A 144179-nucleotide genomic window follows, 5' to 3' on the forward strand; every position below is an offset into this window, starting at 1 on the left:
ATTAAAGGAACTTTCATGGAAATCAAGGCCCAAAATGAGTTGTTAAGAGTACAGCTGTATGATCAGTTCCTCAAGACAACACCATCCAAACAACAGAGATTAATGGCAGCTTATGACTTTAAGGAGGAGAAAATGATTTTAAGTCATTTCAAGCCTAAGATACCACAGCCACAGATAGCTGCAGATTACATAAAGACAAACCTATAGGTCCTCGCCAAGGACATACACTCGATGGACCAAATTGAGCTACACAAGCAGATAGGTGAAATGGTCTATGCTACTCTAGCAGACAAGGCAATGCTGGCCCATCAATTGAAGGAATCATTGAAAAATACAAACACTCAATTGGATTTGGAGAGAATGTCTTCCTTGGCTAAATATAATAGAATAAAGACATTGGAGGAAATCATTGTGGAACTAGGGCATGATCCTAAGAAGGATGCCAAAGGCATCCAGGCCCTCATAAAGAAAAAAGAAGAAGATATTGCTGCACTCAAAAAACAATTGAGGTTGCCTGCAACCATGCACCCTCAAACTACTGAACTTGTACAAGAAAAGGAAGGTGAAGATATGATGGATCTGCTAATGAAGATGAACCAAAGGATAATTCATATGGAACAAGAATTGGAAAAATCATTGCAAGGCAAGCAGGGAGAGTCAACCTCCCAACCACCTCAAACAGCTTCAACAGTTGCCACTGTTCCTCCCACACAAGCAGTAGCAATTCCTCTTGTCATTCCAGCATCCACAACAACTACATCGACCATAGATGCTTCAGCAGCAGCAACAACAACAACACCAGAATCTAGCATGAGTATGGAAGAAATGATGAAAGCAGTCAAAGAGCTAGAAGTTCAGGTGACAGAGGTGAAAGAGGCCAAAGAAAAGTTGGCCAAGCTGGAGGCAAGCTATGACAAGTCCAAGATGACAGTGGCTGAAAAAACAAGAGAAATAAAAGCCTTGGACAACAAAATAAAAGCCTTAGAGAAGGAGCTTACTCTAGATAAAACTCTAGCTGAAATCAAGAAAATTTTGTGGGCCAAAATTGGCCAGTCAATCACTGACCAATGGCAATCAATTCAGACCATACATGAACAAATAGAATTGATAGGCTTAGCTCAATTTGAGACTCAAAGGGCTAGAGCATCATTGGGAAATATGCCTGATCAGGCCAACAGAATGATTCAGTTCCTAAACACTCATACCAAAGAGCAGCTGGCAGCTCTGGATATCAATAGTAGAACAGATACTATTCTGACAGTGAAAAAGGTGCTGACCCTGAGAAATTTTGTACAGACTCTAGAGAGAAAGTGCCAAGAAATGCAAGTAGAAATAAATGACTTCAAACTAAAGGTTGCAACATTACAGAGTAGAGGGTTACCCAGCTTATTGACCAGTAGTGGGAGACTGCTAACCCGTGAACAGTATACTACCAGGATAAATAATTATGTTTCCAACCAAATTACAACATCTTCAAGCACCTCAGAAGAAACAGGGCCTCCCTCTGGACAGAGTCTTTATGACAAATTAGAAAATCTGTTTTATATTGAACATGAGATAAATCACCTGTTTGAGGTTCAGCCCAACTTTTACAGATATACTGAAGCTGATGAAACACTGATTAAAATACAAAGACATTAGCTGCCTACAGAGGATTGGTGGCAGGCAATGTTGGAAATTTTACCCAAGTGATTTGATTTCTGTTCCTTTTTGAGTCAGCTACAGGTCAGCAACTCCACATACACGGGCCACCTGTTAAAGCAAAAAAACAACCGAAAGAGGAAGTCATCTTGAAACTGCAACTCATTAAAATACAAGACAGCAAGACAGCAAGACAGCAAACACAGGAAACGCAGAATAAAGGCGCAACCATCAGCCGACTCACTTAGTCCAGAAAGTCAAATATCTCTGACAAATTGGATAGCTAGCAGATCAACATTTACTATGGAATTTATTTCTCTTATTTACTTCTTCTGAAGAGTTGGTGAGGGAAGTTATTGCATGAAGACTTATCTATAAGATATTTTGTATCTCATTTTTGTATAAAGACCTCCCCATAAGATGCATTTGGGGTTGGTGATTTTCTCTCTGGACTGCGCTGTAAATTTTGAGACTGTTTTAATACAAAAGCTATTGAAGTTCACTGTTGCTGACCGTCTGGATGTGGATTTGATGTTCTGGGACTTGCTACAGAATTCTTGTGTCATTCTATGGATCAATAAGTTATTCTAAACTGTGTTTTATGTTTTCTGTGTTTGCAAACTTCATATATGTTCCATAATCTTGGTAACAGAGAAGAAGAATAGCCCAGGATTTGTTTAAATGCACCCTGTGTTCAATCTTTGCTATTAATTATGTTTTCTTCAGAATTAGTCATAAATATGAATTCTTAGCTGCTCATGTTTGCTCTGATTCTTTCACTTTGAATATTACCTAGGAATTCTTGATTTCTCCTTGATAATATTCATGCACTTTCCCTCTGCTAGCATAATGAAAGATTCTTGATTGCCTTTCATTTCCTGACTTCATTCCCTCAATTTCCAAATTTTAAAATTGTTCCATAACTGCCTATCTAGCTCTGTAGCATTACCATTTACCCAAGAAGAACTTTCAGCAGTGCACCATCATTGACTCCATTGCCCAATAGTATAAACTATTTTGGACTTGCATCCCTGCTCTATTTGAGATCACCATCCAACAAACTAAAAACCAAACTCTGTGCATCATAACTAGCCTAAAATAATTCAAAACAAAGCTAAATTACAAAGAGAGAGCCCTCTTTGGTTGCATATTGGCTAGAATCTGTAGCTACACGTTTGGTTAGTGGTTACCTCGGCCGTATTCCCTTCAGGAGGCAGGGAACAACCTGAGTGATAACATCATTGGCGACTCCGCTGGGGACTCTGAATGACTATTTGTAACTGCTGTCTATTTTCTAAGGCTACAGATGGAGCCTGAAGTTAGCCAGGTAGCCTTTGAAACTGTCTTTGCTTTTCATTTACAGGAGTAAATAAAAGCTGCTTCAGTCAATCACTAGTATAGTTTTAGGATTTAAACAGCTGTTCCAAAGATTTGATCGATTTCCCTATTTTAACATATTTAAAGGAAAGCCAAAGGCCTCCTATATTTCAAAGAAACTCTTGTAGAATATTGTGAAAAAACTGTGATCTTAAAATATTCCCAGAAAATACCAAAAACAAATTTAGAAGCTGGCTCCAAAGAAGAAAACTCGTTACACCAGGTCAAACCCTGACCCAGATCCTCCAGCTATTTTTGAAAATCCCAATTTAATTTCTAAGACCCTTAGGAAACAAGAAAAACTAGGAAAATCGACTGATACAGACCTTGATATACTTCAGCAAAACCTTGCAAAATCTGAGCTTACACCTGGGAAAGCAACAATCATTTCAACAACCTCTCCTAGTTCCTCATCCACACCTCAAAGTATCCTCTCCACTGAATCCCCATCCATTGCACAAATTTCCATTGTTGTCCCTGCTGTTCCAGCTGTTTTATTTATTCCTATTGCCCCATTTATTCCTATAAATATGGCAAACCGTTATGCTCCTCTACAAATTCTTGGAAATCCGGGGGCTATGCCTCACGATTATCATAGCAAAATCACATATTTTGATGGTACTGGCTCCTATACAGCCTAGCAACACACTAAGAAAATGCAAGATTATTTTGAGAATTATGAAATAGATGATGATGATGTGAGAATGAAGATCTTTGTTCAAAGTCTAACTGGCGATGTAAGAATTTGGTTTAGAGCGCTTGCTACAAATTTTATAGCTGATTCAGAAGCTCTTTATCAATCCTTCTTAAACAGGTGGGAAAAGAAGAAAGACCCTTTACACATCTTAACAGAATATGATAATTTGAAAAGAGGCCCACAGGGAACCGTCCAAGACTATTGTGCTAGGTTCAACAATTTTTATAACGCTATTCCTCAAAACCTTAGACCTCCACCTGATTTAGCTCTGATCAAATTCCCTGATGGATTTGATTCTGACATGGCATACCAATTGAGGGAAAGAGCCCCTCCAAGCTTAGCAGACATGCAGAATATAGTTGTTAGTGTGGAGGCAAACCTGATTGCTAAACAAAATCGGGCAAGATCTAAAAGAAGAACAACTTTCAAAGAAGAGCCTTCAGCATTTGAACAAAAACTGGATGCAATCATTAAAGGTATGGACATACTTGGAGATAGGGTGGAAACTATTGAAAGGAAATCATCTTGGGAAGGTCAACCAAGTAACACTGCAAGAAACCCAAACTTTAGAAAAAATCAAAATCGAAATGTTGGGAGGGCTGGCCCTGACCAGAACATCAGACCTCCATTTCAAGAGAACTATGCCGAGGCTTCAACATCTAGTGAACCAACAGAGGACACTCAAATCAATTTAATGGGATTAAACAGTGAGCAACAAATCTTCCTAACCCAAGATGACCAAGAAGCTCATAATTTCAATCAATTTCAAACCAAATCTGGAGAGTCATTTGATTTCAGGGAAGGCTATGATGCAGCAGTCTATGAGGTCCATAAACAACAAAAATTAAGAAGTAGAACCATAGATGTTCCTGAACCTACCAAGTTGAAGGATACCAAGCAGCCAAAGAAAACAAAAGATAAAGCTGTCTTGATAGAACCCTCCACTAAAACAGACCCAGACCCAAAGGAAGTCACTATGGAAGACATATCAGACCTACAACCCTCAAAAAATCAGCTATACACATCCCATGCTTCAAAAGAAAATCTAAATTGTTCTCCTGAAAAAAATTTCAAATCAGATGTACCTCAAAACAACACTCCTGATGAAGAGAAAATCACTGAAAATTCAACAGAAAAGGAAAAGTTTGCTGTCCACAATACAAAAATTCAGATAGAGAAACCTTTCAACTTAGAAACATAAATAGGTAAGCTGAAAATAGCTATTCCTCTCTCTGAATTGGCTAAACATGAAGTTTATAGGGAGAAAATCAACAGGTCACTTCAAATACCAGAGAATAGGGATGCAGTCAATGTTTTAGATGACCAACCAGAACTGATTTTTGGTCCTGAAGTCAATGGTAAAACAATAGATGGAGGGGTTCCTCCATTCTATGTAAGCTTAAACATTCATGACAAGGTGATGCATAATGCTATGTTTGATTCGGGAGCTTCCCATAACCTAATGCCTAAATCTATGATGGAGAGATTAGACATAGATATTACAAGGCCATACAAAGACTTGTTCTCATTTGATTCTAGCCAGGTTAGGTGTCTGGGATTAATTAAAGACCTTTGTGTATCTTTGGTCCAATATCCAGCGAAACAATCTTGATGGATGTGGTGGTAGCTGATATTCCACCTAAGTATGGTATGCTTTTGTCCAGATCTTGGGGTGAAAAACTCCAAGGATCTTTGCAACTAGACATGTCCTATGCCACTATTTCAGTCTTTGGAAAACCAAAGAGATTATACCAGGAAACACTAATGAAATATGTGGTTAAGAAAAACCCCAAAACTTCCCCATTTATTCTATGCATTCTGATATGGATTCATTCATTTTATATAATGCTGGGATGTGTCCCAAAATTGATGTCAAACTCCTAGAAGCAGCACAAACACAAAGCATAGAGGAACAATCTAGTGCCCAAGATCAAAAAATCGTTGATGTGATTAATGCAATAAAGGAAAATGACATATCATATGAGTTACAAAAGCCAAATCTGCCCACTGAACAAGCTTCTAAAACTCCTAAGGCTGGTCATAACCAAGAAATCTTATGGTATTTAGAGTTTGATGGGTCAGTGAACAAATTAGGAGCAGGGGCAGGGGTTTGGATACACAACATACAAAATGACCAGGCTGAAGTTCATGCATATAGGTTAAATTTCAGATGTACAAACAATATGGCCGAGTATGAAGCCCTTTTGTTGGGTCTCAAGCTCATCAAGAGTCTAGGGGCAACTAAGGTTTCAATTTTAGGGGATTCAGATTTGATTATACAGCAAATGAAGGGAAAATTTGTTACAAATGATCTTAGGTTGAGGGCTTACAGAGGGGCAGCCATTGAAATACTTAATACCTTCTCAGAATCTCAACTCACCAAAATTCCTAGAAAGCACAATTTACATGCACATAGCTTGGCAATTTTTGCCAGCACTTGCAAGCTTCCATTTGAGCCCAACCACCACTTCATTACTGAAATCAAACACAGACCTGATGTCCCAGATAATGTCAAAAATTGGCAGGTATTTGAGAATGATACACAAATAAATAATTTCCTAACTTTGAAAGAGGAATTCTCTAGCATAAACATTGATACAAGCACCATGGATGAACCAAAACAAATAGACAAAATTGAGCAAAGTATATCAGCTGAAACATCAAATCTGATTTTGCACCCAACAAATTTTGATGACAAAAATTTACAAGAGCTGAAGCAAACAGGCCTTGATGAATTGGCTGAGGCAGAATCTGAAGTAATTGAACTAAAGGATAATTTTCTGCCTACGGGCTTAACTCCTTTGGAGGACATATTTGATTCCAATGACATTCCTAGAAAACCAAAAATGCAACCACTGAATGCAGAAATTGAGGACTGCAACATTGGAACCACAGAAAATCCCAAAATGGTAAAATTTTCCAAAAAATTGCCCCCTGATCAAAAGCTAAAATACATTGACTTGTTTAAGGAGTTCCAAGATGTCTTTTCCTGGAGTTATGAGGACCTCAAGTCCTATGATACTTCTATCATACAACACACTATACCTTTGAAAGAGAATCAAAAACCTTTTAAACAAAAGCTTAGAAGGGTAAATCCGGTCCTCCTTCCCTTGATTGAAAAGGAAGTTAAATGAATGTATGAAGCTGGAATCATTGCACCTATCAGGTTCTTAGAATGGATTTCAAATCTAGTGCCTACTAGGAAGAAAACGGGAGAGATAAGACTGTGTGTTGACTTGAGAAATTTAAACAAAGTCTCTCTCAAAGACCACTACCCTTTACAAAAAATGGATCATATCCTACAAAGGGTAGTGGGAGCTTCTAGGATCTCATTATTAGATGGATTCTCAGGATTCAATCAGATTTTAGTCCACCCGGATGATCAGGATAAAACTGCCTTCACAACACCTTGGGGAACCTTCAAATATGTCAAAATGCCTTTTGGACTCAAAAATGCAGGGGCCACATTTCAGAGAGCAATGGACATAGCCTTTGCCAAAGAGATCCATGATTTCTTAGTAATATACCTTGATGATCTCACTACTTTTTCAAAATCAGACCAAGAACACTTAGAGAATTTAAGGAAAGTGTTCTTAATTTGCAGAAAATATGGCATATCATTGAACCCGAAGAAATCACTATTTGGCCTGGAAGAAGGCAAACTCCTAGGGCATATAATTTCAAGAGATGGCATTAGGATTGACCAGGACAGAATTCAAGCTATTCTCCAAGTGCCCCATCCAAGAAACATCAAATAACTGCAAGCTTTTTTAGGAAAGATTAATTTCCTAAGGAGGTTCATTCCCAATTTAGCCGAGCTGATAAGACTACTGAATAATATGCTGAAAAAAGATTCTAAAGTCAAATGGAAAATGGAAGCTAAACAAGCCTTTGAGGACATCAAAACAACCCTAACAAAAACACCAGTCCTCACCAGCCCCAAGTTTGATAGAGACTTCATGATTTTTCCTTTGCATCTGAGCATACTATTGCTACTGTCCTATTGCAGAAAAGATGACCAAGGATGTGAGAAGCCCATTGCTTTCTTCAGCAAAGAACTTAGATATGCTCCACTCAAATATCAAATCAAGGATTTTAGAGTTTATATCTTGTATTCTCATGTGATAGCCTATGTTCCAAATGTTGTGGTTAAGGATATTTTAACTCAAGAAGGAATTGAAGGTAAAAGGGGCAAATGGATAGCCAATATCTTAGAGTATGACATTGAAATCAAGCCTACAAAACTCATAAAGGACAAGGGTTGGCTAAATTAATGACTGAGACCAATTTCTAAGCCCTTGACATCAATGAACTGGATAACGAACAAGAGATGGCAACTCCACAGATCAATCAAGCCTTTTTACAATCACCTTGGTATGCTGACATATGTTTTGTATTGTTAAACTTGCAAGCTCCTCCAGGGTTATCCAGGACTAAAAAGAGATTCTTGAAAATGAAGGCATCAAAGTTCTGTATTATAGATAATGTGTTGTTTTGGAAAATCATGAAGGTATTTTGCTAACTTGCCTAATTCAGGATGAAACTGACAATTTACTCAAGGAATTTCATGCAGGTGACTATGAAGGACACTTGTATTGGAAGTCAACAGCTGATAAGATCCTAAGAGCTGGTCTTTATTGGCCTTCCCTGTTTGCTGATGTGAAAAATTTTGTAGTTTCATGCCATAAATGCCAGATCTTTGAAGGCAAGAGAAAGCTGTTGCCTTTACCCCTCAAACCTATTTCAACTGAAATACCATTTCAACAATGGGGATTAGAATTCATTGGTGAAATTCACCCTTCCTCTTATGGCCAACACAAGTGGATTTTGACTGCCACAGACTATTTTACCAAATGGATAGAAGCCATCCCTTGTAGGCAAGCCAATGACTCAATCATCATGCAATTCTTAGAAACCAACATCTTGTCTAGATTTGGCTGTCCGGAAAAGATTATTACAGACAATGCTGCTGCTTTCAAATCCAAAAGAATGATCAATTTCTGTCATAAGTACCACATTACCTTGGGCCACTCCACAACCTATTACCCTCAAGGTAATGGTTTGGCTGTCTTCCAACAAAAGCTTAATCAACATTATCAAAAAGGTCTTGGAGGAGAATAAAAAGAATTGGCATAAAAAGCTTGTAAATGCACTATGGGCAGACAGATTGACCACCAAAAGATCTATTGGTACCAACCCATATGAGTTGGTATATGGCCTGGAGGCTGTGTTCCCCTCCTCTTTAGGAATCCCTGTGATAAAATTACTGCAAGAAATACAAGCAGAACCTAATGATATTTAGAGAAGGATCAATCAAAATATTCACTTGCAGCAGACAAGAGAAGAAGTATATCAGAGAACCTAGGTTCTACAAGATAAACTCAAGAAGATCTTTGACAAAAGAACAAAAGCTGAAGATTTCTTCATAGGAAACAAAGTGCTGAGGTGGGACTCTAGGAGGGAAGATAAAGGGAAACATGGAAAATTTGATTTTCTTTGGAAAGGACCATTTGTTATTTAGGCTGTACAAGGTAACAACACCTATTTTTTGAAGAGTTTGGATGGCACAGATACTGAGGAGGGTCCAGTCAATGGACGAATGCTCAAGCATTATTTTGATTCCCTATGATCAACACAACACAACTGTATATTGTACATAAATAGTTGTATTTCCACCAGTTTTCATTTACAACAATTAGATAAGGAACAAGATGCGACAAATTTTGAGGAAAAAGTCAAGGAATTACACCACTTTTGGTGTATATTTTGAATTTACCACCAGAGATCAAGAAGAAGACTTGGGAACTATAAAGATGATGACAAGCACTCAGAAAAACCAGCAAAAGACAGAGCTGTAATTTTGCACAGATCAGCTCATGAGGAGTGCACACATGCTACAAAGGTTCAGATCATTGGTTTCCAGGAGAAGGAAGTTTCAGATTACAGCAGCCAACTGAGAATAAGGCCATCTGACCTACTGTTCTTGGCTTTTCACCAGGAAAAGCCATCCCCAAGTGGAGCCACTGTTAGGTTCCTATACCAATAGGTTTCATTTTTCATGATTGACTATGGAAGTGCCAAATATGATCATCCTTTCCAGGTTGCAAAGGTTCCATATTTTGTATACAGATAAAGAAAATTAAAAAATGTAAAGAGGGTATGCCCTAAAAGAAAAATCAAAGGGCAAGAAGAATGAATTGGTCAACAAAAAGAAAATAAAATGAACCCCAAAGAAAGACCAGCAAAGTGGCCAGTCAAAATGCCACTATTATCTTATTTGTGCAAAGCAAGTTCAAAAAGTGCAAACACTATTTCATCACACTTAATGGATGGCCCAACAGTTCAATCTGGACCACTCCATATTTAAATTTGATGTTGTAGAATAGAGAATAAAGATCTGTCCAAACAGTTCAAGCTTGGCAGATGAGTAGACAGGTAGAGAAACAAAGGAGCCCAACTGCTTAATCTGGGCTCTTGGAAGAAATAAGGGTAGACTTAGATAGGAGGGCAGTTAAAAGAAAAGAGGAAAATCAGGGTTTTCTAGTCCAAATGCACCCAATCTAAAGGAAGAAAAAATTCTAGGTGTATTAGGCTGGGTAAGCAGATTGAGGTTGCAGAAGCAAGGTTATGATCACTTTTTGTCTTGTCAAGAAAGACTCATCTCATCAGTGACACAAGTACCAAGGCAGTTGTTTGGTTACTGAACAATGGAAGCATGACTAACTCCCCCTCTTATTCCCTCAGGAATCATTTACTAACATCCCCTCAAGGACCTTGGGATTTTCCCAATAGTCCAACTTCACTTCATTTTATGAGAATGCTAAGTTAAACACTGAGTTTACTTAGTGAAAAGAAGCCACATTTCTTGTGTAAAAATCATCATTCCATACTTCTTTCATTTTCTTATGCCTAAGTTTTCACTTTATAAACTTAGCATTTCTTCATGCAGTTTCATTCCATAAATTCATATTAACATTTAACTTTATTATTTAGCTCCCTCATTCATTTTTCCCACCCCTATTTTTACAAAAACTATATAAAAACCCAAAAAATCTAAATATCCCTACCCATTGGCAATTATAGCCATACAATACAGTTTTCGGGGAATATTAAGTCCATTTGGGACCTTAGTATTAACCCTTCCGCGTATAAACCTTGGGGTGATCCAACTCCTGGTTAGATGAATAACCCTGCTAACCCACCCACCTAAAACCATGTAAATAACCCCGTGCGCATGTATATAATGGGATTAGTTTGACATATGGTTGAACTAATAACCATACCTGCCTTAGCAAAATGCATAAAACCCATATAACCCAAAGTTTTAAACCTTGGCGCATTATTAAAACATTTAAATATTGTGCGGGCCCCCCTCGTTTTCAAATCCCGCAGCTTTAAACACCTGACGATTGTCCGATCCCGTGCCGTAGATCTGATAGCTGGCGGCGATATCGGAGGCCCTTATCCGCCGAAGGTTAGCGTCCGGGGGATGGGCGGTATTGCTGCCGTACCCCGCCATGCGTCAATCTCCCAGCGTGATCGGAGCCCCCTCCTGCAAAACCACCCTGGGCCAAAGGCGGTGCGGGGAAAACCGCTTACCGCCTGCCACCTGCCCCCTGACGTCATGCCCATGTCACCATGACGTCGCGTCTATGTCGCCCCCCCATTCCTTTGCAGTACTGCCACATCAGTTCAAACATAACTATTCTGTATTTATCCTAATTAATCACATATTGGATTGGATCAAATCTCTTGAGGTGCAAACCTATTTTAGAGTGAAAACAAATTTGATCCCTCTTAGGGCTTGGTAGATCTAGAGTTTCGATGGATCTAGGCTCATAATTATAATAAATCGTCCAAGCTATCTAAGGAAATTTACACCCATATTTAATGTTGTTTATCATACTAAATTAACTACCACTATATACCACTAAATATGCATAATAATTTTGGGATTCACTATAGCCCTACATGACCCTTAAAATTTATGATAGATAAAAGTTCGTTAAGCTTTTGAGCGTGAAAATGCATTATGCTCCATTGCTATACTACAAATTACTCAAAAAAATTTGTTGATCCATTGCTTTACTAAAGATTACTCAATAATATTTGTTTGAACATATTTAATGGTCTCAAATTGATTTCACAAGTAGCTTACACACTCCCTGCATAATAGTACCATTCATTAATAAAAAGAGAAGTATACACTTATCTAGTTCACAATAGCCTCATGGAAATTGAATAAGAGATAGCCACTCTTCACCCAACCATAGGAGCATCTACACAACAATATTTCTTGTAGCTAGCCACCCCTAATCCAGATCCGATGCATTAAGAGGAAGCTTCACTCATGGTTCAACATAATTTCAAAATCAGGATAGAGAACATGAAGCCTACTCTCCTTCATACATAGAGATTTAGTATGCTACCTTTAGCCACCAAGCTAGGGCCTATTATATTCATCATGTGACCACTATGGGCCTACATAGCACAAAGTGAACCCTTCAGTAAGCCTGTAGTCCCTCAATACTTCCATTTCTTAGTGCTCATTTTCCATAAATTCAAGAAGCTTTCTTAGCATTTTCATCTGGCCCTTTAGTTTAGGTTGATGGCTTCAACACTAGATGTCCTCACCAATTAGGTAGACCATAATTACACATGGATATTTTATTACTTATATGTTCTTGGTCACTCTGATTCAAGATCACAATTTCAACCTCAAGTGTGGTTTATTTTTTTCTCACAAGTTCCACTAGTTCACTTGCAATCGTTTTCCTATTACTTGAACACATTCCCATTCCACTATTTTTTTCTCTATGTTTCACCACCCCCACATATTCTCCCAACATGATAATTTATTTGGCTCCCTCCTTGCAATATGTAGTTAATCAAGAGTCTTGAAAATGGGTAGGTATCACATACCCCTTGGGAATTAAATATTGGGGTGTTACAATAGGTCATGCATGACCATGCACTTTTTCTTAATTGACATATATGCTTATTTTTGGGATTGTTGAGGTAACCTATAAATATAGCATGCTTTCAGCTGGAGATGTGATGCAATAGAACAACCAAATTGTATGCATTATGAGAGCAAAATATTGTCTATATGGCTTGAGGAGCCATGCCAAGATCATGTACAAGAAAAATTAGGGGAGTGATATATTATTTTGGAGAATTTAGCATCTATGGATAAATACTAATTCCCTAGATAAGTAGCTGTATCTAGAACAACAGTTTAAAGTGTTTTATACTTTTCCTATAAGCAATAGATAAGATGAGAAGATAGAAGGCCTACCTGTAGTTTTGCTTTCCTCTCCTCTCCCTTGTATCGATTCCATCGCTCCTTCCTGTACTTAATCCGCTTGAGAAATACCCTGTAAACACAATAGAAGACAAAAACCAATCAAATCATATGATCAATTGAATATAAGTGAAAGGAATCAGATACAATTCACACACATAAGCATTATGAAACAATACAAACATATGGGAAAAAGGTTCAAACACTTTATTAGATAGAAGAAGGAATTACAGCCATTGGTTTCTGATTCAAAGCCATTCGTCCAGCTTGGATCCCATCCACATCACATAAAAAGCATGACAAACTTGTAGCATCACAATACTTGCTTTAAAGGCAAATCTCATAGCAACATTATCTCCTTACAATTCAACATAATCTAGCCCCTGATCACTTAGATGAGTGGCCAATTTATAGGAAGATGAAGGAGGTTTTGTCATTAATGGTGGCATTGAATGGCATTCCATACTTAGAATTAGTTCCATGGAGGAAGGGATGAGAGGCTAGGATGCACCTTAACTCATTCCTCATCCATTTTTGAGCTCATAGGAGTTGATAAGTGAGGGAACCTTCTAGATGACTCCAAAAGATAAGAATATTCCCCAAAACCTATGTGAATTTCGCTCATTCTCGCCCAGCGCAGGTGAAAGGAAGCCTAAGTGCTCTGCAAAGCACCCTGGCAGTGGACTCAACTTCTCTACAGTGCACCTTCATAAGGGCTTACCTGCGCTGCTCCTTCTAGAGGCTATTTCTGGATGTCTTCAAGTCATGAAACTGTCTGGGAAGGAGGCATTCAAAGTGGTGACTTGTTTAGGGCATGGAGCAACTGAAATTAGGGTTTGATGAGCCCTAAAACACTGATCTAGATGTTGGGATTTGATGTGCCTAAATGGATCTGTAATAGTTGCCTCCTAAAGCATGAAGTCAGAAAAATGCCAATGTTGAATGAAATGCTTTACGATGTGATGAGGAGGTATCAAAGTGGAAGGTGACCTGCATCAATTACAATACATATATCATGATATTTTATTTTACATGAACTGCTGAAGGAAGGCATACACATGCTCAGCTTATAAACTTTCATTGCATGTACATAAATAGTCATCTACAGATATAGACCCATGATCGAAATGACCATCAATGTAAAGCCATTGTACATATGATTTAGTACTCCTAAAATCGCAGCCTGGATGGATGAAACTAGATCCGGGGTCTTCAATATCATTCAACCATTCGCTCAAGTACGAGTCTAACCATGTGAATATGTGATTTGAATTCGAACATGGGAAGACACCATATGATTAGCAACCAATGATGTAAGCTGTTAACATATGCGAGAGAAATAACCAATAATGCTAATGATCCTCAAGGTACTGCAATACATTTTGCATGGTGTGAATGGATGATTTGATGTTGAACACCATACAAAGCCTTTCAGTTGAAGGCCATTGATGTATGCCTATCACCGAAAGCGAGAAACCTGCCATTGATGTATGCAAGCCTCAAGGCACTGAATGAGTGTTTCTAAGTCAACTTCTTGGATAATGTGCTGATGTCGAAAAGAAGTGACTTGTCGCAGGAGGGCCTTGATGTATCCCACATCAATGATATGAAACGAGTGTAGTTATTTTAGAGATGGAATTTGACTGACGACACAAGGTTCAGGAATGGTGGTCATGAAAATGAAGGTTTATGGTATTGCAAAAGATGAATTTTGACTGAATGACTTCTCTTGAACATGTCGGCGACACTAAAGTGAATTGGTAGCATTGAACCAAAACAAGATGATGGATGGTATGATATACCAACAATATGATAACCATCAAGCTAATAACCCAACCCAAATAGTCACAGTGATGGAGTGAAAGTGTCATGTTCAAGAGCGACCTGCTACCATAAAGTGGTTTTCCCCTTTTCCCATTTTCCCCAGTCATTGCTGACCAGTACCTCTTTATTTTTATCAAGCTTGAGGAGGATAACATATGCTTGTTGTATAATTTCACCCTTCGGGCAAATCCATCGCTATTTGATGTTTTAACGAGTCTAGCGAAGGTGAAACTCGGTCTTGTCTAGATGGACAAGTTTGTCACTATTTGATGTTTTAACGAGTTTAACGACAAGGATAACTCAGTCCTTTTCATGTTTATAGAGTTTGAAAAGGGTCAAAAATAAAAATCCACAAGTTATTTTTCGTAAATTAATCTCTCAAGCCCGAAAAAGCATAAAATAATACAAGAGAGATATCATTTCCAATTCGTTAACGAGCTAGAAAGGACAAGTGCTCATCAATATTTTCATATTTAGAGAGTCTGAAAAGAGATTAAAGAGGACTCTAAGGGGGTTCCTTTTTCGTTTTTAACAGAGCTCGAAAAAGAGATAAAAGTGTACTTTGTGGTCAAAGGTACAACTTACAATCGAGCACGTTGAATTCTGTAAATCAGTTGCAAAACCTGCTCAAGACATCACCAAATGGATTAAAAATATCTATTTCATAGGAAAAAAATGGTAAGTACTAATGTTTACTCGATTAATGAACATGAAATAAACATAAAACAAGTTTTTACCCTGACATTTTTACCATTTTCAACTTACCATTCAGTTTTGTGCTATGATCTTAGTTTTTACCTCGATTTTCACCAGCTGATTGCGAGAGATTATGCAGACCATTTCTCGAGCCGTCTAGACCAGGTAGGAACTAAACCTCTCTACTTTCTTTTCAAGTCATTATTTTGTCATTTCATGCAAATTTTAGGGTTTTTGGGGCTCCCGGGGTTTCATTTTTTTCCCTAGGATCAGCGCAGGCTTTCACATCGAAAACTGCGTTGAAGAGCACCCAGATAGAAGACTAGATGCTCTGCAGTGCACTGTCTCTGTGCCTTGGCTGCGCTGGGCGAGTTTCCCAAGTTTGTTTTAGCTGTTTGCTCCAAAATTTGTCCTGTTTTTTGCATGGAAAGGATCCTAATTTAGGTTATGATTGTGTTTCAAGCTTTCATCGGATCAAAATGTTGATTACATGGTGAGAAAGAGAGCATGAAGAACAAGAAATGGTTTCCCTAAACAACCCAGGTACAGTTGAGGCCATCAGAAATTGCGGGTTACTCAAATACTTTAAGTTGTCCAGAATGAGGAAAAAAATAGAACTACTGTAGTTCCTTGTTCGTGCATGGGATCTGACAGATCAGACTTTTCACATTAGGGACAAGATGGTCCCTATTACCATTGAGGATATTTACTTTCTTACCAGACTGTCGAGGCGAGGTGCCCCCATCTCACTTTTTGGATTTGCTCGTGGAGGTGAACCGGTGAGAGATTATATCAGACAGTTTTGTCGGCCAAGTACATAACCTAGCAAGGATGGGAAAATAAATATTAGGGATGTAGGTGATTTTCCTTTAAGAAAAATCCTCTTCAAAATCGCAAAGTTGGCTGGAAGTGTGACACTACACCTAGCGAACATATCTTATATGCAGTATGCACTGGAGTGTCTAGAACCAAAAGTTTTCAACTGGTGTGAGGTTGTGCTTTCTTTGCTGAAAGAATAGACTAAGGTAAAAAGCGGTAAGACGAAGATTTTCTACTATGGTTCGATCTTAATTGCTTTTGCCTTAGAGAGAATCTGATTGATGCAACCACATCATGTATCATTGGGTGTGGCTGGTCCTAGAGATCCACGTATACAGAGGTGGGTTGAATTGATGGTTCGACATGCGAGTCAGTCAACAATCATTTTCTCCCCTACGTTTTTCAGCTGGATTGAACGACAACATGTTGTTATCAAGAAGCATCCATACTCAGGGATGGATTTCCATGGAGATCCGGATTTGATTCTATGAGTTGGAGCACAATGGGGTGCTATGGGTAAGTTGTTTGACCAAAGTGTTTTTTTATTTTTTCAAGTTTCTACATGTTTTTTGTGTTTTTCAATGTTTCCAAGACTAAACTAAAATTACTCTTATGCATACAGATGTGGGTACTATTCGACCTACAGGACACTAATAGGTTGTAGGTGGGTTAGTGCAAAGAAACATCGGGAGAGCAGTTCTCCAGGACTTGGATTTGGCTGAAACCTTGCAGAGTTGTAAGATCACATAGAGGGATTAACCCTTGGTATTCTAGATATCCGGATTGAGGAGTTACCTATGAGGCTGCAGCGCCACACTATTGGTGTTCCTAACCATTGGGCAAGGCTTTTACACATGATAGCATAGGCTGTGACCTATTACCATGAGCACCACTAGATCTACTTAGGGCATTTTGTATGCATTTTTGATTTTTTGGGTTAGATGACCAAATGTGTCTTGGGCACAAATTTTGTAAAAACTTTTAAAACACCTATCTATTTTACTTTCAAAGTTTTCTATGGTTATATGCGATCCTATTCAATTGATGATGTGAATTGAAAATACTACTTTTACATGTGTCGCAAATGCCTATTTAACACATAATTCGCTAGAGAATCAATTAATGTGTTAAGATTTTCGGAAATATGTTGATATTGAATGTGTTCAAAATGTCTTTCCAAAATACGAACTCTAAGGAACATACGAAAAATTGTTGGATTTCAGACAATAAAAATGTTTGTTAGTTGTAGTACAACAAGTTGCGAGTCCGGCCTAACGATGATTCGGCCAATGCCAAGTGAAATGGCATTAGAGAGTAGTTCAATCAATACGCTATACTCAGTGATATTGTTTGTCGATCGACCGATACAAATCCCTTGGAAACTCACTAACTCACCACTTGGAGCAAAAATAGCCCATGCTGCAAAAGGCAATTTCTGCGTACTATGACTAGCACCATCAGCGTAACCAACAAAAGGTTCCGAAGACTCTGACATCTGCAACAAATGCAAAGAGGATTACTAACCAGATAAAAATATTTAAAAGAAACACACACACACATACAATGAAAGCATATATATAGTGAGTTTTAATACACTTAATCAAGCATAGTAATGTTTGAGGTACATCCCGTTTCGGGGCTGCGACAATGGAATCCCATCATAATCTACTAACTCGTAGGCACCTTGTGCCAAAACACGCTTGACAACATAAGGACACATCCTCATTGGTTCGAATTTCCCTGCTCCAAGTTTATTAGCTTCTTGATTGTAAAGCAAGACTAGGTATCCTTCTGAGAAGATACGAGGCTTGGCATTTCTATCATATTGCGCCTTAATACATTTCTTATGTGCTTCATTAGCCAATGCGGCATCACGATGGGTTTCATCCAGATGGATTAATTCCAAGAAACATACTTCTTCTTCAGAAGTGTCGAGTAACAGGTCAATCGCGCGTTTGAGCGATGAAATTTCTCATTGTATTGGTAAGATTGCTTCCAAACCATACACCAACTGAAAGGGTATGAATCCAGTTGCATTTCTCACTGAGGTTCGATATACCCACAAGGCAGAATACATGATTAAGTGCCAGTTCTCTTATGAACCCCTATCATTCTTTGCAACATCCGCTTCAGGACTTTGTTGATGGCCTCAACTTGTCCATTTGCCTGCGGGTAATATGGGGTAGAACTATCATGTGACAGTCCTAACTTAGCAATCAATTCAGCCATCACGTGATTGCGAAAATGTGACCCATGATCTGTAACTATGGCTTGTGGTACACCAAACCGGACAACCACATGGTTAAAAAAGAAAAGAGAAGCAGTTTCACCACTGTTGTTCAATGTTGGCATTGCCTCGGCCCATTTGGTAAAATAGTCAACGATGACTATAATATACCCATGCCCCCCGGTCGAGGTGGGGATACATGTCATAAAGTTAATGCCCATTTGGCGAATGGGCCAATTACAACGATTGGATTCAATGGTGCAGGTGGTAATCTGGTTTTTTGGTCATATATCTGGCATGCATGACAACTTCTGAAAACTATAATACAATCTTTAAATATAGTTGGCTAGAAGTAACCAGCACGGAGAATTCTCTGTGCGGTTGCATATCCTTATAAGTGTCCACCACAGGCAACTAAATGGCAATCACCTAATGCTTTCTCAGCTTCCTCATGCGTGAGGCACCTCCGTAAAACCGCATTAATACCACGATGGTAAAGTGTGTTGCCAATGATCAGATAATCTTTGGCTTGGTAACGAATATGTCGTTGTTGCAAGCGAGAGGTATCTTGCTAGAAAGTTTGGGTCTTGAGATAGATCAGTATATATCCATATCATGCGTCAGATGACAAAATTAGAAATAGAGTCTCATCCAATATTGATGGTTCAGATGTTGAATCAATGGAGGTTGAGGGAAGGTCACATAGTAACTCAACGAAAACTAGAGATTTCTTTGATTTGGACTTGATGAATTCCAAATCAAACTCCTGTAAAATAACTATCCATTTTGAGTATTTTCCCCCCAGCAATTGACGTGACAAAATGTATGTCATAGGGTTGCAATCTGAAATGACAGTTGTTTTTCGTAACAGGATATAATGGTGAAATCTTTGAACAACTTGCAACTAGTGAGGAAAACATACATGCAACTTAGTACCTGAAAGAAAAACCCATTGTAGCTGCTAATCACGGTGTCCTCTTGTGCTTTCCTTCTCTTCCTTTGCCTTCTTGCTCCAAAAATCCAAGTATTCCACAATCTCCAAGAGTGCTCCAAGAAACTCTAAGTGTTCAAGAGTACGAGAGAGAGAAAGAATAGAGAGAGAGAGCTCCAAAATTGAATTGACCAAGCTTAACCACTGATCCTCAAAAGCCTTTTTATTAATGAGGCCTCTATTTTATTCATTTTCCATTATTTTCTTTCATTTTCCTTCTCATATGCAACTTGTGACCTTTCACCTCCATTTTCTCCTAATTTCCATTATTTTCATAAATAAAATGCCAATAAATGCCTCATGCCTTTCCAAAGCATTTTCCATTGCCTTTGCCAATTTCCTTAGCCATAATAAACCGAATGAACAACCACTAAGATGTCTTCCCCACCATTCAGCTTGGAATACGTGTCCCATCACCACATTCTTATATATATTTTTACATGGATTTTTAACCAGGGTTGTTACAGAACCCTCCACTTTGGGGGAACACTATCCTTGGTGTTCAATGACACCTATAACCACAAGATTTTTGAAAATAAAACATACTACCCATGGGACTTTATAACACAACTCGTTGCAGTATTTACAATGACCATTGCTAAAACATGACAAACAGATCGTTTACTGGAGCTTTATAACACAACTCATTACGATATTTACAATAATAACCACATATACACACATACACATTTGCTTCACCTAACAGATAATCATATTGTCTATAGATATTTATAAATCTAGCTCAATACAATATTTACAATAATATACACATACACACATTTGCTTAACCAACAAATAAAAAGGATATGATGCCTACATCCACAATAGGGAACCTAGAGGATCACACCTCCACCCTCAAAAGTAGTACCAGGATTCACCTCCTTCCCAGGAAGTCTAGAATCCACTGCCGAAGTCAAAGCTGCAACTAATGTCCAACGTTACAATCCTATGCTACTTATCCTCTCAGTTAACAGTTACCGACTCATTTTTCTAGGGCACACTCCCAATGTGCGTTTGGTTCCATCTAGCAATGCTAATTATCAAAACAAATATATCCTTGACCTTCCCTTCTCTACTACACAACCCCTCAGGCAATCCAGTCACCCCCTTCCGTGCAATCACACACCTTCCAAGTTCCACTGACACCCCCATCCCGGGTAATCCATCCCTTGGCAAGGCTTCCTCGCATCAAAATATACAAAAAATAAGGCATATCCCTACCTTAAACCATCATACCAGTCATAGCATGATCATGGAAATAAATGGCCATTATTGGGTACCAGTGTCCCACAATGGCCCTGCTCCTAAATGCTTTACTAGCATACAACTGCATGTTTCAATTCCTTTTGCCGTTGCAAATTCTTGTAGTCAATTTCAACCACCCAATTAGGCATTTCCATGCTTCTTGTACCAAGCACATAATTTCCATTATATTTAAAATAAATTGAAATAAATTTACATCATACCTCATTGATAGCTCGTCAATAAGGTACACCTACAATCCTGTTTACTTCCTGTCACAAAAAGTCAAACTATCTACTTGATAAAATCATCATGAATAAACATATCACATCTGGTTAGCTCAAAATCAACCATCATAAATTAAAATCATGAATCACAACAATCCTTGTCAACCATAATCATAACTCAAATGTAACAATCACATGATAGAATCATAGATCACATGTAATCATCATAGACCAGAATCATAAATCACATGCGTAATAAAACTGAAATAAAATACTAATACTTATCCTTTAATCAATCCTTAGCTTCTACCTTTTTCCTTATTCCGTACGCACATCGAATCCGTTTCCACACCAGAAAAACACTCAGTGCCTTATCCTCAACCATGTGCACATACACATAGTGTGCATCACACACATACAATCACACACCATACAACGCCATGCAATACATGAATCTACACCTACCACAAAACACATACACCTACACCCAATGTACAACACAACCCAATACATGTGCCTACACCCGGTGTACAACACCACACAATACATACACCTACACCTAGTGTACAACACAACACAATACATGCACCTACACTCGGTGTACACCACCACACAATAATATAAGTGCACAAAGTACAACATAATGAATACACATATCATGATACCATGACTACTCAATGCACATACATAGTACCGCATGCCGCCAACATAGCATGTACGACATGCACACAATATCACATGTACACCAGTACCATATGTACAACACGTACATAGTACCAACTGTACAAAGCACCAACTGCACAACGTGTGCACATCATCACATGTAAATGACATCACCTGCACAATGTGTATACAACACCACATATACATCATACCACTTGTACAACATGTACATAATGCTAGATGTACATAACACCACATGCACAACATGTACACGACACCACATGCATGACATGTACATGACACCACATGTACACAACACCATATGTACATAACACTGCATATACAACATGTACATAACACCCTATGTGCACAACACTGCATATCCAACATGCGCACAACACCATATACACACAACACCGCATATCCATCGTGCACACAATACAATATGTACACATCACCGCATATCCAACATGTACATAGAACCATCTATACCCAACAATGCATATGAAACATTCACACAACATTATCTGTACCACCCTGTACATAACATTACATAAACAACATGTACACACACTATATATGCACAACATCACATGCGCACAACATCACAGATGTAACATGTAACATGTAACATGTACCAAGCAACCTTTCTTCCAATGTCTTATCCATGCTTGTCCCAACATGCTGCAAATCATACTGCTTTCATTTCACTGATGTATCCCTCATTATATCCCATGCATAACATAGACATAATATAATCACATAATATCAACTCATAACCACATGATATTGACCTCATAGATTTTTCAGGGCTACTCTTCCCAATTTATTCCTCGTAAGACCGGGAACCTCTTCATGCCATTCACCTACATAAGCAATCATTCTTCCACAAGAATGATCCATGATGACCCCGTCGGACAATGACATAGATACATACATATATGTATACACATATAGACATAAAAATAATCATGGTCACAACATAATTACTAGATATCATAAGGTCAAGTTGAAGAGAACTCCCTTTATGTGTGTAACACATGCGCAACATCAAGAAAAATGATTTCCAACATAGCCAAGGCATATGATGCCTTAAATCCATTCACCTTACCTTTATTGATTACCTTTCCCATTACTATCCTATCATCATCTATTTACACCAATGAACCCAACTAGTCCAACTGGCTATCATAATATTGCCTTCAACTTCCTTTATACATGCATTGACTTCATCTGAGTCTTACATTGCCTACTAGATTTCATTCAACTCTCTCTGAGCTCCACTAACTTTCCTCTTTCCTAACCAATTCCCAAGGCTCAAAACTTAAAAGGACAACACAAGAAACAAATAAGAAGTGTTAACACTCAGGTTGTTCCCTTTGACTCCAAAGGGAATACGGCCGAGGTAACCACTAACCAATCTTTTAGTCATAGGTCCTAGCCTACCTGCAACCAGAGAGGGCTCTCTCTTTTTGATTTAGCTTTGTTTTAGTGTAATTTTAGGCTAGTTATGATGCATAGGATTTTGTTTTGAATTTGTTGGGATGATGATTTCAGTCAGAACTGGTACATTGTTTCAGAATAATCTAGGACATTGGGCATGGAGTCGATGATGGTGTATTGCTGGAAATGTTTCTTGAGAAAAAGGTTATGCTACAGAGCCAGACAGGCATCCATGGAACAATTCTTCAAATCTGTAATATGATGGCATGAAATCAGGGAATGAAAGGCAGCTAAGGATTTTTCACTATGCTAATAGAGGGAAAACGTGGGAACATTATCTAGGAGCATTTAAGAATTCCTGAATAACATTCATAATGAGAGAATGAATACAAACATGAGTAGTTAAGAATTCATGTTTATGATTAATTCTGAAGAAAACACAGTTAACAACAGAGATTGAGTAGAGGGTGCATTCAAACAAGTCCTTAGCTATTCTTTTTCTCTTTTGCTAAGTTAATGAAACATATATTTGAATTAAGCAAACACAGAAAGACAAAACATGGTTTAGAATAACTTATTGCTCCATCAAACAACACAGGAATTCTGTAGCAGAACGCAGATCATCACTTCGACATCAAACAGTGCAGAGATCATGAACTTTCCCAGCCATTTGTATTAGATAGTCTGAAAATTTACAAGGCAGTGTCTTAGAGAGAAAATCACCAACCCCAAATATGTTCTGTGGGGAGGTATATATACAAAAATAAGATACAAAATATCTAGCTGATGAGTTAATAGCTCATGACTTCTATGCCAACTCTTGAGGAATTATAGCTGAAAGAGTAAATGCTGCAGTAAATATTTAATGCATTAGCTGTCCATTCTATCAGAGAGTTTTGACTTTTGTGATCAAATGATTCGGCTGGGGCTACGCTGTCTAAAATCTGTATTTTTTCCTTTTTGGGCTTGCTGTCCCAGTATTTTGCTGAGTCACTTTTCTCACCCACTCTGTCTGTTGTCTCCATGCTGTGCCTGGTGCCTGCATATTCAATTCCATTGACCTGAGGTTGACCAAAAAGAGATAGGACCGAGATCATTTTGGCAAAATTTGAAGCATTGCTTGCCACCAATCTTCTTTAGGCAGTTGGTGTCTTCGTATTTTTATTAAAGTCTCATCTGCCTCTGTGTATCTGTAAAAATTGGGTGGGACCTCAAACAAGTGATTAATTTCATGTTCAATGTAAAATAAATTTTCCAGCTTATCATACAGGCTCTGTCCTGATGGAGGTCCTGTTTCTTCTGAGGTACTTGTGGATGTTGTGATCTGATTTGAAATGAAATTAGTCATCCTGGTGGCATACTGCTCACGGGTCAGCAGTCTTCCAGCGCCGGTCAATAGGCTGGGAAATCCTTTGCCTTGCAATGCTCCCATTCTTAGCTTGTAATCATCTACCTCTGCCTGCATTTCCTGACATTTTCTCTCCAAACTTTGCACAAAATTTCTAAGGGTCAACACCTTTTTTGCTATTAAAACAGTTTCTGTTCTGTTACTGATGTCTAAGGCTGCCAACTCCTCTTTAGTGTGAGTGTTCAGGAAGTGTATCATCTTGCTAGCCTGCTCAGGCATATTTCCTAGTGCTGCTCTATCTTTTCAACTTTCAATTTGGGCTTGGCCTATTAATTCAATCTGCTCATGCACAGTTCGGATTGATTTCCACTATCTAGTGATAGAGTGGTCAATCCTGGTCCACAAAATCTTATTTATTTCAGCCAGAGTCTTTTCAAAATTCAGCTCCTTCTCCAAGGCCTTTATTCTGTCCTTCAGGGCCTTAATTTCCCTTGTCTGTTTAGCCACTAAGACCTTGGATTTATCATATTTTCCTTCTAGCTATGCCAACTTTTCTTTGGCCTGTTTAATCTCTGTAGCTTGAAGTTCTAGCTCCTTGACAGCTTTTGTCAATTCATCCATGCATATGCCAGACTCAAGAGCTGTTGTTGTTGTCGTTGCAGCATCTGTAGTTGTTGCTGTAGTAATAGGAGGGGTCACTGCTGTTTGTGTAGCTGCAACAGTAGTTGGGGCAGTTTGAGGTGGCTGGGAGGTCAACTCTTCTTGCTTGTCTTGCAGTGCTCTCTCCAATTCTCCCTCCATTCGAACTATTCTCTGGTTCATTTGCATTAGCAAGTCCAATGGATCGTCAGCTTCTTTCTCTTTCACCAACTCTCCCGTTTGTGGGTGCATAGTCGAGGAGAGCCTCATTTTCTTTTTCAGAGCAGCAATATCATCCTCTTTTTTCTTCATCAGGGCCTTGATAGCTTTGGGATTCTTAGGATCATGCCCCAGGTCCACAATAATGTCCTCCAATGTTTTAATTCTGTTGTCTTTGGTTTTGGAGGACATTCTTTCTAAATCAAGCTGAGTATTTGTGTTCTTCAGTGATTCCTTTAACTCATGCGCCAGTTTGGCCTTGTCTACAAGTGTGGCATAGACCATTTCCCCTGTTTGCTTATGTAACTCTATTTGATCCATGGGGTGAATTTCCTTTGCCATAACCTCTAACTTTGTCCTGACATAGTCTGCAGCTAACTGAGGCTGCTGAACCTTGGGTTTAAAATGGCTGAGAATCATCTTTTCTTCTTTAATGTCATATGCTGCCATCAACCTTTCCTGCTTGGCAGGTGTTGCCTTGAGAAATTGGTCATACAACTGTACTCTTAACAGTTCATTTTAGGCCTTAATTTCTTTAAAGGTGGCCTTGATGCTAGCTGGCCTCTTGCTTTGCTGTGTGGAGGAAGACACCTCCATGCCATGCTATCTCTTGCTCTTGTTGGAAAGAGCTTATAGTTGTTTTTTGACTCTCTTCTCTATCTTTCCTTGGACTTCCAAGGATTTCTTCACTGACTTCCTCCTCAATTAGAGAATCAACCTTTCGCCTCTTGGCTTCGGGCTGCTGTGTAGACCCACTAGCAGGTGTGGAGTCTTCTCGGTATCGTTTTCTGCCTCTTTCCTCATGGGAAGGAGTCTGTAAGGCAGGCACTTGTGGTGCTTCTGTTTGGTGTAGAGGAGCCTGTACTTGAGGTTGCTCCATTGAAGTGGTAGGCTAATGTATAACCACTTCTTTCTCTACATCCATTATTTCTTTTCCTTTTGCTGTACCTGTTGCTGATGTAGATGGTCCCTGGGCGGCTTGTGTGGCTGCAGCAGCAGATGTGCCTTCTCCAATTTGATGTGGCAACTTGAATGTTACCTGCTGCAAAGAATCCGAGTCAAGAGCTTTTTCTAAATCCTTGACATTTTTCTCCATTATTTCCTCTTGAGTCAATTCCTCAACTAATGTGCCTTGCAGCCACTCATCTTGGTTGGCATATTGTTCAATTTGTGGATATTTACAATGGTCATAACCTAGCAGCCTGTATTTAACTCTTCTGGCACTGATAAAACCCTCCAAGTCATAAGGGACCCACCAGAAGCTCCTCCTCAACTTATATTTGTCCCTCAAAATTTGATCAGCATCTTGCCAACCTTCTTTCTTGTTCATAATGAAGGGGCCTAGATGGTCTTTGAATTTGAGGTGAGCTTTCTTTTTGGCACTATGAAAATGGGTAAGATCAGAACTAATGAGTTGCCTATAGTATTCCAAGGCAAACAGTCTCATTGGTACATACCTTGGAAGCCTGTAAGGGCAGAGCTCACAGCCATAGATTCTAATGACAGTGTGATTTTGATATAGGTACCAATCACCTATTTTGTAACTCTTGGACAGCTGCAAGGTCTTCTGTATGTCAAATGACAATCTAGGAGGAGGGGATCTCATTAGGAGACAAGAGACTGGGTATACAAATTGGTCAATGAACTCACAGTAGGAAAATGGAGAGTTTTGAACCTCATGGAAAACTGATGACCAAAAGATGACAGACCTCTTTTCACCCCTAGAATCCAATTTCTTGATGGGGCATTGGAAGCTTTCAGACTGGTAATACATGAACAAGTGGTAGATATATGATGAATATTTGAATACTCCCTCCCTATCCACTTTCAAAAGCTGATCATGTATTTTATTGGCTATGAACTTGGCATAGTTATACTTGTAAGCAGGGGGCTGTCCTGGACTATATGCAGCTAATAACACCAACACGGTTTCATCAATGTGCTCACTTGTTTTAAAACCCAGCACATAAGAGATCATATCAACTAGTAGTTTTCCCACCTCATTGAAATGGACATATAGGAAAGGAGGTGGTCCTGTAGGCTGGCGGTCTGCCCTCATGAATGTCTTGGTAATTTTTCAATTTCAGAACTGGAGAGTTTGGAGCTTAGCAAATAGTTCATGGAAAAGGGAAACAATAGCTGAGTCTGTTTGAAGTTGAGCATTTGGTTGATGGAGTCAGGAGTAATGTGAAAAAGTATGCTCCCAGATGGAGACTTAACAGCTCTCTGAGTTGGCTCATAGTTCTCGGCACATAAGCGGATGATCTCAGGAAAAATATTGACAGATGGAAGGAAGTAATAAGGCAAATTGGACTCCCATATACCATACATGTCACAGTTGTTTTGAAAGCTATTTCTCCATTGGCAGAAGGTCTGCAAGTGATTTCTGTCACCAACTAGATCTTGAATAAGGTAATCTCTATCAGCAAGAGGCATGGCTTCAAGCTCTTTGTTTGGTGGATTCATAGGAGTGACACTAAGAGCTGATGGAGTATCCATTATAAAACTTTTCTGATGTTACCTTTGGAGTGAAGTTTTTGAGTAGAAATAGATTGAGGATAACTACTTGTGAGGATTTGTAGAGGGGTGGCAGAATGAGTTCAGCTGAACTAAAAATCTTTAATATTTGTAGCTGTGGTGAAAAGGCAAACTTTGCAGAGTTTGGTTTATGCTTTGTTTTCTTTTTTAACAAGTTCTCTGAATTGAGAGACTGTGAGGGCCAAATGCAGAGGGGAAAGGGATTATCACAGCTCAATGTACTGAAGTTTTGTAGTGAAATGCGGCAAAAGGGAACAATGCCAAGCAGGTATGGAATTATATCGGGAACTCAAGCTCAAAAATGGATTTTGGCACGACGAAATCGTCAATGGACCGGGGTTTGCCAGGCTCCTCTTAAATAGGGGGTGTTAGGCTGAATTTGTGAGGGACAGAATCATTAACTTAGGAGATTGCATGTAATTGAGTGAACGAATTTGAGAAAACGGGAAGAATAGGGGCGAACAAATGGAATTCGGCAAATACCTGGTTTAACTAGCGCCGAGGGTGGTTGAGCTGGTTGAATGGCGAGTATTGACGTCGAATCTGCAGGTGGCGGCGTCCCAATTGTTTAAATTTGAAATCTGGAGGTAATATGGCATGAACAGCAAAACGGCGCTCTCCAAACTTTCCAATGAAAATGACCGAAAACGGTCACTTTGCGCGTTTTTTATAAAAAAATTGGTACATTGGCGCTTTTGGCGCTTTTCCGCGATGACGTCATCGGCGGGTCCCGGGTACGGCCGGGTGACGTGGACACTGACTCGGATGAAGACGTGGCGGGACACGGTGGCACAACGTGGACGCAGGCGGACAAAGTGGCAAGTGACGTGGGGCAGCGACGGAGACGCAGTGGTGACGTCATGGCTGACGTCAGGGAACGGAGGGTGGTATCCGGTTTCCCCGCACCACCTTTGAGCCCAAGCGGTATTGGGGGAGGGGCCTTCGAACACCTCGGGCGGTCGACACGTGGCGGGGGTACGACAGGGAAACCACCCATCCCCCGGACGTTAACCTCCAGCGTGTTGTGGGCTGAAAACACCCGCCCACCGTTGGATCTGGCGCGCTGGGGAACAGACGGCTGGCGGGGCAATTTTGGTAGCGTGCAGCTTTGGAGCGGGTCCCTCCCGTATTTAAAATAATATTGCCCTGTGGCGGGTCCAAACTTTGGTTTATGTGGGTTTTGCGGGTTGGGTTAGTGCGGGGTAATATAAATGTTTAATTTAAAACATTTAAGCATTAAACATTGGGAATTTGACTGCGGAGGCAGAATTGCAAGGTTTAGATGGGTGGGGGTTTAGGCATAGGTTATTAATCCTAACCAGAGGTTAGATTAATTCCGAGGTTAGGACGTGGAAGGGTTCATAATAGCCCCAAATGGACTAATATCTCCCATAATTATGTTACCTAGCTATAATGCTAGAGGGTGGGATAGTTAATATGATTTTTTGGAATTTTATATAGCTTTTTGTGGAAAATAGGGGTGGGGAAGTAGCTAGGGAGCTATATAATAGAGTTAGGAGTTAATATGGGTTTGTGAGGTGAAGTGTAAGGGAGAGGTTAAGCTTGTGAACTGAAAATTTAGATACAAGAAATGGATGGAATTTGAAATGAGGGTTTTACACAAGAAATGTGGCTTCTTTTTTATTGGAGAAGGTCAAAACTTGGCTTGATTTTCTCAAGGGGGAAGTGCAAGCAGGACTGGTTAGGCTGATCCTAAAGTCCTCAAGGGGATATTAGTAAGAAAATTTTTAAGGGGAGTGAAGGGAATTAGACATGCTTTGATAGTTCTGCCATTTAGACCATTGCTTTGACCCTTCTCTTGTTGATGAGATAAGATATGATTTTCAATACATCAGGTGATCAGACCTTGCTTCTGCAACCTCAAACTACCTACCCAGCCTAATACACCTAACATTTTTTCTTCTTTTTGAATGGGTGCACTTAGCCTTGCAAACCCTGATTATCCTCTTTTCTTTTGACTTCCCTCCTATCTAAATCTACCCTTATCTCTTCCAAGGGCCTAGATTAAGCAGTTGGGCTCCTTCATTTCTCTATCTAGCTACTCATCTGCCAAGCTTGAACTGTTTGGGAAGATATTCATTCTCTAGTCTAGAACAAGCAATTTAAAACATGGCATGGTCCAGTTTGAACTGTTGGGCCATCCAGCAAGCTAGCAGTGGCATTTTGGCTAGCCACTTTCCTGGTCTTTCTTTGGGGATCATTTCAATTATTTTTTCTGACCAATTCATTTTCTTGCCTTTTGATCATTATTTTAAGGCATACCCTCTTTACATTTTTTAACTCTCTTTTCTTTTCACAAAATATGGAACCTTTGTAGCATCAAAGATGAACATATTTGGCACTTCCACTGTTAATCATGAAAAATGAAACCTATTGGTATAGGAAACTAACAGTGGCTCCACTTGGGGATGGCTTTTCCAGATGAAAAGCCAAGAACAACAGGTCAGATCGCCTTATTTTTCCATTCTTGCTGCAGTCTGAATTTTCCTTCTGTTAGAGACCATTGATCTGAATCCTTGTAACTTGTATGAAGTACCCTTTGAGCTGATCTGCTGTGGAATTACAACTCTGTAGTTACTGGTTTCTTTGAGTATTCATCATCACCTTCATAGTTCCCAAGTGTTTTCTCTTGCTTTCCAATGATAGACTCAAAACATATATAAAAAATGGTGCAGTACCCTGATTTTCCTTAAAATTTGCTTCACTTGGTCCCTTATCTAACCGCTGTAAATGAAAATGCTGGAAATACAAATATTTATGTACAATATATAGCTGCGTTGTGTTTCATCAAAGGGGGTCAAAATAATGTTTGAGCATCCTCCCATTGACTGGGCCTTCCTCAATATTTGAGCCATCCAAACTCTTCAGAAAATAGGTGTTATTACCTTGTACAACATAAATGACATAAGGTCCCCTCCACAAGAAATCGAACTTGCCATGTTTTCCTTTGTCCTCTCTCCTAGAATCCCATCTCAGCACTTTGCTTCCTATGAAGAAGTCTTCAGCTTTGGTTCTTTTGTCAAACATTCTTTTGAGCTTCTCTTGCAGTACTTGGGTTCTATGATACACTTCCTCTCTTGTTTGTTGTAAGTGAATTGTCTGATTGATCCTTCTTTGAATATCATTAGGCTCAGCTTGTATTTCTTGCAGCAACTTGATTACAGGGATTCCTAAAGATGAAGGGAATCTTGCCTCCATTCCATAAACTAGTTCATATGGGCTTGTGCCAATGGATCTTTTGGTGGTCAATCTATCTGCCCATAGTGCATTTACCAACTTCTTATGCCAATTCTTTTTGTTCTCCTCCAAGACTTTTTTGATGATGTTGATAAGACTTTTGTTGGAAGACTCAGCTAGGCCATTGCCTTGAGGGTAATAGGCTGTGGAATGGCCCAAGGTCATATGGTATTTATGGAAAAAGTTGATCATTTTTTTGGATTTGAAAGCAGGAGCATTGTCTGTAATAATTTTATCTGGATAGCCAAACCTGGACAAGATGTTGGTTTCTAAAAATTGCATAATAATGGAGTCATTGGCTTGCCTACAAGGGATGGCTTCTATCCATTTGGTAAAGTAGTCTGTAGCAGTCAAAATCCACCTATGTTGGCCAGAGGATGAAGGGTGGATTTCACCAATGAAGTCTAAACCCCATTGCTGGAATGGTCTCTCAGTTGAAACAGGCTTGAGTGGTAAAGGTAACAGCTTTCTCTTGCCTTCGAAAATTTGGCATTTGTGACAAGACATTACAAAATTTTTCACATCAGTAAACAAGGAGGGCCAATAAAATCCGGCCCTTAGGATTTTATCAACTGTGGATTTCCAGTATAAGTGTCCTCCACAGTCACCTGCATGAAATTCCTTGAAGACATTGTAAATTTCATCCAATGTTAGGCAATTAAGTAAAATTCCTTCATGATTTCTCCAAAACAAAGCATTGTCTATAATACAAAATTTTGATGCTTTCATTTTCAAGAACCTTTTCTTAGTTCTGGACAACCCTGGAGGAGCTTGCAGGTTTAACAATACAAAACATATATTAGCATACTAGGGAGATTGCAAAAAGGCTTGATTGATCTGTGGAGTCGCCATCTCCTCTTCGTTGTCCAGTTCATTGATGTCAAGGGCTTGGAAATTGGTTTCAGTCATTAGTTTGGCTAGCCCTTGTCCTTTTATCAGTTTTGTAGGCTTGATTTCAATGTCATATTCCAAGATATTGGCAATCCATTTTCCCCTTTTGCCTTCAATTCCTTCTTGGGTTAAAATGTCCTTGACCACTGCATTTGGGACGTAGGCAATCACATGAGAGTATAAAATATAGATTCTGAAGTCTTTGATGGCCTTTACCAAGGCATAGGCTTGCTTTTCCATAATCTGATATTTTAAGGGAGCATCTCTAAGGGCTTTGCTAAAAAATGCAATGGGCTTTTCACACCCTTGGTCATCTTTTTGTAATAGGATAGCAACAATTGTATGCTCAGATGCGAAAGAAAAAAAGATGAAATCCCTATCAAACCTAGGACTTGTGAGGACTGGTGTGTTTGTCAAAGCTCTTTTGATATCCTCAAAGGATTGCTTAGCTTCCATGGTCCATTTGACCTTAGAATCCTTCTTCAACATATTGTTTAACAGTCTTATGAGCTCAGCCAAATTAGGAATGAATCCTCTCAAGAAGTTGATCTTTCCTAAGAAACCTTGTAGTTCTTTTATGTTTCTCAGATGAGGCACTTGAAGGATAGCTTGAATTCTGTCCGGGTCGATCCTAATGCCATCTTTTGAGATTATATGACCTAGGAGCTTGCCTTCCTCTAGGCCAAACAATGATTTCTTTGGATTCAAAGATATGCCATATTTTTTGCAAATTAAGAAAACCTGCCTCAAATGTTCCAAGTGTTCTTGATCTGATTTTGAAAAGGCAGTGAGATCATCAAGATAGACTACTAGGAAATCATGGATTTCTTTGGTAAAGGCTATGTCCATTGCTCTTTGGAAAGTGGCCCCTGCATTCTTAAGCCCAAAAGGCATTTTTACATATTTAAAAGTTCCCCAAGGTGTTGTAAAGGCAGTGTTGTCTTGATCATCCGGGTGTACTAAAATCTGATTGAATCTAGAGAATCCATCTAATAATGAGATCCTAGAGGCTCCCACTACCCTTTGTAGGATATGATCCATTTTTGGTAAGGGGTAATGGTCTTTGAGAGAGACTTTGTTCAAATTCCTTAAGTCAACACACAGTATAATCTCTCCCGTCTTCTTCCTAGTAGGCACTAGATTTGAAATCCACTCTGAGAACCTGATTGGAGCAATGATTCATGCTTCATACATACGTTTAACTTCTTTTTCAATGAGGGGAAGGAGGACAAGATTCACTCTCCTAAGCTTTTGTTTAAAAGGTTTTTGTTTCTCTTTCAAAGGTATAGTGTGTTGGATGACTGAGGTATCATAGGACTTGAGGTCCTCATAACTCCAGGCAAAGATATCTTGGAACTCTTTGAACAATTCAATGTATTTCAACTTCTGATCAGCTGGTAATGCTTTGGATAATTTTACCACTTTGGGATTTTCTGTGGTTCCAATGTTACAGTGTTCGATTTCAGCATTCAGTGGTTGCATTTTTGGTTTCCTTGAGATATCATTTGAATCAAACAAATCCTCCAAAGGGGTTAAACCTATGGGCAGAAAATTGTCTTTTAGATCAATTACTTCAGCTTCTGTCTCAGCTATTTCATCAAAATCTATTTGCTTCAGCTCCTGTACATTTTCGTCATTAAAGGTAGTAGGATGCAAAACTAGATTCGCTATTTCAGCTGATATATTCTGCTTAATTGTGTATGCCTGTTGTTGATCATCCATAGTGCTAGTATCAATGTTTATGCCGGAAAACTCTTCCTTTAAAGTCAGGAAGTTATTTATCTGTGTGTCACTTTCAAAGACTTGCCAATTTTTGATGTTATCTGGGACTGCAGGTCTATGTTTGATTTCAGCAGTGAAACTGTGGTTGGGTTCAAAAGGTAGCTTGCAAGTGCTGGCAAAGGTTGCCAGGCTATGAGCATGTAAATTGAGCTTTCTGGAAATTTTAGTTAACTGAGATTCTGAGAAGGTGTCAAGTATTTGAATAGCTGCCCCTTTATAAGCCCTTAACCTAAGATCATTTGTGATAAAGTTTCCCTTCATCTGCTATATGATCAAATCTGAATCCCCTAGAATTGAGACTTTGGTTGCACCTAGATTTTTGATGAGTTTGAGACTTAACAAAAGGGCTTCATACTCGGCCATATTGTTTGTGCATCGAAAGTTTAACCTATATGCATGGCCCTCAGCCTGGTCATTCTGCATGTTGTGAATCTAGACCCCTACCCCTGCTCCCAACTTGTTTACAGAGCCATCAAACTCTAAATACCATAAGGTTTTATAGTCAAGGTTTGCATTGAGATTTTTAGCAAGTTGGACCATGGGCAGATTGGTTTCTTGCAAGTCATTTGATGTGTCATTCTCCTTTGTTGTATCAATTATATCAAAAGTTTTTTGATCTTGAGAAGCAAATTGTTCATTCAAACCCTCTGTCTGTGTCGCTACTAGTAGTTTGGCATTAGCTTTGGTGCACATGTCAGCATTGTACAAAATGAATGAATCCATGTCGGAATGTATTGAATAGATGGGAAAGTTTTGGGGCTTTTCTTGACTACTCACCACATATTTCATTAATGTTTCACGGTATAACCTCTTTGGCTGTCCAAAGACTGAAATGGTGGCATAGGACATGTCTAGTTGCAAAGATCCTTGGAGTTTGGCCCCCCAAGATCTGGATAAAAGCATACCGTACTTGGGTGGAATGTCAGCTACCACCACATCCATCAAAATTGTTTTGGTTGGGTATTGGACCAGGGAAACACACAAATCTTTAATTAGGCCTAGACACCTGACTTGGCTTGAATCAAATGAGAACAGATCTTTATATGGTCTTGTGATATCTAGGTCTAGTTTTTCCATTACAGATTTGGGCATTAAGTTGTGTGAGGCCCCGGAATCAAACATTGCATTGTGTAACACCTTGTCATGAATGTTTAAACTGAAATAGATGGGTGGAACTCCTCCATTTGTTGTCTTTCCGTTAACCTCAGGACCAAATAATAATTCAGGTTGATCATCTAGAATATTCACAGCATCCCTATTGTCTGATATTTGGAGTGACCTATTAATTTGCTGTCTATACACTTCATGTTTGGCCAGTTCAGAAAGAGGAACAACTATCTTCAGCTTACTTATTTCTGTTTCCAAGTTGAAGGGTTTTTCCATCTGAGTCTTAGCATTATGGGCAGCAGATTTTTCCTTTTCAGCTGAATTTTCAGTAACCTTTTCTTCATGATTGGTATGATTTTGAATTGAATCAGTCTTAAATTTATTTTCAGGAACGCTGTTTGAACTTGCTTTTGAGGGGAGGGATGGGGATGGCTGGTTTCCAGAGGGCTGTACATCTGATATATCCTCCACAGTGACTTCTCTTGGATGTGGGTCTGTTTTATCAGAGGATTCTGGAAGAACAATTTTATCTTTTGTCTTTTTTGGCTGTTTATTATCCTTTGGTTTGATAGGTTCAGGCACATCTATGGTTCTACTCCTTAGTTTATACTATTTATGTACCTCATAAACTGCTGCATCATAGCCTTCCCTAAAGTCAAATGACTCTCCTGATTTGGTTTGAAATTGATTGCAATTATGGGCCTCTTGATCCTCTTGTGTTAGAAAGACCTGATGTTTGTTGTCAAAACCCATTAAGTTGATATGAGGGTCCTCGGTCGATTCACTAGATGTTGAGGCCTCAACATAATTTTCTTGAAAAGGAGGTCTAATGTTCTAGTCGGGACCAACCCTTCCAACATTTGGATTTTGATTCTTTCTAAAGTTTGGGTTTCTAGCAGTACTTGGTTGACCTTCCCATGATGATTTTCTCTCTATGGTTTCCACCCTGTCTCCAAGTCTGTCCATGCCTTTGATGATAGCATCTAACTTTTGTTCAAATGCTGAAGGTTCTTCCTTAAAAGTAGTTCTTCTCTCAACTCTTGCCCTATTTCTTTTAGCAATAAGGTTTGACTATACACTAATAGCTATGTTTTGCATGTCTGCTAAGGTTGGAGGGGCTCTTTCCCTCAGTTGATATGCCATGTTAGAATCAAATCCATCAGGGAATTTGATTAAGGCTAAATCAGGTGGAGGTCTAAGGTTTTGAGGGATGGCATTGTAAACATTGTTGAATCTTGCACAATAATCTAGGACAGTTTCTTGTGGGCCTCTTTTTATGCTGTCATACTTAGGTAAGATATGCAGTGGGTCTTTTTTCTTTTCCCATCTATTGAGGAAGGATTGGTAAAGAGCTTCCGGATTGGCTATGGAATTTGCAGCAAGTGCTCTGAACCAAGTTCTTACTTCACCTGTTAAACTTTGGACAAAAATTTTCATTCTCACATCACCATCGTCTATTTCATAATTTTCAAAGTAGTCTTGCATTTTCTTGGTATGCTGTAAGGCTGTATATGTGCCGGTACCATCAAAATAAGTAATCTTACTTTGGTAGTCCTGAGGCATAGCCCCAGGATTCCCAGGTAGCTGTAAAGGGGCATAACGATTTGCCATATTTACAGGGATAAATGGGACAACTGGAACAACAGGGACAACAACGGAAATTTGTGCAGTGGATGGAGGTGTGAAGAATGTGTTTTGAGAGGTGGATGAGGAAGAAGGAGAAGAAGGAGTTATGTGAGGACGAACTGATGGTTTAGTAGGGATTGGGATATAACTTTGCTGAACTGCTTCAGGGCTAGAATCAACAAGATCTTCTTGTTCCTCTTGCTTCCTAAGAATATTTGGGATTAAATTAGGATTGTCAAAAACAGCTGGAGGATCTGGGTCAGGATTTGACCTGGTATACCGAGTTTTCTTCTTAGGAGCCAGCTTTCGAATTTGTTTTTTGGTATTTTCTGTGAATGTTTTTAGAATTAACAAGGAACTGCTCAAATTTTGGAACAATTATCTAGAGTTTAAAACTAGCATGAAGTTTAACTGAAGCAGCTTTTATTTACTCCTGTAAATGCAAAGCAAGAACAGTTTCAAAGGCTTTCTAGCTGACATTCAGGCTTCATCTGTAGTTTTAAAGAATAGACAACAATTGAAAAATTCGTTCTTTCCCCAGTGGAGTCGCCAATTATGTTAACACTCAGGTTGTTCCCTTTGACTCCAAAGGGAATACAGCCGAGGTAACCACTAACCAATATTTTAGTCACAGGTCCTAGCTGACCTGCAACCAGAGAGGGCTCTCTCTTTTGGATTTAGCTTTGTTTTAGTGTAATTTTAGGCTAGTTATGATGCACAGGATTTTGTTTTGAATTTATTGGGATGATGATTTCAGTCAGAACTGGTACGTTGTTTCAGAATAATCTAGGACATTGGGCATGGAGTCGATGATGGTGTATTGCTGGAAATGTTTCTTGAGAAAAAGGTTATGCTACAGAGCCAGACAGGCATCCATGGAACAATTCTTCAAATCTGTAATATGATGGCATGAAATCAGGGAATGAAAGGCAGCTAAGGATTTTTCACTATGCTGATAGAGGGAAAAAGTGGGAACATTATCTAGGAGCATTTAAGAATTCCTAAATAACATTCATAATGAGAGAATGAATACAAACATGAGCAGTTAAGAATTCATGTTTATGATTAATTCTGAAGAAAACATAGTTAACAACAGAGATTGAGCAGAGGGTGCATTCAAACAAGTCCTCAGCTATTCTTTTTCTCTTTTGCTAAGTTAATGAAACATATATTTGAATTAAGCAAACATAGAAAGACAAAACATGGTTTAGAATAACTTATTGCTCCATCAAACAACACAGGAATTCTGTAGCAGAACGCAGATCATCACTTCGACATCAAACAGTGCAGAGATCATGAACTTTCCCAGCCATTTGTATTAGATAGTCTGAAAATTTACAAGGCAGTGTCTTAGAGAGAAAATCACCAACCCCAAATACGTTTTGTGGGGAGGTATATATACAAAAATAAGATACAAAATATCTAGCTGATGAGTTAATAGCTCATAACTTCTATGCCAACTCTTGAGGAATTATAGCTGAAAGAGTAAATGCTGCAGTAAATATTTAATGCATTAGCTGTCCATTCTGTCAGAGAGTTTTGACTTTTGTGACCAAATGAGTCGGCTGGGGCTACACTGTCTAAAATCTGCGTTTTTTCCTTTTTGGGCTTGCTGTCCCAGTATTTTGCTGAGTCACTTTTCTCACCCACTCTGCCTGTTGTCTCCATGCTGTGCCTGGTGCCTGCGTATTCAATTCCGTTGACCTGAGGTTGACCAAAAAGAGACAGGACCAAGATCATTTTGGAAAAATTTGAAGCATTGCTTGCCACCAATCTTCTTTAGGCAGTTGGTGTCTTCGTATTTTTATTAAAGTCTCATCTGCCTTTGTGTATCTATAAAAATTGGGTGGGACCTCAAACAAGTGATTAATTTCATGTTCAATGTAAAATAATTTTTCCAGCTTATCATACAGGTTCTGTCCTGATGGAGGTCCTATTTCTTCTGAGGTACTTGTGGATGCTGTGATCTGATTTGAAAAGAAATTAGTCATCCTGGTGGCATACTGCTCACGGGTCAGCAGTCTTCCAGCGCCGATCAATAGGCTGGGCAATCCTTTGCCTTGCAATGCTCCCATTCTCAGCTTGTAATCATCTACCTCTACCTGCATTTCCTGACATTTTCTCTCCAAACTTTGCACAAAATTTCTAAGGGTCAGCACCTTTTTTGCTGTTAAAACAATTTCTGTTCTGTTACTGATGTCTAAGGCTGCCAACTCCTCTTTAGTGTGAGTGTTCAGGAAGTGTATCATCTTGCTAGCATGCTTAGGCATATTTCCTAGTGCTACTCTAGCTTTTCGACTTTCAATTTGGGCTTGGCCTATTAATTCAATCTGCTCATGCATAGTTCGGATTGATTTCCATTGTCTAGTGATATAGTGGTCAATCCTGGTCCACAAAATCTTCTTTATTTCAGCCAGAGTCTTTTCTAAATTCAGCTCCTTCTCCAAGCCCTTTATTCTGTCCTTCAGGGCCTTAATTTCCCTTGTCTGTTCAGCCACTGAGACCTTGGATTTATCATATTTTCCTTCTAGCTATGCCAACTTTTCTTTGGCCTGTTTAATCTCTGTAGCTTGAAGTTCTAGCTCCTTGACAGCTTTTGTCAATTCATCCATGCATATGCCAGACTCAAGAGCTGTTGTTGTTGCCGTTGCAGCGTCTGTAGTTGTTGTAGTTGCTGTAGTAATAGGAGGGGTCACTGCTGCTTGTGTAGCTGCAGCAGTAGTTGGGGCAGTTTGAGGTGGCTGGGAGGTCAACTCTTCCTGCTTGTCTTGCAGTGCTCTCTCCAATTCTCCCTCCATTCGAACTATTCTCTGGTTCATTTGCATTAGCAAGTCCAATGGATCCTCAACTTCTTTCTCTTTCACCAGCTCTCCCGTTTGTGGGTGCATAGTCGAGGAGAGCCTCATTTTCTTTTTCAGAGCAGCAATATCATCCTCTTTTTTCTTCATCAGGGCCTTGATAGCTTTGGGATTCTTAGGATCATGCCCCAGGTCCACAATAATGTCCTCCAATGTTTTAATTCTGTTGTCTTTGGTTGTGGAGGACATTCTTTCTAAATCAAGCTGCGTATTTGTGTTCTTCAGTGATTCCTTTAACTCATGCGCCAGTGTGGCCTTGTCTACAAGTGTGGCATAGACCATTTCCCCTGTTTGCTTATGTAACTCTATTTGATCCATGGGGTGAATTTCCTTTGCCATAACCTCTAACTTTGTCCTGACATAGTCTGCAGCTGACTGAGGCTGCTGAACCTTGGGTTTAAAATGGCTGAGAATCATCTTTTCTTCTTTAATGTCATATGCTGCCATCAACCTTTCCTGCTTGGCAGGTGTTGCCTTGAGAAATTGGTCATACAACTGTACTCTTAACAGTTCATTTTAGGCCTTAATTTCTTTAAAGGTGGCCTTGATGCTAGCTGGCCTCTTGCTTTGCTGTGTGGAGGAAGACACCTCCATGCCATGCTATCTCTTGCTCTTGTTGGAAAGAGCTTATAGTTGTTTTTTGACTCTCTTCTCTATCTTTCCTTGGACATCCAAGGATTTCTTCACTGACTTCCTCCTCAATTGGAGAATCAACCTTTCGCCTCTTGGCTTCGGGCTGCTGTGTAGACCCACTAGCAGGTGTGGAGTCTTCTCGGTCTCATTTTCTGCCTCTTTCCTCATGGGCAGGAGTCTGTAAGGCAGGCACTTGTGGTGCTTCTGTTTGGTGTAGAGGAGCCTGTACTTGAGGTTGCTCCATTGAAGTGGCAGGTTGGCATATTGTTCAATTTGTGGATATTTACAATGGTCATAACCTAGCAGCCTGTATTTAACTCTTCTGGCACTGATAAAACCCTCCGGGTCATAAGGGACCCACCAGAAGCTCCTCCACAACTTATATTTGTCCCTCAGAATTTGATCAACATCTTGCCAACCTTCTTTCTTGTTCATAATGAAGGGGTCTAGATGGTCTTTGAATTTGAGGTGAGCTTTCTTTTTGGCACTATGAAAATGGGTAAGGTCAGAACTAATGAGTTGCCTATAGTATTCCAAGGCAAACAGTCTCATTGGTACATATCTTGGAAGTCTGTAAGGGTAGAGCTCACAGCCATAGATTCTAATGACAGTGTGATTTTGATATAGGTACCAATCACCTATTTTGTAACTCTTGGACAGCTGTAAGGTCTTCTGTATGTCAAATGACAATCTAGGAGGAGGGGATCTCATTAGGAGACAAGAGACTGGGTATACAAATTGGTCAATGAACTCACAGTAGGAAAATGGAGAGTTTTGAACCTCATGGAAAATTGATGACCAAAAGATGACAGACCTCTTTTCACCCCTAGAATCCAATTTCTTGATGGGGCATTGGAAGCTTTCAGACTGGTAATACATGAACAAGTGGTAGATATATGATGAATATTTGAATACTCCCTCCCTATCCACTTTCAATAGCTGATCATGTATTTTATTGGCTATGAACTTGGCATAGTTATACTTGTAAGCAGGGGGCTGTCCTGGACTATATGCAGCTAATAACACCAACACTGTTTCATCAATGTGCTCACTTGTTTTAAAACCCAGCACATAAGAGATCATATCAACTAGTAGTTTTCCCACCTCATTGAAATGGACATATAGGAAAGGAGGTGGCCCTGTAGGCTGGCGGTCTGCCCTCATGAATGTCTTGGTAATTTTTTCAATTTCAGAACTGGAGAGTTTGGAGCCTGCATCCAGCAAATAGTTCATGGAAAAGGGAAACAATAGCTGAGTCTGTTTGAAGTTGAGCATTTGGTTGATGGAGTCAGGAGTAATGTGAAAATTTATGCTCCGAGATGGAGACTTAATAGCCCTTCGAGTTGGCTCATAGTTCTCGGCACATAAGCGGATGATCTCAGGAAAAATATTGACAGATGGAAGGAAGTAATAAGGCAAATTGGACTCCCATATACCATACATGTCACAGTTGTTTTGAAAGTTGTTTCTCAACTGGCAGAAGGTCTGCAAGTGATTTCTGTCACCAACTAGATCTTGAATAAGGTAATCTCTATTAGCAAGAGGCATGGCTTCAAGCTCTTTGTTTGGTGGATTCATAGGAGTGACACTAAGAGCTGATGGAGTAGCCATTATAAAACGTTTCTAATGTTACCTTTGGAGTGAATTTTTTGAGTAGAAACAGACTGAGGATAACTGCTTGTGAGGATTTGTAGAGGGGTGACAGAATGAGTTCAGCTGAACCAAAAATCTTTAATATTTGTAGTTGTGGTGAAAAGGCAAACTTTGCAGAGTTTGGTTTATGCTTTGTTTTCTTTTTTAACAAGTTCTCTGAATTGAGAGATTGTGAGGGCCAATGAGAGCGGAAAGGGATTATCACAGCTCAATGTACTGAGGTTTTGTAGTGAAACGCGGCAAAAGGGAACAATGCCAAGCAGGTATGGAATTATATCGGGAACTCAAGCTCGAAAATGGATTTTGGCTCGGTGAAATCGTGAATGGACCGGGGTTTGTCGGGCTCCTCTTAAACAAGGGGTGTTAGGCTGAATTTGTGAGAGACAAAATCATTAACTTAGGAGATTACATGTAATTGAGAGAACGAATTCGAGAAAACGGGAAGAACAAGGGCGAACAAATGGAATTCGGCAAATACCTGGTTTAACTAGCGCTGAGGGTGGTTGAGCTGGTTGAATGGCAAGTATTGACGTCGAATTTGTAGGTGGCGGCATCCCAATTGTTTAAATTTGAAATCTGGAGGTAATATGGCATGAACAACAAAACGGCGCTCTCTAAACTTTCCAATGAAAATGACCGAAAACGGTCACTTTGCGCGTTTTTTATAAAAAATTTGGTACATTGGCGCTTTTCCGCGATGACGTCAGCATGATGTCATCGGCGGGTCCCGGGTACGGCCGGGTGACGTGGACACTGACTCGGATGAAGACGTGGCGGGACACGGTGGCACAACATGGATGTAGGTGGACAAAGTGGCAAGTGACGTGGGGCAACGACGGAGATGTGGTGGTGACATCATGGCTGACGTGATTGCTGACGTCAGGGAATGGAGGGTGGTATCCGGTTTCCCCGCACCACCTTTGAGCCCAAGCGGTATTGGGGGAGGGGCCTCCGAACACCCCGGGCGGTCGACACGTGGCGGGGGTACGGCAGGGAAACCGCCCATCCCCCGGACGTTAACCTCCGGCGTGTTGTGGGCTGAAAACACCCGCCCACCGTTGGATCTGGCGCGCTGGGGAACGGACGGCTGGTGGGGCGATTTGGGTAGCGTGCAGCTTTGGAGCGGGTCCCTCCCGTATTTAAAATAATATTGCCCTGTGGCGGGTCCAAACTTTGGTTTATGTGGGTTTTGCGGGTTGGGTTAGTGCGGGGTAATATAATTTAATGTTTAATTTAAAACATTTAAGCATTAAACATTGGGAATTTGACTGCGGGGGCAGAATTGCAAGGTTTAGATGGGTGGGGGTTTAGGCATAGGTTATTAATCCTAACCAGAGGTTAGATTAATTCCGGGGTTAGGACGCGGAAGGGTTCATAATAGCCCCAAATGGACTAATATCTCCCATAACTATGTTACCTAGCTATAATGCTAGAGGGTGGGATAGTTAATATGCTTTTTTGGAATTTTATATAGTTTTTTGTAGAAAATAGGGGTGGGGAAGTAGCTAGGGAGCTATATAATAGAGTTAGGAGTTAATATGGGTTTGTGAGTTGAAGTGCAAGGGAGAGGTTAAGCTTGTGAACTAAAAACTTAGATACAAGAAATGGAAGGAATTTGAAATGAGGGTTTTACACAAGAAATGTGGCTTCTTTTTTATTGGAGAAGGTCAAAACTTGACTTTATTTTCTCAAGGGGGAAGTGCAAGCAGGACTGGTTAGGCAGATCCTAAAGTCCTCAAGGGGATATTAGTAAGAAACTTTTTAAGGGGAGTGAAGGGAGTTAGACATGCTTTGATAGTTCTGCCATTTAGACCATTGCTTTGACCCTTCTCTTATTGATGAGATAAGATATGATTTTCAATACATCAGGTGATCAAACCTTGCTTCTGCAACCTCAAACTACCTACCCAGCCTAATACACCTAACATTTTTTCTTCTTTTTGAATGGGTGCACTTAGCCTTGCAAACCCTGATTATCCTCTTTTCTTTTGACTGCCCTCCTATCTAAATCTACCCTTATCTCTTCCAAGGGCCTAGATTAAGCAGTTGGGCTCCTTCATTTCTCTATCTAGCTACTCATCTGCCAAGCTTAAACTGTTTGGGCAAATATTCATTCTCTAGACTAGAACAAGCAATTTAAAACATGGCATGGTCCAGTTTGAACTGTTGGGCCATCCAGCAAGCTAGCAGTGGCATTTTGGCTAGCCACTTTCCTGGTCTTTTTTTGGGGTTCATTTCAATTATTTTTTCTGACCAATTCATTTTCTTGCCTTTTGATCATTCTTTTAAGGCATACCCTCTTTACATTTTTTAACTCTCTTTTCTTTTCACAAAATATGGAACCTTTGTAGCATCAAAGATGAACATATTTGGCACTTCCACTGTTAATCATGAAAAATGAAACCTATTGGTATAGGAAACTAACAAGAAGAAAACCATGAAAACCAATAACAATATGACACCACAAATAAAGTGGCATGATCATGCACTAGACATAAAAAAACTGCAAATCAAGTGCAAGAAAATCACAAAAGACCAAAAGCACAAGACTAACAAAAAACACTATGACCCAATCCCCATGGTTCCCAGTGCTTCCACAAGAAAGCTCAACTTGAGTCTTCTTCAAGATTTCATGGAAGTCTCTTTTCCATGCAATCCCCTGCATCATATTGCCATGAATGCATAACTATCAGTGCATAAATAAACATAACAACATACTAGTTACCTTACCTTATTGTGCCAAGAACATTGTCTTGTAATTGAAAACGTCCATGCCATCTCTCAAGGGGATCCAATTACCTTGACAAATCCATCCATAACTAGAAACCGAATGATATACCTATCAAATACATGTTCATGAATATAGCACATATCCACATAATGTCAAACAAAATCAAGATTAAGAATACTTCCTGTATGTAAAGCACTAATTCATTTGGAATTAGGGTTTCCAAACATAGCCAAAGGAGTTCTTTCCCAATTCCTTTCTTTGAACTTTTCCTTGCTACAACTGAGTGTTACTATGTACTGTCACATCACCCAATGGATAGTTATATAAACACATCAACTATTACCTTGTCATGCTAATACCAAGCATGTTTCCTGCAACTCTTCACACATGTCAACCACATGTTCCAAATATCAAGACAATCATATCTATCAATTTGAAATCAACCTTTACCAAGACTAACAATCATGTCATAATCCATAGTCAACTCATATTCATTAAACATAATGCTACAACTATCACCTACTACACTCAAGTACATATCAATTGTCTCGACACATCTATATTAGTACAGCCATCTTAAAACAAGATCATTAGAACACATACTCATATTATGAAATTCAACAAACTATCAACCAACTTGCAAACATACCTGTTAAATAAATCAACTAGATGACATAATAGACACCAAACACTCAAAAACTAGATAGATGACATAATCAAACATTCAAGCACCAAGTAGACGACATAAGAAAACTCATACCTTAATGTATCTTAGGGGAGGCTATCTTGTCTACACAATCAATCTAGTTAGCACGATATAACTTTACAACACATCAACTCAAGCACAAATAAGATCATGATATCCATAATAGTAACTAACTAACATGTTCACATCATAAGCTCATAAACATTTATCATTTATACATAATAATCGCATGTGCACAATCAATCTAGATTAGTATGACATAATATCACAACATATTAACTCATACATGAATGTCATAACCCTAACCATTCACATAGACCAATCCAACTTAGTATGATACATATAACATCAAGATCTTAATGTAATAACCATAATCATCAAGTTACTAGCATATAACAACAACAAGTTATATATCATGCTCATCAACAACATATAACCTAATCATCAAGCTAACTATCATATAACAACAACAAGTTATATATCATGTTCATCAACAACATATAACCTAATCATCAAGCTAACTATCATATAAAAACAACAAGTTAACCTATAACATACTCATCATCAACATATACCATAATCATCAAGTTATCTAACATAAAAAACCAAGAGCAATGCATACAACCACATGTTACTACCATCATGACTATCTAACACATGTGCATATGACTACACTAATCAACTAGCATCTATCATGTATGTAACTATAACATCAATAGACATCTACATAAACCTAATGTATATAGACGTAATGCATATAATAATCCATTAACTAACATACACGCATGCCCAACATCCAAACCTGTATGATGATGTGCTCTTGCCTCGAGGTTCAATGTTGCAACTTCACTTTAATGATCTGCATCTCTTGCTTTATCTTAGTCAACATATCAACATCATAACATACTGATATCATCATGATGACCTAAAATGCATACAAGGACCTCACAATGCATGTCCGACCTACCATACCTGCATAGCCATAACCAAGACAATGCATGCATAAAAAAATATAGACACCAACATGCATAAAAAATGCATATACAACCATACATTCATGACAACACATTCCACAACAACACCATCAACTTTCACATGGAGACATCACTACAACCATGATCAAAACCATGAAAATGCAACAAATAAATAAGCTACAAGCATAAGGAACAAATATGCAACCGATATGAATGCATGACCAACACATAACCCATCAAGTCCGAGGGGTGAACCATGCTCTGATACCACTCTGTAACACTCTCCTCCCACATCTACCCAATTAACCGGCCTACCGGGGTAACCATGTGACGAGAGGCTACTATGATATGATCCAACCTCCTAGGTGACCTTAAGGAAGTCACAATTGATGGAAACACATCAAACATACCTTCCACATTAGCAACAACACTCCCAGGAGCCATCCAAACCACTCACGAAACATGCTTGTGGGTCCCACTCTTATGCTATGGGCATGCCAGTGTCCAAAGAGCTCTGGATGCTCCCACAAGTCTGCATGTCTACGTCCAGGGACTATTTCCAGCAGACCCGTGCCATAGTTTGCGGGATTTAAGGCACTTTTCAAGCCCAAAATTCTGGCCACTGCCCAAAACTTGTTGTAACTTCTGGAATCCATTAAACACATGATGACAAGACTAGTAAACCAGAAACTAACTCCAGGACTAGGCCTGAACATCCCCAATCGAGACTGGAATCTGTCAAACACTTGGCATCAATATAATCTACATGTTTAGGATACAAGACAAAGCATGAATGACTAAAAACTCTTATTAGACATGACAAGAAGGATCACCACCTTCTCCCTTGAATTGTTATGACATCAATTAGGCCTTGCATCCATCATTTTAACAATTACAAGTAAATACATGAAATAACCATGACATGAACTAACCATGACATGAACTAGTAAATTAACCATGCTTATAACCAAAATAAAACCATGAAAATAACAATGAGATAACATCCATTAAATCCACATATAAAGAAGTACAAATGCAAGAGAACTTAGCTTTTATTAGACATAAGAAAATCCAACCAGGTTCAGGACTTCCACGTACCACTTGAAGTAGACATGGCTGAACCAAATCTTTCTTTCAGTTAGTCACCCTCGTGCCATATTCCAAGCATGAATGTGGGATCTCATAGAACACATCAATCAAAACCATCCAGGGCTTCCAGAGGCCATCCACCTCAACCCATCAAAGAATGATTCCACCTCACGGTCGAACATCAAAAAACCATCATCAGATTAGTCTCTACCCAAACCTTCTAGGGCTTGAGAGCATTTGTTCCAACCTGGCTTCTAGGACTAGTAACTCAACCCACAGGTGTTGCCGGGCTCCAGAGCATTTGTCCAACCAAGGCTCCAAGACTAGTAACTCAACCCACAGCCTTTTTCGGGCTTCTAGAGCATTTGTTCAACCAGGGCTTGCAAGACTAATAACTCAACCCACCAAGGGCTTCTAGAACGTTTGTCCAATCAAGGCTTCCAGGACTAGTAACTCAACCTAAGCTGATACGGAGCTCCCAGAGCATTTGTCCAACCAAGGTTCCATGACTAATAACTCAACCCAAGACATTATAGGGCTTCCAGAGTGTTTTTCCAACCAAGGATCCAGGTACTAATAACTCAACCCAAGCAAAAGGAAACATGAGAACCAACCATAAAAATAAAGAAATAAACCCACCACACCATGGCTATCCAGGACATGGCAAGGCTAGACAAATCCACTGTCAATCGAGGCAATCCTCCATGCCAGTGACATATAATGACCAATAAACCACATGCATGCCAAAAATAGTGGGGAAAACATACATGCAACTCGGTACCTGCAAGAAAAACCCGCTGTAGTTGCTGATCCCTATGTAGAAAATCTTGTAGATTCATAAGCTCATGAAATTTACTAAAGCACAGGACAATAATCTACTTCTACTTTCAACCAGTGGAAGCTAATAGATCGAAAAAAGAAATATGAACAAGAAGAAGATAAATAAATGGCACATAACACAAGATGTATATGGGGGAAGCCACTGCTCAAAACCCCACTATCTGTATTGCATATATTAGAAATATGAGTGAAGATACCAATATTTTTCTCACTAGAACAATTCCACACAAGTATGCTCAACTCTCTTAGCTCACAAGCTAGCTCTTGACCAACACTTAGCCAATTCTGCAACTCTCCAAGCCCCTAATCTCTTGTGTAATTCCTAGGATGAATAGCCCGTATTTAAAGGGAAATCATGCTTCCAAAATTGCGTAGTCCAAACATAGGATCAATCTTTGATGCATGCATCATATTTACATTCCAAAAAATAATACAACTGATCGTACACTGTCCCTACAATTTACTCTCAAGTGGGTCTCTCTCAGAATTGACATGCATTAGTTCTTGATGAGGGAATCTTCAGTTAACTAGAGTGACACTTGTGCATGCACTAGTGCACCAACTGAATATTAACTCTCTATTAGTTCCTCAAATATTTTGGAACTAATTTAACTGAACTTAACTTAGTAAACTAAGTGATCTAATTTCCAACCCAATTTAAATTCTTACTAGACCCCTAAAACTTAGGGAGATCATATACATGAGTTGAGAAAGACTTCCAACTTGAAATTCCTAAGCTAATTAAGTTAATTAAACTTAATTAACTATTTACAAGTTGTTATCAGAATAGAATTCAATTTTAATTCTTAGTTTAATTCAAGGACAAATTAAATTGGAATTTCTTGTTGCCATTTCTCAACATTCCCTCCCAACAAGAAAGGGATTATCAACTACCCCGATCCTATCTCTGTGAAACTCGAATTTACATATTGACAACGCCTTTGTCAAAATGTCAGCATCTTGCTCCTCCGTGGGAATGTACTCTAATAGCATAATCCACCTCAATACACAATCTCTGAGATGATGATATCAGATATCAATATGCTTGGACGGATCATGAAAAAATGTATTTTCAGAGAGTTTGATACAACTCTTATTATCACAGTAAATCACAGTTGGATCCATTTTCTGACCCAAAAAACCAACCAAGATATTCCTCATCCATATGGCCTCACATGCTGTCTGACTCGCCGCTATGTAATTTTCCTTTGCCAAACTGAGTGCAATTGTTCTCCGCTTCCTGATGTCCTAAGAAACTACCACTGACCCAATACTGAAGATCCCTCCTAATGTGCTCTTCCTGTTGGATGGACTCCCTTCCAAATATGCATTAGTGAAGACTTGAAGCTTCACTCCTTCTATCTATTTGTACCATAATCCATACTGAGAAGTGCCCCTGAGGTATCTCAACACATGCTTTGCCACCTTCCAATACAACTTGGTAGGCCTAACCATCGCTTGACTAAGCTGGTTAGCTGCATAGCACATATCCCATCGTGTGTTCACCAAGTACATGAGTGAACCCACAAGTTGCCTGTAAATAGTAGCTTCCACTACTTCCCCTGAAGTAGAATCCTCTTTCCTCTAGTTACCTGCTAGAGAAGTCTCCATGGGTTTGCTGCACTCCAAACAGAGTATACTGAGTATCTCATTAGCATACTTTCCCTGAGACATAAACAACTCCCCATCTCCCTACCATACCTCCATGCCAAGAGAGTAATGCATGAGCCCCATGTCCTTCATCTCAAAATCTCTTGCAAGGTCCTCCTTGTAAGACTTGATCAACTGATCATCACCTGCCAGTATGAGATCATCAACATAAAGTATAATAATCAACAGTTTACCTTCCACCACTATGTGGTACAAATTTTCATCCGCTTCACTCTTTGTGAAGCCCAACCTGGTGAAGTGGCTGTCTATCCTTGTGTACCAAGCATGGGTTGCTTGATTCAACCCATACAACACTCTCTTGAGCTGACACACATGCGACTCATGGTCAAAGGTCTCAAAACCTTCAAGTTGCTCTATGTACACCTCTTCCTCAATCATGCCATTAAGGAAGATTGTCTTCACATCCATATGATGTATCTTCCAATCCATCTGTGCTGATAGTGCCAATATAGATCTGATTAATGAGTACCTTGCAACAGGAGAAAATTTCTCATCATAGTCAATCCCCTCTACTTGTGAAAAGCCATGGGCCACAAATATAGCCTTATTATTCTCCACACTACCATCTGTAGCTTGCTTTACCTTGTAAAGCTAACAAGCTCATCACTGACTTGTCCTCCAGTCTCGGGACCACATCCTAAACACCGTTACGAACTATGGAGCCATACTCGTGCACCATGGCATCAAACCAAACCGACTGCTACACTGCTTCCTTAAAGGAAGATGGCTCTGTGATGACACATTCACCCATAAGAGCCATGTATCTAGTGTACCTCTCAGGTGACCTCCTCTGCTTGCGCTGAGAAGTGGGTGCTCCCACATTCTCCCATGCATCACCCAACAACCTGTTAGCCTCTCTGGTGTGCTTTATTCCCTCTCTGGAAGACTTTGCCTGAGTGGATATCTCCACTCTCGGATCCTCTGCATGTGGCTACTTCACATCAATGTGAGGCTCCTCAACCTTAGGAGTTAAAATCTCCTCATCCACATGTAGCTCAACCTACCTCTTAAGGGAAACCTGCATGGCCTTCTCCTCATCGAATCTAACATCCCTGCAAACCAGTGTCATCTTGCTAGTCGGCAAGTACACCCGATAGTTGTGAGGTGTATTAGTGTATCCCACAAATATCCCCAAATTTGTTGTCAGCTCAAGCTTCTTTCGTGCATATTTAGTCACATGGCAATATACCAATGACCCCAAAATCTAGAAGTGACCAACATCTAGCCTCTTACCAGAATAAGCCTTCTCTGGTGTCTTCATCTCAAGTATCTAATGTGGGCTACGGTTCTAAACATAAACTGCTGCGTTACATGCCTAAGCGCACAAGTGTAGTGGTAGGCCTTGATCATGCAACATCGCCCTCACTACCCCTACTATGCTTTTGTTCTTCCTCTTGGCCACCCCATTTTGCTGAGGCTTATGGGGTGTCGTCAACTCCCGTTTAATCCCTTCCATTACACAGAATTTCATAAACTCATTTGAGACATACTCACCACCTTTATCACTCCATAGAGCTTTAACCTTCTTTCCCAACTCTTTCTCCACCAATGCTTTAAACTCACAAAAATTTGTGAAGGTTTGATCCTTTTTCTGCATGAAAAATATCTAGCATTTACGAGAAAATTCATCGACAAATATAACATAATACTTGTGTTTGGTCGTGGATGTTGTTGAGAATGGTCCACACACATCTGAATTGACTCGATCTAGAATAACCTATGCTTGACTATCTCTGTCGTGAAAGGAAGACTTGGTGTATTTTTCCAAATTATACCCCTTTCATGTATCAACTTGCTCAAGCGTAGCTTTGAGAAGACCGGTAGACATCTGTTGCAATATCTTCAAATCCCCATGATGCAAGTGGCCCAATAGCCTATGCCACAACTCGCCAACATCTCAGCTTTGCATGCTTTCTTCTTTTGTGCTTAAAGAAACACACTCCTCTTCCTCTAGCTTATAGAGATTCTTCACCCAAATCCCTATCTTCTTTACCTGACCCGTGGCTATGTGTCAAAGGAATGCATTTCCTTTCGAGAAGATCACATCATAGCCTCATCCACAAGCATGACAACAGATACCAATTTCTTTCTAAGCCCGGGCACATACATAACATTCTTCAAGATGAGTGGAGCTCCATTCTCCCTCTGAAAAGTAATCGTGCCTAATTTAGTAACACTATACTTCTTGTTGTCACCCATCTCGATATGAATCTAGAGATCTTTCTCCTCCAGGTCACTGAATAACTCTTTGTTGCCAGTCATGTGGAATGAAGCTCCACTGTTCAAGTACCATACACTTCCCATCATTGATGACACCATGCATGCAATGAGGGAAAAGTCCGATTTGAATTGAGAGGCCAAAGCCTCACCCATTTTTTCTCCTAAGGACTTCTTCTTGGAATTCTTGAGTGGATAATTTATAGCAAAATGGCCTAGTTGATGACAATGAAAGCACTTAACTTTCATCATGTCTTTCTTCTTACCTCCATGATAAGAATCTGATTTGGAATGGGAAGATTTCCCTTTACCCTTCTTCGCCTTAATCGCTAAGGCACAGTTATCTTCACAATTAGTCTTTGATGAAGAGCCATCCCTGGTGTTCCTCCTGATCTCCTCCTGCATCAAATATGACCACAATAGTTCCCAATCCAGTAGTTTCTCCTGACCATTGACAAATTCTTGATAACTATGCCAACTCTTTGGGATTCCTAGAAGAGAAAGACTCACCATATCATCCTCGGAAACTGTGATTCCAACACTTTCAAGTTCATCACGACACTGAGTGAACTTGGTCAAGTATTTTGGAATTGTCTCACCTTTCTCCATTTTGATTTTTCGAAGTTTTTCGTTCAGTGCCAATTTCCTTTGGTCACTGCTGTTCTGATACAAGTCCGTTAATTCTTTCCACATAGCATACAGAGTTTCCTTTCCATGGATACTCGAGACAATGTGGTCTTGAACTCCCTCAAGGATTATCTGCCTCGTCTTCGCCACACATTTCTTCCATTCGGCCAAATTCTGTGCATCTGATGTTGCTGTCTTAGGAATTTCTTGATCAACGAATTCATTCAAGCTATTATCCTCTAGCAGAAACTCCATTTTGTCCCTACAGGCTATAAAATTTGAGCTGCCTTCCAAGGCATACTTGAGTCGTAAATTGTAGAACGCCATCAGCCAATCATGAAGTATGTATTGCAAATTCAAATTTCCCCTGTAACCCAAAACTCAAAACTTCGAAATCTCCTCTAGTATACTATTCTCAGCTTCGATACCATGTAGAAAATCCTATAGATTCACAAGCTCATGCAATTTACTAAAGCATGGGACAATAGTCTACTTCTATTTTCAACCAACGAAACCAAATAGATCAATGAAAACAATATGAACAAGAAGAAGACAAATAAATTTCACATAACACAAGTTGTATACGGGGAAGCCACTGCCCACAACCCCACTATCTATATTGCATATATCATAAATATGAGTGAAGATACAAAGCTTGTTCTCACTAGAACAATTCCGCATGAGTATGCTCAACTCTCTCAGCTCACAAGCTAGCCCTTGGCCAACACTTAGCCAATTCTGTAGCTCTCCAATCCCCTAATCTCTTGTGTAATTCGTAAGATGAATAGCTTGTATTTAAAGGGAATTCATGCTTCCAAAACTGCGCAATCCAAACATAGGATCAATCTCTGATGCATGCATGATATTTACACTCTAGTAAATAATACAACTGATAGTACACTATCCCTGCACTCTAGTCTCAATTGGGTATTTCTCAGAATCGACATGCATGAGTTTTTGATGAGGGAATCTTCAGTTAACTAGAGTGACACTTGTGAATGCACTAGTGCACCAACTAATTGTTAACTCTTTATTAGTTCCTCAAATAGTTTGGAACTAATTTAATTGAACTTAACTTAGTAAACTGAGTGATCTAATTTCCAACTCAATTTAAAACCGTACTGAAACCCTAAAACTTAGGGAGAACATATACATGACTTTAGAAAGACTTCCAACTCGAAATTCCTAAGCTAATTAAGTTAAGTAAACTTAATTAACTATTTATAAGTTGCTATGAGAATATAATTCGATTTTAATTTTTAGTTTAATTCAAGGACAAATTAAATTGGAATTTCTAGTTGCCATTTCTCAACGCCTGATGTCCTCTTGTGCTTTCATGCTCTTCCTTTGCCTTCTTGCTCTAAAAATCCAAGTATGCCACGATCTCCAAGAGTGCTCCAAGAAAATTTAAGTGTCTAAGAGTATGAGAGAGAGAGCTCCAAAACTGAACTGACCAAGCTTACCCACTGATCCTCAAAATCCTTTTTATTAATGAGGCCTCGATTTTATTCATTTTTCCATTATTTTCCTTCATTTTCTTCCTCACATGCAACCTGTGACCTTTCACCTCCATTTTCTCCTAATTTCCATTATTTTCATAAATAAAATGTCAATAAATGCATCATGCCTTTCCAAAGCCTTTTCCATTGCCTTTGCCAATTTCCTTAGTCATAATAAACCGAATGAAAACCCACTAGGATGTTTTACCCATCATCCAACTTGGAATACGTTTCCCATCACCATAGTCTTATATATTTTTACATGGATTTTTAACCGAGGCTATTACATATTCCATGAAAATTACATGCTTATAAGAGTGCTAACTACAAACACAATCTATTAACACATAATCATGTTATCAATATAATATTCCATGAAAATTACGTGCTTGAATAACATGGTGGTTAGCATTCAGGGATGATTCTCAACATTTTTGATTGGTTGGTTTTATTATATAGGGAATTATTCATTCCCTTTGAGTTATGATTCTCAACACTTTTGATGGGTTAGTTTTATTATATAGGAAATTATTCTTTCCTTGAGAGTTTCTTCAAATGATTAATTGATTTATTTTTTTTAAGTAATTTTTTTTAATATTTTGATTTTAAAATTAATTTTTATTAAATTAATTTTAGTTTATAGATGGATTATTTTTTACAATATTTACAATATTTTGATTTTGTTTTATATTATAATTTTTTATAAAATTATAATTTTATTTAATAAATTTAAATATAATAATATTTTTAATGTTATGATTTTGTTTTGTCTATATAATGTAGAATAAATAGTAATAAAGTGTTTTGTGAAGACACTTTGTGGTGAAAAGTTTACTGGTTCGAAATTCCGTAGGTAAAAATCCAGTCATGTTAAGGGCTGGTGTAGCCCAAACCGGTTGCGATCTTCGGGTGATTTTGATGGCTTAGACACCCTTGGGACGCGACTACTCAAGACATAGGTTAGTCGTGCTAGTCATCTCACGACTCACATTACCTAAGAAACAAAAAAGGAAATATTATGACTTTTGGTTTATATGTTTTGCAAAGTTTATATATATAAGGCTTGATATGACTCACACACCTATATATATTTGCTAGGTTATGTGAGTCCTGAGATGACTGACATATCTAATTTGTGGTTTGAGTAGCCGCGACGTAGGGGCATCTCATGGGACACACCAACCCTTAGCATGGTTGGATTTTTTCCCACGAATTTTTGAACATGTGACCTTTACACTTTACACTAAGGAGTGCCTTAACAAGAAACCCTGTCACCATTTGCTCTAAGCCCTCTAGATTGTTTTGAAAAATATATTTTTATTCTTCAATAATATAACTTTATTTAAGTTTAAAATGATTATTTGAGTCACTTTATGGTGCATGTACAAGCCAAACATGGAACCAGAAGATCTATTTGAGATGATTTCTCAAGCTTTATTATCATCCATTCATCGTGATTGTTTGAGTGGCTGGGGAGGCCATGAGTATGTGGTGTCACCAAATCAAGTGATTGATCGCACATTGAAGGGTTGCATAGAATCAGCCATTTTCTTTCGCAAGAGAAATTACAAGTCTTAACAATGCTATTGGTGGCTAGTAAATGAGCATTAATGTACTTTAGTATATAGTCTAATTAGAGTTGTTGAAATCATTAATATATTTTTGTATTCAAGCTTCTGTGATCCATAATGAATTAAGTAAAGTCTTTCAGTGGAAATCACATAAGAGAAATTTTTGGCTGACGCGTTTCAAACCAACAAGTGTGGTTCATCATGTGGGACTAGAGGATGGACCACACTTGTTGGTTCGAAAAGCGTTAGCCAAAAATTTCTCTTATGTGATTTCTACCAAAAGACTTTGCTTAATTCATTATGGATCACAGAAGCTTGAATACAAAAACCATTAATATATTTGATTTCATTGCACAAGAAACCACCTTTCCACCTTTCATTACTTGCCTCTCATTTCAATGCTCTGGAGGCCAATGCAAACTGAATATTTTCCTGCATCTCTAATAAATTTGCAATCGAGTCTTTTTATGGACCAACTTGCGCAATGTTTAACCTGCAATATATGATTTACAACGTTATGGAATTTTGAAACCTTCAAAGCTGATCAAAGCCAAAAAATGATGTTGACCAAGTTGAAACTACAAAAGGGATATGATTCCGGGGAGATTGTTAGGAGTTTTGAATTGGAATGGAAGCAGGTACTTAACCAACAATCAAGTGTTCACAACACTCATCCCCAGATCCAACGTAATTCCCAGAGGTCAAACAAATCAAAATTTAGCCAGAACGTTGAGTTGTGAAAGCCACTTATCCCCAAATCGACGGTGGGGATGCATTATGGGGGTCCTCAATATTTGTCACAAACCACTAGTGGGGTACCAGAAGGTGGTTGATAATTTCGCTGGGACCACTCATGGTTTTTGCTGACGTATGCATGATAAATGCTAAGGCCCAAACAACTTTTAATCACCACCGAACCTTGCACACATACACCTTAGCTTCAACATGGCATGTGATGAAGGCTTCACAATTATACATATATATTTCAACAAACTCCAAATATTGATTAGAAAAATCAAAATACATGCATTGTAATTTATTTTCATTTCTATGTAAAACTAAATCTATTAATGGAAACATAATGTACAGTGAGGCCTTAGCCTCTACGGGTCTAGGTTAGCCATATGACCATTTTAAACAACAAGACTTAAAATCAAGACTGTTCGCGGAGGGGAAACCAGTCCGAAAACGAGGGAAAGTTAGGTACCTTCTACCCACGCAGGGGCTACAAATCTAGAAATCAAAATTTATTGCTATGGTAAAATTCAAAATTGACTGCCAAAATTAACCACTGTAAAAGATCAAAAAAAGCAAAAAAAAAACTCAGAAGACCGAGCTTGACACGTGACCTGTGACATGCAAATGCTAGGTGTCTTAGGACGGTGACTTCTCTTCCACGATCAGACACCCATAGTCTTCTGAATCTGTATCCTTTTCCTGCTTGCCACCCGTGGTGTCCTCTGGCTCTCTGTCATCGACCTGAACACCTTTGGCTTTGCTGGTGACATTGCTACCCACCGTCTTTGAGCCACTTATGGATGGATAATCCTTAGCTTTCTGCGGATGGCTTGAGTTGGGTTCCCTCTGAACATTTTCGTGCGGCTGAGGAACTTGGTTCTTAGCAGGGTTGTAGGTTGGAGCAATGCCTGAGACAGCTTCCTCCCTAAAATCCACTCAGATGGTGGCAATGACAACCGGTCGGTCCATGGAGAAAGAAAAACGGAATTGATCATACTGGGTTGTAGCAGTAAGATTGGTTGACTAGGTGGCTTCGTTAGTCCGACGAGCCTCACAGGGGCGAGCTTGTCCTCTTCCACTACGCCTATCTGGATATCTGCCATGGAAGTGAGAAGAGGAAGGACCGAAGGGCGGGGAGGCTGACGGGGAAGACGAAGTGGTGGGGGGCAGCGAAGAGGGGTGGATGGCGCTACCGCAGCTACCACCACGCCTGCATATCATTTGATGACGATGACACATAATGCTCTGAGAGGGATGCTGCAACAAGAAGGGAGCCAAAGTGGTAGGAAGCAGGGCAAGAGCAACTGAGGTGATATTGAAAAGAATAGGGGATGGCAAGTTCGGGACAGAGGCAGGGGTCGAGGCATCAATTTGCAGGGTGCAGTGTATTGACTGGGAGAAGTGATAACCATTGCCTAGGTTGACGCAACAGAGTAGTTTGCAACGCCTTTCGATTGCAGTTCGAGAGCTTGGCTCTGTAATGGTGGGGTGGAAAGAGCAGTTAAGAGGTAGAATGGATGAGTGAAGAGGGCTTGGCTCCATGATTTTATGCTTGCAGGGGAAGTCTTGATCCGCACAGAGGATTAATTGTGGCGGCCGAGGGGCAGAGTTCTGCCTTAAATTCCCACAGGGGAAGGAACAGATTACCATGTGACGCGGCCATCTGCCAGGCCGGCGTCGAATCTGCCTTGAATGCTCATCTACCACCCACATCCGGGGGTGTTGCATCATTTTGCACCAGTGTGTTATATTCCTGTTGGTGTTTGGCATCTTTTATTATATCCAGCGAGCCTGTGTATAGAGTTCGATCACTGTTCACCCCTAAATTGGCTAAGAGGTCGGCCACTTTGTTGCCGTCTCTCTTGATGTGTTTGAAGGTGATTGCTCTATTGGTTGCAAGCCAATGCTCAATGTGTTGTAAACGAGCTACGAGTCTCCAGCTATAGGAAAACTTATGGATTGGAGTTCCTTGAATAATTTGATTGGCCATATTGATGAGGATTTGTGAGTCTCCTTCGATTATTAAGGGAAAGTAGCCATGCTGCTGAGCGAGGTGGAGACCTTGCCACAATCCTTCCAGTTCAACCGAGTTGTTCGTGTCCCATCCTGATGTGCCTAGGAAGAGCAGCAAAGGATTTCCATAGTGATCCCTAAAAATTCCTCCATGTTCGGCCTGGCCTGGATTGCCTTTAGAAGCACCATCAAAGTCTAACTGCATGAATCCTGGAGGCAGAGGGCACTATTTACTGGAAGAGTGGTGGGAAGGGATGAATCTACTAGGATGCTCTTGAGTCTGGATGAGCCCGATGTTCCAATTCTTCTAGATGGTTTGTTCCTGCAGGTTGGTGGGAAAGTCATCACCGCTCCAAGTTTGGAGCGCTAGAGTTTCCTGAAGGTTGTTGTACAAATTGCTCCAAATGATCTTGATGGCAGTGGTTTGATTCCTAACGATATGCTGATTCCTTTCCTTCCAAATTGTCCAGATGAGGAGGCCTGGAACAATTCACCATAGGGAGTTAAGTAGGGGACTTTTGTACAGATTTTTAGCCTAGTGAAATATGGTTTTGGTGATGTCTTCTTTTACTCTACCATCTTTTTGACATCTAAAAATTGTTGTTTCCCAAAGTTTGTTTTCCAAATAACAGGAGTCCATGAGATGCTGTATAGTTTCCTCTTGTTGCATGCAGTTGGGGCATCTTGAGGGGTCAAATTTTTTTTTTCCTTAAGTTGTCCCAGGTAATAATTCTTTTATGACAAAGTAGCCATAGAAAGGTGGAGATTTTGGGCCAGATTTTAGGAGACCACACTTTGTCCTAGAGAGGGTCCTTGTTATTCTGAGTATTAATCATAAGGTTGTACGCCTCTTGTGTGGTGAAAATCCCACGTGGCTTGTATCCCCAATGTAGGATATCCTTTTCTTCAGAGAATCTAATTCTCCTATTGGTTAGCTCTGTGTCCAACTCCTTATACATTATCTCTGTACCATGCCTGATGATGTGCTCTGCTTTTTGCCATTGTCTATATCCCTGATTGAGGGTGGGAATCTAGTACTGGTTGACCATTTTCCATTGATGAGCTTCCTCGCCCTCTATTTTTTACAGAGAGATTAAGTTGTTGATTCTGGGTCTTTGCTGCCATGAATCCATCCAGAAGTGGGCATTGTTTCCGTTCCTTATTTCCCAAAAGCTGTGTTGATGGATCATGTGTCTGTGAAATCTAGTCGCATTCCAAATTAGGGAGCCTTTTCCTGTATCTGTGAGCCTGATCAAGTCTTCATTCGATCTGTTGTTGGCATATTTGGCTTTCCATAGGATCACCCAGGGCGTGTGCAGAGCTAAAAGCCACTTCCACCAGATTCTTGCTCCCATGACTGCATTACTGTGTTGAGGGTCCCGAAGACTGATTCCCCCAAGGTTTTTTGGGAGGCAAATTGTCGCCCACTTGACCAATGCCCATTTGCGATTATGTCCAACAGATCCCCATAGAAAATTCCTTTAAAGATCTTTGATTTTTTTAAGTACCCATTTAGGCGCTGCTAGGACAGAGAAGAGATAAAGGGGCATAGATTGCAGTACAACCTTAATGAGGATTATTCAACTTGCCATGTTAAGGGTTCTGAAGGTACAGGAAGTGAGGCAGGCTTCAAGTTTGTCTAGGAGCAGTTGCCATGAGGAGTGCTTAAGAGCAGAATCAGTTAAGGGGGCGCCAAGGTACTTGGAAGGGAGAGAGGCGACAGAGAATCCCAGAATGCAGGCTATGGAGTTTTGAGTCATGGCGGGAGTATGAAAAAAGAAGATCTGGGATTTAACGGTGTTGATGCTAGCTCCAGAGGCTGTTGAGAAGTCGTCAAGGAGGGACTTGAATTTTCGGGCTTCTTGGACTAAGGGATGCCCAAATAGCATGTTCTCGTCCACAAATTGCTGGTGGGTTATGGCATGGGAATTATGAAGGGATATACCTCGAATTTGATGCTCCTAGAGAGCATGTTTGATGGTTTGACCCAACCCTTCAGCCATAAGAACAAAGAGAAAAGAAGAGAGGGGATCTCCTTGACGGATGCCTCTTGAGGGTTGAAAGGGGGTGGAAGGAATTCTGTTAACCAGAATGGAGAAGAAAGATGAGGAGATTAAGCTCATGATCCATCATACCCAAACATGTGAGAAACCAAAGGCTGTTAACATTTTTTGAATGTACATCCAACTCAACTTGTCAAAAGCTTTTGAGAGGTCAATTTTTAGAAGCATACCTGCTTTCTTGTGGTGCTTGAGAGAGTGGATGATCTCATGGGTGAGGATGATGCCATCTATGATTTTCCTTCCTTCAACATAGCCCGATTGTTCTGGTGAGATGAGCAGGGGAAGCAGCGGCTTCAATTGGGAAGCTATAACTTTAGATATGATTTTGTAGATGACATTACAAAGGGCTATAGGCCTGAATTTGTCTAGAGTGTTAGAGTGTTCCTCCTTGGGGATGAGAGTAATGAATGTTTCATTTAGAGAGGGTAGCATCTAATGTAGTGTTCTAGATTCTTCCACTACCTGCCATACCTCCTCTTTGATAATATCCAAAAATCTGTGAAAGAAGGTGGAGATGAAGCCATCTGGACCAGGACTTTTCCTTCCTTGAGTTGTTTCATAGCTGATTCATAGGGAGACTAGGCGAGGTAACAATTAATTGTGTTCATCTGTTATCACCTTCGGGATGTGTGGGAGAATCTTGTCAATTGTTGGTTGTCTGTTGATGTCAGGTTCTTGATGGACTATTTTGAAGTGCTTAAGGAGTTCTTTTTCAATATCCCCATGATCTTCCAATCGGTCTCCCTGTTGATTATGAATTTGGGTGATGTTGTTATGCATTTGCCTCTGGATGGCAGAACGATGAAAGAATTTTGTATTCCTCTTGCCTTCCTTTAACCATCTTATTCGGGATTTCTGTTTCCAGAGGATTTCCTCTTGTTTTTCTCTTTCTGTGATCTATGTCTAAAGGTTCTTTTCCTGTTCTATGAGGGCTTTAGTCCTTCCTTCTGTTATGATGGTTTGCTGGAGTTTCTCCATCTCTTAAGCAAGGGCTCTTTGAGCTTGGAAAATGTTTCCAAATGTGGTGCGGTTCCACTGTTTGATTTGCGCTTTTAGGAATCTAAGACTTTGTTGGAATTGAAACATTCTGGAGCTTGCAGGGGGGAGAAAAATTTTCCATGCATACTGAACTAGATCTTTGAAATTTGGATGGGTCAACCAAAAAGATTCAAAGCAGAAGGGTCTTCGAGTGGAGTTTCCTAGTCTTTGCCATTGAAGCGAAATGGGCCAATGGTCCGATCCTAAAAGTGGAAAAATTGAGGCTGAGAGGTCTCCTCCCAGGTGGATAGCATTATCTGAGATCAGAAATATGTCTAGCCTTGAAGAAATCTGATGGGGACCGGATCTTTTGTTATTCCAGGTGTAGATTCCATTGTTGAAGGGCAGATCGATTAGCCAATTGATTTGAATGAACTCCTTGAAATACTCACTTTCATTGTCTAGTCTGATTCGGCCTCCTAGTTTTTCCTCTAATTTAGTGATCATATTGAAGTCACCCCCCGTAATCCAAAGTGGATGAGTCAAAGTGGCATTAAGGAGAGTGAGCATGTCTAGAGTTTTTGTTTTGTCCACAACAGATTGTGGGAAATAAACATTGGTAAGGTGACCATGCACATTGGTCCCTATGATATGGAAGTTGGCTTGAATGAAGTGATGGTTTGCATGGAAGTCTGTGAGCATAATGGCCTGTGCATTCCATTCTATTGCTAATCCTCCCAAGGCTCCTATAGCATCTACTGCCATTGAGTGACTACCAGGGCATGCTTTTGAAAGAATGGTACTGAGAAAAGTACTATTACATTTCGTTTCTTGCATGAAGAAGATATGAGGTTTCTCCTGCTGTATCAAGTGTTTGATCATTCTGTATTTCCCAGGGCCATTTAGACCTCTTAAATTCCATGATGTGAGCTTCATGGTTCAAGATTGGGGAGTGGCCTGTAGTACTTTGTGTGTTTAGAATATCTACTAGATTCTACCAACATTTCCCCGATGAGGATAGTTCTTTGTAGATTTGTCTTTCTCCCTCATTTCTTGGTATCCTTGAATAGGTTCTTTCCATCCCACTGACTTCCTGATTGAATTCCTAAAGATCGTTGTTGATGTGCTCTGGAGAGGATAACCTCTAGACTTTCTAGCTGTCTTGCTGGGATCTTATCAAATTGTTTCTGCTTGCATGCTTGCTCAAGGCCAAAAATGTCCAAGTCTCCTAGGTCGATGCTTTCAGGCTCTTCATCCATCTGCTTGAGTTCACTGCTCTCGGCCATGATGTTCGCTGCATGCTTAGGATCAATCAGAAAGGTATCGATGTCCATACCATTAGGTTTCCAGGCCGAATCTTTAATGGAAGAGGTGATGGGGAGAACTTGGGTTCACTCGGGGAATTGGTCAGGAGATGAAGCTGAATGAGGGTTGTCAGAGGGCTGTTTGGGAATCTCATAAGAGTGCATGGGGGGCTCAGAGACCATTGAGGCAGGCTGAGCTAGAATATCAAAGCTATTGCTGGTAGAGGGAGTAGAATTGTTGGCAGGGGGATTTTTGGGTTGAGAAGCAGGCTTTTTATGGTTCCTTTTCTGAGAGTTCACTTTGGTAAAGCCATCTTGATCAGTTTGCCCTGAGGAGGCATTGGAGGAGGGCTTGGCATTTAGCGGGCAGTCCCTGAATAGATGTCCATGAGCATGACATTTTCTGCATCTAAAGGGAACATGTTCATAATCTATTGTCTGAATCCATTCAAAATCATCATGAAATAGACTTACCGAGTCCGGAAGAGCTTTGTTCAGATGCATGTAGACACAAATGCGGGCATAGGAGGTATACCTTCTGAGTTTTGTTTCTTCTGCAACTTTTATAAACTCTCCCAAGCCGTTTCCAATGTCTTTTAAGGACTCTTCATCCCAATATTCCAGCGGCAAGGAATATAACCGGATCCAAACTAGTGCCGAGCTCAGATCTTCTTTGTCCGGATTGAATCTTTCGATCCAATCACGTAGATAAATCCCAACAGTGTTGAATAAATAAGGGCCGTCGTCTATGACCCTATTTCGGTCCTTGATGCAGTTGAATATCGCTGTAAAGAACCCCTTTGGTCCTAGCTTCAGATTGATGTGCCCTTTTGGTTTCCATTTGGCTGCTATCTAGCCCTGTAAGGCCTTCTCTGTTGGCCAAAACCCAATAAATTTCCCAATAAGGGCATGATCTTTCATGAAATGGATTTGGGTGTTGATTCTTTAACTGGGCAATTCAATCTTTGGTCATTCTACGGCTACAAGTTTTGCAGGTCGTAGAGGTTACTTATGCATTGTAATTTATTACAAACAAGGCTAGGTTTAGTTTTATAAAGGTCAATGTAAAATGTATATATATATATATATATATATATATATATATATATATATATATATATATAATTTTAAAATTGTAATTTTATTGTAAAACTTTTTAATAAATAGTTTTATAACCGTTTAAAATTAGCTTTATAAATGTCAAAGAGTTAGTTTTATAACTAAATGGAATAGTTAAAAGGTGGGAAAGAATAAAAGTCCAAAATAGTGATTTTTTTTTGTAGGGGGTTAGAAGTCATGAGACCAATGTAATAATAAAAACTATTGGAAATAGAAGAATACAAATTATTTTTGGTTCTAGTTTTTGGACTAAATTGCAACATTGTGTTCTTTCTTGCCTTTGTCATTATGATTTCTTCTATTGGCATGAGTGTAATGTAGCAACAATTTATTTTTTATTTTTTAAAGTTTTGATCATGAATTTACCTTGAAATGATACTTACTTTCTAATTTGAAAAGTCTTAATGAGCCTTCCACCATGCCAGAAATTCCTTCATATCCCTTGTATTTTCACCATTCTTTCTACAAGGTTTAGGTTTAGATTCTTAAATGCCCGAACTATGAAACCCTGTCCCTCTTCATATTTCTTCCTGCCATATCTTTACTTTAAATGCTGCAATCCTCATTTGCCTTGACCATATTGGTTTTGAATGATGGGTTTCCGAACTAGAACGGTCATTGCAACTCTCATGATATTACTCTCTATCCATTTATTTATAAGTTTGTTAATTTTGTAGATGTCCTGGGCAATGTTTCCCTTGCAGCTAGGAACTATCTCCAGGGAGACAATAACTCCATCGGAAGATGTGCCATTATCACAAGTGTCTATCCCTTGTTACGACGTGACAAAGGGTAATTGAAGGGCATGTGAATTTCACTCGGTGGTCTTTTCGTTTTAAACACATAGTTATGGTAATGGGGTGGCAGAGGTACATGGTGCATGGGAGTGGATTCTCTATTGGGGTTCTTGCTTTCAGGATGACGATATTGAGATCTTAACTTTGTTGGTGTCCAATTTTTTTACTTATTTCTTCCTGGTAAATCTCATAGTGGTTGTCATAGGCTCAAATTTTCCTTTGCTGTCATTGTGTTATGGTGATGGAAGCTCGTTTGTTTCAATGTGTTTACAAGGGATTTGGAGGGCAAGTTTTTGGTCAATAAAGGTGTGTATTGTTAATTGGGTTGTATTGAGGTTTTTTTGTCCCCTGTATTAGTAGCTTATTGAGTCTATTAATTTGGGTCTCTATAAGCTTGCCCAAGTGCAATTATATCAACATTTTCTTGAGTTTGATGTTGGGGGAGACTCTGAGTGATTGGGGGGTTGTAAATTGTTGGGGGGTTGTCAATTGTTTTGGTAAAACATGTTTTCATTATTTATTATGTTTCTGTAGAATATGGTGTGTTATGTTTATGGCCTATGGTGAATTTAAGGGATTGTTAGAATTTTCTCCTATTATGTGGTAATTGGTGGATGACTTGGTAGTCTTTCGATCAAGTTATTAAGGTTCCATGTCTTGTCCATTTTCCTATTTCATTGGTAGAGGTATTCTAAGTGGTTATCCCCATTGTTCCCTTGCAACTCTACTCATGCATCCTCGTGAAAGAATGGTTAGCAGGAGGGCAGTGGAGGTAATGTTAGGTACAAAAGACTCTGTTCCTTTTTTTATGACTTTGTTGCTACTTTGTTTTTTGTTGTTCCTCTTGAGGTGAGGAAGTAGATCTTATTTTTGGAGTGTAAAGAGGCATGGGATTGACCTTATGATTCAAACTCTGAAGTGGTGGGGGAGGATATGAAGTGGGTTCCTGATTCTAGTAGATTAAAGAAAAAACAGCTTCACTTCCTGAATTATTTGTTTGTACACCAACAAACGGCTACCCTACTACATCTAATTTTCAAATATAGGAAAGTAGAGAATTACAATGTTTTCTCTTCCTTGGAGGACGTTAAATGTATACTTCAAGAACATAGGTTTTTCTTGGATAATGTGGATTCTTGAATTACTTGGGTTGAAAGTTTTTTGGTGAGTGAATCTTCTTCTGGTAATCTCACTGATCCTCCATATGACAATGATTAAGCTCCAACTATTATATCCTCTGATCAGGACTAGGGATGGATGGTCCTATGTCTCTTTTCCTCTTTTTGACATACATTTTCTAGGTATGGTTTCTTCATGGCGGTCATTATCACTTTTTAGATCTTTAGCACATTGTATTGACATATGTTTTTCATAGACAAACTTCAATATTTTGGAGAAATGTGCGAAGTCTCTATTTTTGGTATCACAATACCACATAATTGTAACTACTCTTATTGTTCATGGAATGGGCTTGTTGCGGTGGGTTTATTACACCTATGGATGGGAAAGATATGGTATCATTGGCCTCTCTGGGCCTTATTTCATGCTGGTGCGAATGGGGCTGTCAATATAAAGACTATTGGGCTCTTGAGACTTCAAGTCATTGCTTTGATGCTATTTGTTTTTTGGTCCATAATCATAAGGTGCTTTTGTGTCACTATAATACTTGTTTTTGAAATGGTGATTTCCTTTGTGTCATATATCTTGGGATGGTTTTATAGTTCGTCCTGGATTTATATTGTTTTGGTGAAGTTGGAGCAAGGGTTGGTATGTTGGTATTAGTTACAACATCGTTAGTTGGAGCAAGCGATCATTGTTCACATTACTTTCTATGCAGGACAAGCTCCTGGCATTGAATTTGTGTTGAGCCGAGCACTTTTGTTTATGTATTGTATGATGGAAATTGTCGTTGTCTCCGGTTCATGGATTGGAGTGACCTGGAAAGAGCTATACTGGTTTTCTGTTTTATTTTCGGGGTTGTCTCACTGGTGTAGATGGTTAGTAGATGACTTGTGGAAAAACCATGTTTTTGTATGTTGCTATCTTGAGGAGCAAGTTATTGCTTTGTCTCTTTAGTTTATGATGGCTTTCATGATTGTATTGCTTTGTATGTTGAGCTTGGTGGTTTTGAAAATGGACATGTCAACTATGTAATATCCTTTTGAGAATGAATATAAATAGTTGTAATTCACCAAAAAAAAATATTTTCATGATTTTTAATTAAATAAACTGTGTATATATATATATATATATATATATATATATATATATATATATATATATATATATATATATAATTTTTTTTTGACTTTGACATTTATTTAATGATGATATGATTAATATTCAATTAAATTAAGTTAGAAATTATTTGGAATTTTTTATAATTTTATTCTTATACTAAAAAATTATTAAGAAATATATTTAAACATCATTATAGTTATTGCAATAAATATTCTGAAATTTAGATTTAATAAGAGAAAATATTTTTCATCTTCAACTTTTTTTAGTGTAAAAAACCTGAGAGATTTTTTTATCTCATGGTGTTTTAGGAATTAACCAATGAAATAAGTGCTTATTTTAATAATATATATTTTCTTCTTTACCAATACATTTGATTTTTTGAGATTTAGGTTGATCACCTCTTTATAATACTTTAATATATTTTTTTATTTTATTTTATATATGTATATCTATTTATTTATTTTTATTTTTTTTCACTCTAACTCTTTATCATGCCCCAATTTCTCCTTCAATTTGTATTTAATAATATTTTTAATATTAGCCTTATTCTCCAGAATGATTTCTTTTTTCCCTCAATGGGCTAGCCAAATTCTTCTCCATGTTGTTTAACATCTTCTTATACATTAGATACCTAGTGATATCCAAGCTGTGAAATAATTTCTTTCTTCTCCGTAATACATCCCCAAACCTCACATCTATTTGAAGTAACAAGGGTAATGAGATTTCTAAAGAGGATTTTCTTTTATTCCACATGGAAGATATGGTTTACAATTGTTTTCAAGTCCACAATAAGCTTTCCTCCCTCCATTTCTCATTTTCTAAATGAGTTTTTAGTTGTCTTCCAAGATAATAAGGACCCTTTGACATAAGAACAATATCATGAGCATAAAGGAACACCCTTGCTTGACTCCCATAATCATTTCATTATAATGTTTTAATGCAACCTTTTCAACAATAACATGAGCATAAAGAGGACTAGTGATGACTATACCCGTAAGAGTTGGGGAAATACACCATGCTTCTTCCAACACTCTTCTAACTTATCGATGTATATGTCAAAAATGGTAAGCCACAAAGGAACACCCTTGATTAACTCCCATAATCATTTCATTATAATGTTTTAATACAACCTTGCCATAGTAGTGTTTAACTAAAAAAATGTTATACTTCCAACCTCTTTCAAAAAAATTTCACAGATACTAAGTCAAAATATTTTTTGAAATCAATAAAACAACATAGAAAATCAATTTAATCATTATTACTTTTTACAATAATTCTTAAAATAACAAGATGATCCACATTTCAATGACACAGCTTTTTTGTTTGTCAAAGTTGTTTTAGTCTTGAGATGATTGCAGGCTTAACCTTTGGATTGAGGAACCACGACCTAAGGGCATCTAAGCTGTCAAAATCACCTAGCATTGCACGAGCTTGGGCCACACCAACCCTTAATATCACTGGATTTTTTCCCACAAAATTTCAAAGTGGTAACCTTTACATCACAAAGTGACTTAAGAGTATACCCATCACTACCTATTTTAGCCCAATAAACTTAAAAACACATATTAAATAATTAAATTATTAAAATTATAGGATTAATACGTCTTTATATTTTTTGCCTACCTCTTTATATTTATTAAATACCCATATTCTGAACATCACCAACTTTTATTGGTAAAAGGCAAAGAAATATAGGCTACGTATATGATATCAAATACCTTTTTTTTCTCCTTTTAACGAAGATGAATCCATGCAAACTTTTCACTCTCTTGTAGCTGGATTTGAATTTAATTTATTTTTAAAAATAATGATAACTTCTCTATTAAAAAGGCATTTTGTCACATTTTAATTAAAAAAATGGATATGAGACATTTTGTCACATTTTATTATAAAAAACGATATGAGAATCTTTATATAATATTCTTCTGTATAATCCTCCAGGAGGACGAGTCGCCCTCCGGCCCGCACTGGTGACGAATGAACCTGTCCAACACGTCGGGCAACAGAAAGCAGCTGTGCAGGAAACCTATGAGCTCCACTTTGACGTTGTCAAATCTCTCCTTTTATCCTCTGTAGCTAGAATGAACACTATATATAGGCCGTTGATCTCTCTACAGTTACGGTGATCATAAATATTTTTTCTTTCTGATAATGGTGGTGGATTGTGATCTGTTAGTTCAGGATCAAATTTTCTGCTGTCATTATATAACTAAATTATTAAGAGTAAGATTTTTGAGCTTATCTCATTGCTGATTTGCTAAATATTTTGTAATTAGATTAATATGGAGCGGTTAATTTATTAACCATTTTTATGTTTGTCTGATTGCTAAATATTCAACAAATTAACAATTAAAATAAACATACTTTAATATATTAAAACTAATATACCAAAAATTCAGAGGTCCATATTCACCACCAACGAAATAATTCCTTATGACCACCTATTATTCTAACCTCATCCCAACAAACATAACATATCATTCTCCCATAGAGAAAGAGTTAAAATACCTTCTTAACCAATGGGCCTTTACCTTACTTAACTCTCATTTAAAATACTTCATCTATTTATCCTATTATCACTATTCGTTGCCAGATCAGTGCAGATTTCCCAAATCAATTTTTTTGTTTTGTTTTTTTTGGTACGGTATGTCACTGAAGATTTCGCAAACATTCTTTTCGAGTTATTCACCGTTTATGATAATTTATGTCCATCAACCATTTTTTTTTTTTATAAATATCATTACGATAGAATTGACTCTTCAATAGCGTTGTATGTTTAATAAATAAATTCCTGTGATCGCTCACATGGTGTGTTATTAATAAATTGTTATTGAGATAGTGTGCTTTTCTTGTGCCTTCCTACTCAAATGCTCTCACTGCTTTTGCTGTTTTCTCCACTACATAGGAAATCAGATGGTCATCACCATCATATAAAAAGATTATCACGATTTTTCCAGACCACATTCATATGCTGTATACAAAAGATTATCACAATTTTTCAGACCACATTCATATGCTGCATACAAAGATTATGAAGAATAAATTATCACGATTTTTCAGTTCACATTCTTCCCCCTGCGTACAAAGATTATCAAGAATTTTCTAATCCATGATAAAAGTGATGTGAAAATGATAAAAGTGATTATACCATGTATGGGATAGAAACAAAATGTTGTGTGAAACTAATATATGTATATAGAGGTGGGTTTATATTGGAATTGATGGTGAAGAATTTTAATTTTTAAATAAATGAGTGAATAAGATTGGATTTTAAGAGAATATTTTTCCTTTAATACATTCAACTTATAATATAAAAAGTAAACTATTTGTAAGAATTTTTAGACTTAAATAAAAAATAACACATTTTATTTAAAAAGTGATTTATTTAACCACTGGTTAATAATTTATTTGGTTAGTAAATCCATACTGTAGATTCAAGTCCTTCGTTAGGTGGTGTTGAGTTTTGAATCGTGTAGCGAACAATAATATTTGAAGATTTATTCCAAAGGCGGTTCAGAGCACAGTTGTAGACATTGATATTCATTCTGCACAAGTTTCTCTAGAAACGAGTTAGAGTTAGGGTTAGGTTTGAGTGGCTGAAGAGTTTAATAACAAAATAGATATAACATTTTTTTATTATTAATGACTCATATAGTTCTGCTCTGAATAAGGTTCAAATAACAAAATAATGATGCTGAAGATGAAGTAATTGATAGGGGTGTCAATAGCCCTCCCGGCTCCTCAAAGAATTCGCAACCACCGGTCGTTAAGTTTATAGTGGGGACTAAATGTTCGTGTTCGATGTTAGTTTATGTTGGAGGAACTACACACCTTGGATACTTCACTATCATTATAATTCTTATGTTCCTTTTTATTTGCTACTTTGTCTGAAATGTTTTGTAATTTGGTATATTATGTTGTATCACTCTTATGTTCCTTTTCATTTGCTATAATTTTGTCTGAAATGTTTACTACTTTGGTATATTATGTTGTTACTCTTTCGGTTGGTTGGTCTAGCTACTTATAGGACAACCCTTTTTATTTATTGGTGAGTCTTATGGCCACGTCATTTTCTATAATCTCTACTGGTTTCCTCGCTGCACGAGGACCTACCAACTTATATAGTGGTACTTCACTTCCCGCTTAGTTTATTTTTGGTCAATAAATGTCGAGCAATTATTTTGTTTGAGTAGAAATCCAAACACAAATAACTACCTATTTTGCGAAAGATCTCTTAAAAAAAGTTAATTTAGAAATTAAAAAATAAATTAATTATTCATTTATCATATGAATTGAACGCTACAACATTCGTACTTTCTAATCAATTAAAATAAACATTATAAGTAGATAAGATAACATTAGTTCTTTTAAATATTGTTTTCAAAATTAATATTTATTACCATAAAAATTATGTAAAGAAATAAATAAAATAAAAATATAATAATAATTTAATTTTAATGTTTAAATTTATAATTTCTCAAATTGAGAGAACTAAATTTTTAAATTTCCTAATTTTAAAAGAATATTTTCACATTTCTATAGTAATTACTAATATTATATTTTTAAAATTTTTGAGGGGGCAATTTATATAAAATTAAATAAAAATATAAGTCCATAATTTATATATTTATTTATAATAATTACTAAAATTAAATAAACATATAGATACATAATCTATATATTTATATATACACATTTTTTTCCATGGAACAAGGTATCTTATGCTCCAATATTTAGGGAAAGGTAATAATTAAGATTTAAAGTAGTCCAACAACAAATCTAGAAGACATTACAATAATATAGTATAAGTGAGTTCATCATGTCACTTGTAGGAATTGAATATTAGTGCGTAATATGAGAGCCATTCTCTCAACCACCTAATATAAATCTGATCAACAATTATATATACATGGGGTAATTTATTAAGAAAAGTCCTCCCAACCATCCACTATAAACCCGATCAACATTATATATGCATGGGGTAATTTATTGAGAAAAATGAAAATTTTAAAGTAATCTAGGGGACTTTTTTTTTGCCTTCATGATAATTAAAAATGGAAATGAGAACATTTCTAAATACTATCAGCTCTTTTTTATGAATTGATAGTGGGAGCAACAAACGCTCCTCTATAAAGTGTTTCTTATCTATGATGAAATCTTACTCTTAAGCAATTTTGATTATTCTATTTCTAAAAAGTAAAGCCATATCTCCATACACATACAATTTGAGTGGGATTAATGGTTAATAGCACATGTTTCCTTTTAATAGGTCACAGGTTCAAAACCAAAGGGGTAGAGTGTGTATTCCTTTGTAGACAATCGTTGTGCAGAGGTGGGTCCCTTGTCCCACAAACAAGGGGGTCTCATACACCAATTTGGTGTCTGGATTGGTTGTGACCTTAAAATTCGAGATATATATATATATATATATATATATATATATATATATATATATTTGAGTTTATAAACCAACCTAGATCCATCTTAACTTCAGATCTACTAAACACTGAGAGGAATCAAATATTTTTAGACACAAACTTCTTTTAAAGTGAAAAGCGAAAATAGATTTTATCCCCGCTTGATAGATTCAAAGTTAGTATAGATCTAGGTTGGTTAGGTTAAACTTAATTCAACTTAGTCTGACTAATCGAAGAAATGGCTTTTTGGCCATAACCTGGCACTACAATTTATGGAAATATTGTGATTTCTTGTTGTTTAAAATACTCTTTTGAATGCATACATGGATTTTTCACCTTGAAAAACCCCTAAAGCACTTGATCTTTGCAAATTAAACAACTTAAACATATGACGTACTAATTTTTGAATAAAATTGACCAAAAAATGCTTCAAATAGAACCATTTCATCTATTAATTTGACTACTCGAACTTAATTCATAATATTGATAAAAAAATGCCATAACCTTTAATTTATAATCCATTTATAAACCAACATAGATCCATCTTAATTTTGGATCTATCAACCACCGAGAGGGTTCAAATATCTTGACGTGCAAACCTATTTTTTGAGTGCAAAACTTGAGGAAAGGTTTGACCCTCTAAATATTTGATCCATCTCGGTGTTTGATAGATTTAGAATTAAGATGGATCTATGCTTGTTTTTATATACACACATACCATAACTAGGTTAGATCCATATCTCTCCTCTCTCTCTCTCTCTCTTCCCTCTTGCGCTACTCTCTCCCTCCCTCTCTCCTTCTCTCTCTCACTTTCTCTCACCTCCCTATGTCTCTCCCCTCCATCTCTCTCTCTTCCCTCCAACTCTGTCACTATCTCCCTCCCTCTCTCCTTCTCTCTCCCCCCTCCATCTCTATTTCTCCCCCTCTCTCTTCCCTTTCTCTCCCCCTCTCTTTCTCTCCTCTCCTTCCCTCTATCTCCCCTCCTTTCCTCTCTTCCTCTCTCTCCATCTCTCCCTTGTCACTCCCTCTCTCTACTTATATCTCTCTATGTATTTTTTCTTCCCTCCCTCTCTCTCCCCCTCTCTCTCCGTCTCTCTCTCCCTCCCCTCCTCCCTCTATTTATTCCTCTCTCTCTCTCTCCATATAATGGAGAATTTTCACTCTATGCAATCAATTCTATATGTAATATCTAAAATATTTTACATTTAATTATTTTTATTGTGAAATGAGTTATGGTTTTTCGACATGTGGTATTGATAACCCATGATATTGTAAAAAAACCTATCTACAAGTTAATAATATCCATGGTAAAGTGGGGGCGCATATCCATGGTTAAGAAACTTGTTATATTGTAAGTTTATTGTAGGTATTAAGTTTTTAATTAATTATTAATTAAATTTAAATATGGTTATGGAATCATTATTAGTCCCTACCAAGATCGATTTGTTGTTGATCACTATTAGTTTAGCATTGACCAATGCAAATTATAATGTTAACTTTGAAATATAAATATCTATTTTTCAATATTATTAAAAAAAATAATTTTCAAACATTTGATTGGACCATAACTTGATGATCTTATTGTATCCTTGCACATTATAATTCCATGTGCATAACCTCCTTACATATTTTATGGATATTGTTGCAATATTCATGCATAATTTTTAGATATTTGTGTAGTCGATTTTTATTCTTAAGATCTGCAGGAAAATCATCCAAAAATAAAATACTTGTAAATAAGTTATACACAATTAAATAACATATCTACCATTAACTACTTCCCACCATAATTTAAGCAAGTATTTGCATAAAAATAGATATGAATAAGATGTAAAAGAATATACTTACAAGAGCTACTTCCCACCATTATTTATGTTTTCTTCAACGCTTATGTAGGAGTAAAATTGTAAATGTGTAGACTTACTAGTGGTTACTACCAACCAAAATTTATGCAAGCAACTTACTTATCCACTTCAAATATATATTTATTTGTTACTTATCAATTTAGTATTGACCAATATATATTATATTTATTTATGTGATTTTTACCAGAGTATAATTTCTCACTTGAGTTGGAGGGGCTAAGCTACCCTCCAAAACAAAATTACAATACCATTCTAGATCCATCTTAAATATGTGCCTACCAAGTGCTGCAAGGGATCAAATATCCTTTCACTCTAAAATAGGTTTTCAACTCAAGAGATTCGATCCCTTTCAAATATGTTACAAAACTAGGAAAATATTGAGAAGGGGGGGGGGGGGTGTGAATCAGTATTGTAGGAATTTTAACATTTTCTTTCACTTATGCAATGATATTTGGACACCATAAATAACTTCAAAAATTAATTCATATGAGCATGACAATACATAATATTAGTAACACAAGGGACAAATAATTTTTTCAACATGTTCTTCAATTTCTTTACAAGGCAAGCTACAACTTGTTGTTACAACTTTCTTTGGCTACAACCAACATGAAGCTACAACTCCTTGATATATAAACTACAATTGAATGGAACTACAACCCCAAATATTTACCAACACCTAATGGAAGGAGCTATAACCTTTGATCTACAAGCTACAACTTCCTTGACATCAATGATTCATTTTTTTATCCATTTTCGTACTAGAACCATGAATTCCATCTCAAAAATAAATTAATTTTCCCTTTCACACACTCCCCAAAACATATTTAACAATATTTTATTATTGAGAAATCCACCATCACATTATCACACCATCACATTAGCACCTCACTTCACCACAAAGTCTTGCACCGAGTCTTGCAAAATTCCTCAATCTATTCTGCATATAAATAATTTGGCTTGATAATTTTGGCATGAGATTTTAGTTACCTTCACTTTGAATCTTTGAATGAGTCTTTAATTTTTTCCTTTGTCCTATTCATTTATGTCTTCTAACTTTGCACTTGAGGTTATCATTCACTCCTCTACTATTCTAGGCTAAATCTATGAGTTAAACTGCCAATTTTTACTATTCTAGCACTTTACAGGTTTTAGTTGGGCTTTTAACTCCATTTCCAACTTTGGTCGACTATTATTTTTGTAGAAACTGCTAAATTTCCTGCTAAAACTTGTCCATGGCTCTAATTTTCATTTAAGCCCATGTGCACTAGCACTCTATCTCTTTTGTGCTCATAAGGCCAAGAATTATGACCACTGCTTCAATTTTTAGGCACTAAATTGCTTACCTCCACACCTTTTTCTCCTTAAGCCCATGCTCTTGGTCATAACTACCACATAGAACCCTATATTGGCACTTTGTATTAGCCCCATGACACCCCTTTATAATCTGATGTGGTCTTACTTATGGGATGAGCTATCCCAGTGGGTTTCGCCATTGCATCTATGCCCAATCACTGCAGTTTCAGGCTGAGTTGGCTTTGATACTTGTTGTGTTATTTGATGGCTAATCATCCCATTGGTTCTTCTATGCACTACTTCAAATCCTTCTGAGGTCCTTCCAGTGGGATGTCATTATGTTGACGTTATATGTGCCATTTGGTGCCATCTGAGTGGTGAAACGTGTCACCCAGAAATGGCCCATTCAGGTACCCAAAAACCTCATATCCGAATGACATGTGTGCACCTCTTATTGGTCCGATGTTTACGTCATCATTAACCATTCTAATGCTGCCATGTAGCACACCTATTTCATCTCAATGCTTAACTTCTGCACATTCTTTTAGCTTCCAGGATTCACTCAGTGGGATGAACTATCATGGGCTCCACCATTCAGCCAATAATTTGCTATCATGTATCTGGAGAGAGAAAGGGTTCCTGGGCCTTGGTTTTTCGTTGAATTCCTTTATAAATTTCTAAGGGTCCCAAATTTCCTCTCTTTCTTCTACCATGTTGCCTGGCCTATCTCAAAATATGGTGGAGACAAAATTACCTCTTTCGTCACCCCTTCTCAGTGGTTTGTGGTATTAGAGGGGGATGTCTTGAAATACTTCTCCGTCGTCGATCTAACGATCAGCGGTATGGGCATACTACCCATTATTAAACCCACATGCACTTTTAACTTCTCTACTTATTGCCCCTACGAAACTGCCTCCAATGCGCTGATGGGAGGTGTGGTTGCTTCGCTAGGTTTGGTCATCTGCCAAACTTAAATCCAGCTAAGACCTACTCCAAAGCTCCTCTACCAACTTTGGCTTTGCACCCTTTGACTGACCATAAATTTCGATCTAGAGGCCATTTTCAGCCTTTCACATACCACTGGAAAGATCTTTTAGAGCTCTATCCATTTTCTTATGTTCCATGTATTGTTAAGGTGATATTCTACACAATAAATTCCTTCAAATTCTCTACACTATTTCTCATATTGCAATCACCTTGTCCTTTGCCATGAATGAGAACATAATCAATGCTTTTCCTTTGCCATCAATGACAACATATTTCCAATAGACACTTGGTAGATTTGGAGTTAAGATGGATCTAGGCTAGTTCAATTATTTATAATTGATAATTATAATTCCTATTTTAATTTATTTTTTATTTTTATGTAATTTGACCTAGTCAAAGCGTTTTAATTAATAATTATAATTAATATATATATTTTTAATTGTATTTTTATTTTATTTTTATTGTTATGTAATTTGACATAGTAAAAATGTTTACATAACATCACATAACATAACATAACCTTGCGGCATCTATTGCATACCGGGATGGAGAGCGCCTCTTGGTGCAATAACAATTTTTTTTTAATTTTTTTTTTTAACTTTTTATTATTAGTTAAGTCAAGATTTAAATGTTTACACTACAACTTCTCCACCATACTCGACTTGATAGTAATTTTAACCTTTTATTATTTTTTAATTGAGCCGACATATAAATGTTAAACATTTACGCCTACACATTTACCCCTATATTGGGTTGTAGAGCGCCTCTTGACGCAATTATAGTGTTTAATTATTGATTATAACGTTTCATATATATTATTTACTATAATTATTGTTAAAGTGTTTGATCGATCTCTCATATACAAATATTTTCATTTATTGAATCATTAATATATATAGTTATATTTTATATTAATTATTTTAATGGACCACACACATAATTTGTATAATAAATTTATTACTATATTAAATTTTGATGGTCAAATTTAACTACCTTACATTAATATTAGTTATTTTTTATTAATATTAATTGATTTTAAAAATATTATTAAATTATGAATTTTTTATTTTCTATTAAATTAAATATTATATATAAATATCACTTGAGTCATTAAGCTACTAAACCATTCACTGTTAGTCGTTGGATTTGATTGTGCTAAGTAGCTTTTGAGAAAAGTGTTATCCCCCATGGTTAGGTTATAAATTATGGTTTTGTACTTTATATTTTTATCTAATTTATTAGTTTTTGCCCATGATTTTGAACTTTATATTATCTAATCTATTAATTTTTGTTTGTTAAATTTTATTTTATAAATTAAGATGATCAAGATAGATCATTTTCAAGCGTAATTGTTTGATATTCATTTACATTTTTGTCCAAACATTTAAAGTTGAAAAACTTTCTTACATTATCCCTACACATATCCCCTATACTGGGTTGTAGAGTGCCTCTTGGCACAATAATGTTTTTTTGATGTATTAAATTAGATGAAGCTAAAAAAGAATAATATCATAGCTCACATGATTATGTTTTGAAATGTTATAAATGGATATATATCCTTATAAACTTGTGTCACTCTCTGTAATATTCCAAATTGAAATTTACAGCTAATAACATACACATGAACTAGGCTATAGCAAATAAAATCACAAATACACATGCACTATAAAAAACACCAAGAAACTGGGCAAACAAGTTGAGCCATTTTATTAAATTATGAACTGTAAGGAGTACATATAGAAAGGAACAAGTGCACCTGGGATTGCATAAGCAAGTTGGAGCAAACCCAGGTGGAAGAGATGACCCCCACGAGCTAGGAAACTTCGACCCAATATTCTTCTGCACACACCCAGAAACTAACAACTGTCACTGCACTGGAAATACTGAGAATGCCCCTTTGTAGTGCCCGAAATCACCTGAAAATGCAGCTATAGATTCTCCCAAAAATACTCAACCAAACCCAAAAAGGAATTTGCCTCAGACTAACCACCCGGAAAACCCACAAAATGGTGTAAATCACCAGCTGAATAATAAAATGCACTGCTGAACAAAAAGGAGAATTCTAGCCTAAATACTACTTGGAAAATTCTGCAAATTTAACTGGGACCTCTCCTCCAAATACCCATAAAAATCTAGAAGAGGTTTGGTCTAGTTCCAACCCTCCAAATTCACCCTCAATTCTTGTGCGCTCCTCCACTAACTCAGTAATTCATTCTACAAGAATTCATTCACTGAATTCCCTCCAAAATGTTGGTAAAATTTCCTCAACACTTCTCCTTGTACCTCGTAGCAAGCCCAACTCCAAACTCCTGGTCAACTCTCCCCCACAATTAACTCCCTTCTATGAACTTCTTAGTCCAAAAGCTCCTCTACACAGGCCCAACATAGGAAAAGCTTGGCACAATAGATAGCCCCAAGTCAGCCCCAAAATTTACCTGAAATATTTAACAAATACCAAGGGAAACCAACCCAAAAAATCCTAGAACCAATTCCAACACAAGATGAATCTCCCAAGAAATGCGTACTCCTGTTGTGCATCCCAATTTCTGCACGTGATGACTGGTTGTGCTTGCAAAATCCTCTTGAAACAACTTAGAAGTGTGAAGATGTCTCCCCTATGGTGACACTCAAATTCTACTAAAGGTAGAGTGGAGATCTCCACTTGGAATCCCCTGTCAAAAGCCCCTAAAATGTGAGCCTTACCTCCAATTTATAGCCACGGGGGCTTCACTCAATTAACTTCTGACATAGCACGTGTGTTCGTGGCACACTAAACAATACCCTTAATTTGGCTAAATATTGGAAAATACCTCTAAAAATCAGATTATTTAATCCCCTACCAATACAAACCTAATACATCTTCCCAATTTAAAAAACCATACTTTCACTAGATATTGTAGGTACCCATTTTTGCATTGACATCTTTTATACCCCCTTATATTTTTCATTAACTTTGAGCTCCATTTCTTATAATTACCAATATATAAACCCTTTACCCCCTATTATATGCTCAATATATTCTGTCATTATTCCCTCAATATATATCCCCCAATATGAATGCACGTGGTATGGTATTGCTCCTCTAGTGAAGCCCCCGTGTTTATAGCTAGCCATCCCTCGTGCTCCTTATGGGCTCCACCCATAAAATTCTCTCTCTCACCCAATTCGAATTCCTCCAAAGGGTGCGTATTTCCATGAAGTGGCCCACACTCTCCACTTCCCATCGAATTTCTTGAATTTTCTAATGTTTGGGGTGACACCTTTATAATTTCCATTTCCTACCAACTTTTCCTAAATTTATATGCCAAATATTTATTAACTACCAAAAATTACAAAATTGAGAATTCTCTTAACAAAATTACATGATACTCTCTCAAATCAACAACCATGAAAAAATTAAAACAAAATTCTTCTATTAAATATAAGTGCATAAGCAAATAGTGTAGATTTTTTTTCTGTCTATAACAATAAATAAACACCCATCCACGACCCCATTTATTAATAACATTTAATCTCACAATCCACAAGCTATAATAATAGAAACAAGTTGAATAGCTTCATATCAGCATAACCCTTGCCACTTTGGTAGTTATCGGTATGCTAGTGCAATTAACGCAGTATGTGCCCGAGTTGCGAATCCGCGAAACTTATTTTACATAACGTCCATGACGTGGAAATAAATTCCCCATTACTTGTTGTAGGACTTGTGCACAAATTCAGCTAACATATTTAATTCTTCGTCTTGCATCGCTGTCATTCGTGCGTGGAACCTGCATAACATATTTTACATAAAATCCATGGAACGATAGTAAATTATCCATTACTTGTCGTAGGAATTGTACATCTCCCACTTCTCGTTATATGTGCTTCTCTCCCACTGTGGGACGTGAATGCTTCCATTAAATGACATAAAAATCACCGCATGGTTTGTTGTAAGTTAAAGAGCGTGCATATCCGAAGATATGATGGGCCCGCCAAAGAAAATGGGGGAGGAGGGGGAGTTGTATTGTTTCCTTATTTGTAATATAAGTTTTGAGAAAATAACGTTCATTCATACTATTGAAATCACAAAGAAGCCTATAAGACCCCACCACCCATTTCTATTTTTAATTTTTGCTTCAAAGTTTCTAACTAGTAATTATCATTCCATCTTTCCATTACATTGCAATTTGTAAATTGTAGACATGAAGGGAAAAGTTGTTAAACCCTTGCTTGAAACCTCCGTTAACTTTGATGATTTTTCCTTGATTGACCAAGACGCTGATGCTCATGAAACCCAGTGCGAATTTGATTTGTATGAGCTCCAATCCTAGGAATATCAACATTTTCAAGATTTGCAAGATATCTCATTAGTGTGGGAGTTTTACTTGGACCAATTTATCATATCTAAGACTCACAATTTTCCCCAGTTTGTCACTTGGTGTTATGAAAGATATCTTCCAAGAAAAGAGGTAATATTGTCAAAGACCATGTCTATGTTGTTATTTTTGTAAATGCTAAATCTCATAATTCCTAATGAAGTCATAGCTTTAAGTGAAGAATTCCTAAGGCAATTGTATCATGAATTAAGCTTGGAGGAAAAATATATATTTCGTTAATCTTTTTTACCTTTAAATGCTTCATTACCAGAACATAATCCACCATATTCTTCAAATATTTTCTTAGAGGCGTCTAGATTGATCATTTCAATGATTTTTGGATATCAACATGACCAAACAATAGATGAAGTCATACTAGGGTTTTTATCTTCTATTTCACTCATTAAAAAATCCTTTGTCATATTTCACTATTGGCAGTACCTATATGATGTTGTTAATGATCAATTGACAAATTACAAGGTCACCAAGTCTTTTAGGTACCAATCTATTCTAGTTTATATGTTTCTATTCTTTCAAGTGGACAAGTTTTTTGGTGTACAATTGCAAAGACATGATTCCAATGGAAATTTTCTTGAAGTTATTCACTGGGATTCGATGCTAATAAAGCATTGTTAAGAGTTTCATTCTTAGAATTTGTTAACGAGTTTTTGTCAATTTCTTTTAGTCTCATGTATGATATATTTCGCCAAGAATCTTTCCAAAGATAAAGAATTTTTTACAATTCAACGATGCAATTAGAGTGGGATATTGGTATTTGTATAAGGAATTTATTGAGATTATAATATATGGTAGTGAATTGGCACCCTATAGACCCCTAGTTTTCCTTCCTATTAGAATTTATCAGGAAATGCTTAAATGTAGATCAAATTCATTTTCTAGCTAGAAAACACCCTACTCTTTTTAAATTAAAGGTGGAGGTTGGGCCATTTGTGGTAAATAATAGAGTAGCTGGTGCAAAGTTGAAACCATGTTACAGGAAATGAAGTTTGCACTGGGAGAGGTATGACACTATGACCCTTATGGGATTATTTCAAGTAAAATATTTGAACATAAAGCAACTCCTTATAAGCATGTGTCAAAGCTTGAGGTGGAACACTATGCTAATAAAGAGATTTGGGATAAGGATCCTTCACTAGTTGTACATCAAGGTTCTAGAAAAAATTGGAGTATCAAAGATAGATATGTTGTAAACTCCCCAACAAAAAGAAAAAGAATTAAAAGGGGTATCTTTGGAGACTCAACAATCAACTTTTGGGTCTGAGAGTACTGAATTTGGAGTGAATAAGAGACAAAGAATGGAAGAGATAGAAGTTTCAGTCACAGAGGTCACATGAAGAAAACTCATTCTAAATCTAGAATTGCAATCTTTAGTTTCTCTAGGATATGGAGTATCATTATCTAGTACGTCACCTACTACTTCTTCCAAGCAAGAAAACCTATTATCTCAATTTATGGAAATCAAGAATGGAAATGCGAGATTATGATAGGAGGCCTACATTGAGTATTTGAAACAGGGAATAGAATCACAAACCATATTGTTATCAACCCTAGATTATCCAAAGAGTCAACTTTAAATGGAAATATTAGAGCTAAAATCCCAGGTCATTAAGACTGCAAATGATTACAAATCTTCCAAGATTATAATTGACCTAAAACAGATCCATGTGATTGATTAGATAGATCCATGTGATTGATTAGATGGATCTTCACATACAAACATGGGAGATATTATGTAAAAGTCTATCAATTTTAGCTAAAAGTGTTGCTAGACTCGAGAATTCATTGACTAAGGTGAATAATAAGATTAAACAAGAGAATATTTCTATGAGAACTAAACAGAGGAAAAACAATAACTTAGAGAACACTATTATCAATCTACAAGTAGATCCATATGAATCAAATTCAATTTAGGAGTTGATAAATTCCAGGGAAAGGGATATCCAAGTGTTGATGAAAAAACTTAATATGCCAATTGTAGAGCATGCCCAAACTCTAGAGTTAGAAGCAACCCAAAAAGAGAAGGAGAAACTAATTTCACTTATTACTGAACTAAATAAGTATTTGGAAAATTTGGAAGTTTAGACTAAATGCATGTTAAAGGAGAAAACACATAAATGTATAGTAACCAACTCGGAAATAATAATAATAGAGGGAGATCCTTCAAAAAAATTAGCAGACACAATGTCATCACTCATTTTAAAAGATCAGGAATTAAAAATTTGAAGAAGGAAATGAGACAAACCAATGAGGAGTTGAAAAATAAATGTAATATTCTTGTTGATGAACTTAAGAAAAAAGCTTCATTGCAAAGTTAGATTGATTGGTATAAGAAAAATTTGATTGGTGCACAACCATTAATAGAAACTAGAAGAATATTGTGGACATATATTGTTAATTATATTTTATATTTATGGGAATCATTTGTAGTAATTGGTCATGAAACAAATTTATTGAAAATTTCAAAATAGTTAGAAGAGCAGGTTGAGTAAGAATTAGGGAATAAACCATCAATTATGAATAAAGTGATTAAATTTCACAATGCGAGAGATGAGGAGAATCTCAAAGTTTTAGGGGTTCATGACAAAACTAGATGACTATTAGAAACCAATTGTGTTATCATTAAAATAAATTTTATCAAGAAAGTGAAGGAGAAGTGCAAGTTGATGCAAAAGGAAATTGATTCATTCAATACTAGGTTTAATATTTTAAAAATATTGGACATGCCTTCCTATTGGGACTCAAATGGAAAATTAGTAGCTTTGGATGCATAAAAATAAATGTTAATTAGGAATGGCACAAACGATGATAAATTATTCGATATTTTAGGAGCTTTGAAGGGTGAGCATATTGAAAAAAACTAACTGATGATTTTTACATTCATTGCAAAGTGAGATCACTTTTTCCTATTAAGCCAATTTATCAAAAGTATTATTGATATGGATTCAATTTATAAGAAAGTGATATCATATAGCTATCCAACTATGTCAAACTAGGAGCAAATTGCTAATATAATATTGTGAATTACTCAACTACTTTAACAGAATCCAGGAAAAGAGCATAGGTGCAAACTCAAAATTGGACCACTAGGAAGTTTCTATTTTTATGCATCAGATCCTATGTTCTTTGTTTTGTAACAAAATACTCTTTCACATTTTTTTTATAAAAACTAGAAAGAAATTGGAATAAAGGGTTGGATTTTAGTGAAAATAAAGACTTGTAATCTATATTTTTTGAAGCATTTTACTTTTAGACAATTTTTGCATGAGAAGCTTCAACCAATGGAAGGTAGATAAGGTATAGTTAAAGGGATTGACTAATCACCTACTAACATAAATAATCAATTTCCCAGATGGTAGCCAAAGGTTTGGTTCCATTATGCAAAGTCCATTAAATGCAATGAAAACGTTGAATATAGGCTTACCTCACCTTATAAGAATTTCCCTAGATATGTGCTCTATGAGTTGCACAAATGTTAAATGTAGTACTTCAACACAATGACATTTGACGACTCATAATACTATGATCTAATGTGCGTCGTTCGTATTGGGCCACAAAATGCACTCTTTATGAAATTGTGACGGCCTTGGTTAATCACGATCAACAACCATAATTTTCCATTGGACTTCAACTTGTTCAAGGGTTAACACTACCTCCCATGCTCGATGAGATCCAATGATATAAAATACTTCAAAATTACAACACAGATCTCACATCAGGCTCAAACTAACATGGAAAATAATACTGGCTTCCATGCTTGATGAGATGCAATGGTTCACTATTGCTCCAGATCAATGACCCTAGTTCTGCTAGATGGCTTATTAAGTGGGATTTCCACCTCATTGATGATGTCATCATGTTTATTAATTTACTTGAATTTCACACACACACATCTATATATATATATACTCTTAATTCTCTTAATTCGATAGCTACTCCACACATTGGTGTGGGCCCCCACTGATTTAATGGTTATGATAACTGTCAAAATTGATGACTCACAACAATATTAGAGCACCCTCAAAAAAATTTCAAATAGATGTTTTGTAACCTAACCATACCTATAAAAATATGTAGTCATTATAGAAACATTGTCCAATTATGTTGTTAGGCTAAAAAATGGGTAAATTTTATGATTAGGTAGAGCATCCATCTTATGGCTTCTACAAGGTACAAAGTCGTTTTGAAAATATTTTAATGGTTCCCCCCTATGTATTTTAGTTGTGGGGTTATTTTTTTAAGCATTTAATATTATAACGCGATAAAATCATCGATATCAAGGAGCACACATAGGTAGAGTGCCTGGCAACCAACCCACGGTCGCTTGGGTAGACTATGTAAAGGCCCTAATGATTTCGAAATGAAGCTGGGTGGTTGTAAAGGCCAAGAATAAAAAAGTGTTTGTGCATTTGGGTATAAAAGACCTCATGTTATGGTTTGCATAGTGCATTTTAAGTGGATTCATGCAAGGTTATCATGACAAAAAATCCTCATGTTTTGATTGTCCCTTATTAACATATGTGAATCTCTCACCATGGTTTTCTATGTATCGACATTAAAGGAAGAGTAGATAATTCACATAGAACTTGTATCTACTATTGAATGAAATGAAAGTTGAATTTAATGTAACTCTTCCTTTCCTCAAATTTTAATGCAATAAAATTAATGTTTAAATGTCACTATATCATTATATAAATGTGGATAAAATGAGAATTAGGATATTAATAAAATAAAATTTAGCTTAATACTATTCCAAAATTTAAAACTAGTTCAATATCTAAGGTCAAAGAAAACTCTTGAAATTATTCATGATTATATGATATGAACTTCAATAAAGAAAATTTGGTGAGGTTTTTCCTTCCTTCTCTTCTCTTTTTAGTTTTTTTCACCTCTAATGCTAAAATAAATTAAAAGCTTTCTATGAAAATTAAATTTGTATTAAACATAATTTTTTGATCCCAAATGTAGTGGTATAGGTTTTAATAAAGTTTTTGAAAATTGTATTTGAATATTTTAATTCGATTTCAAAATAATTTTTAAATGAGACTATTAAAATTATATAATTCTAATATATAATCAAGAGAGCGACTTTTTAGTTTTTAGGTTTTTCCTTTACTTTTGATATTATCTTTGAAGGCTATTTTCTTCTCCAAGTTCGTGTAAATATAGAATTGAAGTAAAATTCTTTAATAACATTATAAGCCTTGCTTCTTCATAACAAACTTAAAATGTTTTCAACACTATGTTGATATTGATCTCCAAAGTGTGCCAAACACAACAATAATGAACCACAATCTTATGGATTGGAATCTCTCGAATGTGAATTTAAGGAGACTGGGCGTGGTTTTTAGTAACTGATATTGGAGTAGTCCTTTATGGGTGCATATTAGGTAATTCGGTACTGGATGTATTGATGGAAATGAGTGGAAAATGAATACCAATAAGATGGGTAACAGTGGAATGTCCTTTCAGGGCTTTAATGTAAGTTATGGATTAGATGACTTATGGCTTCCCACTCACTATATTTTGGCCTGTTGGCTCCAAATAAATTTGTAAAATATCTAATCAAGTGGTTTCTCTATATTTTTCTAGAAGTGGTGATTTTTTTGAGGTATGTTTTATCACATGTATATTGTTTTTTGAATTCCTTGAGCCTTATTGGTATCATCATTGTTGAGACACATTTTCTTGTAGAGTGCCTTCCGAGATTATTTTTGCTTTAAGTAAAAATTTCTTTCGAAGGAAACTCTATTAGGATATTGAAAGCCAATTTGGGAGGAATGGCTACTAAAGGATCTTTTATGTCTCTGTTTGTGTGTTTTCTTTGGCATTAATAATTTGGTGTTGGAAGAACTCTATTGGAGTAGCCTCAGAAAATTAGCAGGAGGGCGGTTACAACGTGCCATTCAATTTATTTTATTTTCTAAGGGAGTTCCATGGTATAATTTCTACTATTTCAATGGTAAGAGTATGAGAAATGGTCCAAGGAGGCAATGGAATAAACACACAGGAGGAGTTATATGTAGTGATTCAAGATATCTTAATGATGATGAATAAAATTTTGAAACTTTAGCAAAGGCTTGCGCGTCTGGAAGATGGACTGGGCACCATAAGGACTCAAATAGAGGAGATATTACAAAGCATGAATGTAAGAAACAAACCTTCATTCTATAAGCACAATCAGGAGGATCCCCAACCTCTAGGAAGCACCGTTGATCAATAAATAAATGCTTAGTAAACATTTCTACATGCTCAACCAATTTTGTGTTAAAATTGGAAACTAGTTCCAAATTCCACTTTGGATAAATCATTTGATGGGATTATGGTTGAATTGATTTCCTCCTTTCGAGAGGACCAAAATTGACCTAGAGATCATCAAATTTGGATAAGGGAAAGTGTATTTTTGAATTATAAGCCCACATGTGCATATTTGATCAGGTCGACCCTAAAGTAAATTAGACACCCTTGGAAGGATATAAATACAAGTGACTAAACCTCATGTCAACAACATCATGTATCATTCTTCTATTCTCTTTCTTGTTTTTAGCTCACACAGTTATGAGGCAGATCAGTGGATGAATGGGTTTGGACAAAGGTGAAATTGCAGGGTTCGGAGCTCACATCACTGTTTTAGGGTTTTGGGCCTCATTTGAAGGCATGCCATAAAGAGATATTGACTACAATCGCTCACTACTAGGCTCATCAATGCATTTGAAGTCTTTTAGTTGCACACACAACATTTCCTCCATGTGATGGACATCTATTCTTTGGTTTTTTAGTTAACTGAAGGTTTCACTTGTTGACTGCTACGTTTGGAAGTTGACAACAGATAGTGACATTTCTTTACAGGCTTCAGAATTAGGGTTTTAAGTATGAGCATTATTGGTTTCATATCATGCATATTTTTTAGTTTATTTTTTCTAGATAGTTGTAGGGATGAAGATATGGATCAGTGTACTCTCTTTTTTAAATCATTCAATGACAATCTAATAAGAAGAATAATTTGAAAGGGTTTTCCCCATAGTGGATTTTCCCCTGGTCTTCGACCAATCTTAGTGTCTCTATGTGTGAATGATTTTCTTCTATTGTTCCTTTATGTTCCACTGAATTGATGATGATGATATTATTCTTTCTACATAGTTGAATATGCTGCTGAATAATGTTGTAAATTTATGGGGTAAATTTAATGTGTATATGAAGAAATGCAATTATCAAAGAAAATAACAATATAGCCCTAAGAAAAATTAACATGGTATCAGAGTTGGGCTGAAGAAAAGTCATGGAGATCACCCCTATGATGACACCATTGATGGAAGCAAGAGAAGATGGTGGAGACCTAAAAGAATTATAGGGTTTGGAGGAAACCCTAGGAAATTTATGTATTAGGGTTTGATGGATATTATGAGGTTAGGGTTTGAGAGAAGCCCTGGTTTATGGAAAAGATATCAGACATGAAATCTTGAAACGCTAGCATGGTCAATGTGAAGATGTTCAAGTACTTGTGTCATATTTGATGAAGTCCTAGATAGGATAGTTTCTATTAGGCATGGTTGCTGATAAAGTTGGTTGAAATATTGAAGGCAACATTGTTATATGGATAATGGATAGTGATGGATCTTGAATGATGGTTCAAGAGGGAGATGATCACCTCTCATTGAAGATAGGTACTTTTCGATTTATGATGCTCTGTTATTTCCTTACTTTTGTTTAGACTTATGGATCTAATTATTGTTTTGATTATTACTTATACATCCTGCATTTATATGTGAGTATTTGGACACCTATAACTTATTGATGATATATGATAAGTGGATCCTTCTTGAGGATCATCTGAGATGCAGGAAATATGGCTAGTGCAAGAAGATAAGAACTAGCGTCAGAAAAGGTAAAGAGGCACCTGATGAAAAGGTGCCAAAGTGCTATAAGGTGCCTATGTAAAATAAGAAGGTGCACACGTATTTCAATACTAAAAGGTATGCATGGTATATTGTTTCAATGTTATATTGGATGGAAAGGTAGCCCTAATTTATGATGAGTACATCACTTTCACAAATGGCTCATGTATGCATGATATTTATGATGAAATGATGCTCTTGGTAGTGAACAAATATATTACCTTTTAGACGTAATTAACTTCTTGATTATATGAAGCTACTTAATATTGATCTTTGATTTATTGGTATACTTGATGTTTGGCTAAAATATATATCATTAGTATGCAACAAAGTTCTGATATGAGGAGAGAGAGTTTTCCCTTACTCTAAACCTCTGTCACATGGAAGCAAGCCTAAGGGTGCGATTGTAGCCTTAGCCATATGGAAGTAAGCTCAAGGGTTCCATTATAGCCTCTCAACCACATGGAGGATGGCATATGGGTGCGATTATGCTTATAGGTCAGAAGAGTGAAGCTTTTTACATAAAATCAGAAGTACATCTGAAGGATATCAGTCCTACAGACATGGAAAAGACAACAAAAAGTTCTATGAGAAGGGAAGTTTGAATGTTTGACTTACTACAATGTGAATATGTTGACTAAACTTGTATTTGAAAGAAACCAAAATATGCATACCAATTTTTCATGATGATTTAACCATTGAAGCTTGTGTATGATAGAATTTAGTAACAATTGCAAAAGGTTTGACTAGATCTGGCTGATTGATATAAACAAGCAGTATTTAGAGTTTTGACTTGATGCTTGATAATGATCTAGAATTTTGACTTGATGATGAGATATGTTTTGGGTTATAGATATCACTGTGATAACATATTTTTGGTTATTATATGATGTCTAATTATTTGATTTGATGACCAATGATTTGCCTTGATAACAATGCTATATGGGCATAGTGACTTTCAGTGACTTATATTGGTACTCAATAGATATTCTGTGTTGACATCATTAGCTTTGACACATTGGTTGAAGTATAAAAAATTGTGATTCAGTATGAAGTAATCTCACAATAAATGGATGGAACTTGCATGACTTATCCTTGATGTATGCATTTGCATCTAGTGATAAAAATGATTTATATTATGATCACGAGGATGACTGGATGAAGTTTGGATTGATGTTGCTTGGTAAACGAATTGGTTTTGGCATGAAAATAGATAAAGTCATAACTTGATATTTGGACAAGAGCTCTACCTGTCACCCGGTCTAAAATAACTTGTTACAATGATATTGATGATTTTAATATTATTTCTTGATTTAGAATTTAAAGGTTTGATAATCTTACTTAGTTGATTTAATTTCAAAATACTGATCTATGTAACGTTGAGCATATTGGTTTGGTAAAGTGTTCTTTTTGTAGAAAGCATTGTATGAATCAAGCTCCTCGAGCTTGATATTTCCAGTCATCTGATGAAGCCATGAAGATGTGCCCATCCAAACCTATATTTGAAAAGAGGTCCAAGGTATGACTTTGATTTTGGTTTTATATACTGATGGTATACTCTTGATAGGTAATGAGCCTTTGATGATCAAAGTAAGAGGGAGATGGATTCTGAAGCTCGAAATAATGAATCATGGCATGATGAATCAATTTCTAAAGTTTGGAATAGAAAATATATATTGTGAAGTGATAAAAGAGTTTTTAGAAAGTGGAAATGCAAATCCTTGGACACTCTTATTGAATTTTGAGAAGTTGTGAAGAGATATTATTGAACTTGACTTGACAACCGTCAGCTGATTGAAGCATTGATGTTCCAACTCCCGTCCATATATATATATATATATATATATATATATATATATATATATATATATATATATATATATATATATATATATATATATATATATATATATATATATATTATGCATATAACCTGAGTAAATTCATGATTGAGCGGCTTCATATGCATTGAGTTGTCATCGAGCTCCCTTCGAGATATCTACATGGGACGATCAATTTTTTTATATGAGATATTCATTCTATGATATGTGATTTCATGGATGTATTGATGATATTTGAGATCATTATTGACGAGCACATTTTGATGCTACCTTAGTATGAGATCTACCATGACATTTTGAATGAGAAGTCTGTAGCTTTAAGCATGAATGAGCTTGAGTATGATGTTTCTTGCATGTATAGCTGTGAAGAAGGATGAAGAAGCTCTTTGATGAGGCATTTAACAAGTTCTGGATATGACAATGATACATTGGGATAATAATGAGTGGGATTCGATTGGAAGAGAATCCCATATATAGCTGGGACTGAGATACCTTCATATATTGAGACAATATTGTTGTACGAGACAAGCTTAGACTTGTGGTTGGCACCTCCTTGAGAGGGAGGATGACTATGGTATCCTTTTTGTGATATATATATATATATATATATATATATATATATATATATATATATATATATATTTTTTTTTTTTTTCTTATACGATGTTTGATTTAATGTCCTATATGAACAAGAGACAACTGCTATTGAGACATGACGATTACCAGATATGAGTACAATGATATGTCGGTGATCTATAGAGAGCATCACTGATAGAGGGCAATCAACCAACTCTCCCCCCCCCCCTCTGTTTGAGCTCCCAGATTGTGGAATTGAGATGGAGGGCTCCTGGGGTTGAGGGATCTTTGGAAAATAGGGTATCGCTCCTATTTGTTACCCATACATTTGGAGATGTTTCTTCTCCTAGCTTGATATTTACAAAGTATACCCTAGTTGGCATGATACCCACAAGTCAAGCTTGTTGGGATTGTCACTCCCCATCTAGCCAACAGGTTGAGGAGGCTTGGGGCATGTGATCCTTACCTTTTTTTAAGTTCAGTATCTAGCTCAAGCTCAAATTTTGATGCAAGTGTTCTACCACATGACTCTTGAGGGTAATTTATGGGAAGATTGGTAAGAAATAATATGGATTGATATTTTCTCCCCTATATTACCTATGGTTGATATGGGGTCATATATGTTTATATCCATCACGAGATTTAGGGTTGAGATGTGGTCCTCGATGTGGTTCCAGGTTGAGATGTGCTCCCTGAAGATATGCTCTCTGATGATGATGCAGGTTGTAGCACTGGGATCCCCGCTGGCAGTGATTTCAGATGGTAGCAGTGGATCCTTGATGACTAGAGGGTGTTAACTTAGGCTCCCCTTCGATATAAAATCCTTCTTCTTTTAGATTCAATAATATTCATCATATGAGTAGATACATTTAAGAGATAATAAGGGATAAGAAAGATATGAATCGAGATGAACAATGCAATACATGATAATGAGATTATTGAGATTGAATATGATTTAATGACAAGATACACATGACATGATGCAAGTAGAAGTCAACCTAGTTGAGATGGCGTGTTAAAATTGGTAACTAGGTACAAATTCCACTTTGGACAACTCATTTAATGGAGATGATGATTGCATTGAATTCCTCCTTTTGAGAGGACCAAATTGACCTAAATATGATAAAATTTGGATAATAGAAAGTGTATTTTTGAATTATAATCCCACATGTGCATATTTGATAAGGTTGAAGAGGATTGGGTTCGCATGAAGGTGATTTTTTTTTGTCCTTAATCCAATTAAGTTTTCAAATCTCATGTTAGGGTTCAGATACAATGCTTAAGCTTCTCAATTCCTCTTCAGGGACTCATCGGTAGAGCCTCACATCTTGTTATATATATATATGTATGTATGTATTCCTGGTTCAAGCTCGATGGATCCCATTGTGCTCAACTGATTCCAACGTCTATGAGCTAACCACGTCACCTTATCACCTTATTGTTAGCTCTCCTTATACCTCTGGCATGACCCCTTGGGACACATAATCCCGTTTCTCTCCATCCCAATGAACCCAAGGTGTGTTCTTTTGTTAACAGTCGGGGCCTCATTATTGGGCTTACCTGTTTAGTGGGTTTGCATGACCTCCTTCCCACTAGTCTACTACACCGAATTACCTACCACTCTGGCCTGCACCATGTCACCTCGATCCCTTGGTCTTGATGTTCTTTCTTGATGCACCTCTTAAAAATTCCAGGATTTCATCATCGGTATGACCTGTCAAGTGAGGCCATCCTTCCACAGTTCATCACAATTACCCTAGTGGGTCCCTTCATTCATGACCAAATTCAATAACCATAAATCTAGCAGGGAGATCTATGGATGAGGTTGGAAGCGCTGGGTCAACATAAACAACGGTTAATGGGTAGGTACCCTAGTGCAATTAGGGTTCCAACCTCGAGTTCTAGGGTCTCCATCGGGAAGTCCATGATGGTTCTACTCATCTAATGGCTGACATTATTTGTGCCACCCCCTTTACCTCCCCATTGATTTCATTAGGGAAGGTGTCACAACACCACCTCAGCCATCCAATAACTGGATGGGATCTCAACTATCCATTTGAGGTGGGGCCGTAAACCTATAACTCTTGTTCAGGCCTCTCCAGTCTTGGGCCTCCATTTCATCCTGATGATTTTATCCTGGTGCTCTCTCAATTGCTTTTCTGTGCACCTTCGGGATGGAGCCTCCACGCCACATGGATATTGGGGCCATCCTACTACAAAATGCCACTTTCTATTGTCCCACATGGTTGTAGCGCTACATCATCCTGGAACTTTGGTTAAGCTCCACTCTTTAACATGATGGGCGGGACCCTACGAACAAGTCATCACGATCTGTTCACCTCAACACTTCCCTTTGGATCTCCTCTTGCACCTCTAGGACAAGGCTTACAAGACATGTGGTGTAACACCCCTCTCCCACATCTACCCAAGTATCAATCCAACAGAGGTAAACATGTGTTGAGAATTTACTATGATATGATTCGACTCCCTATGTATCAGTTAAGGAAGTGGAACCAATGGAAACACACTATACAAACCTTCCACATCAACATAAAATTCCCAAGAGCCATCCCAACCACTTAGGTAACAAACCCTTGAGACCAATTGAGTTTTTTGACCATTAAACCCTTGAAATCTCCCTTTATGTGGGAAATCATGCGTCCAATAGGATCCAGACGCTCCTACAACATAGAATTCATGTGTCTAGGAACGTTTCTGCCCAGTGCTATATCTGTATCTTCGGGATTTGAGCCACCTTTTAGGCCCAGAGCCCAGGTCACTACCCAAAACTAAATGACACTTTTAGAACTAAAATATAACAACATGAAAATGATACAAATGCAATTTCTTAATTAAGGACTTGACTATACCTCTCCTATCCATGACAAGAATTTCATCAAAGATGTCACAATTATGTAATATACAAGTTTAAACAATAGATCTGAGCATAGGGGTCTCATACTCATATGAGAATTTCTAGGAAGAATTGATGCCTCAACATATTAGCTTCAATTTCATACATTAGGCCATTGATACATTGTTCATTCATTTACAAGTAAAAACATGATGAGAGACATACATAGCCACTGCCATAATACATGTGCATAACTAGCATAATAACAACATAAATACCAAGGAAACCACATCCATATAATCCACATATATACCAGTATAATACTCACGAAATAACAAGGAGAAATAACCTCATATTAATAATGAAAAGACCAACCAGTTGTGGGACTTCCATGAACCACCTGACCGTAGACATGGCTGAGCCAAATCTCTCTTCATCTAGTCACCCCTATGCCATATTCCAAGCATGAATGTGGGATCTCATAAAATACAACAACCAAAACCATCCAGGGCTTCCAGAGACCAAACCACCTTAACCCATATAATAGTGATTCCACCTCATAGTCGGAAATCACAAAACCATCACCAGATTAGTATCTACCCAAGCCTTCCAGGGCTCCAAAGCCTTTGTTCCAACCAAGGCTTCTAGGGCTAGTAGCTCAACCCACAGCTGTCATCGGGATTCCAGAGCATTTTTCCAACCAGGGCTTCCAAGACTAGTAACTCAACCCAACAAGGGATTCCAGAGAGTTTTTCCAACCAAGGCTTCCAAGACTAGTAACTCAGCCCAAGGTGTTACAGGGCTTCCACACCATTTGTCCAACTAGGGGTTCTAGGAAATAGTAACTCAATCCAAGATAAACGAAACATCAGAACCAACTAGAAGAAAAAACAAATGAACCCATAACACCATGGATATCCAGGAAATGGCAAGGCTAGGCAAGTCCACTGCCAAAGGCAATCGTCCATGCCAATGGAAGATCATGACCAATAAACCACACACATATTCCATGCATGCAAAAAATAGTTAGAAAGACATACATGCAACTCGGTACCTACAAGAAAAACCTGTTTTAGCTGCTGATCCCGATGCCCTCTTGTGATTTATCGCTCTTCCTTTGCCTTCTTGCTGCAAAAATCCAAGTATGCCGCACTCCTCAAAGAGTGCTCCAAGAAAACTCTGTGTGTCCAAGAGTATGAGAGAGAGAGAATAGAGAGAGAGCTCCAAAACTGAACTGACAAAAGTCTGTGAACTAATCCTTAGAATCTTTTTTATTAATGAAGCCTCTATTCTCTTCATTTTCCATTATTTTCCTTCATTTTCCTCCTCACATGAAACCTGTGACCTTTCACCTCCCTATTTCTCCTAATTTCCATTATTTTCATAAATAAATGTGCCAAAATGCCATTTTTCCTTTCCAAAGCCTTTTCCATTTCCTTAGCCATTAATTAATTGCCAGTGATGCCCATCAGTATGATTTTTCGCAACATTCAACTTGGAATACATGTCCCATCAACTATGGTTATTATTTTGCCTTTATTAACTTTTATTACATATAATTTTCACCAGGGCTATTATAGAACCCTCCCCCTTAGGGGAGCACCATCCTTGGTGTTTAATAACACCTACAACCAACAAGGCTGTTGTAAGAAAAACACACTGCCCATGGAGCTTTATAACTTAGCTTGTTGTAGTATTTATAATGATTATCCTACTGAGAAGAAAACCGACATTACAACATAACAAGTACAACATCATAATGACATGACACCCATACCTCTTATTAGAGCTTTATAACATAAGTCATGACGGTATTCACATCCATATACATATGTAGATATACCAAACATCACCAAAAAATGTACCAAAAACATATAGCAAAGAAATATACCAAAACATCCATTCAACCAACAAATAAGGAAGGATACATAGCCTGCATCATATCCGCCATCTCCCATGTAGCTTCATCATGCTCAAAGTGCTTCCATTACATTTTAACTTGCTCGATTTCTTGGTTCTAGAGCATGAGCATATTTCTCTGCAAAATGCATTGCGGTTTCAGCTGGAATTCTCCTTTTGGCTCCACCTACAATACAGACCATTCAATTACATGATCAACATCTTTAACATATTTATTAAGCCATGACACATGGAAAACATCATGGAAATTCACTATCGGAGGCAATGCAAGTTGATAGGCTATTGGCCCAATCCTCTCAATAATCCTAAAACGTCCACAAAACTGGGGTGTCATCTTGGCACATGATCCAATCTGCAAGGATATCTTCTTCGGTTTGATGCGTAGGTACACTTTTTTCCCAACTTGGAACTCCTTGAACGACCTATTCCAATTTGCGTAGATCTTCTGCCTATCTTGTGCTGCTTTCAAATTCTTCTTGATTACCTTCATTCCCTGCCCCATGTTTGACAACATCTCTGGTCCAATCAACACCCTATTAACTGGATCAGTCCAACTAATGGGAGTATTGCAACTCCACTCATACAATGCCTCAAACAGACTCATCCTCAAGGATTCCTAATACCCATTGTTATAATATAACTCTACCAGTGGAAGATACTCTTCCCACTTCCACTGCTGATGCATCACATACATCCTCAGCATGTCCTCCAATATCTTTTTGACCCTCTCAGTTTGCGGATAATAAGCTATACTAAAGTCCAACTTTGTGGCCAAACCTACAAATAACTCCTTCCAAAACTTGGAAGTGAACTTCGCATCCCTGTCTGACATAATCTTCTTCAGAACTCCATGTAATATGGCCACGTCCATCATGAAGACCTGAGCTACATCACTTGCTGAGAATGTAGACATCACTTGAATGAAGTGTGCTACCTTTGTCAACCTATCCACCAGTACCATGATGTAATCAATATGTCTCACTATCCTCAGAAAACCTGTGATAAATTCCATGGAAATGACCTCCCATTTCCACCTCGAAATTGTAATTGGCTGTAGCAGTCCACCTAGATGCTTACACTTTTCCTTCACCTGTTGACAATCCAAGCACCTAGCCACAAACTCTGCTATGTCTATCTTTAAATTCGGCTAATAATAGAATTTCTTCACTACTGTCAGCACCTAATAGCCCAGTTGACCTAAATATGGTTTTGCATGAAACTCCCTCAAGATTACCTTCTTGATCTCACTACTATCTAACACATATATCCTTTCCCTCAATCTAACAAATACATCTGTCGTGAGATGATATTCCACATCATGTTCACCTTCATCTGTACCTGTACCTATATCACTACATGTACCTGTACCTATACCACTACCTGTACCTGTACTTGTATCACTACTTGTACCTATACCTGTACCTGTACCACTACCTATACATATACCTGTACTCTGCTACAACCTATGCACAATATCCATGTACATGTCATCCTGTTGACTTGCCTACAAGATACTATCCTATAAATTTGTCCCATAGGAGCTCATAGCTGCTATGTGATTTACCTGTATCCACCCGCTAAGAGCATCTACCACCCCATTCTCTTTACCTTTGATATACTTGATCTCAAAGTCAAACTCACTGATCATGGCCAACCACAGAGATTTCCTACCATTCAGATTCAGTTGGTCAAATAGATACCACAAACTATTGTGTTCACTCATCAATACAAATTTCCTTCTAAGAAGATAGTGCCTCCACATATGCAATGCATGTATGATCACTGCCAACTCAAGATCATGTGTCAGGTAGTCCTTCTTGTGCTCATTTAGTTTCCTTGAATCATAGCATACCACATGTCCATCCTGCATAAGGACTCTACAGAGTCCTCTCTTGCAAGCATCTGTACATAGTACAAAATATTTGTCCACATCTACAATCTTTAACATTGGTTCATGTGTCAACAACTTCTTGAGCTGCTAAAAAATGGCTGCACCCTCCTTTTTCCATTCAAATTTCTTACCTTTCCTCTGCAATGACGTGATAGGATAAGAAATCTGTGAGAAGTTCCTCATGAACCTCTTGTAATAACATGCTAACCCCATGAAAGATCTCACCTCATCCATATTCCTGGGAGCTATCCATTCCCTGATAGATCTTACATTTCCTGGGTCTATTGCTATGCCATCCTTGGAAACCATGTGTCCCAACTAATGTACCTTAGTCTGAAAGAAATTTCACTCGGTAAGCTTAGCATACAATTGATGCTCTCTCAAAAATCTCAACAATTCTGCTAAATTCTCGACATGCTCTTCTTGATTTTTAGAATATACAAATATATCATCATCGAACATAATAAAAAACTTGTCCAAATAAGGTCACAACACACTATTCATTAAGCACATAAAAGTAGCTGGAGCATTAATAAAACCAAATGGAACTATATAATGCCCATACCTGGTTTGGAAAGTTGTCTTGTAAATGGCCTCTTCTTTAATGCGTACGTGATGATGTTTAGATCTCAAGTCAATCTTCAAGAAAATTGTTGCTCCCGTCAACTAATTGAACAAGTCATCAATCCTCGGTAACATATACCTGTTCTTGATGGTCACTTTGTTCAACTGACTGTAATCAATGCATATCCTGAGAGTACCATCCTTCTTCTTCACAAACAATACCGATGCATCCCATGGTGATATACTTGGCCTAATTCACCCCTTGTCAAGCATTTACTTCAACTACAACTACAACTCTACCAACTCAGTTGTACTCATCCTATAAGGTTCCTTTAATGCTGGAGCTGCCCCTGGCACTGACTCAATAGAGAATTCTACTTCCCTATGAGGTGGAAACTTTGAGATATGTGTAGGAAATACATCTTGGAACTGTTATAGAATTGGGTACCTTCTCAAAACATCTGCATTGTCAACTTCCTTACATTTGTCACTAGAAATGTACACAACAAATAAAACACATCCTTTTCTATGACTATTCTTGGTTTGCACAACTGTCACTATTGTAACTGAGGTTTCTTTCTTCTTACCCCGCAAGACTCTTTGTTCTCCATTGTCATCCAAGAACTCAATGGCTTTGTCATAAAAATCCACCTTGGTTCTATGAAGGTAAAACCAATCCATGCCCAACAACATATGGTATGATCCCAATGGTAATACATTCAAATGTGTTGAGGCAGGCATATCATTCAAATCAATTGCACAAGCTCTTACCCAATGATTAACTCTCTTCTTGGTACCCGTAGCCAATGCACTAACCAAGACTTTGCATACACTTCTTTATTCAAACCAGATTTATCCACCAGGTTAGGATTAACATAACTATAATTATATCTAGGGTCAATCAAAATAGAAACAACTTGATCACAAATCTTACCATTCATCTCAATGATAGATGCCTAATGATATGCCTGTTTATTATCCAACATTGCATAGATCATGGGAATACTCTCTCCAACATCTCCCACTGTCTGTGCCTCCTGATGATGTGGAAATTATCTCCTATGATGATCTTTGCTACAAGTTCAACACTCGATAGGCTTTCAACCCACATCCTTGTTCTACTCTTTAGATCGAAGTCCCTGTCCTTTGTTAGATGCATTGAACTTCTTAAATGACACTACATTCTCTTTATTACTTGTACCATGAGGTCTTGCTCACTTCTTGTCCCATTTTCCTTTGTTCTTATCATTACCCTTCCAATCCAGCTTAGTCTTGTATCTATGCTTCGAGTGTTCATAATGTTAACACCAGAAAATCACACACATGTTTTCACAATCCAAAAGATGCTAAAAGGCATCCATCAGAATGCACAAGTGAATATTTCCCATCTGAATACATCATGAAGTTCACAAAATTAAATTTCTCACAAGGACCAAATTTTACAAAGATAAAAAATTGATGTCACTGTGACTATTTCTTAAATAGCGCATGTGCACAAAATATACTTCAAAAGCTGCACGATCGCAGAAATTAGATGAATCAGTGATTTAGGACCACTCCACACACTTGGAGTTGATTCTCTGACATGATCTCAATCCAGGAAAGCCGAAAGTTGCCCTAAACATATGCAACCCTCAAAGGAATCATCTTGTCCTACTCACGTGTCATTATCATGCATGAGCCAAGAGGGGGAAGACAAATTCAAAACATTCTATATAAATATGCCATGGGAGAGCCAAAATATGAGACATCATTATGCTGGCCAAATTTCTATCACAACAAACCACCATTCCATTGTTGAAGCCAAATAAGGGAAGATCACTAGCACATTGGCCATATTGCTTCTAAGAAATCCATCATCCTAGTGAGAAAAGAGGAATCCACCATTAGAGAGTCTTCATACTTCTTTGAGAGAGAGGAGAAACTTGCAAAGAGATTGAGGAAAATAAACCCCCTTGTTGAGGATTTTTGAGCACCATAGCTCAAATAATTCTCTTCAAGTGTCTAAGATTCATCTATTGTATTCAACCTCTACTACCAGCAGTCAATAAAGGGAGTTTTTTCCATTATTTTGTTGACTTGTTTTCTCCATTGAGCATTGTTTGTGTATTTACCTCTTTGTTTAGTTTATGTTTATGTATGCATTGTTTCCACTATTTACAATGTTGTGTTTATTTAAGTCTGTCCACTAACAACACCAATTATGTCTGTGATCCTTTGTAGGGAACAATCAACTATTAAGGAGGTGTATTTTGGTACACCATTGCCACAAAAACACTACCACAGAAATGGCAACCATACCATTGTCTTTTCATTAATCTAAATATTGTGTTTGCAAGACCTTCTCTTTGCACAACCATCCTATAAGGCGCTCAACACCTCTTTGGAATTTTTGCAAGACCTTAGGGACCTATTATGAGCAAACAAAACAAAAAAGTCCTTTTTCTTTGATCGTTTGCTCAACTTTTCCTTTGACATACGTGAGCGTGCGCCTGTGTGTGGCTAAACTTGTGTGGTCACCAGAAAGAAAAAAAGAGCCTTGTATTTTTTATTTTCTTAGGTGATTGGCCGCCTTTAGTGGATTTCCTTCACATATGCATTTTGTATTTTCTATTTGGTATGCCTGGTTGTTTTCATAACCTCAATTGGTTAGAGTATTTTTCATTTGTATTTTCAATACACACATAGCTTAATTAGGGAGAGAAGTAAATGGCCAAATTCCACATATGTTTTTCAAACTATTTTGCTAGAATTTTCTCAAAATCACATAGATTAATTAGTAAAGGATTAAGTTGCTCGTCATCTACAAATATTACTACTAAACAAAGCATTTATTTCTTAATTTTTGGGACTAGGAGCAAGTGTTATTAGAGAAAGTAAGTAATCTCTACTTCTGTTGCGTCTCTTAGAATAACCTAGGTTTGCATATGAAAAATTTCTTAAAGCATTTTGATTTCCATCTCCCTTGTTGAAATTCACATAGCTTAATAGGAAAAGAGTAAGTGGGCCATAATACACAACATATTTCTTTTTCAATGCAAGGAATAATCAATACTTAGTGTAATTAGAAGGATATTGTAAAGGGTCATCGAATATTTGCATCTTACCACTCTTTATATGCTCACTTGCATCACACACTAAGTTTCCATATGCTTTGTAATCGACGACATCCAATTTCCGGAACTTTGGCTACTTAGTTTATTTTGGCTTACAAAATCACTCCATAAGTGAATTAAGATTCCTTAAAAATAACCATAACTTGAACCAACTAAGTTTCCACACAGGGGCCACCAAAAAAATTATAGTTCAGGTTAGGACCATTGGGGGTAGGTATCCCATAAGCCACAATGGTCATGTTACACCTTTGAAACATACTTGTTTACTTTTTAGGGAGCTTAAAATCCTTCAATCATCCCATGGAAAATAATACCCGAGCATGGCAGAGACCCAATTCAGAGGGGGTTCAGCTTAGGTCTAGCACATGTAGTACTCTTTGGGGCTAGCTAACCCATCTAACACTCGGTACTAGTAATTGATTACCAAGAAGCTAAAGACTCGAATGCTCATGTGGGACGAAGGTACTTTAGTGGCCAAAATATAAGGCACCCTTTCCCTATAGGTGATGGTGCAGGAAACACTTGAGCCTCATTTCCATTATCTTGGTTGATTCTTCGGCTACTGGAAGGTGTCATCAGTTATTTCATGACGTTGTCCCACAACCCATCATAATATATCTTCAAAATGCCTAGTTACTTTAAAAGTGGTAAGGACGATTAGTTCTACATAGGATTTTTTATCGTACACAACAAACAACTTTTTCTTGTTTTCTTGATCACATAGCTTAATTGTAAAAGGAAAGTAACCATTTATATTTTCACTTTGTTTTATGTATGTTATCTTATTGCATTGATACTTATCTCCTTTCCTCACCATATACAAAGTATTACACTTTGTAATCGACACCATAGGGGATGCCATGACTCCCCATCAATCTAGACATTTTTTGAACCTCCCCCCATTACTGGGAGGTGTGCCAGGACTCCTGCCATTTAGGCATAGAGGAAATCACACAACCACCATTATTGGATCTTACTTTATTGGTGCATATTTTCTCGGGACCCCTCCCCATCAAAGTACACCCTTCACCACCCCATAAGGGTCCCCACATGCTATCCCTTTGGGAAACCCACACACCACTCCTCTAGATATTTTGCGAGACACCCATCGAGGTAGTTATCTTGAGACTTCCCCACAAAGTACCCCTTTGGATATATCTATCCAAAATAATTTCAGGATGGCAGATAACTCCTAGATCCCGTTATTAGCTTATTTAAACCTACCTGATTTAAGAAATATAACCAATGATTCGATCGACCATGGTGAAAATTGGCCAACTATGCTCACCAAGCTCCATCCATACATTCCTAAGTTTGAAGGGAAACACAGAGAAGACCTAGGAAACCATGTCATGACTTTTCAACTGTGGTGTTCACCTAATAGTATCATTAGATTACAACTATTTCAACGCATCCTTACTAGGCCTGCAGTGAAATGGTACATAGACTAGCCTTCTGCGTGACATAGAAACTATATCTCCCTAGCTACAACATTCCTCACCTTCTTCCAGCTCCTGGTTTGCCATGATTTGGGCCTGGAACTCCTCACCCACTTCAAACAAACACCTGATACCCACATCTCGGATCATATACATGAATGGCAAAAATGTTGTAGCCTATGCAAAGCTCAGTTTGAAGATAAAGTCCTATTGGAATTGTTTTTGAGATCCCTCACATTAGAAATATCCAAATACTTGGAAAATTCATTCCCACATACCGAGGAAGAAGACATTAGTAAATCTCAATAGTTGGATCTTATTTGCACCTAGTCTAGGTACATTTATCATGTGCTTCCAGACACACCACACTTGCAAACTTATGAAGAGACCCCATGCGCATCCAATGATGTTGATGGATTTATTGGGTCCATAACCCAAAACCAACTCAAAAATAGCTACCATTACCTTGGATATTCATTCAACGGCCAAGAATTTGATGCTATGAAAATGCACTGCCATTGCAACATATATGATACTATCCTGGTCACCCCACACCTATGCAGAATATGATCAATAGGGTTAACAATATAAACCCCCTCAGGGAGGCTCGTATCCTCCCCCACAAGGAAACCAATACTCCTCCCGGATTATAGACATAATGTCCTCTTCCCAGAATCCATACATTAATCAGGGACAAGGAAACCAATATTCGCCTTTCTTTGCACAACAACAGAATAAATCACTAATGCAAAATAAGGCAAGGGTTAATCTAGTGCAACATTCTCTCGCTTCATAACAACAATTGGAGGAGCAACTGCATCCAGCTAATGTCCCGAATGTTACTAAGAAAAAACCTAAAAATAATCCAAGGGGAGAACCTGAACAAGGGGGTAGCAACTAGTAGAAACCCCCAAGGGTACTGGGAAGGGTTAACCCTAATCGGAATCAAAACCAGGGATCAACCAATAATAACCCACAAAAACAAAGCAAGAACACAAGTCTACAGACTAATCATTCATGTGCTATCTATGGGGAATACGATCATTATACCCACCATTGTCCTCAACTCCATGACTTAAAAAGGATACAGGACAATAGGGGGTAAGGAGGTCAACAAACTGTAGTAACGCAAGACAGGTTCCTTGATCAAGGAGTGGTTAACACTCAACAAAAATCACCCCACTCTCATCCATCTAGAGGGAACCCCCATAACAATTCTAATCATGGAATTTTCATGACATGAGAATATATCCTCGTGCAAACATGAAATAGAATCTATGAAGCTCCCCTAGATCCCAATCCATCCACCTCCACTACGACAATTCCTATAGGGTCGTTGATCAATCCTTGAAATTCTATAGAATCTATGCCTAAAACGGTCAAAGGAAATTTATGGCAGAGAGGACATAACTCAAAATATGCTCATGTCTACAGCATAGTCTATGACCTAACATAATCACCATCAACTATGTCAGCATTAGAGGTCCTGCAAACATGCTCAACCAAACATAAAGCCTTACTTTCCTCTCTAGGCACAATTGACGCATTTGATTCTCGCCTAATGGTCTTCAACTTGGATAAAGCTACTCCATGTCTACCATCACCCGTTTCTTTCCAAATTCCAGTCTCAGTCCAAAACATTAAAATTCATCATTGCATTGTCGATGAAGGGGCCTCCACACATATCATGTCCAAATCTGTTTGGCAGAAACTAGTATCCCCCAAACTCAAGCCTTCTAACATAATTCTTAGAGCATACAATGGGCACCCTTCTTCTTTCGTTGGCCTATACCCTAGCATGCTAGTTAAGTTGGATGGAAAAACTATGTTAATAGACATCGAAGTACTATATGCTCAATTGGATTACAATATCCTACCAGGCCAAAACTACATGTACGATATGTTAGCAATCATCTCATCAATGTTTAGAATAATGATGTTCCCCCACGATGGAAAAATCATTACAATCGATCAACTCACATACTACGAGAAGGAAACCTTACCCACACTTGATAATGTGTTACCCATAGTCTCATATTATCATGAGTCGATCACTACTTACATCAATGAGCTCAACCCTAGCCAATTCAAGCCATCAACACCCCTAGGGACATTCCCAGGAGACCCTCCAGTGATACAAGAAATTTCACTGGAGCACCAATGTGCATGATGACCTCATCAAACACCCACCAAACTCAGGAAATAGTTCCAGACACCACATAATCTGCTACTGCTGATTCCATGTCCTTACCTCATACCATTACACAGACACATTTTTTTTCCTTCCACTCGATTTTGTCTTGCACCAAGTCATGGAAACACTCACGTTACCAAATACAGATCTTGCAAAAGCAGTCTGGTATCTGGTCCCAATGACCATGTCGACTGATCTAGGAAATAGTCGAATAGGTAGTCTCGCTATGCCTCCACCTCAGGAAAGCATCTTTACTCAAAATTTTCTTGCATCGACACCAATAGGGGCAGACAAAAAGGCCAAACAAAAAGGTAAAATAGCGGAGATCTCAAACACCTCCAGGGCCCTACAACCCTGTGCATTATGTGAAGATTTTGGGAACCCTACTAACGTATGCCCTAAGTTAGAGGAGTTAAAAACCCTTATGCATACTTCCAAAACACCGATAACCACAACTCCACCCAAAGGAGCAAAGGCTATGCCATCGTGTAATAACTAATTATGCACCAATCATGCATGTGCTATATGCAAAAAATATGGGAACTACACTCATCACTGCTCTGAGATCCATCGATATTGAGAGATGTTAAACATGCTCATTCACACAAGTATTGATAAATCGTTAGCACCAACCAAACCCCAACTTGACGATGGATGCAAAACCATCTTCTACATTTGAGAGGAGCCAAATTCATGCTCTGACCCCTCTCAAACACCCACCTAGAACAGATTAAGGAAACATGAACAACCAACCCCCTCCCATGCATTTCCATGTGCTCTATGTGATGATCCAAATCATCAGGTTAACCTATTCCTTGAATTATGGACATTTAACCAAAACTACCCGATCACCTAGGTTTCTCATGGAAGAAGACCTAGGCTCCAACACCATACATGCACTATCTGTACAAGAAACCATCATAGGCGAAGGTGCCCCCACCTTCCCAGGTTCCGTGAATTGTTGAGTTTTGTATGTCGATTCATGGCCGAAAACTCTTATTTACTAGACTCTGATACTGAGTCCACAAAACCCAATCCCCTACTAGGGGAAGACAAAACCTTGGACATATTATGTGTGTTCGAGGAGAAATGAACTCTAAAAATAAAGCAAGGCCCCTGTCATTTCATCTCCCCTCACCATCATAAATCTATATTGGAGAAAAAATGATATAAGGCCACCTGGCGTAGAAGATGACCCATCACATGTGTCCTATGTGATTGAACCATTTGGTTAATGAATGTCATGAATTGGGTAAGTTCAATGACATATTCTACATAGTGGTCCAAATTCCACACAAGCACCTCTCCAACCAAGAGAGAAAGCACATGTTGTTATTGCCACAATTGGTCTCAATTCCACCATACAAGGAATTGTTAGTACCTTCCACATTTTCACGCAGCAAGAGTAGCGCTAAGGCCAACCCACATCAAGACGTCACGTCACACCAATACTAAGGTGTAGAGATGGATAATACCACAGGATATTCCATCTCATGACATCAATGAGGCGTTAATATCTCATACTATGATCAGTACCACCTCCCATACTGTCTACTTAGATAGTTATGGTCTAGTATGCGGTATCTATACCAATACTTTTCATAGCATTAAGGCATGCCCTATGTTACAGACATTTCAACATATTAGGATTCAACTTCAACATCCTATTGAGGAAGCTAGTTTTGCCCCTTATACACCAACAAGAATGTAAGAAATTCCACCTACACAACATCGACCCACCGTAACCAAACTTATACCATCACCCAATAATGATGACACAAAACATCATATATGATTCATTTCCTCATCCGTAGAAACCATGATTTGTGTCGTATGCTCATAATTTTTTGGTTTCAATATCGAAAAATCCACTTCTCTTTGTTCTACGACATCAACCAATGAATCATATTCTTGCTTTTCGACCAACACAGCCAGGCTCGAACCCCAATTTTAAGACCTGGCACAACCGAATTCAACACTAGATAATTTTCACTCAGATGAATATATTCTAGAAGCCATGATGGAACCTAATATCCTTTGGGTGCCATGCATCATCGTTCATTTTTTCTAGAAAAAAAAACATTTGTTCCCAGCAGCGCACAAACTCAAAATATATGTGCCATTGAATCAAAATATTTCCTCTGACTAGGGAAGGTAAATTGGTTCAAAAATCCCATCCTAGCAACTGATGCATTTGAGGAAATGAAAATGTCTAACATTTCCCCTACCATCAAGGTGAATTTCAAGAAAAGCTGGAAAAGTCAAAGAGATATCCCTGGGGGTAGCATGCTCTCCAGAAGAAATAACTACATATACATCCTTGTTCCAAGATTACAAGGATATTTTTGAATGGGATTACTCAGAGATGCCAAGAATCAGTCCCACCATAGTGGAACATCACAATGACATGTGGCCTAATTCCCATCTCGTCCAGCACAAACAACCTCAATTACATCATTCTAAGGCAAGAACAACTAAATAAGAAATCGATAAACTCCACAAAGCTGGGTTCATATACCCTATTGCTTACACGTCTTTGGTTTCTAACGTGGGAAGTTTGAAACCCTATGGAAGGGCCCATACATCATCAAACATTTCCTCTTAAAGGGGGATACATCTTGTCGGAGGCTGATGGGACTTACCTGAAAAATCTTGTCAATGGTCTGTACCTCAGAAAATTTCACCCATAAAATACTAGAATATACATGTATGCACCATGACTTGTTTTTTATGATGAAAAACTCATCATGGATTCACTCTAAACATCACTCTATCATAATGTGTGAACATATGGATCATCAACCAACTTATCACCATAGGTTTGTTGACTGCGCATCTCAATGTTCGCAAAACCTCGCTGCTGCAACTTTGACCATATACTCATCTAACCGGACACCTAGTATCTCTAATGGACTTTGTATTGGGTCACCATCATAGTTATCTTGGCCGATGCCCACCACCTAGGTATCTATCACCTACATGTATTCCTTTATTCCTAACTGGTTGTATCGCAGTTAAACAAGACCTTTCAGATTCGTGATACACACCTTTTTCGTAAGTATCTGCATGCACAAAGGTTAGCTTGAAATTTTGATCATATCACATTTACACATATACCAAAGTATCAAAATCATACAACTGAACACATAGCTAATCAAATCCTAGACTAGCATGCATCACATATCTATAACCATCAAGATACATAAAGCATGAGCATAAGATACATCTCAAACAAAATGCAGAAATACATCAAAAAGTATAGACGCATGTGACATATCATGAAATCTGCAAAAAAACCATCTCGTATATACATATCAAAAAATATATATGAGTACAAAAAATATCCATATAGCACCCTGAACCATGACCAGGATAAATAAGTAAAAAATTACAAGGGAGCATCCTCATAATGGGTGCTTTCCCTAGTACATACATAGTCTCATAAAAAATATTCTAGGGTTTCCATGAACCAATTTATGTGTCAAGACCCAAAATCAGACTAGCCGTAGCCATCACCATAGTTATATGATGCAAAACTAGTCGATGCCCTCCCTCAAACACCATCATCATCTCCATGATGACCTCCACCAGCCCTACCCAACCATCAATGGGAAACCCTCTAGCCAGGGCCTCTGCTTTGCCCGAGGTGTCCCCGTAACTATTTATCCCAGCATCTACTGGTGCTAAATGTGCCTGTGAAGCCTCAACACACTCACGCCACTGCTCTGTTTCACCTCTTGCCGCTGCACTACTACCCTCACCAGAGTGTCCACCAATCTCTAACCGGCACCTTTGCGCCAGTCGCTCAGGCCTAGTAGGTGGCTTCACATCTCTCGGTCTCTGTGGCACAGGTGTTGCCCCTACGACAACCATACATCTCAGATTATGACTTACAAAATAGGCAAGTGGTTGCCCTGCGACCCCACATCTGCAAGTAAAAAACATGTTATCAACATCATTAAATATAAAACAACATACCTATACATGCAGAAAACATAGATATAGAAAATGCATAAAACAAAATATAGCTTCTAGTCCCCAGGCATCACGTAGAGGTAGCCCCATTTTTGGATCTCCCTGGAAGTCCACGCCATGATAGGGAAACTCCAAAATTAATTGAGGATTAGAATTAAACCAATACTCTACAATGGTGTTCCAATAACGCATCATTGCACCACCCCTAGCTCGTGACATCATAGGTGCCCACCATCAAATATGAGGGTCCCTGGCAGGTCCAACCAACAATGCTAGAATAGGAAACAACATCACAACCCTCTCATACATAATGTTGCATAGGACACTTGCATAGGAAAAACTCTGAAGAGTGCGACACCACACCTTTGTCAATTGGGACAACATGCCCCTATGCAAAAATCAAGCCTAATTAAAAAATTGGCGTGCCTGTAACTTTTGTAGGACCGCTATATGCAGCTTCGATGCTCTGTGGGGAGATGCTGGCGCCACCAATATCACAATCATCACTAGCACCACTCGCTCAATGAGAATCAAAATGATCGTAATCTTGATGCAGCCATCCTTAAAAGGGTTAGGTCCACAGTGAGACTCACCCTCATCCTCCACCCACCAACGGATATCCACATGCCCAACTAACAGTGGATATGGAAAAGATTCCTCACGAGGTAGAAAACGGGTAATAAAATAGATATCGGTACAGACGGATATCAAAAAATCTGTCTAGTGGATAACCATTACCTGTCAGTTCACATCCCATTATCAAATAAAAAAATGCAAGAACCTTTTCTACGATCTCAGAATGGGGTTCTGAAGAAACTTTAAAAGACCCCACTAGGCTAGAAACTAGCTAGTGGCTAGTGTTATCGCCTAAATCTACCTCAGGCTAAAGGAAGGCAGGTCTAGGGTAACATCAAACCATGTTTAACCTGGTAGCTAGCCCTACCAGGTCGGGTGAGGGCTCTCTCCTTGTCAATATCAATGAAAATATGGCAAGTAAGGCTTGAGATGACTGAATTGAAAACTAATTTTAGGCTAGGTATATGCTCAGAGGAATTTGATTGGTTGTAATGGTTGTTTGCTGGATCAGATGAGGAAGGCAACTTTGGGTCCGGGAAATCAACTCAGATTTGCAAAGGTTTCTGTGGGGCAAGGTAGGCAAGTGTTTTATCACTTTGAAAGGAATGTGATGGTGAGTCTAAAGACTAGTGAGGAGTTGGAGAGGGCATGAAAGGTTCATGAGTCCTCTTCAAACAGTAGAAAACATTTAAAAATAAATGTTACCCCAAGGCAGAGCACTGAATATCAATGGATTCTACCTAATTCTCTTGATTCATTTAGTTATGAAGAAAGAAATAGATGCTGGAACATATACACATAAGAGAAACTAAATCACAGAGGAAAAAGCAATGCCAAGACACATTACCACAAGAATCTCACAAAATGTTGTAAAACCCTAGTTCATTTCCTTGCCAAACTACAAAAGTGATTTACAATAATGCTCAATGCATCCACAAGAGTCCAACCTTGAAAAATGACTAAGAAAATACAAGATATAGGCATCCAACCACCAATGCTAGCCATAAGGGGTTGAACCCATGATTCAAGGATCTGTTTCAACAAGATCTAAACTAGGAATTGAAAAATCGGCAGTGGAATAACTTGCCTCTAAAACTTAGGAAACCAATTCATTACAGTTCAAAACCACTTGGAACTTGATGTATCTACCCTATCAGCTGAGTTTTCATCATCTTTACATCATGGTACATCATATTACATCATCAATTTACTCAAGAGAGAAGAAAAAGTGAAATTGGGAGCAAACTAGGTGAAATTATGAGTTTTTAGGCAAAATTGGAAAAATTTTGCTTGATGCGTAGCGCCATGAGCCTGATGCATAGTGCCACTTCAAGGCTGAATTTGAAGGCCTCCAACTTCACCAAATCAGTCCCAAGATAGCCTGTTGGAAAGCCCTTGCTGTCTGGTTTCTGGAACACTTTGAATTTTCTGATTTGGAGGTCATTTGCCCCCTCAAAAGTGGATTCTCCCAAGACTGGTTCCTATGTGTCCAAAAAGTGGCAAAGAGGGCACGTTTTGAGTGTTTTTTGCCCTTTAGGTGACCCAGATATCCTCCAAATTTCATGAAATTTTCTCGGTTTCATTATTTTTCCATGAGGAATCCAAAAATGCAAGCCATTTTGCAAAATTCCCAGCCAATTCAATGCGTAGCGTCAGTGGCGCTGCACATCAGATGAAAATTCCTGTGTTTTGCATTTAAAAATTGTGAAATGACAAAATTTTCTCAAAATTGCTTCAAATTTGGCACAAGGGTCCCTCATTGATTGCTTTGTTGGGCTAAAGTGACATCAGCTAAAATGTTGAGCTTTTCATCCTTATTTTTCCTTTTGTTCCATTTTTCCCCTACATCCGAAATTCTTGTGGTCTCTTCAATGATAGTGGGTGAAAGAGTGAAGTTTATCCCAACAAGATGTACCATATCTGTTACACAAAAATATCATCACCATGATTATTTGTAGTCAGTATGGGTCTATCATTACTTGTACTGTTCTCCTAAGCAAGTCTCAGACCTCAGCTCTTCAAATCAAGCTTTGAAAATGAGAGAAAGACATTAAAAATCAATGTAACTCTGGTTCCGCACTTTCTCTCACTGTCACCTGTGGTCCCGCACCTTCTGTGTACAAAACCTGCGGACCTGCCCGCTCTGTCCCTAATGGTGTAGGTGCGGACCCCTGTGAAAGTCAAAAGGCGCAAGTTTTATCTTAAAAAACTCACTTTGGGTTAATTCTAGAGGTTTCTAGAAGAAATTTTGACGTGGATTGTTCGCTCTGAGGTGGTTCATGCATCCCAAAAGAGAAGGAGCTAATCCCTTGATGAGAGGAGCTATCCCTTTGAAGGAGGGCTTTATCCCTTTGAAGGAGGACCTAGTAACCTCCCTCCATTGCACTATAAATACAGGCATTGGGCTGGTTGCTAAAGAGGTTAGAAGCTGAACATTTTTGAGGGTAAATGCTGGTGAAATCAAGACTTCCTAGTTGAGCTTAAGAGGATAGATCACATACCTTTTTGGCTTCATTGGGGAGTGAGTGAAACTTGTCAAAGTAGAGGAGACTTCTTGCTGGACCCTAGGAGGAGCTTGTACAGCGTCAAGGCAAAGGTTGTAAAGTTCTTCTTCTTTTGAATTAATACAATCAAACTCATTTTTCTCAACAAGTATCTCATGTTATTTGTTTCATGGACTCCTTGACTTTCATGTTAAATATGTTTTATGCAATTGGCTTTTCAGGTGCTATTTAATTTGTTTGCCTTGTTTGTGTTTGCAGATTCGCGACAAAGGAGCTCATTTGGATCGAAGGAGCGAAGGCATCCACAAGCTTGCGTTGGACCTAAGGTAGGCCCTAAAAACACTTGTTTGCTATTGTTTATCAAAGCATATTTAGAGAAAGATAGTGTCTGGTTGGTTTGCTTGTCATTAGGTCTTCTTTAGATTCTAGGAAGGTCTATCTTGTCCACAAGATCGACTTATTCCGTGTGACAAAATGGCGACTCCACTGGGGAGCTTGATTGTTTTCCTTGTTTTTACTTTGACCTGAGAAACTGTGTTTTTGTTTCTGTTTTTGGCTTGTTGTGTGTAAAATTGGGTAGAGTTTGTAGATCCAGGGTTATTTTTTGTTTTTCATAGCTTTGGGAGAGGACCGCACCCTAGCCGTTTGACACAGTGCGTACCTACCCGCAGCTTGGCTTTTAGCACAGAGCGGGACCGCACCTGTGTCAACTGTGGGTCTGCGGACCTTGTCAAAATTTTGAAAAACCCTAAGATTTCCTCTGTTAGTCAGCTTAGTGTTTGTTTAGAAATTGTTATCCACTGCCCAGACCTGCATATAACTTGTCAGAAGCTTTCCTTAGATTGATTTCGTTAGTGTTAGGGTTTTAAGTGAAATTCCTAGGAGTTTTGCTTGTTGGGTTTGTTTTTCATTTTGGTTGTGTAGTGGCTCTGAGCTTAGAAGCTGTAGGGACTTCAGATCACCTTAGTGTCTACCAGCCTTCTTATGAGTCTGACCATTTATGAAATCTCCCCTTGTTGAGGAATCCGCTTTGAGTTTTCTCTTTACAAAACTTCGAAAAGCTTGTGTTTGAGAGTTTGGATTTTCATTTTCAAAAAAGAAAACAAAATTGGTTGTTCTTGACTTATTTGTGATTCTACATAAATTGGTCCTTAGCTTATATCTAGCTAAGTAAAACATCCTTAAAAAGACTTTTGGTAGGCTTTGACTTCAAATAGGTTTTTATAATTTGTAGATCTCAAAGTTAGTCATTTTCATAGTTTTGAGTGTTTTATTAAAAAATATAAAAAATCTCTTTTGGAAAAAGTTTGTTTTGTAGTGATTGAGTGCTTTGAAACGGAAAAGGGAAATTTTTGTGAAATAACTAGTTGTCTCGTTTTGAGTGCATTGGAAAAGGACAAAAACTCTTCTTTTAATTTGTTGAATTGAGAAAGATTTGTGTTTACAAAGTATTTGCATTCTCAAACTCTTTCTTAGTTAGAAGTTCATCGAAGAGAAAAAGATTGTTTAGATCATCTTAGGTGCATTTGTAGTGATTTTGAGTTGAGTCTTCATACCACGAGTTTCATCTCTGCACCTTTGGACTTAAACAAAAACCACTAAAATTAACGCTTAAAGTTAAATTCACCTAGTAACGTTTTTATTTCTAGGGCTCTGATACACCAACTTAGCTTAGGTTAGTGTCTTGGAGTAGGAGAGTAACTAGCATTTGCATCTTATGTTGCAAAGGAAACGCTGTAAGGCATAGAGTGGGGAAGAATGGGGACATGTGAATGGACATTGTTGAAAGCAAGGGTGGATGATAATGAGTTACAATTGCAATAGTTAGTTATGTGTATTCTGAAAATGGATATTTTGTAAATAATAATAGTTTGTGGAAGAATAGCGACATGTGAATGGACATTGTTGAAAGAAAGGGTGGATGATAATGAGTTACAGTTGAAAGTATTAGTTATGTGTATTTTGAATATGGATATTTTGTAAATAATAGTAGTGTGTAGAAAAATAGAAACATGTGAATGGACATTGTTGAAAGCTAGGGTGGACCATAATGAGTTATACTTGAAATAATTAGTTATGCCTATTCAAATATGGCCATTTTGTAAATAATAGTAATGTCATGTAGAGGTTATCCATTATCCATGTAGTTGTTTTTGTTTATGTGAACATGTTTTTGTTCATTATTTTAAAGTAAAGCTACAAAATAGATATATCAATAAAGCTACTCAGCAGCTTAGCAACTTTTTTAGCACGAAAAACAAGCTATATGATTGTATTATATTCATCCAGCAGATATGTACAACAATGTTGATATGGAAACCATCTGATATGAAAAATGTAATGTGGTTCAAACCACATGGAGAGAAAGGATATATGTAGCCCTATCAGATTTGTTACATAAAGGTATTAAGGAAATATATTGCATAATGCACATATGTTCATATAGAATTCAGAAAATCAGTCCCTTGAGCCAAGATTATATATGGAAAAAAGACAAAAATATGATTCAAATGTTGGGGAAACAGAAAATCATACCAGATTTGACTTCAGAAAATAGAGAAATATGTACTCGGCATGGAAAAGACTTGGATCTGGTGGGAGGTGTTGTCCACTGTAATCTGCATCCTCCATATACCCTGTGGTGATGATAGCCCCTATTTTGATAAAGCATCTGCTCTCCGGTTTTTATCCCTGAAAATATGGGAGATTGTGTAGTCTTTCCTGTTGCACCACAAACCCTCAAGCCTGTTCAACCAGCCAGAGAGATGTATATTTTTTATGATATGTTTAGACAGTACATGGTCGATGATGACTTTCGAGTCTCCAAAAATATGAAGGTTTTTGAGGCCAAGGAAGTCAGAGATAGAAAGGAGACCAGCCATGGCCATAATTTCTGCTTTGTTGTTAGTTCCAGGTCCTCCATTCCAATGTATGTCAAAATCTTGTCCTTCTTCTGGGATTATATAAACTCCACAGGCGCATGTGTCATGATGAGCAGCACTGTCAAAAAAAGCACAGGGATATCCATAGGCATCGTTGGGCTGTTGATTCCTTCCTTGTCTGACTTTGGGATGTCGTGGCTGAGCTAGTGCTTCATATAAACAAAGGATAGATTCGAAAACTTTATAAAATGGTTCCCTTTTGGAATATAAAATAATTCGATTTCGCCATTTCCATATGGCCCAGATTGTTAACAAAGAAATGGGCCTCCACTTGCAGTACATGTTGCTCCATGCTTTGAAAGCCTCATATATAGAAGGAGCATTGACGATGGCGAAACCAAAGTGAGCAGTTAAGTTCTGCCAAATCAACTGGGATTGAGGACACTGTAGGAAAATATGCAAATTATTCTCAGAATTTGATCTACAAAGGGGGCATATGGCAGGCCCACACCATTTGCGCTTCTAGAGATTCTCCCAAGTGAGATTCCTGTCATGAAAAACCAGCCAAGAAAAAATAATGATTTTTAAAGGGCATCCAGGTTTCCAAAATGCTGGGGGAAAAATATGGTCACATGCATCGGATTCTGATAATAAAATTTGGAGATATATATGCTTTGCATATACAGTCGATGCACCACCGAGACCTTTCCAAACGAGGCAATTCCTATCTGACGAGCGATACAATCCACGCGATTGCAGCGAAATAGTGATAGCATTCCATTGGGATTCCAAAGCACCGGGTAATTGCATTTCTGTAGCAGTTTTCCAGATTGGAATAACACCATCCCATTTTTTTATTGCACTAGCCCAAAAGAAATATCCCCTGCTGTGTAAATTTCTCAAAAGTTGAGAGGAGATATGGATCTTTTCTCCCGCACTTGCGAATTCATCAAATCCAATGATAATAATGGATCCAGATTGGAATTTCCAAATCAAATTTTTTCTAAAGAACAACTCCAATCTTTTAAAACCTCTCCATATATATGAGTCGTTGGTGGATCTAGTGGAGCGCTATCTATACCAATATGTCATGTCTTGCTCATCCATGTACTTAGCTTTAATGGTTTTGCTTCGGTTGGATTCACCCATAATCGCTTTCCACATTGATTTACATAGAAGGGCTCTTCTAAAGGAGTGTAAATCCAATATGCCCCAACCTCCCATATTTTTTGGCCGTGTCAACTTCGAAAGCTTGCTGAGGTGATATTTTATCTTCTCCTTCTATCCTCCCCATATGAAATTAGATATCATTCTGTTTAAACTGTTAATAGTAGATGAAGGGATATAGAAAAGGTGTGCCCAATAAACCATGATTTGTACCAGCAGGGATTGTGTGAGAATGGCGCGACCTCCAATTGATAAGCACCTGTATTCCCATGTAGATATTTTCTTATAGAACTGATCCGGAATCCACGACTAGTCGGCCAATCTGTAACCCACAGGTTTCAAATTGAATCCCAGATATTTGAAGCCCTTCAGGATAGGAAATGCTTTAATGTTGAAAAGATCTATTAGAAATGTGATTATATCTCCATTTACATCAGCGACATGGAATGAAGATTTTAAATCGTCGATATACATGCCGGTGGCTTTTTGAAATCTCTCCAAGATTTCATAGATACATATCCATGTTGATTTGTACAGTATGGCTGACAGAAGGATATCATCAACAAAAAGATTATGCGACATGAATATATCCCTGCAAATGGGGAGAGGCTTGTATCTCTCTTGTTGGATCTCTTTCTTTATGTGTAGGCTCAGAGATTCCATAACTAGAATGAAAAGGAGTGGAGATAGGGAGCAACCTTGACGTAAGCCCCTGGCCGCTTTGAAGAAAGGAGTTGGGACACCGTTAATTAGGACTGCATAATTTACTTCCACCACACAGGCCATGATCCATCTAATGCACCTGACATCTAGGCCAACCCTAGCCAGTAGGCATCGCATAAATCCCCAGTTCACACAGTCGTATGCGTTTTTAAGGCCGATTTTTAAAAGAGCAACTTCTATTTTCCTGCTATGCATTGAGTGTAAGCATTCTTGGGTGAGAGCCACCGCTTCTAAGATATTTTTGTCTTTAAGAAACCCGTGTTGCTCTGGAGACAGATGTAGAGATAGAGTGTTTCTAATTCGAATAGCTATAATCTTTGATATGACCTTGTATAATACGTTGCACAATGAGATTTGCCGATAATCTGAAAATGTAGAGGAGAGCTTTTTCTTTTGAATTAGAGCGATATATGTTGAGGAGATTTTTTGGCTTATGAAACCCTGTGTTCTCGTTTCCTTGACCATCTTTAGGATATCTGTCTTAAATATTTCAAAGAAGTGGATGAAGAAATCGATGGTCCACCCATCCAGCCCGAGGCACTTGTCTTTCTGGAATGATTTCATTGTTGCCAATAATTCTTCTTATGAAACTTCAGCAAATAGAGCTCTGTTTAGACTTTCATCAAACATAGTGGGGTACGGGTCTATTCCCCATAGAATATCCTCAATATCGCAAACATAAACCTCCCTGTAAGCCCTTTTGTAAAATTTCACAGCTTCTCTAGAAATAGCCTCCTGTGAGGAGTGAGAATTTCCTTCCTCATCCTTGATCTCCCAAATAGAGTTTGTCTCCCTTCTCTTATTTGCAAACCTGTGAAAAAACTTGGTGTTTTTATCTCCTTCTCTGAGCCATAATGCTCGACTTTTGAGCCTCCAAGAGGCCTCTTCTTCTTCTAATATCTTTTGTTTTCTTTTTTCTAAATCCCATATATGTTTTATGATGGTGGATGTCATGGAGGGATTTTTAAAAAGTGTAGATAAGTACTCCAGTTTCCTACATATGTCCTTTAGCTCCTTTTTATTGGAGGCCGATTTCTCTTTTTGCCATTTTTTAACCTCCTTTTGAAGAAATTGCAGGCAGTCAAGGAATTGCCGGGAAGAGTCATTTTCATGCATGGGAGATAGCTTCCATGTATCATTTATAAATTTGTTGAATTGACCATCAGCAAGCCATGTAAAATTGAACTTGAAAGGATATCCAAATCTGCGTCCAACATATTTCCATTGAAAAGAAATGGGGAGGTGATCAGATATGAAAGATGGTATGATGTTCATTGTAGGAGGCCCATATCTTTTTATCAGTCTTTCATGGAAGATAAATTTGTCTAATCTTTTCACCAGAAAGGAATTGTTGGATTGCCCATTGTCCCAAGTTGGTCCCTGACCAACAGGCAAGATATCAATAAAATTATTTTGTATAATAGATTCACAAATGAATCTCCCCATCGGATCATATTTCCTGCCATTGCCCCATATTTTGTCATTACAAAAGGTGCAATTAAAATCTCCACCAATTATAAAAGAGTCAATTTCAAGTAGTTCAGAAGAAAGAAGATAATTCCAGAAAGGGAACCGGTTTTTATATGGAGCATAAATATTCAATATGTGAATGGGGTCTGAAGATCCACGGAAATGGGCCAACACAAGAATGCCAGCGAAACATTGAAAAGCAGAAGCCGTAATCCATTTAGGGTCCCATAATACAGCTAGTCCTCCAGACATGCCCACAGCATTTGAAGGACCATATGCCATGTTGGTAGCATCTGCCTGAAGTAAGAAATGGTTTGTGAGCTATCGTGCATGGTTTCCTGTATAAGAAGCATTTCAGATTTTGAAGAGACAAAAAGATTTTTTAGGGCTAGAAATTTGGGGTCAGCTCCAAGGCCCCAAATGTTCATTGATACAATGTCGATCATTTGGGAACATCATTAGGCCGACATGCTCTAAGAGGCCTTTTATCAGGAATATCTTCAGCTACAATTTCTGTAACAGGAATGTCAATTAAGGAAAGATCTCGGGTTGACGAGTCCTGTCTTCCCTTCCTACCCCGGAAGTGTCTACTACCACGCTTCTCTTTGTGGTGGACAGTTATGTTTCTAGCCGAATTAGGGCTAATATTGGGCGAGGGGGAACGATTGGGTCGATGGACAGTTAATGGCTGAAGTTTTAAAGATGCTTTTTTAAGGAGGTCAATATCCTGATCAAAAGAATTACGGGGAGAGGTTCAAGGGGATAGTGGAGGGGAAATAGGGATATATGGAGCCTTACCTTTGCGGTCAGGTACATGTCCAAGGGATGGAGGTTTAGGTGAGTGAGCTATATCTGGAGATTTATTATTTATATCAAAAGAGAGACCAAGTGAGGGGGAAGACGGGAATCTTTGGATGGGTGGAATGTGAGAGGAAGAGGATTGGGGCGATGAAGATATGTATTGAATATGGGCGGACGCAGGATCAATACATGGAGGCTTAGAAGATGCAGGAGGGAGGGGAATCTCAAGGTCCAGTTCCAATTCACGAGGCGGAGAAATATTGGAGAAGCCCGTTACTCTGGCCGACAGGTCAAAAAAGGACAGCGAGGGAGTCTTAGAAACAGCGGAAGAACGGGGTCGATCAGCAGAATAGTTAGAATTACGATTTGTAGGGTTCACAGATATAGATCGAGATTGCGGAAGACTGGAAGATCAATCTAGGGAACGACCTTTCGTTGAGGATAGGACGTCATGGTTATGACTGGAGCTCGATAGACCTCCATGGTGTTAGGCCATTCATATGCTGAATTTTCTCTTTCATATGTTGAAACAAGAATATTTACAGCACGAAACCTTTTCTTCTATTTACCGCCAGGGCGACGAGGAAAATTACGAAAAAGGTGTCCAGTTTTGTGACAATTTAAACACCTAAATGGGACACCCCAATAATCTAATCGTTGTTGAATTTTGGACAGCTCCCAAGTTAAATCAATAGACTTTGGAAAACCCCCTCTGAATTCCTTTTCTATGAGAATCCAGGCCACCCACTTGTCTTTTGCCCCAATACACCTAGGATTGACGTATATGAATCGCCGAATAGCATTTCCTATTTTTTCCATAGATTCTTTGGTCCACAGCTCAAGAAGCAGGCCAGGCAATTTTGGCCAAATGTAATTGTTTTGGGGCGTGCAACGAAGCAGATTAAAACCGATAAACCATCTGTGCAGAGCTAAAAAGCTCTTCTCTTTCACCTAGGGTTTCAAATAGATAATTTCCAAGTCATGTACCCTAAGGAAGTGGAAAGTAGATATTTTATTGAGAATGATTAATTAATTCTTTTAACTATCTTTACATTATTTGATAAGAGAGAAGTAAATTAATTAATTCTTTTAACTATTTATTGTATTGAAATATATCTTTTATAACCTAATATAAAAGAAATATATAATTCCTTCATAATTCTATATAAATAATAAAATAATTAAACATGTATAATTATTTTAATGTTAATACGAAATTTAAATAAAATATCTATAAATATTAATTAAAAAAATAGTAATAAAAAAATATTTTAATTTCTATTTTAATTAAAATATTTTTATTTCAACCTTTTTATGTATAAAAATATATATTATGAAAATATAAATTTTATTTAAATTTAAATTTAAAATAATATCATTAACAAATATTTCATTATTAAAAGTAATTAAAAAATATTTCATTATTAAAAATAATAAAAAAATATTTCATTATTTGGGCTCCCATTAGTCATGCGATCAATCAATCTAGATCTAACGGTCATGAGCAAACATAAGTAGGTTGTGTAACGAATTCCTTTCCTGGTACTAGAGTTGTGCCTCATTCTGTCGTGTGCTTTAGTGTTAGGACACTCTGCAACTTCATGGCGATAGAGGGTTTCAACAACTAGAATTGCTTCCTTTTGCAGGTATTCAAAGTGCACAACCTCCCTGTTTGACATTTTGAGAGTTTAATGGCGATTTGTTTGAGTTTATGCATTTACTTGGTTAATTACCCTGTCTGTGCAGGTAACTCTTCCTGAATCACGGTGAGGGAGAGACATATTCAGCTTGTGTGCTCAGGTAACTCCTACCCCATTGCACACATTGGGTAGAAGACATTGATATCAGGTATTTTACTCAGGACCCTCGTTTGGGAGGTGCGTCAGCAAGGCACAACCTAAAGGTTCCACTCAATTAGTTGTTTTGTCCCCGAACCCTCCATTATTTCATTTCTACCCTCATTGAAGCTCTGTTAATTCAGTCCCTTGTTTTTTTTTTTTGTCAGAGGTTAGGTTTTCGGCTACTCTGCACTTGTTAATAATTATTCTACCATTTTTCCAGGTTTTCCTTACCCTACAGTTACGATTGCTTACCTTTCACAAAGGGTTCTAAGTTGGCGTAAACTATAGTTATACCTTGCAGAACGAAGTTTGCAATGCTTTAGGTTGGTTATGTATTTGCTCAACATTTTTGTAATGTGTATATATATATGTGTGTGTGTGTATTTTGGGGTTTCATCCCCTTTTCACTGGACAAAACCGTTCAGTGGTTTATGACAATTTTCTTGAGATATGAACTGAGCAAGTGGCTCTGCCTTGCTGGATGCTCTGCAACTTCTTGGTGATAGAGGGTTTCAACAACAGGAATTGCTTCTTTTAGCAGGTATTCAAAGTGCACAACTCCCCTGTTTGACATTTTAAGAGTTTAATGGCGATTTGTTTGAGAGTTTATGCATTTACTTGGTTAATTACCCTGTCTGTGCAGGTGACTCTCCTTGAATCACAGTGAGGGAGAGACATATTCAGCGTGTGTGCTCAGGTAACTCCTCCCCATTGCACACATTGGGTAGAAGACATTGATATTAGGTATTTTACTCAGGACCCTCGTTTGGGAGGTGCGTCGGTATGGCACAACCCAAAGGCTCCACTCAATTAGTGGTTTTGTCCCCGAACCCTTCATTATTTCATTGCTACCCTCACCGAAGCTTTGTTAATTCAGTGCCTTGTTTTTTTTGTCAAAATTAGGTTTTCAACTACACCTTTTTTCTGTTGATGGATTGGGGTCTCGGCTACTTTGCACTTGTTAATAATTAATCTACCATTTTTCCAGGTTTTCCTTACCCAACAGTTACGTTTTTTTACTTTTCACAAAGGGTTCTAAGTTGACATAAACTATAGTTATACCCTTGCAACTTTGTAGGTTGGTTATGCATTTACTTGGTTAATTATCCTGTTTGTGCAGGTGACTCTTCCTAAATCACGGTGAGGGAGAGACATACTCAACTTGTGTGCTCAGGTAACTCCTACCCCATTGCACACATTGGGTAGAAGACATTGATATCAGGTATTTTACTCAGGACCCTTGATTGGGAGGTGCGTCAACATGGCACAACTTAAAGGCTCCACTAAATGCTGGAAGTATCAACTTCTCAAAGAGTTAGATGCTAATGCCACTGCTCGAATAAGAAGGACAAAAGGGATTATAAATACTGTAAGAAGATGAACACATTTTGAGTTTTCTTTTTATCATAAAAAATTTCTGAACTAAGTAGGTTGAATAGTGAACTAAAGAGATTAAGATTATAAAACTAGACGTTAAGACTAGGAGGAAAAATACCTCACTTTTTTTTTTGCAAGGTAATGAATGCTGTGGAAGCCACCTGTAATGAAGAAATATGTTATATTTACTATCTGTTTTTTTAATTTTTATTAATACAGAAGCGTTTTTTTATTTTAAAAAATGGTTCCGAGATAACTCATAATATTGAACCAACAACAAAATTTGAAGCCCAGAAATGGTCCTGAGAACCATTCACATTCCGGATTGTTTTCCAAAATGCAGCAAGGTCCCGTATAAAATTACTCTTCACAAGTTTTGTATTTTATGCAACACTTTATGCTAGCTATAAAGGATCTTTCCAAAAAATTAATTGCATTTCATTCTGGTTTCTATTACATTCTATATCAATGCTTCCTTTTCAATATGGTTTCTGTTACATTTGTAATCAACGCACATCGAACAGTGGAATGCCAGCTACAATATTCGAGAGATTCATTAAAAACTTGTTCAGAATAAAACAGTACACATTGAAGACAGGAAAGATCTCTATAGTACCAACGAGATTCACCAAAACATTGTTCAGAGTAATTAACATAAAACAGCTAGACTCAAAAGTTGAATCTGACCAAATGAATAAAAAGACAAAGACTATGAATAACACTCATCTTAAATATAATCTCTCTGCTTGTCCTCCATTTATAAGGCCGGCATAGTTCACCCTAATTTGCAGTAGGTGATAAACTCATCTTAAATATAATCTCTCTGCTTGTCCTCCATTTATAAGGCCGGTATAGTTTGCCTTAATTTGTAGGGGGTGGTGATATCATACCCAAAAGATTCGCTCTCCTAATGGATATAGATTCTGCCTGCTTGGCTGGATCGGGCTACTACCTAAATTTAACTTGACTCGACTACCTAAATTTAACGTATTTTAACAAATATAACCTCTGTCTGTGCTAAGTTTGCCCTATTTAGCTGTAGGCGGTGATCATACTGGCTCTCCTAGTGGACATAAATTCCACCTGCTTGGAAAAATCAAGCATCACTTCTTTCAGTCCATCGAATTTACAGAATCGATCCATCCATGCACTCAGCAATGGCATTTTCTCTGGATCTATAAAACGCTATCGGTAGCCTTCTCGAGGACTTTGATAATCGCTGACAAACCACCCAATGCGATGTCAAGCAAGCCGATCTGATCCCCTCCAAAATACGGTTTTCCTGAGAAGCACTGGTTGGTTCGCAGCGCTTCCTATCAAAAGAAAGTTTGTAACGCTATCTTCCACTGCTTTTTGTAGCTGCTCGCCATGGCCAGCGAAAACTCCTCGCAGACATGGATAGAACTGAGGGGCACACATTAAAACCAGGAGTATATTGGTTATTGAATAGAAAAATAATATTTTTAACTTTCGATTATATGGACTGCAATGATAAGCGGGTATGTGAAGAATGAGCTGTTCCAGGAAGCAATTCAACTCTATTCTCAAATGCAATGTGCTGCTATACAGCCTGATAATTTCACATTTTCCTGTGTACTTAAGGCCTGTGCTGCCTTATCAGCTCTGCAACAGGGCAAACAGATTCATAATCACATAATTCGACTTAATGGAGTGAAGCATGATGTGGCTGTAGAGAATGCCCTTGTGGTCATGTATTCTCAATGCAGCAGATTAGACATTGCACGCCAAGTGTTTGACACAATCTCTCATAGAAATGCCGTCTCTTGGAATTCTATGATTTCTGGTTATTCTCAAAATGGGTATCCTGAAGAGGCCCTAGAATTGTTTCGTGGAATGCAGAGTGATGCCATGGACCCTAATTGGATCACCATTATGGCTCTGCTCCTGGCCTGCGGATACTTGGGAGTTGTGCGACAGGGGAAGGAGATTCATGGGTATGTAATTAAGAGTGAAATAGAGGCTGATGTTTTGGTGGGAAATGCCCTCATAGACATGTATGCTAAATGTGGGAGTATAGAAACTGCGTGCAAAGTCTTCGATGAAATGCTAGTGAGAGATTTGGTGTCATGGAATACAGTAATTGCAGGGTAGGGAATTAATGGGCGTGGGGAGGAAGCCATAAAATATTTTTTTCGAATGCAGGAGGATGAAGCAGGGTTGAAGTCAAACAATATTACCTTTATTTCGCTTCTGTCTACGTGTAGCCATGCAGGCCTCGTCGAGGAAGGATGATTATATTTCAAGAGCATGAGTGAAGATTATGATATCACTCCTGAGGTTGAGCACTATGCATGCATAGTGGACCTTCTAGGTCGTGCTGGACGAATAGAAGAGGCATACAAATTCATCCAAGAAATGCCACTGGAACCCAGTTATGGATAGAACTGAGGGGCACACATTAAAACCAGGAGTATATTGGTTATTGAATAGAAAAATAATATTTTTAACTTTCGAAGACACAAATAGCAGATAAGGAAAGGATCGATGAGATACGAATGCAGGCGATTACTAAGAATGAACTAAATTACCTTATCATCTACAAAGGCAGCCCAGAAACGAGCAATGGCTCGGTCATATGGATCTTTGGGAATTCTTGTGAACAGGGTTCGATTTCAGCAGCAGCTCGCTCTTAGCTCTGAGATTCTCTTCCGTGAACTGTTCATTGATACCTTTAAGAGCAAGTGCTATGCGAACCCGCGCACAATGAAGGGACTCAGAGTCATACCGAACCACTTTACCTGCCCCTTTTGTCCCATTTTTTTATTTCAGTTTTCGATCAATGATCAAAATTCGTTGAATCGTCTAACACCACGAATCCACGGTGAAAAATAGGACACCACAGCGGCTGAGGCAATTCATCTCAAAGGGAAACGCCTTACGGCATAATTAACTCTCCAAGACAGTAAAAACAAACAAGTAGCTGTATCTTGTGGTAGGGAAGAAATCCAATTGTTGCATTTATGCTCTGGGAAAGCTCCTCTTAAAGGAGAAGCACGAGATCGTGTCCGAACCAGTTTGGGAATCAATCCTTCCTCATTGGGAACGACGCTAGATATTCACGTATTAAAAACGGTAAACCTAGGATTAACCATTGTCGAGGAGCCTGGGGTCACTTGTTGGTAAACCTTGGATTATGTCAAGGAGCCTTCAAGGGGATTGAGCTTGCTACTCTGCCCTTGCGTGTGTATCGGATCGTAGACTGTTCCCCCAGGTATATTTGTTTCAGTTGGTAACCTTAGTGGCCATATTCTTTAGGACTCTTCCTGAGGTGACAGTGGTGGGAAGATCCCACTGTACCTGGAGTAGACGTCGGCTAGACTCACTTGGATTTTCTGGGGGGTTCTCTTCACTCGAGACGGTTAAGTGGAGGAACTTGTGCCAGTCTATTCATTAAGCAGGTTTCCGGGGTAACTCTTCCAACCGCCATTTCTGTATTGAACTCTGCGACGTTGGATTTCATCACCAACTAGTGTTTTCAGTACGGAAAGTTACTGTTTGTGTGTGTTTGATTTCCTAGATTCTTTAGGCGTGTGATTCAAATTTGTTTGGTTCTTTAGAGACTTTAGGTGCTTTTCATTGAGATTTTACTTTGTTTGCGTGTGAAGTAGTTAAAAGTTTTCAACTGTGGCTGAATTACCAAGGCAGTCCCGTAGACTTCGGGCCCAGTCTGCTGAGTTTGTAAACGTGGCTGAGTTACTGAGGAAGTCCCGTAGACTTTGGGCCAACCTCCTGAGGAAGTACCGAGCCAGCTTGAAGGCTTGAAAGTCCTCGTAACTCCTAGAGATAGTAGAGTTGGGTCACCTAAGGAAGGAGAATCTTCTTTGATAGTACATCCTGATTTTCAACCGTTAGTAGCAGATTATAATCCACAGTCAGTGTCTGTTTCCGAAATTGCTGGTAGCTTTTCATCTACTAGTGATATAGGTGAAGAACCCGAAATATCTGAGCCTGAAAGTGAATTTGCTGCTACTCTGACATCGGGGTTTGTTTCTCCAACTTCTAGTGGTCCTAGTTCACCTAGGGTAGAAAGAGTAATCACCCAAGATCTTCCTTCTGGACTTATTGCTATTGAAGAACTTGCTTCGGAAGAAGAAGTAGGCATCCCTATCCTTGAAAATCAACCTGTTATTGAACTAAGGGAGCGTGAATCAATTTTTTACAGTCCACCTAGGAGTAGTTCTTGGTATCTTTCTTTTTCTAATTTCTTAGAAAACTCAGGGTTAAGTTTTTCACCACCTCGTGCTCCTTATCACCCAAAACCTAGAGGTTTTTATACTCCTGTAAATATGTCAGGACAGTCATCCATGTTTACTCAATCGTCCGAATCGTTTTTGTACGACGGTCCTTCTGTTCCCTCCGGGTATCAGTCACTTTCTGGTATTTTTTCGGGAGCATCTACTCAACCCATTGAGCAAGGGTTATTAACTGGAAACAATGGTACTAAGCTGTTGAGCGTAGAAGAAATTCTCATGATGTCAGGTTCTATTCCCAATCCTCAACCTCAAGGTGGCCAGTTACCGCTTGGGGGGCAGCCTCAATTAACGCCTGGGGGGCAACCTCATGGTACACAGTTTGCATCTGGGGGGCAACCTCATGGTACACAGTTTGCATCTGGGGGGCAACCTCAAGGACAGTACATACCTATGGGATAGTACATTCCTCAAGGTCAACCCCAGACTCAATATGTACCCCAAGGTCAACCCCAGTATGAATTTATACCTCAAGGTCAACCCCAGTATCAGTATGTGCCTCAAGGGTATCAACCCCAAGGTCAATACTCGAACCAAGGTTTCCAACCACCCTCTGGTCAAATGTATGTTCAAGGAACGAGAAATGTACCTTTCAATTACCAATCTTACCCTCAACCCGGTTATGGTCCTCAGTATTCTCAACCAGTTATGGCTCAATACCTCGGAATGAATATAGTGTGGGATCCATCGCAAGCTCAACAGGTATTGCAGCCGTGTACAATTGTCATCTCAAACTGGACAACCCTTAGTTTCTGGTACACCCCAGCAACCAGTCCAGTCTAACATTCAAACTTTTGTACCTTCAGTAGTTTCTCAGCCTGGGCCTGGTACACCTCGTACTCCACCTCAAATGACTGCTACAACTGCCACAACATCTGTTCAATCTACCCCACCTACTTCTGGAGTATTGACAGCTCCGGTTTCTACTGTTCTTGTATCTACTCCTCAGACATCTTTACCACCATCTGGATCTACAATTCAAACTTCGGTTCAAATACCTGTAGGACAACCTGGTTCAAGTACGGTTGTCACAAGTCAACCACAATTTACTTATCAACCGTACCAGGGACAATACCAATTCTGTCCTGCTGTGCAGTAGCCAGTCTATCAGTATCAACCATACCCTGGGTACACATATCAACAACCTCAACAACCCCAGTACGGTCCGGTTAATCCTGGTTTTCCGGGAGGATACAATATCCCGAACGCGATTCCTATTCCTAGTTATCCTGGATATCCTCCTCCTGGGGCTGGTCTCATGACCCAGAGTTTTAGGGATCCGAATCGGTAGTTACCGTTTATCACAACTTTGGACTTACCTGACTTGTCACGCCTAACAAACGATCCCATTAATTATCTTCCGTTTTGGCCGCCAATGCCGAATAAGTTGCCTAGTGACATTCCCAAGTTCAAAGGTAAATTAGGAGAGGACCTGTCGAACCATGTGATGACTTACCACCTCTGGTGTGCGTCTAACTCCATTACAGATGATTCAATCCGTCTTAGACTTTTCAAGCACACTCTAATTGGTCTCGCGGCCAAGTGGTACATTGAGTTACCGCGGGGCACTTTTTATAATTTTAGTCAGTTAGCTATCTCGTTTTTAACTCATTTTCAGTTGCTAGTCCGATATGACAATGGCACGGAATTGTTAACTTCGCTAAAACAATCGACATCCACTTACATTTCAGATCATATTCATGAGTGGAGACGTCGACGACGTTTAGTGAAGGTATTTATTCCGGATCAGATCTTGGCTGACTGGTTTGTAAAATCTTTGTTGCCAAATATCAGTGAAGATGTTGCTAAAGCCGGAGTTGTTACTGAGGAGCAAGTAATTGCTCAAGAACAGTACGTTGACTTGGTCTATACTCAGTCAGGTACGTTACACAAAAAAATCCCCGATCTTCCCAAGAAAAATCAAATCACTGCAGCTCCTTCGGGATCTCATGCCGCCGATGGTATGATTGGCACGGTTAACACTAAAAGTAAGAAGAAGTCTTCCCCTATCATAACCTTGCCTGATTCCCCAACAGGAGATTCTTATGCAGAGATCTCCGTCGATATTCACATTGTAGAGTCATCTACAGCCAAATCAAAATCCGGTGGGAAGAAGAAAGGAAAGAAGAAGAATAAAACGAACAAAAGTTCAAAGGAGAAACCTAAAAAGGCGGAAACCAATGATGAAAAGCGCAAACCTTCTTATCCTTGTGTCATTTGTGACGATGAACATTTTACAAGAGACTGCCCTCATCGTGCAGAGGTTGCGAAGATTGTCAAGGGTTCCCAAACTCTTGCTGTTTTGAAGGATCCTTTTCCGGCTCAAGACAGTAAAATGATAGGTTCATCCTCGAATGCCAATGAAGAACCCATACTGATGATGTCCCATGTTAGGATTGCGACTCGATCGGAAGATTATGGTAGTAAAAGTCCTGTTGATGGTAAAGAAGAAGAATCTTCTCATTCTAATCCATCAACCTCAGCTCCCGGTTTCGATTCACTACAGATCGAGAAACCTAATCCAGACTTGGTAATCAAACCGCCCGCCAAGGGTATACTTCAAAAGTCAGCTTTCAATCCACATGTGAGAGCGGCTTAGAATTATAACATTGTTGAGGATTTAGCTGTTTCACCCTCAGCAATGTCGGCTTTGGAAGTGCTGCAATCATGTCTAGCACAACGTAAATTACTTTTGTCGGCTATAGGAGCTGTTGATGTTCAGGACCCGAACCTAATAATTTTCGATCTAGAAAATAGTACACCGCGTCTGCCTCATCAAATGGCTTTCCAGATACTAGTGATAGTAAAAAACAGGCCTATTCATCGGATTGTAATTGATGAGGGAGCCTCAATGTGTATTATGTCGATACAGTGTTGGAGATCGCTTGGTTCTCCTTCGCTAAATCAATCCTCGACGATTCTAAAGGCCTTTGATGGCCGTGGGTTTCATCCTTTTGGCATTTTACAGGATTTGCCTATAGGGGTTGAAGGAAAAACTGTTAGTCTAGATGTGGAGGTGGTTGATGCCCCTCTAGATTACAACCTTCTCTTGGGTCGAAGTTGGTCTTACGCTATGACAGCGGTCGTTTCATCGGTCTTTCGAGTAATAAAGTTTCCACATAATGGAAAGATCGTAACAATAGACCAACTGGCTTACTTTTCATCCGACCCAGCCTCTTCGGAGAGTATTCATCATGTTGGTAAAACGACTATCCCGTATAAGGATGTTGGAGTAGGACTAGTTAAAGATGGCAGTTTACTGGGAACTTTTCCTTTTCCTCCGATCAACGCATCGTCTTCATTTGCAACTATTCATATGATTACATCAGACACCATTGTTTATGATGATCCTTGGATCGTTCCTTCTGAATCTGAGATAGACTCATTTGGTAATGCCATGCCTTTGAGTCCATATGAAATTGCCTATGAAGCCGTGCAGTCGTTTGTCGACCCATTTTCAACCGAAAATGACTTAATGAATGTGGTCCGTGAGGAATCACTTTTCACATCAACCTCGGATTTAACCACGTTTTCTGAACTTGTTCACTCTGATGAGCAAATTCGTGAAATCCTATGTGTAGATGATTTACCATGGGAAGATCTCCATCATAGATCTTCGTTTTTACCTGAGGATGATCGTTTTGAAAATGATTTCTCATCAATTTTTACAACTGAATATGTCAAGGAACCTCATAATCCAATGAAACATCCCGATTCAGAGTTAAATTTGGGAAACATCTCTCGAACTATTCCTATTGACATTTCGGTTAAACCTGGAATTGTTGAGAACATTCATATAAGTGCCTCGTGTACAGATGACGAAATTCAAATATATAAGGCCCTATTTCAAGAATTCCGCGACGTGTTTGCCTGGTCCTATGAGGAAATGCCAGGAATTGATCCCGCGATTGTTGTTCATGAGATCAAGACTTACCCGGATGCTAAACTCGTCCGGCAATGTTTGCGTCAGATTCACCCACGAAAAGCTGCTGCAATTAAAGCAGAAGTTGAAAAATTATTGAAAGCAGGTTTCATTTATCCGATCCCATCAATGGATTGGGTATCGAATATTGTTCCGGTTAACAAAAAGCAGGGAACAATAAGAATATGCATCGACTATAGGGACATTAAGCGAGCCTGTCCAAAGGACAATTACCCAACTCCCTATATCGATCAATTCATTGATGATTGTGCCGGCAGTGAAATATTCTCCTTCATGGACGGTTTTTCCAGCTACAATCAAATCAATATTCTACCTGCCGATCAACCAAAAATGGCTTTCATTTGTCCATGGGGGACATTTTCTTATTGCAAGTTACCTTTTGGGCTTAAGAATGCCGGAGCAACTTTTCAAAGGGCGATGTCTTATGCATTTCATGACATCAAGCACATTGTGCAACCCTATCTCGATGACTTGCCTGCCCATTCATTACATCGAGCTGATCACCTCGTCCATTTACGAGCAATCTTTATGAGGTGTAGGCATTATCATATCCGGTTGAATCCACACAAATGTGTCTTCTGTATAGAAATGGGTCGATTTTTGGGGTTTGTAGTTTCGAAAGCCGGCATTCACGTCAATCCCTCGAAGGTCGAAGCTATCATCAAATTGCCTCTTCCTTCGAGTCTTCGCCAACTCCAAAGTTTGCAGGGGAAAGCAAACTTTTTACGACGATTCATTCCTAACTACACCGAGGTCACAAAGGGTTTTACCCGGTTGTTGAAGCAAAATACTCCATTCTATTGGGATGAGATAGCTTAGAAATATTTTGATGCACTCAAACATGCGTTGACCCATGCACCGTTGTTGCATCCTCCCAACTACAACCAGGATTACTTCTTGTATCTCGCCGCCTCTCATTCCACCATTGGAATGGTCTTAGTTCAGGAAGATGAATTCGGAACTGAACATGTGATATATTACCTTAGTCGAACTTTAAATCCAACTGAGCTAAAATACTCACATGTGGAGAAATTGGCATTGGCAGCTGTTCAAGCTGTCCAACGTTTTCGTCACTACATTTTACTACGTAAAACTACGGTAATTTCGGATTGCAACCCTATGATCTACATTTTGACCAAGCAATTGCTAGGGGGCAAGTACTCTAAATGGATCGTTATCCTGCAGGAGTTCGACTTGGAATTTGAGAAATCCAAGTCTAAGAAATCTTTAGTGTTTGCATAGTTAATGTGTGACTTCCCGCGTGCTGACACGGAAACTGTGGCGGAGGAGCCCATTGCGGACGAATCCTTGTTTCTAATCAGTACTTTAGATCCGTGGTATGGGGATATCATCATTTATCTCCAGACCCAATCCTTTCGGCCAGAAATTTCAAGGTCAGAACGTCGAAAAATTCGATTCCAGTCCCAACAATTCAGGATTATTGGAGATACTCTTTATCGCCGTGGGGCGGACTCTGTCTTTCGACGTTGCTTAACTCACGAGGAAGCTGAAAGGGTTCTAAATGACTGTCACTCTGGAGCGTGTGGCGGTCATATGTCTGGGTTTGCCACAGCCCAAAAGATATTGCGCGCTGGCTACTTCTGGCCGTCTTTCTTTAAAGATTGTATTATGGCGCCGAAAATGCCACAACTGCCAAATTGTTGATCGTAAGATGCACGCTCCACCTGCTCCTCTCCACCCTATAATTGCCATTGGTCCCTTTGCCAAATGGAGTATCGATTTTATTACATGTAACCCTCACTCGGCCGGGGGGCATGCATATATCATCCTTGCGGTAGATTATTTTACTAAGTGGGCCGAGGTGATGCCTACATTTGAGGCAGACGGAAAGACATCTGCAATTTTCGTATTCAATCATATAATTGCTAGGTTTGTTGTCCCGCAAGCAATCATCACTGATCATGGACATCATTTTCGAAACGTTATGATGACCGAACTTACAGGCCAACTTGGTTTACGTCACGATAGTTCAACCCCTTATTATCCACAAGCGAATGGCCTGGTTGAATCCATCAAAAAAGTTTTAGTTATCATGATCCGACGAATCATTGGGATTCATCGGTCGAATTGCCACAACATGCTATTTTTAGTGCTTTGGGCGTATCGAACTTTAGTAAAAACATCAACAAGGTTCACTCCTTTCCAACTAGTCTATGGTTTGGAAGCTGTGTTACCCATTGAATGTGAAATCCCGTCACTGCAAATGGCCATCGAGTTACTTCCAGCCACTTCCGAAGAGGAAAAGCATTTGTTATACTTGGCTCGATTAGATGAGAATCAACGTGATGCTGCATTGGCGATCGAGACTCATGCAAAACAAATGAAAGCTCAGTATGATCAAAATGTGACCCCTCGAAATTTTTCGGAAGGAGATCTAGTCTTAGTTTATGATCAAGCTAATGATAATTTAGGCGCTGGAAAATTCGTTCCTATGTGGCATGGTCCCTATGTTGTCAAGCGAAAGCTAGCCAAAGGGGCCTATGAATTGGTAGACTTTGACGGGTACTCTTTGGGTAAACCCAGAAATGGCCTTTACTTGAAGAGGTATTATGCTTAAAAGAATGGGTATGGAGATTTGTAGTTAGGATAGTTTTTCTTTCTAGCTAGTGTGTTTTAGTTTAAACAATGTGCTTAGCTTAGAGAGTGTTTTTCGTCATTATTCCTGCTTATCTTGGTTTTACTCTTGATATTGCAGATGTCGATGCCTCTCCAAACATACATTGGTTTCGCTGATGGTGCTTGTCGTAATACACGGAACATCTCTTCCGCAGCTTGGGTTATCTATTCGCCCTCTGACGAGTTAGTATCTATGCATGGGGTAAGCCTCGGTCAAACAACGAACAACATTGCCGAGTATAGCGCAGTGATTGAGTTATTATCTGAATCTATTTCATTTGGGATTCGGAGTTTGATAGTGAGGTTAGATTCTGAACTCATTGTATTATAGCTTAATAGAGTGTATGCCATTAGAAATCCAGTGTTATTAAGATTATTTTTGAGAGTGCGTCTCTTGGAACGTGAATTTGATTATATTGAATATCAGCATATTCCAAGATCTTTAAATACATTAGCAGATGCAATTTCTTCTCAAATGTTAAATAGACATTTGCAATAATCATACATGTAAATTTAAAACCATTCCATAACATGATTTACAAGATAAGCCAGTAATAGTGATATATATATATATATATATATATATATATATATATAGGAGTGTGTCAAAAAATACATCGTCCTCGATCATAGGTTGAAAAACACCTTATGATCGGCAAAAATGATAAGTACAAAAAACAAAAATGTCACATGTGCCCACAATAGGCGATCATCCTATCACTGGTGATGATCTCTATAAGAAACCACTGCACGGGCCACCTTGCAAAGGAACCTCCTAAAAGGTCATAGGACCCCAATCACATAGCACTGAAGTCGACGAGGAATGTAGTGGTCTGAGGAATATCTCATGTCAAGCGCTCGAGATGACCCTCCAACTCAGCCAAAACCTCTGCTGATTCATCCTGTGGGGCTGGCACGGGTGCAACTGGTTACTTCCTCTCGTAAGGTCGGAGAGCGGCTGGTCGCTGTGGACCCACATCTGCATTTGAAATTTTTACTATCAGTTTTGAGACGATGGAAAATTAACAAAAAAAAATTAAAATAAAAAAAAATGTTGAAAAGGATTTTACCTGACTCATCCCACTGCTCTCCCGGTGGAAGAACCATGTCTGGGTCACCACGAAAATCTATCCCAGCATAAGGGAAGTCCTGAATAGAAAAGACTTGGTTTTCCAGCCATTGGAAATACTCAGGTTTGAATCGAGCAACCTCTGTCCCCTCATCCGGGTGACGGGCTATAACTGTGACCCATCGCATCAGTTTGGGCTCTCGAGGAAGCCCAGCTCCAACAGTAAGGTGCTGTGGGATCAGCATAGGAACCCTCTCCAGGCCAAAACTCACGACCAAAGCCCCATAACCAAAGGTCTTTAGTCGTCCGTTCTTGGCCCTGGTTAGTTGGCCTTTCACATTGGCTAACACGGCATCGCACCAGTTGAAGATGGTGCCTCGAAAGCAATCAACTGCCATATGCATCTGGGATCCGGTGGCAATATGTAATGCAGCAGCTCCGCAAAGTCTGGTGACAGTGAATGCAATCACCATGAGCTCAGGACGAGATATGGTCTTTATGTCTATCCCTTTGTCTCTAGCCTGGCTGTTGTAGTACTCTAGCCTGAGGCTATCAACAGGCTGGCCACCTGCCCTAGCCCCAAACAGAGTCAAGTCTTCGCCTCTCTTAGGCAAACCAGTCAAGAAATATATGTCCGCCAGCTCGATTTCGAGTTGGTGGCAGCCAATGAAAAAGCATTGGTCCTGTACGCTCCATCTGTCAACCATCCACTGTAAGAAATCCACCTGAGCCCTCATGCCAGGAATGGCCCAGAATTTGTACAAGCCGCATGCCCTCAAAGCATCAAGTGAAGGCTGATGATTCCATGCGGTAGCATACACGTCCTCATGCTCTCGTTCACGCAAATCTAGCATGATGTACTCTCTGCATCAAGTATAAAGACAAATTAAATTGCTAGAAATTATTTTGTGTGGTCCATTTTTGAGAATTTTTGGGTTAAAAACCCTTGCGACGGGGACTGCACCCTCCGAGTTAGACACAGTGCGTGGGACTGCACTTTGTCTACATGGAAGGTGTGGATCCCGAGCTTTTTCCCAATGGAGAAAAAGTCAGGGTCCGCAGGCTAGCAGTGGTAAACCTGCGGGCCCCCGCGCGGGTTTTATGCCTAAAAACCCTCCGAAAAATGAAATAAATGACTAAAACAAAAAATTAAATGGTTAAAAATGAAGAGCGGGATGATGTGGATTACTTGGAGAAGACGACGTTCGATTCCGACAGATGGATTTTCCCCAATCTTCATGGGAAGTTTTCTGAGCAAAAGCACTATTTTCTCACCCAAACTCAAACGATAAAAATGAATTGACAAAGGCACTTTTTATAAGTTTTTTGAGTAAATAAATTGCAAATTTGTTTATGTTTCACTTTGAAAAGGTATTTTTGCGACATTTTTATCTATTTCAAACAGGTATGAGTAATGTTTGTGTTTTTGTGCAGGATAAAGGATTATTCAGGCGAAATCTATCATTTTCGACGAAAAAACATTTAGAGTCACCTTTAAGCTCTTTTCTGACTCCTGAAACATGAAAAGATTGCCGAGTGTTTCTTTTAAACTCATTAAAACGGAATTAAAAGACGGTCCACTTACAGCTCTTTTCCAACCGTAAAAACATGAAAAGATTGCCGGATTTTTGTCGTTTCAAATTCGATATCGGTTATAAAACGACGTGTCATTGATCGCTTTTTTACTTTTTCGGGTCAAAGGCACTAATGACGAAAAGTACTCCTTGGTCGTAAAAGATCAAGTGGTTCTCTCAAGTATTATTTTATACTTTTTCAGGCTTGGGACACACAAATTTACGAAAAAGGTCAACCCTGGAGTGTTCTTAAGTTTTTTCAGACTCTCTAAAATTGAAAAACGCCAAGTTTCTCCTATACTGGACTCGTTAAAATTTCACAGTAAAGGACCTATTCAATTACAAACAGGAACGAACCACTCCTTCTTAGGGTTCGAATCTAAACTAAGTTGGACTCATCCGAAGGATGAGCTTATAATCAAGCAAATGTTATCCTCCTCAAGCTTGTCAAAAATAAAGAGGTACTTGCCAGAAATGGTGGGGGAAAAGAGAGAAAAATGAATCTGTTTGTCATACTTTGTAACCACTCTTGAACACGACACTTTTATTCACCTGGGTTGGGAAATCCTTTGCCTAACAGTTGATCAAACAACATTGAAAGTCTTCAGCCAGTTTCTGGGTATTAACTTTGGGTCAATTGTCACCAAGCCATCTGTTGTGTCGTTATGTGTTCAAGAGGTCACTGCCAATAAGCCATTCATCTGCAAAATGTCTGTCATCCATCTTGACCATCCCTGAGTCAGTCCTTGCAACTAAATTTCTTCGACTTGATCTATGATTTCGTGTTGTGGGCTTGCCTACGACGGATCGCTTTCTATCGACATCAGCTCATTATCTAGAAAGATGATCTAGGAATCGTCAGTACCTTGTGATCTACATGCCTCAATGGCAGGTTTCTCGCCTTTGACGACAGTTTACATCATTGACTTTCGATCAAAGGATTCCGTGACATGTTCGACATCAACACATGTATTCGCATCTCATGGATTGTACTGGGTACTTTGAGAGCCATTGACATCACTGGTGGTTTCTCTCACACTTGTTAACAATTTACATCATTGACTGGTAATCAAGTGGTTTCTACCATGTTCGACATCAACACATTCATTCGCATGGATAGAATCGTATTGTTTTGGGAAGTAGAAATGAAGACCCTGGATCTAGTTTCCACAATCGAGGCTGCGAGGAATTTTGTATTCATTATATAATGGACTATTCATAAACAGATGGCTGCATCCATACTGTGTCCACATGAGTCTATACTTGTGATGTTTTACAAGATCATTCCTATATCAGAGCAGTAGATAGTTTTTCTAGTCAGTTTTGATCTGAATATGGGAATTCTTATCTCAGCGATGATATGATCTCATATATATATATCTTGCATTGAATGTTTTTACAGGTTCCAACCGGGCTCTCCACAAGATGATCCTCGAAATGATAAAGTACTTCACTCTTCCTAAATGATCAATGAAATCCTCATCTACTACAGACTTCGCACTTTAGGGGGCAATTTGTTACACAAAAATATCGTCACCATGATTATTTGCAGTCAGTATGGGTCTATCATTACTTGTACTGTTCTCCTAAGCAAGTCTCATACCTCAGCTCTTCAAATCAAGCTTTGAAAATGAGAGAAAGACATTAAAAATCAATGTAACTCTGCTTCCACACTTTCTCTCACTATCACCTGCGGTCCCGCACCTTCTGTGTATAAAAACTGCGGACCTGCCCGCTCTGTCCCTAACGGTGTAGGTGCGGATCCCTGTGAAAGTCAAAAGGCGCAAGTTTTATCTTAAAAAACTCACTTTGGGTTAATTCTAGAGGTTTCTAGAAGAAATTTTGACATGGATTGTTCGCTCTGAGGTGGTTCATGCATCCCAAAAGAGAAGGAGCTAATCCCTTGATGAGAGGAGCTATCCCTTTGAAGGAGGGCTTTATCCCTTTGAAGGAGGACCTAGTAACCTCCCTCCATTGCACTATAAATACAGGCATTGGGCTGGTTGCTAAGGAGGTTAGAAGCTGAACATTTTTGAGGGTAAATGCTGGTGAAATCAAGACTTCCTAGTTGAGCTTAAGAGGAGAGATCACATACCTTTTTGGCTTCATTTGGGAGTGAGTGAAACTTGTCAAAGTAGAGGAGACTTCTTGCTGGACCCTGGGAGGAGCTTGTACAGCGTCAAGGCAAAGGTTGTAAAGGTCTTCTTCTTTTGAATTAATACAATCAAACTCATTTTTCTCAACAAGTATCTCATGTTATTTGTTTCATGGACTCCTTGACTTTCATGTAAATATGTTTTATGCAATTGGCTTTTCAAGTGCTATTTAATTTGTTTGCCTTGTTTGTGTTTGCAGATTCACGACAAAGGAGCTCATTTGGATCGAAGGAGCGAAGGCATCCACAAGCTTGCGTTGGACCTAGGGTAGGCCCTAAAAACACTTGTTTGCTATTGTTTATCAAAGCATATTTAGAGAAAGATAATGTCTGGTTGGTTTGCTTGTCATTAGGTCTTCTTTAGATTCTAGGAAGGTCTATCTTGTCTGCAAGATCGACTTATTCCATGTGACAATATTGTTATCCATGCTTATCACAAACTGCCTCGCTAACTCATGGTGAAATTTGACCCTCTCAGCCATTTCACAAAACTAAAAACAGGACTAATATCTAAAACATGTGGTAGCAAGGGGGCAAGCAAGGAGTTCAGTCATGCTAATAGGTTCCTTTCTAATTATTCTTCCACCTTTATGAGGTCTCCTAGGCTGTACATTTCATTCTCTTAAGCTATCACTTAGTGTTTCTTCTTCATAGCTTGATTCACTGTTTCTTGCCATGGTGCTTGGTGCTTGTTTTGGGGAAGTGGTGTGATGATAATATGGTGGAAAATGGTAATGGGGGAGGACAAGGGAGATGAGTATGAAGATATTTTACTAACGGAAAATGGAGCTTGGGAAATGAAGGGAAGGTTTTGGGAAACTAGGGTTTTGTGAGGGATTTAGGGTTTGATGAAGGGAATGAGTTGTCTTAGGGGAGTGGGTTATGGAAAATGGGATTAATGGATTGATTTAGGGCAATGTAAGATAGAAAAGGGAAAAATGATGTTGGTTATAGTCATGGAGTGAAATTTTTACAATGAAATGGAAAATGATGAAGACAAGCTAGGATTTGCTTTTCAAAATGCAAAACTCATGAAGAACACATGTAGAAGATCAAATTCAGCTCAAATGCAATGAAGACTTACTTGTAGAAGAGAAATGAAATGTTTTTGAGGGTTATTGAGTGATTTGGAATGTTTTGGAAAATTCAGGACTGATGTGTAGTGCACTGGGCCCAATACACAGTGCCCTCCTGATGTGCAGTGCCTGTGTAATTTAACACTGGCAAAAACTGTCTGACGCACAATGCTCCTCTGATGCACAGGGCCAACCCTTTGATGCGCAATGCCTTTTTTCAGACAACTTTTTAAGGCCTTCTCAGTGTCCAAATTGGGTGCAGGATAGCTAGTTGGAAATATTATTGAGTCTACTTTCTAAAACATCTTTAATTTCTCAATTTGGAGTTCATTTTCCCTATCAAAAGTCAAATCTCCCAAGACTGGTGAAAATATGCAAAATGAGGCTGCCTAAATGCAGAGTGCTATTGCAGTCAACCTTTTAATGTCTTCCTCAACTCCAAATTGAGTTAATGATAGCTCATTGGAAATATTATTGAGTTTAGATATCATTTAAATCATCAAGAAATTCATTTGAACATCCCAGCTGGGTGAAATCTTGATTTTCCCAAGGTCACTTCAGAAGTGCATCAATCCTCCCGAGGCCAATGATGTTTTCGACATTTCTCCCAAACCATGAAACCTATGTAAAATTTGAAAGAATTTTTTCTTATTGGGTCAATGAAGGACAAAAACCCCTCTCAATTTTGTCAAATTGATCTTTTCTTTCTCAGAAACATAGTTTGAAGAAAACCTATCCCAATGTGTGGAACAAGGGATTTGTAGAAATGAAGGGAAACAAAGGGGATAAGGGGCTTCTAAATTCTTGAGAAAATTTTAGGAAGTAGGAAGGGATGTTAGGAATCAGGGGAAAGTGGAATTTAAAATATTGAGTGAGGGGAAGGGGTCAAAAAGGTCAAAACACAAGCCTAGCCTAGAAAATTGTCAAATTGTAGCAATAAACTAGGGTTTGTGGGAAAATGATGAATTTGTGGGATATGAGTGATGGGAATTGTTAAGAAGGTATATTAGGGATAGGGAAAGTTGTATGAACATCAGGACACAAGTTTTGTTGATCATTTGGCCATCCAAGAAAAATTACCTTCAAAACCCTAAGAGAGGGAAATGAGGCTTACCCAAGTACAACTGAAGCACAAACAAGGTGTAAAATGACCCATTGGAACCTGAAATGATGATGAAAGTTTTTTGAATGATGGTACACTAAGCTGAATGGTGACATGGACCAATACTTGGAGGACTTTGGAAGGAGTGAAAATAACCCTAGACCTAATACCTAGTAACCAAATTTTACTTGAAGACTCACTGAAATAAAAAAAATTGACTTTGACACCTTAAGACCACTTTGTAAGAGTGTGTTTTATCACTGATGGAAGGCTTCAAAGACTGACACTAATAGCTGTATCCCATGCCACATCCACATGTAGGGACACCCAACCTCGCTCCCTCTAAATCATCCTTCCATCAAGGATACCATGCATCAAATTGATATCTCCCTAGGCTATAAAAACACACACACACACACACACATAGAAAAACCATTTTTTCTCATAGTTGCATGATTATGAGCCTAATAGATGCACTGTCGCATGCTTATTTCTTGAACAGACACACGTCTATCAAGCCCTATGTCACGTTGTCCAAAGCATCGAAGACCGCGCACCTGTTCTCAAAATAGGCGCACGGTCTATACGTCTGTGTTTCACACAGACACGAGAAAAACACGCTGTTCAAAAGCCAAGTCGTGACAATCCCAAAAGGGTTTGGCCATGACATATCCCACCTCAGACACACAAACTATGTATCTTAGGCTCACTTTTTCACGGCAACTATGTGACTCCACATGAGTCACCCATACGGCCATGAAAAACCAACCTTAAAAGGACGTATAGGAGATCATTGTATGACCTATTTGCCTTAAACCTACCAAAATCACAAAGAGTAGAGTATAAGACCTTACCTATCTCTCCCCGTGTGCATCCTTGGTGTTCTGGTTGATTGAAACGACGAGCAACGTTGAAAAACCTATCTCTGACCTGTCAAGCTCAACAATATAAATGAAGTGATATTTGGCTCCCTTAGACCTATCTATCACCTTGTTCGCTATTTTTTGGAGCCCATTATAGAAGCTTGGGACCTCCATTGAAAAAACTAGAAGATACACAGGGATCAATACCACACCATCTTCATCATGGAACTCTCCATTCCACTAAATGCCAAAAATCATTTTTTGGGCCCACCGCACTCTCAAAAATTCATTTCAGGTACTCCTCTAGTTCTTTAATTCATAGCATTCATTTAGTCATAGATTATGTGTGTTTTAAAAATATGATTTCACTTGGGGCATTGGCCATGTATATTGCAGGTCCATCACACACAATCTGCTTCGACTAACACCCCAACAAGCTAATAACAGAGCAGGTATCATTCTCCACTTAGCATGATAGGCTTCCTCCTAAGCTTTACATATCTTGACATCATTTCTCCAAAATGTACCATAGGGTCCATCATCTCGACCATTTTTATCACCATCTCACCTTGGCATATGATAAACATTCGTGTTGGTGAAATCATCGCTCCCACTCATGGGTCACTTCATGTTTGTAGATCCCTATTCACTATCAGGAGCCATGGCCACTTACTCTGTCCTGGGAACCACTCCACTTACATGCCTTGAATGTCAGCCTCATTTTGCTACATGCATTGCACATGCACTCCATTTCTTAGGCAGTCCTTGGTACTTTATGGAAGATCAATATAGATGCACCTCTGTGTCCTACATTTGGCCTATAATTCACCCATATTGCATAGGCCATTTGTGTCACTTCATCTGCCTCACCAACTTAACACAAAGACCAATCAATGGTGCCCCTGACCTTAGAAAAAAGCACCACACCTCCCTTCAGGTCACCATTATTATGGGGCACCCATCTCCGTGTCTGTACATCCAAATCACCCTCATATTCTTTTGGCAAGTGTACAAATATTTTTTTTAGGAAAAAGACTCCCACCCACATTTTTTCATGTCTTTTACCTGGAGGCAGTTTCTAGTCACCCTTGGTTGGAGCTTGCACATCACCCACAGTCATGTACCATCCTCACACTAGTCAGAACACACTCACACCCACCTTGGAAATCCTACCGACTCCAGGGCCATCCCTATCAACAAACATGTTTTTGACTGCCACCATTTGCACAAAAGCTTCGACCTCAAGCTAGTTGGCCATATCCTCTCATATCATCAACTCTCACTATCATGCCTTATCTAACCCACACTATTACAGTTTGTTTACATCTCATATTGATTCCCTGACACAACATGTTGGACAGTTAACGCTCCTTTCCTATCGACTTCAACATTCGTATTCTAGGATAGAGGAAGTACCTTGGATACTCCCCCCTTTAAGGGATATCATCAGGCAACACAATGGGAATCACTATTACCCACTAACTTCATCGGTCCCCTTGAATTTCAACACCAACACAAGTTATCATGTCAAGGTGGCGCCATACTTAACTACTATTGCAGTTCTTTCATTTGGTCGAAGATCCCCACATCACTAACAAACTCATTCAATAGTGCTTACACAATGATACGGGGGAGGTACCCGAATTCAAATACCCATGCATACTGCAACACCTCATTCAATAGTGCTTCACCTTTGTTATGTATGGGGGAACCAAATTCAGTTTATTTGACCAAGAAGATCCCCTGAGGGTGTCAACAATTATCATCATCAACCACTAGCACGTCAACCCCCATAATGTTAACTGGATAGGACCATTCCTTGTCTGATTGGAATAATTTAAGATTACTCATCATAATTAGCATGGGACATGCTTTCCTTGTATAGACACATTTTTCACTCTTTAGGTTTTCACCAGAGCATGGTTACCATTTATACTTAGTCAAGGGGTTTCTCTACTCATCTCCATAACAAGTTATCCTCTCTCTTGAAAAGTTGATCAGAATATCTATCAAAAAAGAAAACGTGATGCACTTCATCTATATGTTTGCTCCTAACCTCATATATCGAGGGACAACTGTTAACACCCAAAAATCGTACACATGTTTGCATAATCTAGAAGACGCTAAAAGTTGTCCAGCAAAATGCACAGGTGAAGATTTTCCAACTAAATACATCATGAAGTTTAAAAACTTAAATTTCTACTAAGGTCCAAAGTTTACAAAGACAAAAAATTGATGTCGTCGTGGTTATTTCTTCGATAGCCGCGTGCGCACAAAATATCCTTCAAAATCCATGCATTTATAGAAATGGACAACTCAACGATTCAGGACCACTCCATAGACTTGGAGCCAATTCTATGACATGATCTCAGTCCAGGACATCCAAATGTTAGTCGCCTTGAAGATATGCAACCCTCAATGGAATCATCTTGTCCTACTCATGTGTCATTATCATGCATGAACCAAGAGGGGGAAGATGGATTCAAAAAATTCTATATAAATAGGCCATGGGAGAACCAAAATATGAGACATTGTTATGCTAGCCAATTGATATCAGAGAAAACCGCCATTCCATTGTTGAAGCCAAAGAAGGGAAGAGCACTAACATGCTAGCTATATTTCTTCAGTGCAATCCATCATCCTAGTGAGAAAATATGAATCCACCATTGGAGAGTCTTTATAATTCTTTGAGAGAGAGGAGAAACTTCCAAAGATATTGAGGAAAAGAAACCCCCTTGCTGAGGATTTTTGAGCACCATAGCTCAAATAATTCTCTTCAAGTTTCTAAGATTCATCTATTGTATTCAACCTCTACTACCAACAGTCAATAAAGGGAGATTTTTCCATTATTTTGTTGACTTGTTTTCTCCATTAAGCATTGTTTGTGTATTTACCGCTTAGTTTAGTTTATGTTTATGTATGCATTATTTCCAATATTTACGATGTTGTCTTTATTTAAGTTTGTCCACTAACAACACCAATTATGTCTGTGATCCTTTGTAGGGAACAATCAAATGTTAAGGAAGTATCTTTTGGTACACCATTTCCACAAAAACACTAC

At 38.4% G+C, this 144179-nt stretch overlaps 1 protein-coding gene across 1 annotated transcript; it reads left to right on the plus strand.

Moving 5' to 3' along the window:
- Positions 1–123916: 123916 nt before the first annotated feature.
- LOC149192481 (pentatricopeptide repeat-containing protein At4g25270, chloroplastic-like) lies at positions 123917–124540 on the plus strand. The gene has a single exon (XM_089406941.1). It carries the CDS (start codon positions 123917–123919, stop codon positions 124538–124540), a length of 624 nt encoding a protein of 207 aa, XP_089263067.1.
- Positions 124541–144179: the final 19639 nt, after the last annotated feature.

The sequence above is a fragment of the Pinus tabuliformis genome, chromosome 2_2, assembly GCF_031772625.1.
Source record: "Pinus tabuliformis cultivar Carrire ecotype Pingquan chromosome 2_2, CPIR1, whole genome shotgun sequence".
NCBI classification, from domain to species: Eukaryota; Viridiplantae; Streptophyta; class Pinopsida; order Pinales; family Pinaceae; genus Pinus; species Pinus tabuliformis.

What these genes read in the sequence shown, in the direction of transcription:
- LOC149192481 (XM_089406941.1), top strand. Translation starts at nt 123,917, where the DNA reads ATGATAAGCGGGTATGTGAAGAATGAGCTGTTCCAGGAAGCAATTCAA.